Source organism: Gasterosteus aculeatus, chromosome 2 (genome assembly GCF_964276395.1).
Source record: "Gasterosteus aculeatus chromosome 2, fGasAcu3.hap1.1, whole genome shotgun sequence".
Classification (NCBI taxonomy): domain Eukaryota; kingdom Metazoa; phylum Chordata; class Actinopteri; order Perciformes; family Gasterosteidae; genus Gasterosteus; species Gasterosteus aculeatus.
The window spans coordinates 9,317,526-9,439,421 of NC_135689.1; the positions used below are offsets into that span (position 1 = coordinate 9,317,526).

A 121,896-nucleotide genomic window follows, 5' to 3' on the forward strand; every position below is an offset into this window, starting at 1 on the left:
TCCCTCTTCCACTTCCGCTTTCTTGGGTGTCTATGCTTGCATTTTTTCCCCATGTTCCTGAAACGGCACGTGAGTTCATATCCAGTGTGATTAGGAGCTAAGAGTCTGTAGGGTTTCGCTCCATTCATAAAAGACTCCAGCTCGTTTCAGTGATTAACATAGCTGCACCCATGTGAAGGCAAAATTAATCACGTGAAATGAGCTGTTGACTTAGAATGTGCCCTGAAAACGTGCATACGTTTGTGTCAAAATGGCAAATGAGTGAAAACAACCTCCTTATGTGGCTCCCCCTCATCCAGGTCTCTGGCTATGAACCCTTTGCTGATCCCAGAGGCCTACATCATCGGTGCCCAGCCTCTGTGCAGCCAGCTGGTGGGCCTGTCACAGGGCCAGAAGAAGCTGTGCCAGCTCTACCAGGACCACATGCAGTACATTGGCGAAGGAGCCAAAACGGGCATCAGAGAGTGTCAGTACCAGTTCAGACACCGGCGCTGGAACTGCAGCACGGTGGACAACTCCTCTGTTTTTGGTCGGGTCATGCAAATAGGTGAGTGGGCAACAGACATATTTTCAGGAACTTGTACCTGAACACATTGGAGCACATTCAAACACCTGTGTTCACAAATCGTTTATGTTCACCAGTATTATTTAGAATCTGTATGTTCTGTGTACATTCTCCTTTGGGAGTGCGTGCGTCTGTGTAAAGTATATGTGGCTGTTGATTCTCAGCAGCTGCATGGAGGGAATAGTTGGTGGGTGAGGTTGCTGGATAAATCACAAGTCGCTTTGGCGTGCGCGCGCACACACACACACACACACACACACGGTGGAAATGGACTGTTGATTCCCTATATTTACAAGTAATGGGAGTCCAGGAAGTGTGTGCACCAATATATCACCATGTCAGAGATTTGTGTGTGTGTGTGTGTGTGTTTGTGCACTTCTTTGCAGTGTGCACAGATCTCTTACACACAGTTCAAGAGCTTAACAATCCTCTTTAAGTAATCCCCAGTCAAGGATCCTATTATTTAACTATGGTTTGTTTTAGTTTTACTTTGGAATGTCGGCCTTAACCTCAGGACCAATTCCGAGGTGGTTTACCATTTGTTGATCATGACTATCAATCTGAATTTTATGAAGCCATACAATACCAATTATGTGATCAGATGAGGGTCACAGCGAGCTTGCCTTAATAGTAGTAAAAGTCAGTACTTGCACTGGTTACTTGTTGGGAATCTTTGAAATGACTCCAACACATAACTGTGCAAGGGTCGGCATTTGGTTCATGTTGGTCCTCGTTAAGGGTTATTATAGCTTATTTGAAAAAGCAGAAACAAACAAAAGGAACCTGTGTTTCTCAGCAGAGATGAGTTATTATTAGACAACTGTTTTCTTTGAATGTTTTCTACATTTTAAATTGTAGTGAACAAACCCTTTTAAGCACTGTTCTTGTTGTGAACGTAACCCTACGTGCCGCTGTGTGCGCACATAGCGTGTTACTGCGTTTCTAACGCGGCTTTTGGTGACTCTCCATGGATCAGTCTTCATAGAAACCTCATCAGCAGCCGTTCCCCCATTCCTCTCCTCCTTCCCCGGCACTGCTCCCATCTCAGCCCGCAGTGGGCCAAGTAAACATGTCCTCCCCTTTTATGGCTGTCTATCTGAAAGCCTGTCGTCCTCTCGGTCTGCAGGGGGAGGACATTGCTGGTGATTTATGGCTGAGCTCCAGGGGGGGAGCTGGAGTAGTTGGGTTCAGACCCCCTCCCCTGCCTGCCTGCCTCGGGTAGCTCCAGGGTGGGTGCAGGAGAAGGGAGGCAGCAGTGCGGGGGAAGAAAGTTTGTCTGTCCATTAAACGTCACACCAAACTAATAAATTTCCCACTGCCTCTGATTTCCCACCTGAATGTCTTTCAGACTTTCCACAAGTTTATTTACTCATCTTCTATCGTCCGTCTGTCTTTTGCGGTATTAAGTGCGTGCGTTTCTCTTTTTGCTTGCTGTTTTTATTCACTGTCGTTTACTTGACTTATCTCTTCAATAGTCTTTTTTTTCTTTTTCCTCCATCTCCCGTCCTCTTTCCATCTGTTATTGTCATCATAGCACATTCTCTAAAGGTTTGGCCCAGCAGGTATATGAGCTGTGCATTTTTATTTCTAGTGGCAGCCCTTGTCGCCAGAGCCCAGGCACAGCTGGCTGGTCAACTTTTTTTTTTTTTAATTTTCTTTAGTTTCTCATCGAAGTTGTCTCTTCTTGCCTCTGGCTTTGTACAGGATTGGTGATTGCAAAAACTGCTTGTTTTATGTTATTAATCATTTCTGGCTCTTATCTCTGTAGGAGACATTTGAGTGTAGAACCAGTGGGAGTTAATTTGCAATGTCTTGGGGATGTGTCAGTCAAAACAGCCCCACTAAAATAACTACTGTCACTTTCAATTTGGGTGAAATGGCGGCCGCTTGTTAAGAAGCACCTCTGTCACTGGAGGGCGCCCTCTTCTCTCTGGCTGGAACCCAATAACGGCAAACCAGAGTCCATCTTTCAAAAATGTCGATGAGAAGCATGCAGCTCTTGTTTGGAGTGCTGTGTAATCTTCAATGTAAAGCCAATGCTGTCATGTGACATCCCATTCTACATTCAGTGGAAAGATATCGGACCACGTTTGGTACAAAATGAATATACGTCCATAAACAACGACGATGGAAGGAGCGGATGGGTGCGCCGAATTTTTCTCTTTTTGCATCAAATGTGCCATGATGTTCCTGTTTGTATGTTTGTTTGTTTGTTTACAGGCAGCCGAGAAACGGCATTCACCTATGCCATCAGCGCGGCAGGAGTGGTGAACGCGGTGAGCCGCGCCTGCAGAGAGGGGGAGCTCTCCAGCTGCGGGTGCAGCCGCGCTGCTCGCCCCAAGGACTTGCCGCGAGACTGGCTGTGGGGCGGCTGCGGAGACAACCTCAACTACGGCTACAGGTTCTCCAAGGAGTTTGTGGATGCACGTGAGCGGGAGAAGAGCTACCCGAAAGGCTCATATGAGAGCGCCCGGCTGATGATGAATATTCACAATAACGAGGCTGGAAGAAGGGTATGAAGCAAAGGTTGCATGCATAGACGCACACAAATGTTGTAAGATGTCATGAGCTCAGAAGCGAGCAGACTGATTTAAACTTCAGGCCCTTGCATGGGATCAGCCAGTGATGGGTGCAAGAGGGGCTTGTGAGATAATCCCAGTCCTTCGCATAGCGGATCGTTGGGGTAACGGCTATGTCAGCTCTCCCCTTCTGGGGCTTTGGTCTGTGGGGAATGAGGCAGCACTTGGGTTCTTTTTGCTCTCCAAACATCTTAAACACCTCAAAGGAAACCTAATGGAGATGTTCTCTTTCAAGTAGGACAAATTAACGTTTTATTTAATGGACTATTAGAGACGTGAACATGATCATTTTGTTTTTCTGGGCAATGTGGTGCCTTATGACATTTGGAGCTGTATATTGTTCAAATATTTGAGTTCAAATGACATGCATGAAGCATGTCTGCAGTTCACCGCATAAGAATACATTTTTTGGCAAATTCTCCATTTGATTATTAATCCATTTTATTTCTTTTCCCTCCCTTCCTTCAGACTGTGTCCGACCTTGCCAACGTGTCCTGCAAGTGCCACGGGGTGTCCGGCTCCTGCAGTCTGAAGACCTGCTGGCTGCAGCTGGCTGACTTCCGCAAGGTGGGCGACGCGCTGAAGGAAAAGTACGACAGCTCTGCATCCATGAAGCTCAACTCGCGTGGAAAGCTGGTGCAGAAGTTCAGCAATTTCAATGCTCCCACCAGCCACGACCTGGTGTACATCGAGTCCAGTCCAGACTACTGCCTGAAGAACCAAAGCACGGGCTCCTTGGGAACGGTGGGGCGCCTTTGCAACAAGACCTCGGAAGGCATGGATGGGTGCGAGCTGATGTGCTGCGGCCGCGGTTACGATCAGTACAAGGCCCAGATAGTTGAGCGCTGCCACTGCAAGTTCCACTGGTGCTGCTATGTCAAGTGCAAGCGCTGCACCAAAATCGTAGACCAATTTGTCTGCAAGTGAGAAGAGCGCTGCCCATGTGTGCTTGCCTGCAGACGATGGGCGTACACCGGCCTGTGTATATGCCAGCAAAGGAGTTGAACACAGAAAGAATAGAGGAGAAAAAAAAAGAAACTATATAAATTATATTTATAGAGTTAAACAAATATGCCATTGCAAAAAGACTGACTTTTTTTTCCAACAAAAAAAAAAATCGTATGTCTTCAGAAACTGAGAGTATTGTGAAATATTTATTTTGAGATTGTTTTATTTTGGCCTAGTCTTCACCAGTCGAATTATTTTTTTTATTTTTTTACCCATTCAAGTGCCTAAAACGGGCTGGAAATGTCCCCCCCACCTTTTTTTCATAACAGAAAATGCAGTTGTTCTTTTACGATGGGTCACACTTATTGTGAAATTGGATTGTGCTTTCGCGTTTTTTTTTTTAAGAAGAATACGGTTTGGTAAATGTGGCATAGTTTACTAAGGGGTCCTGGTTTGTTGTTGGATAATAACTGTGCTGAGAGGACTTTATGTTCTGTAGTGTCTGGATGTGATTTCATGGACCCAGTCCCGTACCAGCCTTCACATCCCAACCAAAGTCCACTCCTTGCTTCACGACATGCAGAGTAAGGAACACTTGAAGTACAATGGGTAGAATATGAGGGCAGTTTTGGGGAGTGGGCCATTTATTAAGCTCTCCCAGAAGCCTTAGAATTCCCTGGGTGCTGCAACAACCCCTCCATCATTATGCACTTTGATACAGTGGCTTAAATATGTCTGTTCAGCTGTCTTTTATTTTAATTTTACAATTCATCAGCAAATATATCAATAATATAGTCTACATTCTTTTCCATATTAATTCAGATAATCCATTTAACATTATTCTAAAACACTTAGTATGGTTTGAGTATATATGGGCGATGTTGTGGTTACAATGGGGAAATATTCCATGCTATGTGAATAGTATGTCTATCCAACCAATAGACATATCTATCCAATCAGTAAACTGTATTTATTTCTCTCTAACCAGACGCTCCTCTAAGCTTTAAACAGAGAAGCGTCATCTCCATCACAGATCAAGAGTCGAGAAAAAGATCAAATAGTCGGACATCCTGAAATCACTGCTTTTTAAAATTGTGTTCTCACTAATGTGGCTCCTCACTGTTTTTGTAAAGGGAAATGCACCTTATTGATTCAAGACACACACTTCTCACTCATGTTCAGCTTTACTGCAACACACAAATACACTTGTTTCACAGATGACTTTAGGATTGCTATCCTCACTTAAGATGTCCTGTACCACTCAGTTAACTGCTAACTATCCCTGTGATGATTCTCAATAGACAGACTATTTCTACAAATCCAAATATGTATATTTATAAGCTTCTCCATGAATTTGAGGTTTGTTAAACGTAATGTGTTATAGCTGATATTTTATTACTTTTTACAAATTGGCTCAATGCTCTACCTTGTTTCAATAAATATCAAATGTAAAACCAGCAGAGAAGTATTTTCTCCCAATATTTATTTTCAATCTTTTTTGCCTCCATTCTTTTTAACGACCAACATTTCCTTTCTACTTATGTACTAGACAATTTTATCTACTTGCAATTGTCTGTCTTTGTGATTTCTGATTTGATTCAATGGCTCAAAATGTTCGTGTTCTTTTTGTTTTTTTCTTCCTTCAGTTCAGTGACAGAAGCCAGGTTGGATCACAGCTGTTTTAGGCATGTATTGAACAAAGATGGATTTCTTGTGAGCTTTGGAAGATGTCCTGAAGATTGGGTGTCTCTCAAGGGGATGGTTGAGGTCGTGTTGTAAGCACCCCTCAACAATTCAAAGACACTTTATAGAATGATCATAATGTGTCAGGAGAATAGGAAGAGGGGGATTTCCACCGTGGTGGGGGTGGAACCGGGCTGTCTGGAAGGCAACCGGGCTTTGTCAGAGACTGCTGGAGCTCAAGAGGAGAAGCGGAGACCAGGAGAGCAGTCCTGGGTAATGAGAAACTGGGGATTACATGAGGGCTGGATGAGCGGAGTAATAAGAAAAGCGAGAAGCTCGAGGGAGCGACGCAGTGAGGGAAAGTGCTTTTTCGGAAAGTAGAGCTGAAAGACCATTACAGTGTGCCATTACTGTGTAAGCGGTCCTCACATTGACTAATATTTACATTGGGAAAATGATACTGACTTTAGGAGCACATCCCATATATGATCCTGTCAATTGCCCCCTCCCCTCCTCCCATGTGTGACACTGCTATTGCATATGCACCACTTGCACAAAAATGTGTTCCATCCCGTTTTTACATTTCTGATTGGATCAGTAAAAAATGATGCAAGGTTAGCAAAGTGGAAGACCAGCAAGATGTTTTGAACCTTCTGTAAGCAGCAGGATTTATTAGGATTTTTTTTTTAATGTACATGAAGAGGACAAACTACTTGCACGTGCTGGACGAGGCTCTTTGGATGTTAGATTGAGTGACTGACATCATACCAGCAGGACTCCTCCAGCAATAGCATAAACAGAAATCCAGGTGCAAGGGTTATCCACCGGAGAGATGAAACGTGACACCCATAGGTGCACAGGTATGACACACTTTGGAAAAAGAGGCAAGGACACTTCCAACGGTTCAAACAAAATGCTTGGACATCTGGTCTTGGCAGACCTTTTTCCGCCTGTCTCAACTCTTATGGACATATAATACTGGCAACTGTGTAAACATTTATTCACTATTTCTTCAAAGTACAACACAGCTTTTAAAGTAGTGATTTAGGTGCCAGACACACATTTAAGCTTTCACCACAATGATAGATAGTAGCTTCACAAATGCACACACACAGGACTTTCAGGACAAAGCTGCTTAGCAGATATTTTTGTCATCCCTTTACAGCTTATACAAGGTTCTAAATCAGCTTTCCTCCAAATAACTTTCATATTTCCTTATTTATTTTAATCTCTCCTACCATTAGAAACCAATAAATGCATGTTTTTCACACGTTGAATGAACTTTGTTGCATCTGTGTATCACATTATCACAAAGTGATTAGGTAATACTTATGGTAATGAATGGACCAGGCTGGATACAGACTGAGGTTCACCGGGCCCAGCAAGTGGATGTACTTTATTCTTCTTCCACAGCTGTAAATTCCTCACAGTTTTTTTAGGACGATATGTGACATGTTGTGTTTTGTTAAAACAAAACAGACGGCTGATGTGTGGCAACCCCTCTCTGCTGAAGCCAGATCTGCTGACCACATCTTTGTGCACCATAAATATTTTGCAGAGGAAAAGTCTGACCTGAGGTTCGGCTGTAATTGCAATACACAAGGCTGCACGTAATGATGTAATACATTTACACAACATTTGACCATCCATGAAGCAAAACCGTAGCTTATTAGCCGCCTTTATAATTCTGGGGCAAATGTTAGTAGCTGTACTCCTGTTCAAAACATTAAGTCAACCAATGACTCAACCTTGAAAAAACAATTGCATAAAAACAGAAACTATCAATCAGTGCTGACCAGGTTTTTGCTCTCAAGCCTCATAAAAGTGAATACGTAAGCTGTCAGGGCACCAGCTTCGGCAAAGCTCATCAGTCGACACCAAAGTGGAGCTTGTTCCATTTCCCCCTGCATCTTACTGTGAAACACTCAAAAAATCGACAACAGGGCCCAAAAAAATAGTGCGTTCCACAGAGCCGCATTTAGGGCTATTTGGGATTGTGGTCGTGTGTTTCAGAGAAACGGGGCAGGACACCGCACCGTGACGTCGTAAACAGTCTGGGCTGGATCAGAGGGACGTGTCGGTGCCACGGAGTTAACGGCTCCCCCTCCTCTCGCTGCCAATTCTATCCTGGTGTCCCCCCCCCCCCCCCGGAAACCACGTCCAACCACAAGTTGTTTCAATGGGGCACGACGCTGGCTGAAAATAGGAAGGTTATGCATATAGGTCACCATTTCTCAATGAGGCATTTGTGTTTGTTTGCGTCTTTGTACTTGTGTGTGTGTTTTGGATGAAAATGGCAGATCAGTACCAACTCGATTACTAGTTACCTAACAATGTTTATTCCAGTAGTGGAAACTTATACTGGGCCAGGCCGCATAATGTAATAATTATTAGAGCATTTTGTATCTAAAGCAGTTGCAAAGCAGAACAATGGGGGATATCCAAGGAGATAATTGCAGATAAAATATAAACATAGTAGAATAGCTGCTGATGTGTGTTTGTGTGTGTGCAGCACTGGAAATGCATAGCGCGTATCTTGCCTTATTTATGTGAAAACATGATTCACCTTTAAAAGACAGAATAAGATTATCTTTTGTTATCGACCTTAAGTGGCGTGCAGAATGACCATGACGTTTTGTTTTGTTTTATTGGATTTTTGCTGTAATCGATTTTACAATATAAAATAAATGCCAATGGGAAATACATTAATTGTAATCTCAATAATACATTCCCTTTGATATTGCGAAACATTTTTCCGTAGTATAGCTTATTATTGAAATGTCATTAATTAGTCATAGCATTGAAATGCCCATTTAGACATATCATATATTTTAGAATGTTATGTAAAAATGATTGAATAGATTACTGTCGAAAAATCATGCGATGTGTCTTTCTCAAATTGCTATTCTTTTACATTTTTATGATTTGATAATGATGATTTTCATCAGATGTTTTTGAAGTACTATACGAAGACTATTTTATGATGTCTTTTTTTAGTACTTTTTTTGATATATTATGATATGCTTTCTTTTGACGCGGTTGATATACTATGACATTCATATGATCTTTTTCCGACATTTTATTATACATACTATTTAAACTTTTTATATTATATCTTCACTTATCTTTTCATTTAACTTTCTTCGGCAGACTACACTATTACTTTTTTGGGCTTGTTCAACATTCGTTTTTTATGATTTTTTTTACCTGCTATAGTATGACTTTTCTCAATATACTATCCTATATTTCTTTTTAACTATGACTTTCTGTCACGGGCAGCAGGGTGCTGTAGTGATCAGCATTGTTAGCCTCAAAGCAAGAACCTTTCTGGGTGGAGATGCTGGCGTGTTCTCCCTGTGCCTGTGTGTGTTCTCTCCGAGTCTCTGGCTTCCTCCCACAGTGCAAAGACATGCAGGATGGGTTCATATGTGACTGTGGTAGGTGTGTGAATGACCAGGGTCCAGATATAACCACGATCAAAGTATTGTATGCAGTAACAATGTCCGTAGAAAGTCATAGTATAGTACGCTAAAATATATATTACAAAACTGTGTCAATTCATGGCATATCAAAAAAAGTAATTTTATAGTTTAATTTGAATTCAAATGAAAAATAAATTGTGAACTCCCTTGTTTATGGTTTGCCATTGGACTTTCTCTTTCTCTTCTCTTCCCTTCTCTGCTGGTGGTGCTGGTGGTGGCTGCGATGTGAGTGTGAGTGGAGGTGGGTGTGTGTGTGTGTGTGTGTGTGTAGCACAGCCACTCAGGAAGCCGAGTGCCAGGTCGGAGTCGGTAGCTGAGTGATTCTGTCAGCCTGTTAGGCGTTGGTGGATTACAGTGAAGTGGCCCCTGGGGGGGCTCAGACATCAGCGTAGCTCCGCCCAGTTATAGTTTAAATACGGTTACAGCAGGTAGTGACAATTCATTCCTCATTCTCAGTGTCTACCTATAACTTTACAACTACATCTACACTAAACTATTCATAAGAAATGGTTGAATGACACAATAAATAACGGCACATTGATGTAAAGTGCCACCTTATACTTATCAACGTGATAACGCTTAAGTTGATAAATCGTTTGCTTAATTGGCATCAACTTGTAGTCATACTTCTGTTTTGCAATGTTCTGTTTTCCAATATTTTCAGCTCTCAATTTGGGTCTCTAAAACTACTAAAACTAAAACTGAGGGAAATATTTGGTTGTTTCCCACCTGTTTCACCGTGTTCATTCGCTAACTCTGTTGGTCAGCTGTCAAAAGACACAAAACCAAGGATGGATGCCGATCAGTGGGACAAGACTTTGGAGCTTAATAACTACCTTTCATGATCAACAGAGGAAATGCAAACATAAGACACAGACCTCTGCTTTGCTAAATCATGGCTAAAATCAAGTTTTGTGCAGCTACAGAGAACGAGAGTGGATGTGGGTCTGCATGTGAGTCGTCACATGTGAGTCGTCACATCCACTCTCTGTCCCAGAATCAACAGAGCACAAAGGGAAGATATGAGAGGCCAACCGGATCTGCTTAATAAAATGCACATCTGAGAGGATGAGGGGGAGAGGACCAGATTTGTGACAGACTCCGGCCACGAATCTTTCATCCAAAGCTTTTCCAGTCTGTGAAGCAACATTATATATTCTAAGTAACTTTCACTGACACCAGAGTCCAAAAACAGCTGAGGTTTGGTATTTTGATTACAACATCTTGAATCTGCGTCCCTGGGTAAGGTAAGGATGAATTGATGCAATCTGCCGCCCCCCCAACAATTGTTTGCCTCCAAGACTCTGAGGCAAGCAAAAAAGATCGTAGCCGACCCCTCTTACCCCAAACACAGACTTTTAAACCCCTTCTCTCTAACAGGAGACCTTCCACCATCAGTTGGTGTCACGAACCAAGTTTAGGAAAGACCACTGATCCTCACGAGGGATGGCGATACATTGTGATAAGTGGACCAAACTGCGGGATGTCTAACTCCCTCCCCGGATCGTATGCACAAGGGATGTCGAGGCTGCTAGCTAGCTCGTCCTTCACAGCGTCACCAATCCCATTAAGAGAAAAACCTTTCGGATTCCTGTTTCAGAATGATTTGCATCTACGAGGCCAAACTCAGCCGAACCCTCAGGAACCCTTACGAACGTGAAGCAGATGTCCAGCAGCGTCTGATCCCTGGGCAGATTGGTCCAGCACTTTTGTCTGGTTGGCTCCCCCATCCAGCTGGAGCCCAGGTTAATATGTTTCCACTAAGTAGACCAATCATATACAACAACTAGATTGCTCAGCACAATAAAAAGATTGCCATTGTTCACAACTAGAGAATTTTAAACTCCCCCTCCCCCCCACCTCCCCCCCACCCCCGCACCAACTTGCCTAGTGTAGTGCTTCGAGGAGGGACCGACTAATGGGGCCGATGAAATTGAACTGGGTTTGAGAGGTAAGCGATTGCCACGTCTACATGGTTGCTGATTCCTAATTCTGGGATCGTGGGTATATTCGTCATCTCCCAGAGGAGTTGTTCATCCCTCATCTGATAGGAGGCGCCTTGAGTGGCGAGAGCTTGGCAAAACACTCCTGAATCCATTCAGACTGGGCCTGCATCTGCATCGGGGTTCACGTCGACCAGATTGTTGTGTTTAAGATTAACACAAGGAATCCAGACGCAGGACAGATATTTCCGGTCTGGAATGATGAGTAAAGCTTTATTATTAAATTGGAACTAGAAGCCTGGATTATGTCAAACCAAACACAACATTTTTGAGATTTCACTCTCAATATGAAGACTTTGATTAATAATGTAACTTTCCTCCAAGTTTCGCCTTATATGAGCCCGAGACTTGCAGCGGCATACCACATTCCTCCCAAAAGCTGTTACCTTTATTCTGAAAGCTGAATTGCTGCTTTTTTCGCACAAACCTTCCTGTGGTTATGGGGACAAAACCAGACTGTGAGGCTCGTAGGCGTGAGTTGTGGTTTTGGTGTAAGAGTGACCGTGTGAAGGGATGGATGACAGGGTGTGTGACTGAGGGTGGGTGTCCATATGACATATTAGTGATACTAGATGTGGCAAAAAAAGGGTGTGGAAGAATACAACTGAGAATACTGGGAGAGTGTTCATATGACATTTGGGAGGCTACAGTAAACAATGGTGCAAGACTTCAACTGACACTATGCTTGACTTAGATTCAGACACAGATCCAGAGAGTAAGTACTTCAACAATGGGAGAAATTGTGACTACTACACGGAAAATCAGTTCAACGAAAAGTTTGGATCAGAACACAATATAAAGATAATACACTTCAATAGTAGAAGCCTTTACGCTAATTTTTGCAAGATTAAAGACTACCTAGACCAGTTCACCTCACCGTTCAGTGTAATCGCAATCTCGGAGACCTGGATTAGTCTGGAGAAAGGGGTGGAATTTGAGTTGGATGGTTATAATCTGAATTATGTAAACAGAGGCAACAAAAGGGGAGGGGGAGTTGCACTTTATGTTGATAGAAGACTTAAGTACAAGATTGTTGAAAGTATGACGGCTGCAATTGATGATATATGTGAATGTATTACTATTGAAATAGATATGGGGAAAAGGAAGAACATCATTGTCAGCTGTGCATACCGGGCTCCCAACAATAGCATAGAGAAGTTCAAGGAGGTGATGGAGAGTATGGCTACAAACACCGAGCAAAAGGTAACTTTTCTCTGTGGCGATTACAACATCGATCTTCTGAATCCTAACAAACTAACACCGATAGAGAAATTCATGGATGCAATGTACAGCAGAAGCTTGTATCCTATTATTACTAAACCTAGTCGAATTACAGTCCACTCTGCAACACTTATAGATAATATTTTTACTAATAACCTAATAGATAATATAGAAAGTGGATTATTATTAAATGATATTAGTGACCATCTGCCGGTGTTTGCAATCTACAGCGGTACACCTAGGTTGGCTGAAAGGAATGAAATGATAGAAAGGAGATTAAGAACGGTTGACAATCTAAACAAGTTCAGAAATGAATTAAGTGCACAAAACTGGAGAAAGGTTTATGAGGCAGAGGAGGTTGATTATGCTTATGATTCCTTCCTGCAAACTTTTCTGATGTTATATGACAGATGCTGTCCAATTCAGCAAAGCAGAAAACGAGCAAATCGCTCAGATAAACCTTGGCTTACAAAGGGTCTGTTGAACGCCTGTAAAAAGAAGAACTTCTTATATAAAGAGTTTATCAAGAATAGAAATAAGGAGAAAGAAATGAAGTATAAAAGATATAAAAATAAATTAACTGATATTATGCGAAATTGTAAAAAGGATTATTATTGTAAACTACTAGATAAAAATAAAAATAATATAAAGGAAACATGGAAGATCTTAAATTCAATTATAAGAAATCAATCGACCAGCTCTGGATTGCCAGAAGAAATTCTAGATAATGATAAGATTATTAATGACAAAAAGGAGATGGTAGAAGGCTTCAATAAATTCTTTGTAAATGTGGGCCCTAAACTAGAAGAGCAGATAAACCTTCCTCAAGGGGGATGCGTAGCACATTATTTGGGCAAGAGGAACCCAGATACTATCTTTCTGAAAGACACCGATAAAAATGAAATTATTGCCATAGTTAATAACTTAAAAAAAAAAACATCAAGAGACTGGAATGGTATTGATATGACAATAGTAAAAGAAGTCATTATTAATATAGCAGATCCCCTAGCACATATCTGCAATGTTTCACTTCAAACGGGCTTCTTTCCAACCAAAATGAAAACTGCTAAGGTAATTCCGATTTTTAAAGAAGGTGAAAAAAACCTTTACAATAACTACAGACCAGTCTCCCTGCTTTCCCAATTTTCCAAAATTTTGGAAAAAATATTTGCTACAAGGATGGACAGTTTCATAGATAAACATGGATTACTCATAGATAGTCAATATGGTTTTAGGCCAAACCGATCAACATCATTGGCACTCATGGACTTAGTAGAAGAACTGACAAGCACAATAGATAACAAAAAGATGGCAATAGGGGTCTTCATAGATCTGAAGAAGGCATTTGACACAATAAACCATGATACACTGCTACACAAACTGGAAAGCTATGGTATCAGAGGGGTTGGACTAAATTGGGTACAAAGTTACATAGGACAAAGAAAACAGTTTGTACAGATAGGGGATAAGAAGTCCACCTTAAGAAATATTACCTGTGGTGTGCCGCAAGGATCAATACTGGGTCCAAAACTATTTATTATTTATATAAATGACATAAGTAATGCTTCCAGGATCCTGAAAAATGTTATTTTTGCAGATGACACAAATGTATTCTGTGAAGGAGGGAACCTCGAACAGTTGTTGGAGGCGGTCTCGACTGAGTTAACCAAGCTGAAATTGTGGTTTGATATAAATAGATTATCACTTAATGTAAAGAAAACCAAATTCATGGTCTTTGGTAAAAGTAACACACAAGCAAACACACACATTGAACTAATGATCGATAATATAAAAATCGAAAGGGTGTTTGAATACTCCTTTCTAGGTGTAATGATAGACCACAAGCTCAGCTGGAGGCCACAGGTCACTCGTGTACAATCAAAATTGGCACGATGTGTAGGGATACTAGTCAGAGTCAGACATATATTGAATATACAATCACTGCATACACTGTACTGTACACTGTTTGCTCCCTATTTGAGTTACTGTGTGGAAGTGTGGGGTAATACCTACAAAAGCACCCTACAGGCAATATGCACAATTCAAAAAAAAGCAATACGGATAGTTAATAAGGTGGGGTACTATGAACACACAAACACATTATTTCTGAAATTAAAAATATTAAAATTTATGGACTTGAAAGATTTTAAAATGTTACAGATTGTATTTAAAGCAAGAAACAGCCTACTCTCAGGAAACATTCAAAGTTGGTTTAGCGAAAGACTAGGAGACTATAATTTAAGAGGGAGACTGAAACTGAGGCAACCAAAGGTGCACTCTACACTCAAAAGCAGGTGCATATCGGTCTGTGGGGTGAAGTTGTGGAACAACTTACCAGATAAGATCAAAGATTGTAAACATAATGCACAGTTCAAAAAACATCTTAAATTATACACATTAGCCAAATATGAAATCTGTGAAAATATTAAGTGAAGGAAATTTAAATTGTATTTATTTGTGCGTGTGAGTATGCGTGCGTGTGTGTGGGTGAGAGTGTGTGTGAGTGTGTGTATGTATGTATGATATTAATCTTCAAAGTAATATATACTAATTGAGAATATGGATAAGAAAGGGGTGGGTATCTATAAGCTTTTGCTTCCCCCTACTCCTTTTCTTGAACAAAAGGTGTATTTTCTCATTTTGTGGTCTACGTCTATGTTGATTTTTACATTTTTTATTATTTGGTGTCTACATGTTCAAGAAATAAAATTCTTCAAATCAAATCAAATCAAAGCGGCTTCGTCCAATCTGACTAAACTAATGTCATACATTACAATCAGCATAAAACAGTCACGCCCTTCATAATGAAATGTGAATTTATTAATCACATTCCATATAGGAAGTGATTGATGCAGTCCTGGTCTTGGTAAAGAAATGTTCTTTGATCCTCTTTTTAATGAAGCGTATTAGTCTAAAAGTTATAGAGAAATCAAGAGAGTCATTGGCCACCTGAGGCAATGAATTAACTGAGAGCCAGTCCTCCCACAGCAACCTTTTCTCACTCTGTGCGTGTTGTAACCGGCTTTCAACGGAATACAATGCAAACGTTCTGCGGCATTGGTGGACAATAAGTAAGAATTCCAAAATTCCCCCCACAAACGTCACTCAAGATGTGCCGGACTGGGAGCTAGAGAGGAATTAACACACACTCTCATCATAACTTTTACCGTCACAAGGGAAATGTAATAGATAACAGAAAAACACATTTTTCCAACAGCTTTGGCGGCTTTCTTCCTGATGACTGACAGCCGGGCTAGTTAGCACCATCATTAAGAATCACTTGACGAAATAAGGTGTTTAAACCGGGGCTTTCCACTGAGGACTTTGGCGTTAATGATTCAACACAGTGCAGACGGAAATGTTGAATAGTTGGATATGTAGGTAATGTCCCGCTAGATACAATAAAACTAACACCTTTTTAAAGGTGAATATCCTTCTGTATGGCCCAGTGTCTGCATGTGGAACATTCCCACCTTTTGGCTTTGACTTTTCTCAGAGGGGGGCTCAGAAAGGCCGCCGTTCTCCCACATATTTTGTGTTGTGTTTATTTGTCTAATTTGGCAAGGAACGGTAGCTTTCATACAATATTGCAGTTAATAAGTGTATATTCAAGACCACACCCACGGACACACACTGGAATGGAGGTACGGGAGTTTTGCATACCAGAAACAAAGTTTATATGCAATAAAGTGGAGTCGGCGGCTCCAGTGGCCGGTCTAGCCTTTCTGACCTCAGAGAAAGATGGATACAATCTCTTATTTTCAATTTGGCTTTTTAAAGCGGACTGAGGAGCAACTCAGAAACAGTGTGAGGTGTGAGGGGCTCCCAAAACAAGACAAAACAACTTGAGATGTGAGGCAATGCTGCAGTGGTAAAACATTTTCTTCCTATCGCAATATCAATGTCAGAAAACGGGTTAACAAAACCAGCGGCAGATTAAAACAAAAGACAATTTTTCCGCACACAATAAATATCCCCAAACTGTCCATAAACACATGTACGCTTATTAACGTTTGTTGCTTACGAACACAAATGTTGCGGGTTGACCAAAATGATGTCGCAATGAGTTTTGCACAATTGGTTGTAGGATTTGTACAGTTGCTGTGTGCCTGAGTGTGTACATGTGAGGTTTTTGTGAATTGTGAATGCTCGTATTTATGTGTTATGAGAAAGAGAGAGAGAGAGGGAAAGAGTGTGACTAACATTTCTATGTAGATGAGAGTTGGCGCACTACTTTTAAACACAACATAATTCAACAGTTCATTGCCTCTGCATGCTTTCCTCCGATGTAATCAATCTAAAGTAACAAAAACCGCCATATTTCACTCTTAAACATGATGAACGTTGGACAAATTATAGCTCAGCATGTGGAGTAATAAAAGTTATATTTATTGCAATGGTAATTATAGCTAGAGGACCAAAACGTCTCCAAATCAAACAATTAAGCCCACTTAATCATATAATTATACAAAATATTTCAAGCTTCTAATGTATAACAATGAGTATGCGTAACATACACTTGTTTTTTTACACCAAAAAACTTGAATCCTTTCCGTAACCATGTTTTTGGAGAAGGCTACTATTGGTGTGCATGCATGTATTATCTGAATACTTATGGTAGCTCACTGAACCACTAAATGTGCTGTGTAACTCTTGCACTGCTGAGGGGCCACCCTTCTTCAGCCATTTGGTTATCCAGCTCACATCAAAGTTGATGAAGGTTGGCCTGCAGCCCAGCGCCATGACAGACTGGCGGGGAGCCCGGAACTGAAACCCCTGGCTTGAGGCCTACAGCCCCGGGGCTGGAGGTTGACAGGGCCCAGCTATGAGGGCCTGATGAATGGGTTCTGGCAGTGGGCTGGTGATGTGTGTGTGTGTGTGTGTGTGTGTGTGTACGTGTTCATGTGTGCACAAGCGCGTGGAGAGGCTTTCAGGGGCCCCTTTGAGTTTGATCTGTGTTACAGAAGGAATCCGGGGAAAGGGTATGATTGGCCACAGTATCAGGAGGAATGGGAGGACCAGCTTGGGTCCGGTTACACACAGAAATTGGATTCCCATGGGTCTCTCGGACAGATTCAGAAATGTGCGGACATACCCGACAACATGCTTATACAGTTTCACCCTCTCTCTCCACCAACACGCACGCACACACACACGCACGCATGCATAACGCACACGTTAAGCTCTTCTGAGCCTTAACACTTGAGTTGGAAAACAGTAGTCTTAACTGACACAGAGAATAACGATGGACATTTTATTCTGGAGAGCTCATTTACCTTGACTTTGGTTCATGTAGGCTAACTTGAGCCCAGAACTCAAAGAAGTTGTAAAAATGCCGAAGATCTCGTTAATAGGAAATACATAACTTATATTCACTTGGAATCTCCATCTCTTTTCCACTTGAACTCATACTGTGAACCAGAATGGAAGGGGATGTCCATGCAAACAAGATGAAACAGCAAATCAAAACTGCGTTTGACTAAAATGCATTTGACATAGTATGTTATCCTCCAAGGCTCAACTAGTTTCGGACACAAACTTAACGTGGCATTCATTATATTTTTTTAATGATCAATAATATGTTTATTTTATCAATGTGAATTCTAACAAATATCTAAGTCTATGACACCGCAACATAGACAAAATATATGCAACATAGACAAAATATATGCAACACTGCTCGCACAGGGAAAATACCTGGTGCCAGAATTTCCCTCGCTGTCTTCATTCTTCTTGCAGCCCGTTAACTTTAACTCTTCATGTACTTCCATCTCACACACTCCCTTGCATATCTTCCCTCTGGCTCTCGCAAGCTTTCTTTTTGAATCTTAACCTCAAAGTGAAATATGATTTCCTGTTTATACAGAAGACAGCCAGCAAAGAAAGTGAGAACAGACCTCTGTCCACAAATGCAGTTATTTTACAAGGATCAGGTGCGAAAGCATTAAACGTTGGCGTTGGATGGGGCCCAATAGTCAGTGTCAATGAAAGCTCTGTGCGGTTTTAGCGCTCTGGTTTGCGGCCAGACTCCACTTTAGCCTTTTGCTCATCATTTGGGTTGTGCTAATGATTGCTGGAGAGCTACAATGTGGTTTCTACCAAGGGAAAGAAGTTAAGACTAACCAAAGCAGTCTGTTCACTTTAGGCAAGGGGTTACCTGCCATCGTCTCGTAGGCACGACTAATGAGACACTATTAGATTATAAAGGTGTCTGGCTGGTCCACCTCTTTTTATACTCCTTCAATGGAACCTTACTTAATGGCAAGCAACCAAAGCACACTTATTAGAGTTAGTTGAAAATGCACATATACGCACTTCTTGCGGAGGAGAAGAGCCTATACCAGCTGTTACAGTTGAAACCCGACTTAATATGTGACGAATTCCATCCGAGGACATCCTGTGCAATCAATAGAATTTTTAGCAAACTCCATTAATGACCAACTTGCTTGTTAGGCCCCACATACAGGTCTGCCCAAGAAAAATGTTTCCACCACTCAGCCCAGACCATGCTGTTCTGCTCACTTTGGCCCCCTCCCATGGCGCACGCTGAGAGCCGCCGCGGCAGACCAGTAAAACCAGTCACCCATCCTAGTGACAGTCCAGTGCAGGCCTGCAGACATGCTACAGACCTTTACAAATAAGTCATTGTCTACAGAAGAGACTTTTTTTTTCCTCTTGAAGATTTGAAAAAGAGCAGAGGGGAAGTTTCTTTTGGAGTGTAGAGCATTTTTGGGTCGCGTCCATCTCTATAACGCGGGGATAGTATTTCATTGCACTTTACCTATTCAACGAAAATACTTAGAAAGAGTTTGGAAGCCATGGAAAAGATGACACAAGCTGCATGTATTTGCATGAATGTGTGTATTGCTGTGTGTGCACAAATGGCTTTTATGCATATTTGAGTGAGTGTGCGTGTGTGTTTAGCCTATGCATGTGTGTTGATGTGAAAGCGTACATTCATGAATGTGTGTGTTGGATGAGGATTATGAAGCTCTCGGTACACTGGCCCCTACAAGGTGCAGGTGTTTTCAGTCAGACCGTAGTTCCCAAGTCGTTACCCGAAGGGTTTTAAGAGACTGGCATTCCTTTTAGACCTGTCCCTCTGCACTGCTGCTCTAGACTCACTAAACTACGGGAGTCACAAACTGAGACTGAGTCTGAAGACTTATTGTATTGTTCATTCACAGTGATCCTGTTAAAATGGTATTTCACAAGAGTTCTACCTGTCCGAGTGTTAACAAGTGTGATCCGCAGCACCTGATGTGTAAGTGAGGTCGGTCATCACACGTACGGCACACTATTTCAACCGCTTGGTCTTATGCTACTCTGAGAAAAGGTCACGGAAAGGGGCAATGAAAATGTGAAAGATGTACAGACACAGGGAGAGGATATGGTTGTCTTCTTCACTTTGGAAATATATGGCTGCTCCCCTGACCACAGAGGGCTTGAAGAGAACACACAAATCACCCCGCTGTGCTGACCAAAAGCATGTGCACACGCACACACGCACTCCCACGCGCAGGCATTTCTGCAAGCGACATCGATGATTGAATGAACATCAAGAGAATGTAATCTGTTTTCCTTTGCATGGTCCAGCTAACGTTGTGGAGAGTAACATCATCAAATAATAAATGAGAGACAGTCGTGGAAGCTGTCAGTGATGCCCCTTAGTAACAGGATATCACCACAGGGGGCGGGGGAGGGGGGGGGGGGGGGATCTCCAGCCGCGTACAACTCGATCATTCAACAGTAGCACAGGTCAAAATGATTAGGGTGGGCTTTATCAAGCATGCAAGTTCCATTTTACGTCATGTGTGTCCTACGTGGTTTGCAGAATGACATATTAGATATGACAGGGGGATAATAAAATAAAGCTTCCAAGCAGAGTCCCATGTCCCGAATAAGCTTGAGACCACAGGTAGGTTGTGCAGCTTTAAGGGTGCACACGCATCGGAGACGTCGGAGGGGTCATTCATTTTGCTTGCCTCTCAGTTGTACTCTCATGAGTAATGTATAAATGTCCGACAATGGTTTTTCCTCTAAACAACTGCAGCATATTTATTCTATGTGGTTTTGTTTTGGAAAAACCTCAAAATGAGGGTACAACAAATATTTAAGTTCCAGGTTCAAGCTGAAGCACAAACCTGTCGGCGGGGAAAAATGTTTTTAGTGTTCTGGGAAACTCCTTTATCATAAGTCCTTAAACCATATACCTGCTGTGATCGGATTTATCTTTGCACGGGTGTAGATCCAACAGAGTCTTACTATCTCCGACATCCTCCTGTGTGTGTAAAAGTTTTGTAAATGCCACGCTAAGATGTGAGTGCAGGAATACAAAGCATATTCCGTGCTCACATTTGTTTAGTGATAGAAACCTGAGGTGAAAAAATCCATATTTCTTTTATTACATGTCAAATTCCCAAGAATGTGAGCTAAAACATCCCACATGCAGGCGGCTTACGTTTCTTTTTATATAAAGTGCTTTTGATTCATGAACCCACAATGTCTTTTTCCTTTATGCAATAAATTATGGAGGTGAATAACCCCCCCCCCCCCCCCCCCCCCCCCAATCCCCCCACACTCCCAGATAAAGTCAGAGAGAGAAAAAAAAAACGTCAGAGCGCACAGGAAGAAAAAGACTAAGTTGGAGTGATCTGTCAAGTTTGGAGTCTGTATCAGCCTTCGAGGATTTTATAAGAAGGTATGAACATGTGGGTGAAAAAGAAATGTGACAGCTCAACTGTTTAACTGCTCCACTGTTTATCTTTCTTGTGCTTTGCTGGGAGATTAATGAGGGAAGTGGGTATTCATTAAAACATTTAAAAAAATAACGGTGGGGAATTTTATCGTGGATCAGAGTTTATGTTATCAAAACATTACATTCTAGGTGTGTGGTTGACACTTTTATTCAGAGCAGCTGGATTAAACAGTAGAGTAAGCGTTGATTTTAATTACAGGCATGGCGACGAGAATGAAAACCATTTAAAAATGACACCGACAAAGCAGAGAAAAATAAACTAGCATGTGTTTTATGTGCATCTCAAGCGATGCGTTTGCGTTTTTAAGCAATACGTTCATCTTGGAACCTGCTGCCGCTTCTTAAAACAGGTGTGTTTGATAAGAGTCGAGTATTTAGTTGTCAGCTTAGATCAGTGTGTGTGACAAGGCGCACACTTGCCTGCTGGGTTCAGCTGATGCACCCAACCGGCTACGCATGAAGCGCCGCACACCTGGCAGTACGTACACATCGGGAATGAACCTACACACCTAGAACAAACACACCTGCCCCAGTTATCAAAGCCATTGAGTGGAAACAGGGAGTCGGCCAGGAGGAGGCCACCGAAACAGCGAAATAAACCTTTAAAAAAAGAAAAGTACAACAGGCAAAAAAGAGGCAAAGAAGAGATTCAGAGGCCTGCTGAAGCAATTTATGCCTTCTTTCACCTTCACTTCACCTTCACCCAAGGGTGTAATTTACATTTCAACTTTGGGGGAGACATCTGGGAACTACTCAAGACTACAATTATAGTCTGATTCATGCTCACAACACACTGAATACACTATGTAACCATTTGGCACTCAATACAAATTGGTAGTATATAAACATAGTTTCTAAGAGACAGGGCTGCGTTTAACTTGACATCTTGACCTGGACAGTGTATAGAGAAAAGGGCTTAATGATAATTGAACAGGATGTAAATGTGGTTTTGGAAATAGACACCAGTTTAAATCAGCATCGTCAGTGTTGCAGAAGAGTGATGAGATTAGGTTATCCACACATATTACACAAAAAATGTGTTTTGTGTTTTTATGTTAAAGACAAGTTGATTCATGTAGAATTCTGTCTAAACTTAAAACTAGACGCAACCTCTTTTATTTTTTTGTTTTGAGTTATCAGCACCAGGCCAGCAAATAGCTATTGAGACCTCGTAGTTCAATTCATTGACCGGAAAGTCAATGGTTTTGGACGACTGAGCCGCCGACTGGCAAACTAACGCATTCTGGTTCCTTCCATTTTACCTTTAAGTTTTGATAAATGATCAACAAAGAGAAAGGTTCACTTTTCAATTTTGTCATAATCCACATCCAATGGTTAAAGACTTTTCTTTTTATGAGAAAATCCATTACTCATTTGTTACAAACACATATATTCTTGTCACATTATAGTACCACTTATTTTGCACATTATGTATTTTATTTTAATTGTCCGGGTGGAATTATTTATTTATTTCACAATTCAACTTTTCACTGTTCCACATCAAGGTGTAATCACTCAAAAGCCCTTCGTGCACAAAGTTCCTAGGTTTATGTCTTACGAGCAATTGACTTTTTCAGAAGCAGCAGAGAACTCATTTCTTGTTGTTTAATGGAGCAGGCATTGTTAAGATTGTTAAAGTCTATACAAACAACTGGTGGCCTACATTTCCATTCGGATTCAACATGTCACTCTCATATAATTTATCGGGATCAGGTCCATGGCTTCTTTTGTAGCTCAAGACTGAGGTGGGCTGCTTTAAATCCTTTACGGAGGAATTCTTTTTTCAGACGAAAAGCTCGGTAGGCGTCAGCTGATTGGGAGGCACTGCACAGAGCAGGAGCTCCATCCTGTGTCCATAAATTACCATGTTTTTGCCACCATCAAGGAAAGATGTGCCTGGGTACTAGAGAGTTTATATGTGTGATTACACTATTGCATATCTGCGTAGCTCGCTCTCTGGAGATAATTATTTAAAATGCACAATTAAATTTGGCTTTAAGGATGTGCTTTTATACGGCTTGTATCTTGTGTGTTCATCAGAAATACTGCAGGAGCACAAATGGGATTTGGATGTTTAATTGAATTACACAGACACTGCTCTGATATGTAAAGGAGAGACCAAGTTCATGGTCCAGTTATGAGTGAAGGAAAAAAAGGGGAAATAGGTTTTGATTGAGAGGAAACACGTAGCATAGGAGGACTCAAATCTGTTCATTCTGGTAATCGGGAGAAAGACTCTACAAAACCACACTGTTGTGATTTGTGACACAGCTGAATGTGAGTAAGCACCTTTGTCTCATTACTCTGACGCAATTCATGAATGATGACATGAAGGATTGCTATAAATTTCTATTCTCAATAAAAGAACAAAAGCTCCCTCGCTCTGATTGCTATTTCTTCTAACTTATCTCTTGGGGTCTGGTCTTCTCTTTGTTTTGGACAAATTCAATTTCCGCTTTTCCACTCCCAGCAACGACACACTGGAGGCCTTTTCGATTACTCAGGTCATTAATAACATACTCTGTGCATCCCCTAATAAGTAATAGGAATGACAAACACTCACATATCCACCCACAGTCATGCAACCATACACAGACTCGCTGCCTCTGAGTTATGGGAAGATCGCGGTCAGAGTATTATAGCGCTGATTATTCTAATGAGGACACGGCCTTTAACTGTGTAACTATAATAGTTACACAAATGAGAGGCGTAATCAAGCAGCTTGCCAGGCCTCCAACCCTGACTGTGGATCTGAAAATACAAACAGACGGCGTCACAGACGGCCTGCCTCCACCACAGAACACACGTCAGCGCCCACGATTACCCTGCTGTGACGTCCTGTCCTCTCAATGCTCCACAGAGTTAGGGTGAGAAAAGGCAGGACCACATGGGTGACACAAACACACACACAAGTGCACACTGCATGTATGAGATGTGTAAATGTGTCAGCCCATATGCTCAAGTGCACACTAACACACTGGTGAGAGATATAGAGAAAGGGCGTGAAGGTGGTTACAGTCAGTGATTGCATGATGGTGGGGGGGCGGCAGGGTGGGACAAAGGTGAGAGAGGGGGGGAGTGCGGGACACTAGGGCATTAAAAATGTCTTTATTGCTACAGTGACTTTTTTCTTTCAGAGCCTGCTGTAACCCCACTGTTCACTGTTCTGCCATTCAAAACAAGGGCGTTGAAGTCACAAGGCCGGGCAGAGGCCTACATAGAACACCAGCATGCACACACACATGCACCCACCCATGCACATACACGGGTGCCAATGACAGCTAACATGTAGTCCTGTCCACACTGAGTTCATGTCCCGTTAGTCGGAGTCAAGTCAAATAAGACACACACACATGCACACATACACAGACTTAAAGTCAAGTTTGATGTAACCACACTTTGCCCAGAGACGCCATGCACAAAAAAAAAACACTGCATAAATGATCCCATCAACAATCCGCACTCATCAGACACTCACAGAAGGAGTCATAGAGGGCACGGGAGAGCCGACAGTCAATAGTTGCTAACGCCGCCCTTCTTCCAAGATAAACATGTTGATGTTGATGAACTGTGATCCGGGGGAAGTCTAAAATGCTCAAAATACTTACAGCGGTTCTCAATCCCAATCCGGTGCGGAGACCTATGGACCTGGACCTTGAGCCAATGATGTTGCTTGCTTTGAGTAATGATATCGTGAGACCACCTACCCGGGTGTAATCAGCCCGCCTTCTCCCTCCATTGCCTCCCTGACCTCCAATCTAGTTTTCCTTATTTCCCTGGCTTACCCTCCCCTCTCTCCTCACTCCTGACTGTCCATTCTGTTAAAAGGGCCTATACACTAAAAAGCCTGGGTGCATTTGAGTGACAGGGGCAAGGCAGGGGGCTTGCAGGTCTCCATTTAGCCACTTCCTGTTTGAGGGAGCCAATATGTATGCCCCTTCAGGCCATTGCTCAGCTCGCCATGTCTAACCAATTGAGGCTTTTCACAAAAACAGGGTGGCAGATCTCAGCTACAAAGACTCCACTCAATATGCTAATGTTGAAAAATCTCCCTGAGCTTGTAGGTACAAACACAGAATGGAATGCATAATGCATGGATATGATTTGTTCTGTTTTTGTTTGATTCAGTATTTGGCTGAAGGGTGTAAGCTGCCTTTGTGAAAGAGAATTGATGAACTACAGACGGGTGAATTATGAGTGGACTTCTAGCCAGATAGTTATACGGTGTACTAATCCTGACCAACAAAAACAATGACGAAAAATAATGCTGTTTCACCAATTTTCTCCTCCATTCTCCTTCACACACAAACCCTGCATGCATGCAAATTCCTACATTGCCAAGACTGGACTGATATATTTTTTTGTTATTTCGGCGTGTTAATAAGTTGTTAAAATCCTTGCATACAGCTGAAGGATGAAGATCCCCTGTTGGCTAAAATATTTATCTTTGCAATGCTTGCAACATTTAAAAGCAAAAACTCCAAAAGGTCGCTGTGTTGATGAACATAGAACGATACTGAGGTCCACTGTTGGATACGTGTGCAAGTGAGGACAAACACGCACACAAACACACACACATATGGACACACAAAGACAGTATTAGCACAGCTGGCTGTCAGGCTCTCAAGCTCACCAAGGGTTCTTCCTGTCACCGCATGGGGCGCACAGCTAAATCTGAGGATAAGAGCATGTGTTAAGACGGTATGCGTTCAGTTGGTACCTCTCACCTTGGCAGCAGCGCGTCTCCGGGCATGTGCAGGGACAAATTGCCTTTTGGGGTTTGGTTCGGTTTCGTCCCTGATGTTTGTGTGTGGGTGCATGCATGTGCGGGTGAGGCAGTGTAGAGGTCTGGTCATCATCAGCGGCATACAGCCAGGGAGCATGAGGCCAGAGCAAGAGGACACAAAGGCAACGGGTTTTAGAGAAGGTGGTAAGCAAGGAAAGAGATGAAGACAAGAGGTTTTACAAACGTAAAATATTCATCAAATACACAATCCATAAAATAAAGACGACTGAACACGGCGGGGCCCGCTCCAAAAGACAAAGTTTAAAATGCTGAAAGACTTTCTTTCATGTCATTGTTCCCCTAAAATACAGTAGGTGTTCTCTGTCGCGAGCCTCTCCAAACTAACACATGCACAATGAGCTGTTTTTAGTCGCCCCGTGGAATGCCGACAGAATTGTGCGTGTGTTTTCCCAGCTTTTCCTAGCTGTGGCGTGTTGTAGTCACAGGGCCTGTGTGTGGTCCTGGTGCGGTTCAGTTGCTCAGAATCATTTCCATTTAAACATATCTGTGGTCCTCAAGGCCAACCACCAATGTTATCCACTCCATCCGAGGTAACACAAAAGCTTTGCCCTCTGTGTGACCCCTTCTCCGTATGTAGGTTGTGTTCATATGTGTTGGCGTTAATGCATGTTGGATGTCTGCACTAATGTTTGAAAGTGTGAATACGTGTGTGTTTCGCTGTTATCTGTCTTCTGGCATGTTAGCAGAAGAGATTCTTCATGCAGTCAAGGTAATGGTAAGCAAACAGGGTTAGTGTGGTGTGAGTGCTGATGGATAGGTGTGTTGTGAACTGGAAGGCCCCTTCAAGGCATTGTGTCCCAGTGATCAGTGACTCCTCTCAGGGGTTCCTTCCCACCACAAACACCCGCGTTAATCGGTTCATTGGGAAAGAATGCGGACGCTCTCCAAAGATACTTTCAGTGATGTTTCTCCCATTCATGTCTTGATTGATGGACGGGGGTTAAAGGTGTGAACTGGCATCCAAGTGCACAGTTGTGTGCTGAGCCAAACCTTCAAAGACACACATTTATGTTTCCATAAAATGGTGTTTTTCAATGGGTATCTATTGCATGCATTACCTTCAATTCTGTCTTAATATTGTACTGTTTGACACTTTCCAATATAATCAGCAAAAGTCAAATGAACCCCCTTTCCACCCGTGTCGAGAGGGAGACGACCTGCGTGCCGGGAGACAGTTGAAATCATTTTGTGTTGTTTTATTTTTCCCTTCCAGTGTGCAAGAAAACATGCTGCTTAACAGCTTGTTTTGAAAACACGGATGAGCATTCATCGGTCACAGGACCCCAGGGTGGCATGAGGGCTCCCCTTGTTACTCACAAAGAAGATTGCTTTCCCGCGTCTGGCTTTTGTACACACATTGGATGCACTTTTCCCATAACTCATCTGGCTAACAGGAAGGAATCACAGACCAGATTGGATTTGTGACCCAAAACAGCTACAATCCCATTATGCAGTGATAAATGACCTTGAGTCTTCGGGCCACAGGAAGAGGAAGAGCACATTCTGCTGGAAATGATTAAAGTGAAACAGTTCTGCTTAAGGGACAAGATCAGTGAGACAATGGAGACCAGATTGAACCACTGCCGGTGAGGAGGAAGTTGGGGTTAGAAGAGCTGGCTGGTCGGAAGGCAAGGATAGAGAGAAAGAAGTGGCATGTCACATTGTTGACCACACTGACCTTGGTGTTGACTTATTGTGCTCCTCTGTACTCACAAACACATAAAAAGTTGGTCTGGCACGGCACATGAAACCTATTCCTGCATTCATAACTACAGTTTGTCAAAAAGATAAGTTGCATTTCTTTAGTCACAAGACAAAAATAGATGTATGTGGGCCTGCAGTTTCAGTGTTACTGTCTTTATTCTCTATTTTCATGTGGGAGAAATGTCTTTGGAGCAGAGGGTTACATAAATGACGAATGAGCAAAACACCAAATGCACTCATAAGTTCATCCACTCAAGTTCATCCTCGTACACAAGCACGCACATCTTTGCTCACATTCCCCACAGCCAACAACTAAGAGGTTCTGTATTAATCAACCAAATCGAGCAACAATGGAACACTTTACAGGGGTAAGAATTGCTGATTTATATGAATTATCTTGTTCTATTAAAAAGCTTACTTACTTTACTTTGATAAGAAAAAAAAATCTTCAACAACAGAATCAATTTTAAACATCATTTTATTTCAAAAGTACACAAACGGGACCAGTATTGTTCAATAAGGCAAAGCTCAAATATCAACAACCACTCACATCAGAGGACTCAAAATCTCATAGTCACAGTTTATGGGTACTATTTGCCAATTGTAAATAAAATGTTTTTTTTTCTCTTCATATAGACTAGAACTTTTTTTTTTTCCCCATCATGAAAAAAAGAATCATTGACAAACACGGTATTACGTCCCGAGCCACATATAGTAATTTTCATCTTCAGTGTGAGCATTTTTCTTAATCTTTAAAATCATTGCTGTCCATCAAAATTGTTCGCTGGGGGAAAGGTGCATCCGTCTCTCTCCGAGCAGGTGTTTACGTGGCCCAATGCCCAGTTGCAGGCCAACCTACAGGCCGCGGCCCTTAGCTGCTACCTAAAAGGAGTGAACATAGCGTTGTTTACTGTGGGTTCAACTGGACTAATTGTTAAGCTACAGTGTGCATTGTTGGCATTATTACTGTGTTGAAAATCTTCTATCTCCCCAATGACCTCTGCGTGCAGCTTGGGTGATACTGCTAAAGCACCGTAATGATTGCCAATTAGCAACTGTAATAGCTATCCATCATCCATCCTGTCATATAAGTGTCTTGTAGGGAGGTACCTCGGGGCTATAGGGGCTTTGTTGATGGTGAGTTGGAAAATGGTTCACAGTTTTATGAGTGTTTTTTTTTTTCTGTGGCATTGTTACGATTCTTTTGCATGCCGAGTCAAGCGGATCCAAGTCAAGTTGAGGATGGAGAGGCTTTGCCAACTCTGGTCACCTAGGAAACAGCGCTAGGAATACACAGAGCAGTGTTGCCTCCAGGGACGGGGTGAGACCTGCAACTCCTCCACACTCCATTGAGTTCTCCTAAAGAGAAAGTAGGTTGGAGGGGGTCAACATATGAACAAACAGGGAATATTTTAATTAAGCAAAAAGTAGAATTTCTACAAAATAATCGTGTACATCTGTGGATTTGGAGTGAATACCTCTGGGTGAAACGGGTGACAGGTATCTGGGCGCCTCCTGTCCTTCTGCGTCTTCAACCTCTCACACTTGAGAGACTCATTATGTGCAGCTGAAGTTAAGTCAATAACAGACAAAGTGTACCCTCTGCAGGGTGCTTTCCTACTGGAGTTTATTTCTTGTTTATAAGAGAGAGGAGGAGATGTTTTGGAGTTCCTAGGAGGGCAGTAATACTTTTATGCACAACGCAGCGTGCATAAAAGAAAGAAGGCAGACTCCGTAATGTTTGATGAGTTTTCTTTTGTTGTGGGCTTTATTCTACTGTAAGCAGTTCACAACAAAATAAACACTGGTGTGTATATAGAGTGGGACCGTACTGCATACAATATCAGAGGGATACACATTCTAGGAGAATCCAGCACAGGCTGACTCCACTCGGAGCCGTGTCTGCTATAGATCAGTATCCCATTGCATTGTGGGCCGTTGTGTAATACAGTCCAAACACAGTCCAAACACGCAGACACGCAGCACAATTATCATGCTTCTTTCACATCCATGTTTTACTGTTGTATTGTACCAGTCGGGCCTGAGAAAACATTAGCAGAACTCTCTTTTATAAAAAGTACCAATGTTTAATTTGAATGAATGTATTGTTGCGTGTGTCTTTTCTGAAAGACTTTGTCGATATCGATGAACGGAAATGAGAAGCACTGTCAAACAGAATGTTTGCCATTTACATCCTTGCAACATTGTTGGGCATGTAGTTATAAAAACATTATTGTGACTGGAGCTCCTCAGGTAGAAGAAAATACACGTCCATGTTAAAAAAAGAAAAAATCTGTTGATATTGTTATTTACCCCAGTCTTTGGCCAGTAAAGGATATACATGATTTCGATGGGGTCCATGGTGATTGGCTCAAACGTGCTGCAGTCACACTTGTTATCCACCACCACCATGAAGAGATTACTGCTGGGGATCTGCTGGATCACAAAGGACCTGCCAATCACAGCACAGACGGCCAAAAAAAACATGAAAAGATGAGGACAGTAGAAGAGAGGGCGAACAAGGCGCTTGGGCACGGTGTCAATTTCCATGTGTGTCAGAGGATTTATGTTATGAGTGTTCACATTCTCCCCTGGTGGAGGAGAGACGCATTAAAGGGACTCCACTTGATTTATGTCAAACAGATGACTTGTCTCACCGCCAGCTGTCTATAGACACACAGCGACATCGACAGGCGCACACATATGAAATATGCACACATACTACTCACTCTCACTCTACCCCCCTTTTCTTCCTAATTTTTCTCTCTTCCATCCCTTTTTTCTTTGTTATATCCTATCCAAGTCAAGCACAAATGAAGTGTTGCCAAATATAAAACACTGGAAAGGGAGACAAATGGGAACCACACTTTTGTGCTCGTAGCTTCTCATGGTTGTTTTTTACTGGCCTCGCCCGAGTGTCCAGGTCGGTGATTTATGATCGTGGATACGCTTTATGAAGGCGAGGGGTCGTAAAGATGATCTCTTCTTTCTGTCACCCTTTCTTTCTGTATCCTTTGCTTCTCTCAATCCCTCCACTCGGCCGCGGCCGCTTGATTTATTAAGTTCACCGTGAAGCATTTATTAGATACGTTCGAGAACAGGCACGTTTGACTGAGAGGACATACGCGAATGCAAAGATTATACACGTACGTTTTCTCAACTCTTGTGAAGGACGAAGTAAAAAAAAGAGGGAAAGACTTGACCGATCAAAACATACCTGAAAATATCTCCACCGATTCAGTGCCATAACCAATTTAATCTGACCACAATCAGCCTTCAATCCCTAAGTAGCAGCAATCCACCACACTTTAATACTGTTATCCCACCATGACCGACCCGACCGAACCGGCAAAGCAAATAGGCCGAGCCCGCTAAAATAAGGGTGAATTGAGATCTGCTAAAGTTTAATAATCCATGCTAACCCCTGCATGGCACTGGGCACCCCCAGCTCAGCTCCCTCAGTGCGCCGAAAAAGGAATACTTTAAGAATGACTAATTCTATGAGTCAAACAGACTTAAAAGTTTCTCAGAGCAATACTGTAATTTTTAGATTATATTTCTCTCATTACTTTTGGGAAAACTCATTCCAATATTCTGATGCAATATGAAGCATATTCAAGTGCCTCTATTATACCTTTTTATTATTTGGGGATTTTTAAACCACGGCAATGGTTCAGCATGAAGCTTAAAAAAAAGGTCCTGATTGAGTTGCAAGCAATATTAAAAATGACAAACACAAAAAAAGGAATTTCAAAATGTAGAGAAATTGGACAATTTGATTTACTATACAACTTATTGTCAAAAATATGCCCTATTATTGCTTCTGTATATCAGTGAGGACATTTCACATCTAACATCTATGATCAAAAACAGTCCTTTAAAGTCCTTTGAAAAATGAAAATACAGACATTTTTTCTTTTTACTGCACACTATAAACCTTTTCTCTGGACAGTCAAGGCCTCAAAATATCTTTAAAAGCTTTTGTTTGAGTTCCTTATAGTAGGTTGGGAATGACAGTATGATAATATGAAAAATATTTCAGCAATACCAGGATTATTAGAGCGACCTGGATGAAGAGACAGATGCATTCCAAGAATCTCAAACGAAACAACGTCTGCACGCTTGCTTGTCAAATCTGTAGCTCATAGCAACTTGGCAATTCTCTCTTCTGCTTGTCAGGGATGGTCAAGAAAAGGCAAAGGAGCACATGTTGAGGCCGAGTAGATGTCTGTGAGTGCTATCGCTAATAGTCTCCCTGAGACCTACTCTTGGTAATACGTCTCGTGTTACAGTCCAGAGAAGCGCGATGCGCATTAGCGGAGGTCAAATCATCTAATAGGGCCGTTTAGGACGTTTACATCATCCGTTAGATATCAGAAAGTAATGGACAAACACAAATAGTGAGATCACATGCACACGCAGTCAAAATACAGTAAGGAGAGGTTTAACGGCTTTACTCGGGGTACATTTCCTAGAGCAAAAGGCACACACACATGTCCCAATGAAAATATGAAAGAACGGCCTCAGTCAGTTACTTGAAACAGATGTTGTCACCAATATCCTTTTTTTTTTTACTAATGTGAGCTATAAAATTCCATATAACTCCAATAAAAACTAGATTTTACTTTGTCAAATTCATTGTGCTTTAAAAGGGATTTATTGGAGGCGGCATGATGATCAGAGCAAACAGCCTCTGTGTTTTCATTGGAGATGAGCACGCACATCTTCTCTGACTCACGCTTCTGTCATGTGCGTTCGGATGTGTGTTAGAGGGTGCTCAGTGCGCGCGCGCACACACACACACACACACACACACACACACAGTACGTGGGTTTGGTAGTGCGACTGCATCCCCGACCACATTTTACTCCTAGCACCCAGGGCAGCGGTTACCCTGCTGACCTTGTGGGACTGTACCGGCAGCAGACACACAAGGAAAACACACACACACACACACACAGACACACACGCACACACACCCACAGGGATCAGAGTCGCCCTGGCGGTTCCACAGCTGGGAGCAATGAAGGGCCCATTGGAGGGATCCAGAGAACACCCCACAATTGCCTGACAGAAAAGCCCAAATTGTTAAAGGGACCACACTCGTTTTCCCATTTTTAAAGGAAGACTTTTTTCCACCCCTCATTTCTGAATGCCTTTTTCCAGAGGAGGGGGAGAGAGAGAGAGAGAGAGAGTGAGTTTATGTGTGTGTGTGTCTCTAACGGATTGCCTGGATAGAAAGTGTTTTCAGCAGACTACTAATTATTTAAATGTGTTTCTCATTATCAAGGATGACACAGATACAAACAACAACTTTGCCTAGCTGAGCGTGAGCAGGATCATTCATTTTCCACTTGTCTGCCTGATTTATGGAACGTAGTGGCCCGCTGATTGCCGACTTACTGGACAGTTATTCAGATAGTTGTTGTTACTCTCTTGTTAGCTTGTGTCTGTGTGTGTGTGAGAGTGTCTCATACTTGACGCAGCCATCACAGTCAACATTGCCCATGTTCTCTTTGATGGTTCTCTCGGAGACGAAGGCCGGGTACTCCGTGTCACATGGTAGCTGCGTGCTTCGACCCCTCCGCTGAGCTAAAGGCAGAAAGAGAGGGAAAGAGAAAAATTGGGTGAGAAAGTCCTGGAAAAACGATTTGAAAGTCAAATACATCTAAAATATGCAAATGCAAATAGATTGAAAGCAAACAGTTGAACACACCACATCCTTGTAAATATAAAAGTTTGAAAGAAAGCAGCAGTCCTGAACCAGAGCTGTTTCATGTCCTGCTGGAGATATTTGCACTGTAAATCTGGACCAGACGTTTATGCAAAATTGCTTGAACACTCCTGCCACCCAGAGGTTTGAAACAATGCTACAGGTTTGAAGGAAGAGGATAAGTAATTTGCTTATTAAATCTCAACATTTAAAAAAAAAATGCTTATTACTTATTTAAATATAAATGTTTCTTCACGTAACAAAGTTTTCTCATCACATTTGACTGTGTGAGTGATTTGAATTGCGTTTCATTACTGGATGTCAGCAGTGTGGTATCATTGTGTGAAAAAAATGAGCTTGTACACAGTTGTAAATAAATGATTAGCCTGTGAGAAACGCAGCCTACATGTATAACCGTCTGGGATTAGTTCAGCCTGAGAAGACTGTGTAGATTGGGTGCAGGCTACTAAATTGGGGTGTTTCAGCTGTGTGTCACAGGTCTGTGTCTCCTTTGTAAAAAGATATAGAAAGCGCCGCTAAGACCTGAGGCTAGTCAGCTGTGAAATTATCTTGACTACTTGGCAAGCAGCGATGCCCAACTTCCCCTCATTCGGGATAAAAGTATGCAAGGAAGGCATTTCATTATTTTGTGGTTCGTTCCCCCCCCTCTCCCTTCACTCACATTCACACACATAATATTCAATATTAGTTTTGGCTAGAATTAATCCCACTATATGATGCTGCTTAGCAGGGCTTTAATTTCAGGCGGGCGAATTGTATTCAACACGCCATAAAGTATAAGGCATCACAGCATTCCTAGCTTGGCTGTAATTCTATGATAATAATAGTTTTTGAAGAAATTGTCAAAGAAAAACATAAAAGCAGAGAAGGGACCAAAAGAGAAGCCTCTTGCATGCTTGCTCCTGCAACTACCAATATGACATACATCATAAAATCATCAAGTATAACCTCTCTGGACACACAAACAAATGACACACACACACATGTGGTCTCCCACACTTAGGTCACCTGAGGCAAACACGTGTTATGACATTTTTACTCTAGGTTTTGGATTGTGTCTTTGTATTCACTTTTTCCAGCGGTCACACTGCCTAGGGGAGGAGAGATGGTGAAGATGGAGACAGGAGGTCAGTGTCGACACTGACCCTGGTTGCCTATTCTGTACGTATTTAACTTGGTTCAGTGTGTTCTCAAGTATTGGCATGAAAGACTAACAGTGTATGCGTCAGTTTATAATTTTGTTTTGGGATTAAATATTTGAGAAAATGTCCATTTTTTAATTTAAAACATTTTGGATATTTGTGTAATTTGAATTAGCAGATGCAGGATTGAAAATAGTTTAATTTCATTTTTTGTTTTTAAGAGACAGGAAAGTAACTATTATTAAAAAACTATTATTAAAAAGAACACAAAATTAGGTGTTGAGATGAAATACGATTATGTTTACTTTAAATAGTTAGAAACTATAAGAGAAACAATAAAAACCTGTCTGTCTTGTGCTTTAACTGACATTAATTGTAAAAAGAAGAAAATAATTTTTGGTCGTTTTTATTTTTTACAAAGGACAATATACAGTATTTATCTTAATCTCTCTAGCTACGGCAGAAAAGGTGTTTCGAATAATTGAACAAACATGATTTTAAAAAGGTGCATAGTGATGCAATTCATAACAACTTATATTTAGACAATATACAATTGGAATAAGAATTGTGATTATTTCCCTAGCTGTTACATAATTATTGATAGACATTAATATTAACTGATAATCCATTTTTTCAGCTCACAATATGTCAAATATGACCCTTGTGACTGTTTTTTAACATCAACATTTAAAATAAAATACAATCAGTGGCGTGTGTCCAACGCTATATTTATTTGAAGTAAACATACACAATGTTGTTCGCATATGAAATGTTATCTAAATTTTATAATTTGTGTAAGTATAAGCTGCATACTTTTATGAGTGTGTAACTGCTTCAGACACACACACACAGACAACAAATAGTGTGCTCTTACCTTTAGCTGTGAGGTCAGAGTACCACCAGCTGTACAAGTTGAACTCCACCAGGAATCTAAATATGGAGAAGACATCGGCCATAACAATACACCCCAGCACATGCTTACGTAACAGATACTGCTACACTTCATTGAATTTCAACCACATTTCAACTCCACAATCAAGGTTTATGAACTACAGGCTTTATAAATTCATCTTCCCAAAAGATGATCTAATTCATTTTTAAAGAACCATGTTATACAGTGTAGTTGCACATTACTACTATTACTACTACTACTACTCCCCCCCCCCGTGAAGTTGTAAATCTAGGGAAAAACCGCACAACCGCAAAATGGCATCACAGGAATCCCCGTGCAACAGGAAACATCAGGTAGCCATTACAGCTCATGATCACTGATGACCATGTCAGCGTACAATCATCCAGTTTATCTACAGCCACGCTGACAGGAGACGAGATCCTATCGGTCCTCAAAAGCACATGTATGCGGTGGGCCTACATGCTATCACAGACAAAATACACTCCAGCATATGCAGAAGTCTCACATGACGAGCTCAGTCAGGATCCACTTCACGATGGAGAAGAAAGCAAAGTAGGGCTAAAGAAAAACAGAGAAATAGGAAATATTGATACACACACACACCCAACTCTAGTGCAAAGAGGTTGAACAGAGTATAAGAAATTACTTACGTCCAACAGTGTGTGTCCACTGTCACTACTTTCTGAAAAAACCCAACATAGAGCCTGGTAATCATACAGAGTGACCCTGAGCAGACCAAGGAAGAAAAGTCAGGCCAGAGAGTGAGTCAGATACATTGAGCTTAAAAAAGGTTTTTATAGACACGCAATGCATTCATTCAGGGGAATATTACCCAGATATGATGATATAAGACTTGATTCACTCGATATCTGTACTATTACAGGCTTGCTGGGCCTTTTGGACTCCTCTGTGGGAGCAGGAAGGAAAGCTTTGCTTTAACGGACGCTTTACCGGCGGATAATATATTGGATGGATGTGGCAAGAACGGGAAAAGAAAAGCCACTGAAAGCTGAGAGCTCCCTGAGAGGCACCTAAAAGTGATATAGGATGTTGTGTCTGTATGCCTGTGTGCGTGTGGGGGTATGTGCAGATGATTTGGGAGAGTATTTGGTGGGGATATCAGAGGTTTTAAGGGCTTAGTAGACCCTGAGGGTGTGAGGTCTGGGTCTGGCTGGGTGAGGTTATTTAAGGGGTTCCTAAGACTCTCACACACACACACACACACACACACACACACACACACACACACACACACACACACACACACACACACACACACACACACACAACATACACACATACGCTCTGTTTGCTCGTTCGCACAGCCTGTGGACAAGTTCCTATATACTTCACAAGTGCATGTGTGTGATGTCTGAGTGGACAGAGTCTATCCGCAGCCCTGGGCCATGTTCAAACCTCAGTCACAGAACGGGTGACACACAGCTCCAACACACCGCCAGGAACCAATTAACACTAAGCCAGACCACATAATGGTGTTAGCAGCAAACTTGGACTATTTCCGTGTATCTTTCTATGAGTACGAGTACAGCTGTGTGACTGCTGGATAGAGTTTGGGTGTGTAAGCCTACATTTACTTTGCATGGGAGCATAACATCATGTTGAAATGTTTTTAATAATTGCCATTTCTTTATAATACCGAAGAAACTCAAAATAAGTTGTGGGGATCTGCAGTTTGGGGAAAACTTTCAGTGGCTCACTTTGAAATGTCTCAAATATTGTTGTTTTCTGTTTTATAGGACTAAACCTGTGATGCAACGTCGAGCATTAACTATCTACAGATGGCACCCCCGAGTGATTACTGCTAGAATATATGATTTATTACTTAACCAACATGAGTTATATTACTCATTCATCATACATCAGACTTCATTTTAAACACTCCCACGTCATCCAATGTTAAAAATGCAGATAAAGCACTTGTAGCCTCTTTATTTTTATGAGTGCAACTGTAAACCAAAGCTGTCGTCAGTTGAGCTTCATATTTATGATTGTGCGATGATTTGTTGCCTATGATTTCCCAAAGGCAGAACTGCAGTGCTGTAAATGCATTTATTAAAGTTCTTCAACCACCATCTCTACAGATTCAACAAGTGCTCGAGCATACCAGTTTGACTCAGAGGTCAAACCACAATATACGTCTGCGACATGATGTTCTACATTTCTGTTTTTTAATACTGGAAAAGCTTTCGTCCACGATTACATTTGCAGCAAGACACATTGCTCTTGGCCTTTTCCAAGAGACAAAGCTCTATGACAAATGTACGAGTGTGTCTACGCGTCTGCGTGAATCTTAATTCCCTAGTTTCAGGAAAAGATTTTCTCTAATCCCCTAACGGAGAACTCTGCTGAGTGAGGGGTCGGAGTTCACCGCTGAATAGCTCAACGCGATTGGCAAGTTAAAAGAGCTGTCAGCACGATGAATGACATGCTCTCATTTGCGTAGATTTACACGTTCAGAAACTGTACGTGTAAATCTACGTATGTAGCACATTGTGCAGTTGGAAAATCTTACCTCTTGAAGGAGCCCATATGCAGAAGCTTACTCATTACGGCCCCCTCTGCTTCTCCAAAGAATTTTCCTGTCTAGAGAAAGATATTTCATGTCATTAAATAAAACTACAACTACATTTCACATGTAATTACATGAATACATCCATGTCTCTCCAAAGAGTTGTCCCTTCATATCATCCTTACTATTTCAGATACTTCATGATTAGCACATGGATTCTTAAGTTATGGCTCAAAACGTGTTGTGCGAGTTCACTGTGACCTTGGAACACCAAATTCTACTCAATTCAACTTTGAGAGAAATGTGCACAAGGTGGTCATATTATCATGTTAACTAAACTGGGACAACATGATGTTAGATTGACCTTGATTATTGAACGGCAAAAACCAATCAGTTCATCTTTGAGTCCAAGGTCCATCGTTACATGTACATATGGTTGGTGCCGGTAGGGAGGACAAAATCATAACAAATTGGGTTTTATTGCTTAAAACAATAGTTTTGGCTACAATGCTGGAAGCTCTTGCAGGTACAAACCCTAAAACACACAGACAACATTGCACAATGCTAAATGATCCGATCCCTCCTTCCAATAGGCTGAATGATGGAGGGCTGAAAAGAGCCACCATCTTATTATTAATTTAAAGGGATCAACAACCCGCCAGTCTCCCTCTCCATCATTTTCTTTAACACAAGGGCATATTTTTAAATTGTTGGTTTTGATTTCTTAAAACTTGTTAATTTTGGTAAATCAAAATTGTTTCCCATTTTCTGTATTAATTCATTCCTTCAACAGATGGCCCAATGACATCCTCGACTGCTAGCTGTCACTCAGTCACATGTCTGACCTCCCGTGTGTCCAAAGTGCTGCGAACCAGCTGACGCCGCAGGGACAAAGCTCTCAAACCTTTAGCATCCATCGGCCATATCAGACACAGAACTGGGTGAACCACACCTCCATCCGTCAACATGCATATCGTCTTGACAACTGGGAGGCAGAGGATTCCAGCTTGCTAGATCCATCAGCTCACCCGAACATGTACTGACTATTTTGACGTGTCTTATTACTGCTACTTTTGTCAGTCGGTCATCTCTACATAACAACAATCACATGAAACCACTCGACTAACTAACTAATGCCTAAATGCTGCATTCCCTCTAAAGGAAGATACAATGAAGAATGGGATGGAGCAAGTAGGAGACACATGAAAAGAACAAGGAGAGGAAGGGAAGGACAGTGACAGCCAGCGGACTGGCTTCTAGATGAGACAAAGCCAGAGTGACAGCGTGGCCGGTGACGTCTAAGCAGAGGGTCTATACTAGAGCAGCACCCTTTCTCCTTGAGGACAGTCCATCAACCACACGGGTGGAATTTAGGAAAAATATTTGAATTGTGATAGGAAAACAAAAGCGAGTACAGTAGATATGAAGATGATTTCACGCGAGCTAAAAACAAGGAGCATTGATGTTATTTTTATTTTAGGATATATTACCACAACAGCATCTACCGACACCATCAACAGTAAACACAATTGGGTTTGTGCCAATTGAGTCAAATTTCTGTGCTTATGGCTGTTTTTCAATCTTTATAACTAATCGTGATCCTCCTCTAGATGTGTTTGTCTCTCTTTGTGTGTGTCTTACCAGAGTATAGTCCTCCGCGACCAGAACAAAGCCATTGTTATCAATCAGGTAGCAGTTAATGTTCTGTGAAACATAAAAACTTAGTGTCAAAGCATTTTATTGAAGGATAAGTGATAGAATCATGCCTGGCCAATGGAGAAAAGGAAAGCTGACCAACCTCATCATCACAGCTTATGGAACATTTCCCATCTAATGCTGCACACTGTACAACAAAAACAAAACCTCTGAATGTATCTGGGTATCACATCAAATATTTAGGCAGTTTATGGATCAATAGATTTAGTGGCTTTCAAAATCCCTCAAAAGGTTAGAAATGTATGAAAGAAAAAAAAAGTATTTCTACTAGTTTTAGACAGGTAGGCGTTTATTTTGCTATATACGTTTAAACTACTTTTATTAGGCAGTACAGTTTTCAAAGTTAGAACAGGTACATTCACCTGTATTTAGTGTGTCTGTGATGTACATGTGAATATACAAGGATGCAGGATTTGTGTTCATGCATGTGTACCTGTCTGCTGGCTGTCCAGAATTTCCTCTGAAAGAACTCCAGTTTCATCTGGATGCCCACCGCTGAAAGAGATACAATACGATCACTGAGACGTAGCAACTGGACATGTGTGTTCAAGTACGAGCTCGCTGAGATCATAATCATGACAAAAGTAATCCGGAAAAAGAAGATAAATTGTTAATATAAACAGAGTCATCAAGTGTATCTTTCATTAGCTCTGTCTAAGGGAAAAAGTGTCCATTATAGTGAATCCCTGCAGAACGAAATAGAATAAAACATGTAACTAGAAACTGCATCATCCATGTGTCAGCTTATATCTGTGGACGGCAACTGTGTTTGTTTGTAACAAATAGTGCAACATCTGCATACATGTGCAGTGATTGTTAAACCACATAAAATTATAAACCAGGCCTCTCACTGTGACCACATTAGATCACAGTGAAGACATTAAAAGACGTTCCACAGTTGGTATACAAAGCTGCTCTCAAATGCAAAGATCCGACTAGAATTTCTTGCCTGGAAAAAAATATGTCAGCTTTTTCAAAGGTGGCTGTGGAAAGATTGAAACAGTCACCACAGGTTTTAACGTCCCTCCTTTTGCCCCTAGCTTTCACTCAGTGGGGGTTTGCCAAACGTTTAGGGTCTGTAAGTCTTTCCAGGAGCACAATTTCTCCAAATGTAGAGCAGCCACAGGTAGTTTACTAAATGGAAAATAGTGTGGCACTGGAATCCATTTTAATGGTATGTTTTTTTTAAAACCCGACAATATTGTTCTCATACGGTAGGTCTGAACATACCTGTATTCACCCTTGATTGAAACGTCTAGTTGTAACGCATGTGTTGGGAACAAAAAGAGAGTTGGCGCTTCAACGGCCTGCATGGTTTGATTAAACAACCCCACAACACCGTAACCCCAATTTATGGGTATTTGGCCCAAACTCACACAACAGGGGATTTCTGCCTTACTTGCTTTATTACTTTAATATACGTATATTATTTTGTAACCTTTATTATTATTATTATTATCAGTATTGTCATATGGCACATAATTACCAGAGGTATATGAAGTACAACTGTCGTAACAGAGTTAACAGTAAATGTAAATGGACATTAATGTTAATGCTTATTGCTGTGTTTCAATGCAGGCGCCCACATGTCATCGTGCTGTTTGTATGATATTACTTGTCGAGAGACACGTAAATACGGTGAGTGTGAATGTAGATGAGATCCATTAAAAAAAAAAAAATCAACATCCCTTGTAATACATGTGGAGAAATGGTTTGCACTTCTTGTGTGCTTGTGCAATTGTGTGATTGTCCAGATTCTGTGTGCAGCACGGTGCTGCTGGTGCCTGTTTTAGCTCTTGCCCAGATGAACAGGTGCAGATTATCTTGTCATAAGCCTTGCCAGATCCTTTCAGCAGCCAACCATTTCTACACCCACGTGGAAAACCCAGGAGGAGAGGCTAATTTAAGATGCTGGGCAACAGCAATGGAAACACACGTGTTATTAAACCAGGAAGAACTTAGATCATAAAGCCAATAAAAGACACGGGATTGTTCACTCTAAGGAAGCTGTAAAAACAAGGAAGTAGTGAGTGAGAAGGAGGAAAGCTAAGCAGGTGGAATAAGGTGTCTGCAAAAGTTACTGTCAATTCTGAAATATGACACCTTCAAACAATTCTCATCAAGATGCCATGAAATGGTTCTCTGAAATGGTGAAATGAAGAAGTCCATGGAACAGTCAAGCATAAATATTTCATTGAAATATTATACAAGCAGTACTGGAGTTTAACTCTAAACATTTTTTATTGAAGGTTAAAAGTGCATTAATGTTGGCTGCTACCTGGAAGCCGGCTCAGAGCAAAATGGGGAAAATCCCAAATCTGCCTCACTAATGCGCAGATATTTTCTGTACTATGGAGTACAATTTAATTTTCCTTGGCACGAATTAAGAACTCCAGGGTATTTATGCCCTGAGCTGGCTTTATGAGTCCAAAGATGAAGGGACGTTAAACATCACTCTAAATCCACCCCATCAGAAAATTGCTATCAGTGCAATCCCAGACAGGGAGAGACGACAACCAGTTTAAATCCCTCCGTTTTATAGGGTCCTAATAAGGATTTCATAAACGTAGACATCCGTCAGCACACTGTTGCCGTTCTTTCTGAACGCCTAGTGTACGCCTCAGTTTGCATCTCAGTGACCTTTATGAAAAGTTTAAACTCCTACAGTCACACTGAGCTCTCTGAGAGATGCATTTGGTGGTGCATTCCACAGCGGCACAGCGCTGATAATGTCAAGATGCTGAGCAACATTCACAGGATGCGCAGAACGGGAAGCTGTTCTTAAGGATGCTGGCACTCTTGAAGGCTTACGCTCCAAAGGCTTCTCCATCCTGTGTGTTCTTGTAGACGCGAAACCAAGACTAGCCGTTGTTGAAAAACGTTTGAAAAAAATGTAAATGTAAGTTTGAATATCTTTCTGAACATAAGATCTAATACGAAAGATCATATTCAAATCCCGCAAACCATTTCTGTAGGATGCCCTTGAGGACTTGATGTCACATGCATTTAGTGCATCAGACGATACGCACATGGGGATAATATAACATGATCTGATGAGAGCAGGAATAGAAGGGCATGTTTTGTCTCTGTTTGATGCTTAACATTTTTAGTGTTGCAATCAGTATATCAACAATCTTGGCTTTTAGCGAAGGTGTCTTCTCCAACGCAGGTCCAAATGACCACTCACGTGTGCATGCGTGTGTGCGCGGTGCCATGACCCCGTGCAAGTATTACAGTTGACGAAACAGCTTTTTTTTTTTTACAGATCTTGAATCAGTTGCTCAAGGCTCATTTCTTACAGATTCGTCACAATCAATCACATAAGCGTCTTACACAAGTTGATTTCCCTTTTTTTCATTTTTTACGGTATGAAAGAATGAAAGGAAAGAATATACATTAGTATGAGGGGGTGGGGGAGGGCACCAGGTTAATACCAGGCAAGGTCAACTAGCAAGCTCAATTTATTAAACATGATTTGATTATTAATCTCTTCAAGTCTTGGTCATTTTTTTTTGCTTCCACTTCAATGACCCAGGAGGTCATATAAGCTTAAGAGTCAATCCATTTACATGCATAAAAAAAAAAAAACAGTACCAACAGCTTAATATCCTGCCGTGTGCGTTTGTGCATGTGTATGTGTGCATTCGTGCGTTCCGTGTTGCTGTGCTGGGGGTGTGTTCTGCCAGCCCTTCAGCCCACGGCTCATGCATAATACCATCAGAGCATTCTACAACGATGGGCTGCCTCCGAACGCGTTTACTGTTCCTTCAAGTGTTTTGAGTATTTGTCAATTTGACATGACACAATCCAGTTCTAATTTTGTCTTGCTGAAATCTTGCCAAAGCACGAGGAGGTAACGTGAATGTCGGCGTACGTGTGTGTGTGAGCTGTGGTTTGGCAGGCTGTGTTATCTCCTGCCGTCCCACTGGGAGAGGACAGCCCATCACCAACGTCCCAATGAGTTCAATAGAGGAGCAGAAATAAAATAAAAATCAAGCAACGAGAGAAATGGGAAAATAGAAACAAGAGCGAATAGAGAGAGAGCGAGTGAGAGAGGGTGAGGGAGAGAGCGAGGGAGAGAGAGAGAGAAAAAGCTCCATAACTCCAGTGATTCCCGGACTGGCTGGCAGTAAGCTTTGTGCTCGGATCTGCCCGCTCTGATGGGGGTTTCATGCTCGTGCAGCCAGTGTTGGGGATCCTGAGGGCAACACAGGTTTCTGCTGCTGATCACGGTCTCTGCGTTTCCAACAGCTCGACCATATGAGCCCACAGAGATGAGAGTCAGGACAGCTAATCTCAACCTACTACTGACGGCTAATGGAACACCAACCAATGACAGCCACTAGAATCCAAAAAGGGAGCTAAAAGAAGATCGAATGAGAGCGGCCCACGAACGACTGGCAGATATGAGAGGTAGGAGCTCCACCAGTGGAAAGAATGTACAAATGAATGCATATTATATGTATGTGTGTGTGTGTTTGAATCATACATATGCATGGCTAGCACGGATGCTATCAACTGCTATGTCTAGTATGTTGTGTGAACTGTTGTATAACTGAGTGGTAATAACGCTGGACTGCTCCTTGCTCATGAAGGTTCTTTAATCAACAACATTTAAATGCATAGATATCAGCCAAACATTCACACTCATATTGTTATAGTTGTACATTATCATTGAGTGTTTATTGTTGTATATAGATATTAACATTGGTGTTAGGGAGATTTAAGGCAGTACTACGTGTGTGCAGGCCATTACAAGCTTGTCTGTGTGTACTATGGGCTGGAGGGATACATAAGAGCATAGAGCCATTCTCCTGTGTTGACCTGATTCCAGAGCTGCTGTTGCAATGCTTCACTGAACTGATGCTGTTTATGTGTTCATGCACTGTATGTATATGAGTTTTTTCATGAGTAGATGCACACGTGTACAAGCACATGTGAATGAATGCTTTCTTGCATAAACACACACACACACACACACACACACACACACACACACACTAACAAGGATGCAATTAACATGAGGCTTTGCACAAGAGCACGCTAAAATCCTCAACCCAACCATTTTCTGATTGTTTTTGTTGATGCAAGTGGCATATTATCACAGGAGCAAATCTGGCAAGAGCCGTCGTACCAAACTAACACCTGAGACCAGAGCTGGAAGCTCCTGTGACTGTGTATTTCTAAACCTGCAAATCAGAATCAACTGCAGGATGTCCACCAAACCAGGCATAGACAAAATGATTACGTGCTTGTAAATGGGACTCTGTAATTACTGGACTATATTACAATAATCTATATTCAAAGATCAGGGGAGCAGAGGGAGTATTTTTAAAGTGATACTGCTGGATATCTCAAGAGTGTGCTATGAGTGTTATGTTTTTCTGTCACTTTCAAATCAATGTTCCTCAGTGATTGTTTCATTATTAGAGTCAATGTCTTCAAATATCTTTCTTAAAACCATCTGGAAATACATTTTAGGTTGATATAAAACTGCTTCATCACAAGGAAATTAAATAGACAAAGAATCCTGTGCGTCATTGGTGGTACAGGAAAGGATGAGATAACTCCCATTTTAGAAAACATTAAACAAACACAATTAGCAACACGGCTGCTCAATGTCCAGGAAAGAACATGTTATGCTTATTGAGGTAAACAAGTTGCAGCTAATCAATTTGTTCAGGCTGTTTTGTTGCTCGCTGCTGCTGCTGGTTGGCTGAGAGCTATCAAACCAAATTGTGTTGCATCAGTGCAACGACAATAACAACCTCTTGACCTTTATCTCTATCTTATCTTTAGGAGTGCAACCCGGGAGTCAGCTTCTTTCCTAGGCTTGTGTCAGAGCCCCATTTTACAGGGCCTCCAGCTAGCCCAGCCAATGCTATAAATACTGCTGTACTAATGTTCCAAGGAATGGACATGAGAAGTCATCTCAAAGGGAATCTGACATCCAATATCTGCTACATATGGATTCATGCGTGGGTGGAGTGTGGGTGAGGGGTTATGAGTCACTAAGGGCCTCGATCTAGTGGAGGTCGGCAAGTGGGAGTTGGCATATTGGTAATAAGTTTACTTTCTATTTTATTCGACCAAGAAACAAGCAGAAGCAAAAGGACTGCATTCTTTTCTAAAAACTTTATATTCAGATGCAAGTGAATGTAGTAAATGTTTATTTTCAGTGACAACTGCCTTTATCTGCTTCAGTGAAGATGGTGATTATGAAGGTTGAAGACTGTGGTCTGAATGTATAGAATTATGTAATAGTAGTAGGGTATAATAGGGTAAGAGATCACAGGCATACATTCAGATATACATCAAAACTAATACCATTTCCCCCCTGTCTCCACAGTGGTTCTGGTATGTGGCCTCCTATCCCTTCTCTCTTTGTCACATGCATGTCCAAAGGAGTGTAACTGCAACAGCAACACCAAGGTAGTAGACTGCCGGGGTAGAGGTCTATATGACATCCCCCGACGACTGCATCCAGACACCCAAGAACTGTATCTCCAAGACAACCGCATCAGGGGTCTGGGATCAATGGCTTTCCGAGAAATACCACTTGTCCGCATTCTCGATCTATCTAATAACTCTATAACATTGGTTTCGCCAACTGCCCTGCTTGGTCTCAGAACTCTACAGCGTCTCAGCCTGGCCTCCAACAGCCTGAGAGAGCTCGACAAGCGGTTGCTCGGGCCCATCCACTCGCTTTCGCACCTTGACCTCTCACACAACAGGTTAAGCAACAAAAACGCCACACATTTTGTCAAGCATGGCACATTGCGAACGGCACATTGCATGTATTTCATGTTGTTTCCTTGCCATGCCCTTACCTGCAGCCTGTGGGGTTTGCCTGGAGCCATAGGCGACAGTTTGAGGAACCTAAGCCACCTGGGACTCGCACACAACAGGCTAACAAGATTGGACCGCTCCTTGTTGGAGGCTCTGACCCGCCTGGACAGCCTCACACTACGAAATAACCCATGGAGGTGTGACTGCCAGCTCATAGGCCTCAAACTCTGGCTGGAGACCTACCTCTATAAAGGTTAGACCACTGCCAGCTCCTGGAAAAAAGGCTTGAGCAATGTCTTCAACATTTCAAACTTTTTGTTTTTAGATTATTGTAATACTAACTTTTAATAGAGAGAGAAAGAAGCGCGAGAAGGGCCTGTTTTTGCAATTTAAATTGATTTGACTGATCCCAGATTAATGTAATGTTCATATATTCTACGCTAGGAGGCATTTATACAGCAGAGAACAAAATAGACGAGATGGTAGAAAGAGCGTGTGTGTCATGCAGTTTGGTGTAAGATGTGGAAGGAATTTATGGTGTTTTAGCTTTCATACTATTGGTTGGTTGTTTTGCCTTTTACGGCATCATTAACATCTGACTAAGGCTGTTTTGGGGAGGTGACCTAATGTATCTAATATTGGATAATGTATGATGACAACTTAAAACTTACAGTAAAGTTTGAATTGTTAATTGTCTTCAATAACATGGCCGAACCATGGAAGTTGAGTAAAACAGACCATGAAGCATAAGGAATAATGTTACCTAATACGGCCCTTTGAAGTTAGCCATTATACTCTAGACTGATAAATATCGCTAGTAATGGGATGTTTCAGGCTCAGCCATGATGATAACAATTGTGGCCTCTTCTGTACTAAGCTTTCAAAAATAAAGGTATTCCACTTATAAAACAAGAACCGACTAATGCATTCCCCACTATCCCTTCTTGTCCCATAGTCCACCTTCTGCCCCCTCTCTCTCTGATCTAACTATGTAACTCTGATCCCAAGGTGGCGTGGTGGATGAGGTGCTTTGTTCCCAGCCAGAAGAAATGAAGGATAAAGACCTGCAGAAAGTACCTTACCAGCTCTTCCACTCCTGCATGACCACGAGCTACCATTACCTGTTTGCCAACATACACCACTTGGAGAACGAGAGGCTACTGCGCGGCCACACCCATGGCAACCATGCTCATCCCTCCAGCCATGCCATCCACGTCCCCATGGCAATGGGGGAGGGTTTCAGTGGTGGAGGAGGAGGAGGAGGCGGAGGAGGAGGGGGTTTGCCAGAGTGTGAACCTAAGCAGAGGCAGCGGCCTGTCAACTTGCGCCATGCAATCGCCACGGTGATCATCACTGGCGTAGTGTGTGGGATTGTGTGCCTGATGATGCTCGTCGCCGCGGTGTACGGCTGCGCTTACGCCGCTATCATGGCCAAATATCAGCGGGAGCTTAAGAAGAACGAGGAGTCGGCAGCAGCAAAGCGGGCAGATCATGCTGCGGCTGAGAAGGAACCGCTGGAGAACGCCATAGCCTAAGAGATGATAACGTGAACCCTGGACCTAATTCCTGGTCCTCAACCCTTTAACTTAATCTGCTCTGGATGCCACGTGCGTGTTAGTGCATGTGTGGGAAAAATAATGAAGGGTGTGATTCTTTATGTGTTGAGTGTGTGTATGTTCACTTCCTTTCTGAGACTTGGGTAGCTAATCTTAATTAGTATTTGACTATGCACTGATAAGAAGAGTACCTTCTACTGTATGCGGGTTTGTGGGGAAGGCCAAAGAATCCAAAAGGAATCAATTCCATTTTTTTTTGAGAAATGCATATCACAGATAAGAACAAGTTGCTATATATTTATATTTGTGTACTTGTAGGTCTAATAGTAAAGCTCTAGTATCTTGAAAATGGATTTCAGAATTAGCTGTCTTTTGGTTATTCATAAAACTTGAGTCTGATTGAGGCAAGTCGTAGTAAGCAGCTGCTGTCAGTTCATTTCTGTTGTAATATTATTAACGTGAGAGTGTGAGAACAAAGATGAGAGTTTTGTGTCGGTATTTGATTTGTGCTTGAGTGTGCTTGTGGAGATGTACACTGTAGTCACAAATTTATAAAGAATTTAAGAGTTTGTGCCTAAAAACGTCATAGTTTTGAGAAGTATATATGTTTTCTTAAAGGATATTTTTCTGACAACAGAAGTGAAGATGGAAATTTCACTTAAGCAATAATGACTCAAACTAAAATGAAAACAACAAAACCTGAACTCGGCATTGTTGTTTTTCTTAAAACTTCCTAAAACTACAGCTTTATAAGGATTAATGACTTCCTGCTGCACAAAGTCACACTTACATACAGATATTTTTTAAATTGACAGTTTTGGAGATCAGTTGAGTCTTGTTTGTGAGTCAATACTGATTACATAAGTGTAGTCATGTCTTTCAAAATGTATTACATAAAATAAAAGGAAATATTTTACCTCACGACTATATGTCTACTGGCAACTACTTTAACAAGGCATGCATAAGTATTTGGAGAAAGTATCTTAATCCTTCTAACGGAGTTCCCAGCAGACCCCAGATATATAGTTTTTTAAATTAATAACACTTATGTGTCATTCAAATTTTGTATGGTCTGTTGATGAATTTATTCTTAATGACTGATCATTGTTTTCTTTGTTTGTTTACTAGGTGCTTTTTAAATGACCATTTTAAATACCAATGTATTAAAGCACCTTAGTGCAGCCTTTGATGTTTTAATAGATAAAATGGAATACAGCAATAATGTTTGCCATGGGTCCTTATTGAAAGTATTCAATTCAATTCAATTCATTTTATTTTGTATAGCCCAAAATCGCAAATTAGCCTCAGAGGGCTTTACAGTCTGTATCACATACTATCAGGATAAGGACATGTATTTTGAAATAATATGCTATATACAATTTTTTTATAAAATAGCACTATAAAAATATTGTGGATCACAGTTGATAGAACGTTTATATTTTGGTATCTCGCATGAGAAATGAATTATATGTAATTTGTGATTTTGTATAATTTTCTTCTAATGGTGTTCACAGGTTCACATGGGAATAAGCTGCTTTAGACGCGTTTGCTCATTATCTGTGTATAAATAATTTGCATTGATTTTCAGCTTACTCTGTGTAGCATGGAGGCACACGAATGTACACAGATGGCTTTGGTCTTAACGCCTGACCTGAGTTTTGTTGCTCTGTGTATTACGGCAACAGATTCGGTGCACGTGGCTCAGGATGTGACCACAAACACTGAATGACACACACACACACACACACACACACACACACACACACACACACACACACACGTGTATGTACAAACACGGTAACATTGTGACTCAAGTGATGTCTGCAGGGCCAATGGCGTGTGATGTCATCAGCCTGTCCTTTTCAGTTAGTGTACAGCGTATTCACAAGTCCACAGCTCAGTGGAGCACAGGGCAGTGAAAACTGGCCCTAACCGGCCCGTGCTAAATCTGCATTCCAGCCTACATCTCTCCTGCCATTTGACTCTCTTATATAAAATCACCCTTAAAGCGATGGCACGGCCGCCATTACTGTTCAATGTAAAAATAGGATTATCATGAAGCCGTGTTACTGATTAGCCATTTTGAAATGCTGCTAAACAGCATTTTAGAGAACGATATTATCTTAAAACAACAGAGATTGAGTCCGCGGTATCAAATAATACCGTGGGCTGATGTAAACTGTGGGCTGAATGCGTATTGCTCTGTAAGAAATCTGCTGCATGCTCTTTGTGGATGTGTGTGTGTGTCTGTGTGCGTCCATTGTGGCACTGCACAGACTCTCCCATCTCTGTCCTTCTGCTCAAGTGGTTTCCCCCAGGCCAGGAGCACCCACAATGCACTGCTTTCCTGTCGACGCATTCAGGACCATGAAATAATTTTCTCTTTCTCTGGCATTTTATTATTATTCTTATTTTATCACTGCATTTACTAAATATGTTCATTTCTTTAGATTTTCCTTCTTCTGATCAGATATTATCTGTGATTCTCAAACGGGCTTTACTAGCCATCATTTTTAACGGGAGAACTCAAACAGATAATTCTCAGAAAAAGCTGTATTTGGGGAAAAATATGTGCTCCATATTGTTCTTTGGTACATACCTTATATCCTTTCCACAGCCGGACTTCACACACTGTACTGTGTATTTGAATAGAGCTACTCCAGATGTTTCTATGGGTTACTGTGGCTATACATGCAAAATAGTGGGAAAACTGATTTCCTAATAATTTCAGTGCATGAATGCATGCTTGTGATTGTAGAACAACATTACCCATAGAGTCCAGCCGAATGCTATGCATGTGCTTACAGAACACGGGTTGCAATATACTAGCCCTCTTTACATACTACAATACACAAAACAATGACTGGAAGTCATCTTTTGCCTTTGGGGAAAATGAGTCATGTCAAAACTTTCCCAAAAATAATAATCCAAGTACTGTTTCACAATTCCTATCCAAACCCAAACTTCTCCATTTCTTTCAAACAGTCAAACGTCAGCTTCTTTCCTCCTTTTCTAAGTTGATGGCAAACAGAACAAGAGCCGGACTTCATAGCAGCAAGTTGCTGATTGCACAAAGTTGCGTTATACGGGCATGACATTGTGAGGCTTGTGAATCACCAGGACGTGACATGAGGCAGGCCACAATGAAATCCTCCAGTCCACAGTATGCCTCGAATAAGCAAAGGGGAAGAAACCGAATGCACAAAAGGCAGTGGTGAAATTAATATTTGGCCTCAATTAATACTTGTAGGAAGAAATGGTCTTCATTTCAAATGTCTGCACGTTGCACTTTTGCCATTTTCTGAGCATGTGTTGATGCAGGGCCAAGCACATGGAGAAATAGAGCAGCACACCCAGAAAATGGGCGAGGTGAGTGTTTCAACTCCAACAGCAGTAAAGATGTTGGGTTGGACAACAGTATGGCGGTAAAACAAAGCCTACGTAGCAGTGTAAAGAGAGAATAATGCAGCCTGTGTCAATGTGGAAGTGTGTTTGTGAGAGAGGAAGGGCCACTGGACTTACCCGCAGCTATGGGTGATTTCCTCTCATCCAGAAGCTGAATGGCGGTGCTGGCCAAGACAACACTCTTGTTTTCTGATCCTAAGACAGACACATAAAAGCACATGTAAACACAACACGCAGAGTTCATATCACATATCATACTCCGCTCTAAACGAACCACGGGGAAATTAGAGAGAGAGAAAAACAGAACATAGATACCACAGAGGACCATGTCAGGGCTACAGCTAACTGCCCCGGTCCTGAGAGAGAGAGAGAGAGAGTGCATCCAAGGCAAGTCCGGCAAATAAATAAGAGGCTTTCAGATTTCTTGTATTAGCTGGCACTAATGGAAAGCCTGCGGCTGAGGACAGACGAGAACACATTCTCCCTTCGGAAAGGAAAACCATTTTGTAGACACACTTAAACTGCAACTGTGCGAGATGCTTGTGTGTGTGTTTGTGTGTTTTTTGTAAGTGTGTGTCCGCATGAGCCTTCTGGCCGAGTCAGAATGGAAAGGGCTGAACCTACACGTAAGGTATCGTATTTCAACCCACAGCAATCAGTTCTGTCTACGAGAACACAGCCTAGAATTAATAAGAGCGTCAGGGGAGGTAGTGGTGCATGGTGAGAAAAAAAAGAAAACCTTTGGGTGAAAGACGAAAAAATGGGACGACGGAATTCTTTTTAAAAGGTCTTTCTCCGTCTTGTGAATGTGACATTTAAATTTTGTGTTTAGTGAAATGTCACTGTCTCACAATGGCATTGGTTTAATTACAGCACACTAAAAAAGGTAACTGTAGAACTGATCACAAGAACATGTAACTTTGTAGGAATAATTGACTCATCAACCTTTGAAATCTATAACTAACCTGAGTTAAAAGGCAGAGAGTAGACAAAGGTACCAGGAACTTGTTCAGCCGCTCTCTTGTACCACAAGGGAAAGTGATCGGCGTTGAACACCCCCTCTTTGTCTTCAGCTGTCAGAAAGTCTCTTGAAGCAGAAAGAGAAACAAGAGTTGATGAAGATACAGATGCTGTATAAACAAAAGGGAAAATATATATATATACTGATTGGAATCATAAACAAAGAGACAATACACACTTACACGTCAAAGTTTATTTATGTGCATTCATAGTGTACATTTAGACCGAATAAATACGCAATATACTTACTGGTTTGTAAGCTCCCCAGGCACCACAAACAGGTTAATTCTGGACAGGCCTGTTCTTGTGCCTAGATAAGCTATTTCCACGCCTTTATCAGAGTTCCTGTGTACAACAATTACATCCAGTAACATTGTTAGTATTAACAATTCATTTCTGGAATTTTTAGTAGCATTGAGTTATGACTATAGTATTCAGTGTGCGTTGAGTTTCTGCAGAGTTTCCAGTGTTTTGGACAAGAAGATGGAAGAGAAAGCGGAGAGCGGGTCACACACTCAGACTTATTGAGCACAAGGCTTGTCCAGTAGGCCTCCAAGGGCGCAGTCACCACCGCGTCAAAGAGAACCTCCTGAATCAGCTCCTTATCACCTGACAAAACAAACACATTCACACCGGCCACGTCACATCAATGCATTTAATTCTGTGAGCAGAGAGAGGAATGGAGGATTTTCAGAAGAGTTTAACTGACATTGTAGGTGGGGTTCGTGTCCACTGAGGTAGAGCTTGATTGCCTCTATCTGGGACAAGTAGCGGTGCTTTGGGGGCTCATCTGTGTTGCAGTATGTCCTGCAAAATAGTATCGGCAATGTGGACACAACAAACGTAATTGACAGCTTTAAAAAAATATATGCTTTTAGATATGAATTAGATATGTAGTCCAAATGCTTTCATTTACTGTTGTATTGCAAGGTACTGTATCTATGATGAAAATAATGTAGAGTATAAACAAAGAAGGTATTTCCATTTAAAAGCATTAGTTTGAAAAGCATTTTACAATCATTTATTTAGATGTTGGTTCCCAATCCTGGTAACAACAAGTCAACAAGTGACACAAACCATCAACTCAAAGTCCTGCAACCTACAAAGCAGTTTTGTGAGTATTATATTGCAGTTAGATTGTAGATAGTTTTGATTTTACATGTAAATAGTATTTTTAGGATATAGTCCAATCACAGTATGCTTTGAATACCAGACGTGGAATATATCGTCAGAACAGAAACATACAGCATCGCCGACCAACTCTCACCATTCGTCTGCCAGCGCTACATCAGGATGCTCCAAGTCATGAAGACCTGGGGAAAATAATAACTATAGATCTCATATGTTACATAGAACTTAAAAAGCAAAAGCACTAAATGTTAACTAACATTAATAGCGGTAGGCATACACCCTTCAAATGACTACACACTCTCAAACACATTTACCAGGGTTGAAAAATGTGTTTTTTGAATAGATGTGATAGGTCTGAAAGATGTGATTAATCCAGGAGGAGCCAAGTCATGCTCAGAGCGCTCTGCATGATGGACATATTTGGAGGAACACACATACGTAGAAACAGAGATACTGTCCATGAATATTAATGTACATGAGGGTGCAGATAAAAATAGACACATAAATGCTGAGGCCCAGTCATGCTAGGACACACATATGCTCTGTGAAGACACGGACACACCTAATGAGACACTAAAGATGTATTTATTTAGCTTCCCCTCCAATTGTGGCTTTGAAGTTCATTGTGACTCAGATAGCGAGTCAATGTCCCTCTATAGGTGAGTGAGAGTGAGTGTGACAGATTATGCTACTTTCTAACAAACATTACACATTCATATCTATTTCATGGTTTACCTTTATGTGTTTAAATTATTTTTAAGCCAGAGTGACACGTTTTCTCTGGGGATAAAAACTGTATGAATATCTTATGAAATATGAAGCATTTCTGCAAATGAAACTACCCAACAGTACATTAAGCAGTTAAAGCTAATTGTACCTCAACAAGTTAAAACAGTAAACTATTTTGTAAATGTTAATCCTTCAGTAATTAAATAGAGATCTGAAACTGGACATTCTGCTGTAACTTTCCTTCAAATACTTCAGTGATGTTATAGCGGCTCCAGCTACTTTGTTAAAATACCCACTTAAGCTTATAGAGCTTATACTGAGTGCATAGTTAATTACTTCTTTAATAAACAACCCCTATGTTTCTCATTTCATTCTAATCTGGCTGATAAAAACATTAAACAAACTACTAAAGACTATAGGCATGGCATAAGCCATTCTAGTAAAGCACCATAGCTTTAATACAATGGAGGAATAAGCACACACAAAATATAACACATTTAAGGCAATCAGAAGCCAGAGATGACTACAGATATTAAGCTTTATGTGATACAATTGTAAAGCTTGTTATCTTATAAATTCCAATATATATAAAATGTTAGTTATTCAAATGAACATAAATCGATATGGTTCTTCCACCACTGTAGCTCATAAAATAAGTGCTAGCTGAGTGTGAAATGAAGACACATGAAAAGACTATGAAAGAAAAAATAAATGATACAGGAAACAAGCGAGTGGCGGATGAAGTAAAAAGGGAGGATTCCCTACCTTCCTCTACTGTAACATTCCCTCTGAAAAAATACTTTCCATGGCCTCTGGAAAGAGCTACCCCTAAACTAAAAACAAATGACAAAAAGTGTTTCTCAAATGACAACTCACCAGCTGTTTTTTTGTGAAAAGAAACTCTGAAAACTTGTTCTCAACTTTGTTCACTTTTCATAAGACTCTCTCTACTTTTCTTACCTGAAAGGAGTCCCTTTGATATCTGTGTGGTAGTAATCATTATGCAACACTAGCACACGTTTCTGAAATAAAAGAGAGAACACATTCTATTTTACAGCAGTAAACAGTAGGCGGGTGTGGTGCCAGTTATCTGATGCGATCTGATCGGATTTTCTGCAGCGTGGCTCCATCTAGTGGTGCATGGAACACATGCTGCGTCTGTCACATGACCTGCCACAGTCATGTTTTTGCACCCTGTGAGTCATTGGATAAGGATTTGGAATATGCATCTGTGTACATTTGAGTGTGAGCGTGTAATTGTGCGTGTGTGTGCATGTGTGTGTGGCTGTATTAACATATTAAATGCTCAATAATCAGGCTAATGTATAATGCTCTTTACTAAGCTTTGATGATGCAAAGTGCGCACGTGCACACACACACAAACAAACACACACACACACACACACACACACACACACCTGAATGCCTGCCTCCCTCTCTCTCCCTCTCTCTCTCTCTCTGATAGAAAAGTAGTAAAAGAGAATCATGGGTCTTGCTGTCTCCCCAGCACCGAGCAGCATGTGCTGGGTGGAGATAACGGGCTCACACTCACAGACAGACACACACCCATGCTGCAGAGCAAACAAAGTCGGAAACAAAATCCCTAAGTCTATCCTGTACATCACCCGTGCAAAGTGTGACAACCCCCTGCGTTCTCCCCGCTGCGTATTTTCACAGGCACACCCTTTTGGACCAGAAGGAAAGTGCTTTTTATGGATTCCTTACCCCTTTATCGACACTCTTCTTCACCTCCATAGAGAAGGTCCCTGTCTTCCTGTTGACCATGGCGTTCCTCAGCTAGCGGCAGAAAGGACATTCCAAATCAACTTAAACATCTGATTTACATTGAGAGAGGTAAAATGTGTTGCTTGATGCAGTTTTTAGAGAGTCTCACCGTGTCGTCCTTATCCTCCCATTCCACCTCAGACAGATCCACACTGCTGTAGTTGGGCTTCTTTCGCTTTTTGCCGTCTCCGTACTGAAAATACCCCCACGTGAGCGTGCATGCAAGCACAGAGAGATACGAGAGATACTGAAGTATACTGCACCATACTAGGGCACATTTCTATGACTTATTATACAGTAAGAGTTAAAGGTTTGGACACACTTTGTCATTGAATTGATTGAGAAAATGGGTCCAGTTTCTTTTTTTTTTGTGTCATTAAGATCACACTTTCCAAGAGCCTAATGTTACTTTCTCAAATTGTTGGCTCCAAGTAAAGCAATGTGTTGTTTTTACAAGAAGTCAATTCATTTTTTTCAATGCTGTAGTTAAGCAAATGTATAAACATGATAACAGTCCACTTTAATACCACGGTGTCATCTTGCCGCTAGATAGATAATTGGCTGCTGGTAGTAGCTTCATACTTGACGGACGAATGGGATCTCCTTATCTAACTCTCGACAAAGAGAGAGATGTCAGACTATTGCTTTAATCAAATAATTAAGGAGCCTGAAATGATGAGGAGGAGACCAAACCTACAAATACCACGGTCATCTCCCCCTGGCTACCAGACCTAACATGTTTGGCCTGGACCTTAAATCGACACAGGAGATTATTAGGTGTATCAATGTGTACTATAAGTGTGTACTTTCGTGTGAGTCACCCTCATCATTCACTTTTCAGCAAGGACAGACTCCCACCCCTCATTAGTTGTTAAATGCTGTTTATTAACGTCTTTAATTAGACTGCAATTAAAACATCCGTCTGTCCCACTGTCTGGTCTCTCTTCCTTCCTCCTCACATCCCTGCATATCTCTCCTCATTGTCCCCCTGGTTGCTTGCGCTCGTCAATCAAACCCCCCCCCCCCCCCCCCCCCTCTATCTGCACCCCCCCCTCTCTCCCCCTCATCCTCTTGTGAGAGGAGTGAGTGAGTACAAAAGAGTTAATCACAGCCATTCAGAAGCCGTATCTCTGTTTATTCACAGCCCAGCAGAGTCCTGGAACACACTCTCCTCATCTGCATACCACCACGCAGCCAATACACGGACACCGTGCGGCGCGTACTCACACGGCGAAACATGCGCACTCCATTTCAATCGGCATCGCAACACGATCAAGAAATCAGCAATTAACCCGCCATGAACTCAAGAGTTACTATTCCTCAGTCCCTTGTACAAAATAAATGAATACGTTTGAACTTGAATCTCTGGGCCCTTAAAAGATTTTTTTATGATAATAAGGTTTGTTACAGGTGTGAATGGCGCAGGAGGCTGGAGGTAATACTCACAAGTGGCCGTAGATCTGGATGGGTGAGGATGTAGCCGTTGTTAGTGATTGCAAAGGCGTAGCCGTGAATACCCAGCTAGGAAGGATGCACACAAATACACACCAAATGGTCTCATGACAATCCATATTAAATTGTAAATTGGGGCCAATCAAGCTCTTTGTATTTTGTTACCAGCAGAATCTGTTTTTGGTGAAACTCACAGAAATGCACAATGAAAGGAGGGTGGTGTAATTAATCTACGTCTGTACAAATAACACGCTTTCAGTTGTCAAAATCTTACACCCATCCAATCTTCCGATCCAGAAGTATAAGGAATATGCACAGGGAACATATCATAATGCAGTAGTCTACATACGGTGTACTTTTCCTGTGATTATTGGACACGAGTGAGCTAAATAATCAATGTCGAAAACTAATAGAAAACCTTTGATTTATCTGCTACCAGATGTGGCATTCAATTCGTGCACTGCAGAGTTAAACTGGCGTATGTGTCCTATTGAAACATATGAATACCGTTCAAAGGAACTTGCCACAGTTTTTTACTGACTTTACTAACGAATGACACATTCACACGCCCCAGTAATTTTGTTAAAATTATCAAAAGTGGTTATGTGGTGATGCAGAGGTTATCTCATACAGCCATTGAGGTCTAAAATGATTTGCAGTAAAACAACTGGGTGATGTTGGGAGCAGTACCTTATATTTGGGGATGGTCTTGAGCAGCTCAGAGACAGGTACATCGGTCCCAACCACCCCGAGCAGTATGCCACTGTTTCGCTGGTAATACACATATGAAAATTTCTAAATGTCATTTGAAAGCTTATTAAACAACACGCAATCTTACAGACCACTGTTCACGAAATGAACATTGTCAATCTATAGTACTAGTACTAGTATTGAATTAGGGTCTACCGTGTCCCAATTTACAGACTGAAAAACATTTCATAACTTTCAATCGAAGACTTTCAAAGAAATAATTGAACATTATTTCACAGTTTGTGTCTTCTGATTCCTTGTGAGTTTTGCAATACGTAATTGCTTAGTTTTCAATCAAGCTGAACTGTTTGCTGGAGAAAACATAATGCTTTCACATCATTTCATGTGCACTTACAGTCTCATTCTTGGTACTGAACACTGGCATGGCCACCGTGGTCATCAGAACCGGACTTCGACCGTCTTCCATCTGGCTCATGGAGGAAGAAAAGGGAAAGAGAGCGATTGAGAAATAGAAAGAGAGAGAGAGAGAAGGAGGGGGGAGAACAGGAAAGCTAATGATGAGACAGTATCTTTATAGTCACGAGAGAAAAGTACCTACACAGCACATTGCATGGTATCATTCACATTGTATCAATCACACTCAGTGAATTCATTACTCGGGTTCCTTCAGAAGTGAACCTGATAGGAATCCTGCAGCTGACCTCGTCATATTATCTTCTTCCAGGACCTAAGAAACTTCCATGACATGTTTTATTCATGTTTATTATTTGCCTTAAAGTGTGTTCAATCACCAGCTTGTCTTTGATCTCTTGCAGAATAAGCGCTTTGGAATATCCAAAGGCAGTGCTTCCAGTTTGAATCTGGTATCTTTCCTCCCTGAAGACTGCTGGAATAATTATGATATTTATTTTTCCAGCGGCTTTCTGTATCTGACGACGACATCCATTAGAGATGAAAGCTCGACACTGTTAGATACTGGAGGAAGGGCTTCCCACTCGGCAAAAAGTGGTCTGACCTCGTCCACTCAGTCACTCACACGGTTAGCGTTTAAAACACCATAAGTAATTGGTCCATTAAGTGCAATGTAAAATCACAGAACACAATGCACCGCTGTGTTAAGTTAGAGATGTGTTGCATATGATCCATTTCTGCTGCTGCAATAAATTGAGAATGTGTCTGTTATACTTTATTATTACATCCCACACTTGTCTCAGGTAAGTTCCTTATTTAAGGGAACACAACAGACTTCCTGTACACTCTCTTTCCTCCAGCGCTCTTCTTCTTCCGGAATTAATAGGTAATGACAGGAAACTACCAGCGTGCAGTCTGTCTCCCTCAGACACTGGAAAAGGGGGATTAGTGTCCTGTGCTCAGACAGCCAGTAATAGCAATCCAGAACGCAGGATTGGATCAAAGACGGGCACCAAAGGACACACACACACACACACACACACACGCGCACACAAGTACAGCTGCTGTATCAATTGACAGCCTTGCTGCTGGTTGAACAGGATCGATCCAAACAAAGCAGAGCCTCGTCTAAAATTAAAAAAAACAGTTTCCAAGTTCAAATCGATTGGATTCCATATTAGTGTTATGCGACTCCTCACTTACCCCACCCAGAGGAGGAAAGACCTTTAAACCTGTGCTTCATTATGCAAACCCCAGAGAGGAACGAGACACTTGCTGGAACCATAAATAAGCGTCCTCAAACATGACTGTGCTCCAAATCCTTAGAGGAGTACTCTGTATCTATAATTTTACACATAATACCTGCGCTCTAACGCAAGGTCAGAGCTCAGCAGACTTTTGGATAAAATCTGCATTATCGTTTCCCTTTTTCCTTGCAGGCTTTAACAGTCAGAAAAAATTGGTTGTGTAAGTACTTTTCCCCGCTGCGGGTCAAAAATTAAAAATGAACCCCTCTGGGCTCTGACACACCTGCTCCCCGCTGACACAAATACTCACACATGCCCATCCACTTGCACCCCTCAGAGGACGCAGATACAACCCCCCCCACTGCCCTGTGTTTGCTGTCTCAAAGGACACTTTGTAATCTAGATTGCTTTGATAAATTTCGTTCTGGGGGACGAGGTGACCCTTGTTTCCTTGGAGACTGGATTTAATGACGTTGGTGTGTGTAAGCCCTTGAGCCAAAGCCCCCTGTACGTCCCTCTGGGGAGACAAACATACACCCAAAGGCAGAAATGACACATCCATGTTCTCAATTGCTTGAGTCACAATCAACACGCTTGCTTCGGAGTAGTTTAAGTTTATGTTCACTGGTGAGTCAGAATAGTCGATGGTTTGTGATTAGGATCCCTATTTGTCTGCCAATCTCACACTGCAGTGAAGTAAACATGTGCTAATTAAACAAAGAAACATTGATAAAAAAGGCAATTTGTTTATATATTTGATTTATGTACAGTACCAGTCAAAGGTTTGGACACATCCAGAATTGAATGAGAAAATATGTCTAAACTTTTAAACTGGTACTGTAAGTATTAACAAGAAAACTTACGTGACAACGAAGCACTATCAAAGCAATTTATATATTTTCAATGAGATTCTCTAAAATCAGCTTGGGGAGGCACGCAGAGACAGATCTCAGGTTGACTGTCCCTTTGCTTCTGGGTCACAAACACTGTGTTTGTGAAATGATACAATGGCAAAAAAGGAAATTACGAACTAAAGTTTCAAGTATAACCACAAAATGCAAGCAGGATAGGAAGTCTATCATCGTCTGCTCTGCGTCAGCACCACGGACAGCGCCGCAACTACACACAGACACACACATACACCCACCAACCCTACACACAGCAAAGTGCTGACCGTTATTGTCAAACAACGGTAACGTATTTTGATCAATATTTTTGTATTTCTCACTATTTTTCCATAGATACATAAAGTTTTAACTATCTGGCTTCATGCTTTACAGAGTATCAATGTTGTTCTGTCAACCAAAAACACACTTCTCAAACCTGCATTCTAGTTTATATTTTCTCCTTCCAACTTTGTCTTCAAACGTCTTGCATTCTCTCTCTCGACCTTCCTGCACTCGTCCTTCACAATCCCTTCCACTCCACATCCCTCTCACCCCCATCTCCCTCCCATCATCCCTGTGCTCCTGTGTCAGTCCATCCGACAGAGTGGGAAACAAAGCCAAATGAGGCAGAGAATGATGGATGAAGCTGGCGAGACGAGGGGGAGGGAGGGGAGAAGAGGGGAGAGGACAGGTGGGAGCCGGGGGGGGAGGGGAGGGGGGGGGGGGCAGAGAGGAAAAAGATGGGATGAATGGCACATCTGGAAGGACGACATACATCAGCCACGGCTGCTTGTCACGTTCACTAAACACTAAGCCAATCCAGGGAGTTTTGCCATCTTCTTATCAGAAACTGTCCCGATGGGTTGTGGGTTCGAGGATTCTTCAGATTGTGCGCTCGTAGCGCCCGGGAGAGAGACACTATGGTATGAGGATTATATGCAGAACTAGTGCAGATTGCTTGCTAATCCCAATTATTATCTCTGACAATGCGATTTCCTTTTCTGTTTTCTGGTGAGCCGTTTCAATGTCAATAAGCTGGGATCTATCACGCTAACATTACTTTGTCAGACATATGGCCTGCCAGCTGTCTAATGCTCTGTGCTCAGCTCATATTGATGGGGGGGGGGGGGCAGTCAGTGATTATATGGCTGCTTATCTCAACTCAAATATTCATAAAACACGGAAAAATGGACAGTGACAATATTAAAAAGGCATCCGAACAGATTTACTGTAAGCTAAAGGGTTTTCAACCAAAGGAAATCTTGTTAAATAAAAAACATCGCCTCACATTTACACATATGTTCACACTGCCAGCCCCAAAGATACTGGCAAAAGCACAGCCAACACAGCGTCACTAATGATGAATGATTGTGATACGTGTGCACATACGTGTGCTTGATCAGACGTGCAGAGGAGATCGATCAACTGAACCTGTTGACAACCACGATGTTGAGGTGCGACGTACGACACTGACACACAAAAAAATGCCATGGGTCAGTAGGCCAGTTAGTTTACCCAAATGATGGCGTCATCTCGCAAAGACCCGAGAGCCAAACGCACATGCACATGAACACACACCAGGACTGAACACAGCACAATACAGCGATGACCTCAAATCAGATTTCTTTTTTTTTACCTTTTGTGCTTGGGGGAGCTAAAGAGAACAGATTAAGGAGGGGGGGAAAGAAAGGGTCAATAAGTGTTGGAAAGCCTTTCAGTGCATTTTCCACTGAATAGTGTGCCAGCATCTGTGGACACGTAAAATCCACTGAAATTGACTTTGAATGCAACTTTAAAAACAGTAACTGTGTCAAGTGAGGAGAGCTTTGTGGCCAGAAGGGTCACTGCAGAGAAAACAACACTTAAGCTGTTAGTGTTGCATCAGTGTTGGGTCAATGTGCTTTGACTTTGATGAATGGACGGGTATAATACGGGCTAAGAGAAGGGAATAAACAGAGAAAGACATACAAAGCAAAAGGAATATAAAAAGAGGATTCCAGAGAGGAGGAATCCATGTTCATGCAGTGTAGACAGCGCGGGTGTTTTTATGCAAAAGGCATCCATTCCAAATAATAGTGGAAGACAAATGGCTACTATTTATTGATTATGGCCAAGCACAATAAACAACAACACAGAAGCACTGTCCATGCATAACAACTCCAGTATATACAGTGGATACGGAAAGTATTCAGACCCCTTTACATTTTTCACTCTTTGTATCATTGCAGCCATTTGCTAAAATCAAAAAAGTTAATATTATTTCACATTAACGTACATTCACGCTATCTTGAAAAGAAAAAAACGGAAACGTAGAAATTTTTGCAAATGTATTTAAAAACACAAACTATTGAGACCTTTTGATGAGTTTTTTGATTTTAGCAAATGGTTGCAATGAAACAAAGAGTGAAAAATTTAAAGGGGTCTGAATACTTTCCGAACCCACTGTAGTGTGAATATTAAAAGTTTAGATTTTAGTCTATTTATATATGATATATAAGGGCATTATCCTTTGGGGTTAATTCAGGGATTAATATGAGGCTGCTGATATATAAGACTGAAAACAAACTGTTTGTGCAGAGTATAAAGATGAGAGGTCATAGACCAGCTCACCAATTGCCATATGGTGTGTTCTACTCATGCTACACAACTCCAAAACACACACACACAACAGGCTCATTGGCTTAATGGTTCCATCTGCTGCTCACACACACTTTCACACATCCAGTCTGGGAGGCACAAAGAGAAAACACAGGTGTCACGCCTCAGCTTGCATTTTATTACAACTATTCTCCTTGGGATTAAGTAAATTGTTCCTGAAGATGCTAATGTACTTTTTTGTGCATTACCGGTTACTTTTCATTAGTAGAGTACATTTGGTCCACATTCCAGCATGGGCTGGTGTGATAAGTAAAGATGGTGGACACTTAAAAATCCAGTAGCATGCAGGACATGGCATCTACTCACAGTGTTGTCGATATAAGCCTCAGTCCACACCGTGTCGTGTTCCCGATCGATCACCTTGGGACGACTCAGCACGTGGAGATACTCCATCACATTCTCTTGCACATCTGCCAATGTGGAGATCTGTGTGAAGTAGCCTGTTGGGCGGAAAGAGGAGGAAGAGGAAAGAAATGATGATGAATCATTTAACTCAGATGATTGAGAACAAATGGATCGTCGCCATGCTGCCCTGAAACAGAGTTAGATGGGCACATTGCAGCAAGTTTACTAATATATAATATAAAATATATATTGGATTTACAATCCAAACCATCACTCCCATTTTATTTGCATTTGTACCAAAGCACAGAAACTGCATCTGGCATACAGTCGATAATTACATGATGATGCAAACTGACACCTGGATACTTTTATGAGTTACAGCTGAAGAATACCTTCCAGTGACATATGAGTGAAAGCAAACCAGCATGGGCTTGTGGATGAGTAATTGGTATGTAAATGCCATAGCAAAGCTATTTCAGTTAAAACTAAATGTGAAGCCATTTCCTACGCTGGTAATGTCACCATTAGGATGCTAATGTCCATGTGCAGGAGGGAATATACAGTTAGTCAGCGGGGGGCAGAATGGAGGAGAGAAAGAGAGCGAATCCGGATAACAGTAAGAAGTGAGAGGACAAGATGTGACACTGAGAATAAGGGAAAAGAGAGTGACCACCGCATTTCCACCCATCCATGAAAACTGCAAACTACTTCCATCTCCGTGAGGCAGTCAAGGAGAAAATCATAGCTGGAGGAAATAGATTTTAGGGTTGTCGTTCCTGGCAATGACCTTTACTTCAGTGGGAGACAATACACTGATCCATGAAGGGTGTCATATAGCCCACCAAAAAACCCAGGATAGAATCTATCACTGTGAAATAATTGTTTTATTAAAGGCTAACACTTAATATGGTACGCTAAGACTGGAAGAATTAAAATAGCATGATTAGTACAATTACCATAGCAACAACAATGCGCTGGCCCCCAAACTTGACCTGGAAGTGAACCTAGACAACTCGATCCTTTTCATCCTCAAAGACATTCGATTCGGGCTATTTTTCCAGCAGACACACATACAGACTCGCATCGCACAACAAGCGAGCTGCCCCAGTCTCGCTGCATCGTTCATCACAGCGCTGGGTGAAGAATGGCTGCTCCCTTTGGAAGGCTGAGGGCATCCTTCAGGCTGAGCCACCGGGGCCAGTGAGATGAGCTGGGGAGGGGAAAAAATGAATGCTCCCTGCTTCCAGTGACACGGTACACCTGTCGTATACACAGGACGGGGCAGCCACAGCCTGGTCTGGTCAAGATCAGGGCATTAATCATTTTGAAGGGCCTTGGTCTCAATGACATGCAGGGAAAACAATGGGTGTCCTGATGGATTCACACATACAGACCGGTAACTGTTTAATATTGAATTCTGTAAACAGGAAATCTATACAATTTTTTCTCACATTTAATCACTTATCCAATAACACATATTTGTATATTGGGATTACAATAATAGTGCATGTTTGATAGGCATAGAGAGTAAATTGGTTGAATACTTCACGGCCTCTGTGTTGTCATCTATAGGTCAGGTCGTTGCTCCGCTTTTTGGCGGCTGCCAGTCTCAAGAGTATGGATCATTTGTACGATGACGATAGGGGCCGGGAAGGCGGAAATAAACGAAGAAGAGAGTGCGGCGTGACTGAGGTTCTTTTTTTAAGATAGGGATGTTGAATGATAACCCGCATACACCAACTATTCATAGTTTTAGTCGTTTCTGTCCGTCTCTCAACAGGTCGTTTCAACAAGGAGAGCAGCGGTTCAGCTGTAATTAAATGCCCACAACCTGTAAACTATTGTTGCTACACTCAGCGTTTTGATGAAAAGAGACTTTGCTCAAATCAAAGGCCATAAAAGAAAAAGAAAAAGAACAAGAACACTATACCTTACTTTAACCTACAAATGGTTTTAAACGGTACATTTTTCTGCTGCCGTTTGGATTAGAGATGTTGAGCCTGCAGAGCAAAGACTTTTCTACAGCTCCTGAAAACTGGAGGAGACGTCATTGTCACAAGCCGCAATCATCATGCAGCATACAAACGTATGTACCATGACACACAAAGTGACATTATGGGTTCTCTGACATCGCTTTGACGCCTTTGGCCTACTATCTACACTCATATAAACAGACACATACACACAGAGTTAAAAACACACGCACACCTTGTGTGTGACCTATGGCTTGCCTGTGTTATCTACAGCAGCTTGAGGAAATGGAGCCAGCCCGTCTCTGTCACCCACCTCTCAGCTAAATACAGAACCCGCACAACCAGACAAACCATGACCACACACAAAGCAACTGGAAAGTGGCATAACGTAAAAGTAGTTTGGACTTTAGGCTTAGAGGAAAATGTAATGCGACTCATTTGGTCTCTGCAATTGGAACCAGCTGCGAGAAACAAAACACGTGTCTGTGCAACTACATGCAGGCACACAGACAGATGTGCCAAAAACCTGGAACAAATCCTGAGCTCCTGATGTATTAATTTCTTCCCAGCTGACAGCAACTTTCTTCTTCAAAAACAGATTATGAATAGAGAAAAAGGAGAGGTCTATGCAGGCATTGGAAGTTCCCACCTTTGTTAGCACATGCCATCCATTTCAGATTATCTGCGAAGGCTGACTCTCGACCAATCAGGTAAGGGAATATGCGGACCTGAGGAAAGAAAGCAGATAGTTTATGTCATTTTAATCGCATTTTGATAACGCCCCCACACCACCAAAAAGAAGATAACACTGTCAAAGCCAAGCTGAAGGCTCAGTTTTTATCTCCCGGTGATTAGCAGGCCCTTTCTTTTCATTTAATAGAAGGGAAGATGGACTGGATTTTTATTTTAAATTGTAATAATTTGAGAAACAAAAAGATATGTGTATATAGGAGTGTTTTCGCATTCGCTTGAGACAAAAACAGTTCCATTAAAACTTCAGAAGATAATAATTCTGTTAATTCAGAAAACTCTAACCCTAACAAAGAGTAAGTTTTTTTTCTTGAAAAAAAAAAACACTTCCTACACTATTGGCAATTAAAACAAATACAGAGAGCAAAATCAAAGCTCTGTGTGCTCCAGGGAGTCTTCTAAACTCTGTGCTGCCAAACCCATTTTTGTCGAGTTGGCGGCAGGCAGCAGGTGTAGGCGGCAGGTGTGTATGTGTGTGTGTGTGTGTGTGTGTGTGTGTGTGTGTGTGTGTAGTGCATGTTGCCAGATTGGACCAGATGCAAGCCTCTGAGGGCACAGCTGCTGTAGCCCCCATGCTTGCATTTTATACTGCTTCCCTCCACCCTGACAGCATGTGTCTGTTTGTGTGCGTGTGTGTGTGCGTGTGTATGTCTAGATTTAGGTGAATCTGTGTCTTTATTTCGAATGACTGCTCCCAGCAGGTCTGGAAATTGCAAAAACATCATTTATGTCTTGATGGCATTTCATTTTTGATGAATTACGCTTATCTAAATCTCAGTGCAGTGTGAAAAAGATGAACTTTTCATGTATTCAATAGTGATTATGTCAGCTCAAGCAGACAAAGATATAAACTATGACCGTTTTTTACATGGATACTGTTGGTATCCATGTAATGACATTCCCTGTGAATAACTAGAGATTTTGAAGCAACCCTCATTATCTATTATCTATAATCAACCTCTATTCATAAACAACCTCAGACATGTGTATTACATCGCCAGAAAGACAGAAAAACACAACACAGCTGAGATCATAGCCGCTGCATGAAGAAAAATGACAGCGGACTGGTTATTAAATATGGTAGAGGTTTTTAGCCGAGTTAAGTAAAGTGAGGATAAAAAGAAGTAGGGGCTCAAGCCACAGCATGCAATCGTCAACCTACTTCACTGTACACATTTCACATAGTTAGGAAAAAGACGACACACATGAATGTAAGAATTCAAATTGCACACATAGAAGTACATACACGTGTTTGTATGAATGCACAGACACATATGCAAAATAGATTTGTTTGCAGTCCATTATTAATGTAATGCTGATGCAAAACATAAATGTGTGCAAATGTGTAAAGACTGTAAATACTTCTGATGTGTTTTAATGTTCAGAGTGACAACTCATGCTAATAAGCCGAAACCAGGCTAATTGTTTTGATGGTAATGGCCTCATGCAATATTTATTATAATGTAGTAATAATGTATGCAGACAGGCCTACTGTTGGGTCTCCATCTCCTTAGGCTGAGGAGAGTACAGCTTATGTAGCCGACATGTTTTCTTTGCCTTCCCCTTCAATGTCAGCCCATGCTGATAATGACAGTAGTTTTAGCACTTGGCAAGGTGGTCTTGGTTCACCTCACCACTGCCTATATTGCAAATCATGGGACTATCTGGTCATCTTTTTTTGATATACCAAAGACAGCCGGCAGCAACCTCCCATTCTGAAAATTCCGTTGCTTGCAAAAAGATTTTTTTTAAAGTTAATAGTAAAATTTTGGTTGCCTATGAATGTCGCGTTCAGTGTTGCGCTCCATTTTCTAATGTCACTTCTGGTTACACGAAACCGAGATGTCGATGGCCGAAATGCCAACCTCAATGCTTTGAAACTCTAGTCCACTAACAAATGGGCAATCACATCCACTTTTTCTATACCGTCTTTGAAAGAACATTTTTTCGGATCTATATTAAGAGATTAATTTCATGGCATTTGTGTGGCCGACTTTATGTGGCCAACCAGAGAAACGTTACTATGTATTTAAAATGGCTGAATACTGTTTTTCAGTGTATGTGTATTCAGTGATTTACTTTTAATGATATGAATGTGGGCCATTATGATCACCATACCCAGTTTTCATATTACATTGATGGCACAACCCAGGTGTTCAGTCCCTTGTGGGGTTTATTGTACCAAACACAGACAATCTGTCAGGGGATCAGGTGTCTGGGGAAGTCAGAGCCCAGCAGGCTACGCTGTGGTTGAAGGAATTTGGTATCACTGCAGGCAGGAAATGTCAAAGCCTTTTCAGTCAAGGGAGACCACCACTGCTGTTCTTATCAATGCTGTCCAACTTGTTGTATTGTTTTCCTATTGTGTTCCTGTTGTAATATTAGGGGGGGTGTTAGTTTTTGTATGTATGATACTTTTATCTCTTATTTGAACTCAATTGGTAGAATCAGTAATACTACAAAGCCTACTTTAAAAAGCTGGGAGACCTGAGCAGTAAATTGTCTTTTACAGAGTACATATTGAAGATTAAGTTTCTAAAAATGACTTCTACAAAAGGACGAAAACAGTATCTCTGTCAAAAAAGGAATGAATATCACATGAAAGAAAACCTTTTTTCCATTATTTAAAGTGGTTCAGCGTTTTATTACAGTACTTTTTTTCACAGCGATGCTTTTTTATGAGCTTCTGCATGCATGTATTCAGTTTTTTTTTTTTCAAAGCACGCCTGTATTCTCAGTGTGATGCTGTACGGCGGTGAAGCCGGAAGGCTAGTTGCAGGGAAGCCATTAAAAACCAGCAGCAGGGTGAGAGAGAGAGACACGCACAGCGGGGAGAGTGACAGAGAACGAAGACTTCTATTATCAGCGGGGCTTCTTCTAAATGGATCTATGTAGCCTTGTCCCCTCTCTGCTCACTGCTGTTCAGCCTCAAGCAAGGCGTGGCGTGTGGGGTTGCAAACAACACCAGACACACATACGAATGAATACAAGAATGTCATTTGTGGTCCCAACTTGGCCCTAGTATGAATGTATTGAAACATATTGAAATTAAAATGGGCTAATAAAGTATCTTAAAAGACTTATGTGTTTGTGTTAAGGGTGGATGTGTCTACCATCACCTTTACTGTACTCTATCCTTAAAAGAAAAAAAAGTAACCTTTTTCTTCACCTAATTCGCTTCTCTCTCTTTGAATTGTGACAATTTGTCAATAATAGAAACAGGGATCACATTTGCCTTTATTTATTTATAGATATATAAGATTCTAAACAGTCTAAAAAAGACCTTCATAGCCACAGGAGGGCATTAGTTCTCCCAGCACGTCATGCATTCAAACACCAGTTCATGAAGTTGTGAAGAAGGCGTAATAGAAAATTGAGCTCAGCAGACCTCACTTTCCCACCTTTGTGGAGTTAATACTATTGTGTTACAATTATGTGATTTGTGTGTTTCTGTGTTTGATACACTACCTTCCTCTCTGGCCAGTTGTACTTTGCAAAGATGGCATCATACGTGTCCACTGCCCCATCCGTCACCAACATAATGGCCTGGCTGCACTCACTACCCCTCCCAGTCTCGTTGAACTGGAGATAAAGAGTGAAAGAGGGACGATAACGTAAATTAATGACAACAACAAATAGCTCACCTACATATTGTGATAACAAACGTTAACTAAATATTTCATGTATTTACTTCTTGCAGAGAATGTTATGTGTTTACATGACTTACATTCGCATTTTGTTAATTATGCTAATGGTAAAATAATAACATGTTTTTAGCATACATACATGCTATGAGGACATCCAACCTAACAACCTCATAAAATAACTGAGAAAATGAAATAATATATTGAAGTGTTTAATTTGTTAGATGTTTGTGAAAGACCAGTGTTTAGAAAGGGAAGGTAAATGCGTGTGTTTTTGGCACGCGTTTGATTAATTACATGTTCATAATGAGGAGATGTCAAGCTACCAACTCCAGCCATCAAGTGCCTTGTTTACTTGGTTTTTGCATGATTCTGTTGAGCTGTTTGCTATTAATTACAGCGGACTAATTAGTTGTGTGCATGACACCGTTTCATTTCTGTGTGTATATGCATGTACATGAGTGTGTGTCTGCGCGTGTGTCAGGGGGTTCGATCACGCATGTCTGCATTACTTACATCACCGAGTAGATTGAAGGCCTCAGTCAGAGCCATGTCTAACATGCCAATGCCTTGAGCAAAGAGCTTGTCGAGATGCTCCCGAAAATGCTGGGAAAAACACAAAGGGAGAGAAAATGTAATTAAAACAAAAAACAAAAACAAAGATGGGATAGTCATTACACTGAGCTTGGTTTATCATTATTTGTGTGCCAACAGAAATTGCACCAATGGTCTAATGGGCTCTTTAACTGAGCCCTGGAACATTATCTTGCTGTTGAATTTCACATGTGAACAAAAATGTTTTCCCTCAACTTCCAATTAGCTGTTGATTGTTCAGTCTGTGCATTAGCACTTAAGTGTGTGCTTTGGTGTGCCTGCGTGGTACAATCATGCCACAGAGGATAAATTAAATCTCCGACAATTAATGATTAGTTTAAAACAGATGGACACCGCATAGATTCACAGACATTGCCCAAACAATCTTTATGCCACTCCATTATTCCATAATGAAAAATGTACTCAAATGTATCTATTTAGCATAACGTTCCTATGACAAACAAGGCATCACATACAAAAACACATAATTGTAGGATGTGGGAACACCAAAGGCCTCCACCACAACAACGACATCCTCTTCAAAGCGTCTTTTATTTTAACACCATACTCTACATTCATTTCCCCCAGTCCTCTTTTATGATGACGGGAGAAAAGTCTCTCTACGCACCGTGGGGGGCCCAAGCGGTATGAGGCCACATTAGAGACGGTTCACTTGGCAGCACACGTACACAACAGACACACAGACGTGTGCACCAAAAACACACAAATACATGCAGCACAAAGAAAACTCAAGCAACACCCAAAACAACCCCCCCCCCCCCCCCCCCCCACACACACACACACATTCCTTTGATGTGGATTAAAAGGTTAATCGTTTCTGACAAAAGCTTTACCCTGCAGCATGGCCAATTTTACCTGCTGCATGTGAGTGGGTACGTTTAAGACTGAAGTGACTGGTCTCAGCACAGTGTGGTACGTTCAATCTCTGGTGAAGCAGTACACCTAAGTTGGCAGATTCAGAATATGTGCGTGTGTGTTTGTGTGTGAATGCAATGTGCGGCACCGCGAAGCTCTGAAATGTCCATTGAACATCAAACCCTCCAATGCGTCAGCTTAATGAAGCCTGGCTGCAGGGACATAATAATGAATGAACAAAACATATTTTATTGCAGCTTGCTGAAACCTAAGGCTTTACTTTTTCAAGGCATGTATTCAACTGTTTGAGCTGTAAATTACAATATTCTTACTGGATGTGCTGACTTTCTTTCCACTTTATTCAGTTAGTTCTTTGATATAATTGGAGCAAACCGTCGAGCAGATCTTCGGCTGCTCCGAGTTTAAGCCCAACTATTCTTCAATACGGATCATTTTGCAAATGATCAGGATTTAACTTTAAGGCTTTAGAAATAAGCTGATAACTACTTCACGTGTGAGTAAGAATCAGACAGATGGATTCATTTTATTTATGTACTTGTTAAAAAGACAAATTAGATAAATGACTACAATGTAAATATAGCCAGATACATGTGTATCCCATGGAAGCTTGATAACAGGTATTCATAAACCAGATAAGAGATGAGAAACGTTAGTGTAAAAGTCCCTTCCTGCCCCCGGCTGAAGTAAAGAGAAAAGCTTTATCTACTTGCTGCATTCCGCTCATAGCTGGCTTACTCACACTACATTTAAAATACCATCTGAAGTTAAATATTGCTTATCCAAATCCAAGAGTTTACACTTAAATCAACTTAAATACCAGCAGGCACACAGGCACAGATATGACATAATCCTACAGGACATGCATGTCGTCCATTGTTAGTAGTCCATGTACAGCTGAATCACAATGCTAAGGTCATCGCATTTAATTGCATTTTGAACTTAAATTGTAAGGTTTAAAGACACAATTTTGAAGTTAACATGGAGGAGCACCGACTTGTAAGATTAAAAGAAGCATGCCGCAGTAGTTGCAAGGATTCTCATGTGCTATCTTGATGAAAATGTCCTCAATGGCCTAATCAGTGAACATAAACACAAAATACAGACATTACCCACACATATCCGTGCATGCCAATCCCTGCCTAATCAATAGTCAAACCATGATTAAAATAGTACTCTACCAATTTAGTATTGTACTGTAGGGGAAACGTTTTTAAACCAATGCAGCAGAACTTTGAATATATAATTTTCTATTAGACCTTTTCAAAACACGTGCAAAAATTGGACCAGAGAATCAGATGTGTTTTGCTTGCAGCAGCTAATGGAGCCTCAAGCAGAGATTAGAACAGGTATTTACAAGCAAGATGAATACCAGGTCACATTCACCATAACTCACACATATGCTCAAAGTAGATAGATTTAACACTTTACATAGTGACATGTTTTCATATGCATTTGCATTGTGTGTAATAAACAAGTAATCATTAATGATTTCAATTTGACAGGACAAAACAAAATACAAGAATACAAGAAAGACTTACATCTTTGTTGGTGACATCAGCTTGGACCAGGGTTCCATTGAGGCACGGCTCCACATAATGCAATTCTTCATTGTACTAAAAGAATCCACAATGAATAATCCATTTTTTAAACTTTAAATGTGCTTTTTATACAGAAATGTTTGATTAGATGTTTGAAAAATCAAATTGTGACGATGTTTGAAACTCAACTTATCTTGATGCAAAGCTCACACATGCACCCAGTGCCTGCCATTGTGTAATATAATTCATCATTTAATGCATGAGTATGAATTAAGTAAGGAAGAGAATGGAATTGTGTTCCTCCACATCCAGCATTCTGCCATAATGTGTGTGCGGGCATATGCATGTGTGTGCCTAAATTGTAACATAAAATATATTTTCACCACAGAAGTAAGACTTTTCCCTCAACGCAGATACTTAGGACAGAATAAAAAGGAAGAAAGAACAAACAGATTCAAATTGACGAATCCTTTTAAAGAGTTTCTGTAAAACAATATGTTTCTGCCTGATTGTCTAAATCCACTCTTGCTTTATTTTTCAAAAGAATAATTTTCAAAATGACATGATTAGGATAACGAATGATAATGAAGACTTTGTTCTGCAGAGAAAGAGAATGGAGGCTGGCAAAGTGACTGGCTACGTTTTGATGTGAAATAGCATCAGACGCACATATGCGAGTTTATGGTCACGCACGCACACGCGATAACACAACGCAATAAACAAAGCCTTGGGTGCCGGAGGCGGGATTCAATCACAACTGTCTCTTTTTGCAATTCAAATCTCCATACAGCTTACTACTAATTGGTCGTGAGCGTGACAGGAAAGAAAGCTGATTTGTTCCAGAATTTCCTCTGATCAGAGGAGGCGAGGACGTGGACCTGTGCGTTTATGTGAGCATCAATACAAAAACAAAAACATTGAGGCCTCCATACAGCTGTGTGTGCACATCTGTTCTGGCACGGACTTACGGCGATGACGTTAAAGAAGTCGTCGTCTCCAAGCGTGTCCAGTATGGAAGAGACCGTCTGCCTGGCGATAGTCAGCCTGAGGCCTTTCATGCTCCCGCTGACATCCACCAGGATGACCACATTTTTGGGAGAGGTGGCAGCCTGGATGTACCACTTCCGGTTACGACAGTCAAAAGCTATGACCCCGTGTTCGTCCGGCTTCCACTTGATCCCTTGAAGACACAGTGTCAGCATCACAACTTGAAAGATGAACGACACACTGGAAAAGGGCTGGAGTTGCATAATTTGTCCCGTAGAACTAATACTGTTACCGTGGCTGAGAGAAAGTTTTCTCCTAAAGGTTTTCTGCTGAAATACTTAGTATACTATAGTTTTCTGAAACATTTAAACATCTGCTTTTTCAAAACGACCTCTGCAACTACAGTGAAATACATGTTTTCGCACTTGCTACTTGGCTATGCAGTTAGTGAAAAGAGATTTATGCCGGCACCCTGATAGAATTGAGGTGAATGTAGGGCCCAGAGCATTGGAAAGTTACACTGAAATATTTAAAAGAAACATCTCATTTCAGAAACTCCTCCCATGTGGAAATTACATAAAAAACAAACAAAAGAAGGCACTTTTTTTCACAGAGCCAGTTCTTTCTCTGAACTTTAGGGATAGAATACAATTAATTCAGAGTCTCATGCAGGTCAGAAAACTCTCAATAGACCTGCAAGTCCATTGGATAGTCAGAGCTGCACAGAATAGATACGTTATTTGTAAACTGGGGTGTATTTCATTAAAACACTTTCATGATGAAAAAGACAAGAATCAGTTCCACAGTTTTTCTCATGTTATGTGCCTAGAAAATCATTATTAGTTAGTATTATTACCATTCCATTGCTACTGGTGTTACTGTATGTATTAAACTTTATATGAAAATATTCATTTTCCACCAACTCTAATCTTTAGCAACGGTCCCACTTGTCTCCCGTTAACCCCCCTCTTCTTCTCTCTACTCTCCCCCTTTCTCTCTCTCTCTCTCTCAACCCGCAAGCCTCCAGTCCTTGGCTGTCAGTCAATGAAGCTCCACTTACCCCTCCTTGTTCTGCATTATGGAGACAGCAACTTAATTACTAATACAAACACACACAGAAACACACAGCCAGTCCCAAACAAACAAACACTTACCTGGGTACTGCCTGAAAAAACCTTTGGCACTGCCAAAATACTGCCATATGAGAGATGGGTCCCTCTCAAAGTTATCCACAAACACTTTATTCAAAGCCTCAGACCAGTATACTCCGTTTACAATTGCAGAGTCTAAGAAGAAAAGGGATAAAGGAAGAGAGACAACGTATTGAGAGTAAGAACCGGCAGCATTTGAGTAAAAAAAGATGTACATTGTGGTACAGCGGAGGTTGGCACAAGTGTTCCCAAGTGCCTGTTCAACCACTCATAATAAAGTCCACCTCCACAGATCAGTATCAGGGCTTGTTCATTATGAGGGAAACAAGGGAAGCTCTTGCCTTAAAAGAGGGTGAAAAGGTGAGAGAAGAGAAGAATGATTACAGAGATAAGAGACAATAGGAAGAGGAGCGACTGCTATTCTCAAAAGAAATATAACCTGGAATAGAAATGTATACTTTCTGTTAAAAGTACCTTCTGGCTTTGTTTTTACTTCTGAGAGTACAAGTACTTTTTGCAACACACAGCTGGCCAGCTATACAACTGAAGCAAAAGAGCTGCATCAAATCAAAGTCACAGACTTTTTCTGTTGTATAAAACCATTCACTGTAATGAACTGTAATCCTGTTTTGTTATTCTGCATAACTCGATGAGAGTGAAGCTAAATCCCATCATGATAAACACAAAGAAATGACTAGCTTAGCAGATCTAGATGGATGTCATTAAGGCTTTTGACTCCAGTGGCTCTAGTGTGCATCTGCAAGTTTCATAGCACTTGCTTGTAATTGAACCCAAATTACATTGTGTGGCATATCCAATGAATTACATTTACTTTCAATTACATTTTTTATAATTTATGACAGCTGTTAAAGCCAAATCTTTGATTAGTTCAAAAGCGGATTGAGGAAGATGGAAGCAGAAAAGAAAAGGACGGGGAGACAAATTGGACACAATCAATCTGAAAGGCACACGCACACAACAACGCCTTCAGAGAGAGGTGAAAAAGGAAGCCGGGAAGGCAGAGGGAGAGGCAGGCAGGAAATGAATGAGCGACAGTCGGACAGACATGCACCTAATGGACAGCGAGAGACAGGCAAGCAGATGAGCAGATAGGGGGACATCATCTCTTACGCTGTATGCTGTCAACAGTCGTGCCAATAAGCCATGATTGAATTAGTCCTCTGGAAGCTAGAACACTAAAGCGCTCCCTTGATAGTAAACACCCGTCCACCTCTGTGTCAGTGGAGAGGAGAGGAGGCTGGATTGGATCCAGGCTCCATTTACACAACAATACAGTCACTTCTGGTGCAGTTTGAGTGTTTATTACATTGTTATCGTCTGAACTTGCCGTGATGAGGAAGACAGTATGGGCTCGACTCTCTCTCCAAGCATTCTATTGAAATTCCTCTGGACTAATGCGTTCCTCAATTTAATCTGATAAAGCAGCTCCCAGGATTTTGTATAATCACATGTGCGCTTGTGCTGAAGATTGGAAAGGAGAACTGGAAGGGCTACCGGCTATACCAGTCACGATGATCCAAGCTGGAATCCACTTCCCTTTAATGGGTTACTAATGATGATTAGGGAGAAGGGTATTAATAAGTGGAGCGAGTAAGAGGGATTCGGTGGTGTCGAGGTGTTACAGTTCAACAGGGTATTGAGAAAGACAAAAGGTAGGATTTTTAGTCCTGTCAAAAATACAGACATTCTTTATTTTATTACACTGATATGTAAATATCCAATTTATGATTAGGTTGTGCACTACATGTGTGAAAGGGGAACTCTGGAATATGCCGGCCACTGATTCATATGACAAACGTCTTTAAACGCACCGCAATGTGGTAAATACTACAATGAACTGTGTCGCCAGCAGCACTTTTACCCATTTCTTCTACACAAATAACATCACGTTTCCTATAGCTCAATGAAACATCAGGAAAATATATATGGTAGACCAAAAGGAAGCATGAGTAGAACAGAAGAGAAGGGAGAAGCAACGGGTGTGTGTAGAGGAGCTCATGTGCTCACATGAACGTGAACCCTTCTCCATCTCAGAGAGTATAAAGATAAGTGCATAGACATTAGAGTGAATCGACCTGCTTCAAATGTGCACATGGCTTCACTGCACATATGGGGCATTTTTTTCCTGTCATAGCCTCATAAAGTATGATGGTGTTGGTTGTGTTTTGGTTGGAAGTGAGGTTGGATGTTTGATGTGGCGTGTTGCTCATTCGATTAATCTCAGGAGGCATGCAGCTCCCTGCTATCATGGACTTGACCTCTAATTCATCACCACTGCCAAAGACTATTTATGATCAGGGCAGGCTACACAGCCGGATCCTCAGCAGCATAAAAACAGGTTCTGATGAACTACAGTGCTTGTCAGGATGTGTTAATAGACAAAGCAAGAATACAGCTTTTCTTCATTTCCATAAGAATAGTAATAGTTGATCGCACGGCACATGCTCCTCCCAGTCAGTTGTTACAGAACTGTGACACTTTGCCCTCCAACGAGCTCCCTGCTGTCCCAGCCAACACATCCACGTTACCACTATCAGTGAACGAAGTGTGCAGATCTAAAACTGTGTGTGTGTGTGTGTGTGTGTGTGTGTGTGTGTGTGTGTGTGTGTGCACGCAATTCTACTCTTTTGCCTGTGAATCAAATCCATATTGCTCTTCCTCTCCCCATGTCGGCCTGCCAGCTTCACTCTCTAAGGCCTTACGTTCGGTTCCTTTCCATTTCATTCACATGCCTCCTGTCACTGCCACTCGCCTTTCTCTTTTTTCCACCAAACACTAATTAATCGGTTGCTAAGACCTTCCATCAGTCTGACTTAACCCACTTTCTTTCTCATTTGTTCTATTCCTCATTTCAATATCTCTCTCTCTCCTTCTCTCTCTCTTTGTCCATATATGTATATACATCATTTCTTTGCCTCTGGTAGCTGGGTTGAGTCCGCTGAGCATTGCGCCAGCCCGTTACTTCATGGGTTGGTAAATTAGCCAAATGTCTGATCATTAAACTGTTAATTAAGTCAATGTGTGGTAGGTAATGTCCAAAGAGATACAGTTAATAAACAAAGTCGTCGTCTGGTCAATGCATCCATCCCCTTGCACCAGCACGCTATCTTTTTGGATAATTCTAAAAAAATCAGAAATGAAACATGTTGCTAAAAGGCTAATGTACACATGTTTTTTTCACGGTGCTGATATTTGTAAAGCATACCTTTGTTGTACATGTTGGTGGGCACCTGGACCACGCTGAGACTGAGGTTGACTGACAGGTTGTTAAAGTGGTCATTGGGCTGCAGTATGAATTCTCCTCCCAGCTCCACACTGTTCCCTTCTTCATTCACCTCATTGATCAACACTGCATTGAAGTATTCATACTGGATGAAAAGAGAGAAAGAGAGATTGTTGTGACATTTCAGATACACTTTACAAAGCTGAATTCTGTTTAGTGAATATTTCATTCAGAATTCTGTATGCTAGATTCAACACGCCCTTTTTAGTGAGTCGTGTTATCACTGCATAGGATGGCTGGGTCACTCAAGTGCTGAGTCAGAGAGTAGTTGGTGTACTGAGGTAACCTGAGTCCCTGGATCACCCCAGACGTGCACGATGTTACAGCGGAAAGCTGCTGAGTTGACAGATCTCTCCTCAGGTTGCTGCGGTCATGTGGTGCTCTGCCTCCACAGTGTTTTTAGTACTGCGCATACTGTGGAGACTATTAATAAATCATCGTGCATGATAAATATAGAGCTCACGGCTCCCTCCATCCTTAAGGCTCTTAAGTCTGAGTTACCACACAGGTGCAACTCCTGCAAAGACCATAGGCGAAGCAGGACAAAAGACAACAAACAAAAAAATCCTCATGGGATTGCAAAGAAAATTAGAATAAGTTTTATTATTATTTGATGACCTCTGGAACTTGAGCCGTTAAATTGATCATTAATAAAGGCTGCACGGTAGTGTAGCAGTGAGCACTGTCGCCTCACAGCAGACGGGGGAATGTAAGCGCGTCGGTCTGTCGTATATTCATCAATGTTGCAATAGTCTGGCGAACTGTCCATGGTGTGCATGTGCCCTGCCTTCACCCAGCGTCCGCAGGCACAGCTCCAGACCCAAAGAAAGCAAGCGGTCACAGATAATGGAAGATCATGTATACATCTATATTATCTTCGAAAAAATTAGGATAAAAAGTGGTTCTTACAAAAATACAATTGACTGTTCATAGTAACAGTTGAAATGGTAGTTTGTTCATTGTCCAGGTGAATGGTGATGACATGGCCTGAGGCGACATTGATTTCTCTCCTGTTGACCCAATGAATACGAATACTGAAGATGAATTATCATTCTCAAGAGTGCAAAACAAAGCTTCAGTACGCGTGTTATCCTTCCAGAGGGGGACAGACACTCTCAGGTCCATTACGGTGGGATTTCAGGGTGGAGAAAACACCATTTAAAAGGTGACTATACCTTATTAAGACCATGGTCACTGTGGTAGACGCTTTCCTCTGTTTGACACAAGTAACCCCCCCCTCCCTCCTCATCCTGTCTGCAGATTTCTAGCACCAGTAACCTTCACTTAGACTAAATCTTTCTGCTCCTCATGAGGAACACCATCATCTTTTCTGCCCGGTGCAAAACAGAGATAAAGCCATCAAAGAGGGTTAGCAAAAGCAGGGCCTATCGTTGTAATTAATCAGGCCTGATTAGGCTTATTAGCCTTTTATCAAGGGGAGCGCTGCCATTTCAAGGTTAGGGCCCACAGCCTTGTATACATCTGTCTATATTTTCCCTTATGCTTCTTCTTCTCCTTTTACTTCACTTGCCTCTTCTCATCCTCTCAACTTGAAATACAGTATGCTTTCAAAAGCAGTTTTTTTGTGATGAACAAAGTACTTCTTAAAAGGAGCAGGTTGGCTGAGGACAAAAAGTACCCAGTCATAGTTAGACTCACACAGAGGTGCTTCGCTGTGTTGATTTGGGGAACCATTTCAACCTTGTATTTTGTGAAGGAAAGACAAAACATTTTAACAAACAAGGATGTGAGATGGAGTTTTCATAGTTTCTTCAAAATGTCTAGTTAATCTGAGAGGTCAGCTCTGAAAATAATTTATGTTCAAAGGAATAGTTAAGTTGTTTTACAATATTTCAAAGAGGCAGGGTGGGATCAAAACCAAAAAGCCTTGAAATAAATTTAAAGAACGCAAAACATCTATAAGTAAGACATTGGTTTAAAACAGATTTTTTTTATCTGTCTCTCTCTAGATGTTTTATCTCTATTGTCTTAAAGTGGAGGACAAGAAGACCAAAAAAAGAAAAGAGACAAAGACAGCTGAAAAAAGAGCAAGTGGAAAAGGAAGGACAAATGATAAATCATTTGCATAGCAATAGACAGGACGATAGGATAAGATCGGAAAAGACAGGATGAGAGAGAGGATATAGTTGGAGAGGATATAATACAATGATGTTAAAAGACAGATTATCAAGACAGGAATCAATAGGACACGAGAGGACTGGATATAAACACTGATCATATGATCAAATGGATCTGCTTGTGTGTGATACGGTTAAGGTCATCGTGATGCACAGATTATCCTCACCCTACTCTGCAGTTTCTGAGTATCGTGGCTTCTTTGAGCCAGTTGTCTGACCCGCAACTTTAATGTTCATTCCCGCTGTTAACAAGGCATTATTTTGGAAGTTATTTTGGAACAACTGCCCTAAATGCAAGTTACTTGTCCTGCTTCAAACAGCAGACACACAAAGTTAACAACTGACTGATGTTTCGTCTCACGATACAAACATATAGTTGGAGGAGACCAAAAGCAGAGCTCAAAGGAGACCGAGTACTGGACTCAGATTTACCAGCAATGTTACCCAAATGGATGGTAACATTGCTGTGAATCATCAGAAAGGTAAACAGGTCATTGCATGCTAACACATTTTCTATAACAACTTTGAAGGGGGATGACACTTTTGTGTACATGCGATTTTGAACTGTGATTGAAAAATTGTCAATCAGGTGAGGCAGCAGGAACGACGACCTTCAGGCGGTGGGAAACTCTGGCACACTTCCTCGATGCAGAGAATTGATTATTGGTCATATTCACTTGTCTTCAGCTTTCTCTGCGCCTGACCTCCCTACTGTTGGCAACTGTATCTTTATTCCCTGCCAAGAAGTCCACAGTGTCCAAAGGCCACACAAAATTACACTTGATTATCATCTTCACAACCACTCAAGGTCTCGGTATGTTGATCTCCAGTGCGAAGATATACACATAAAACATACATTCAAAGAATACAAAAATGACAATCATGTCACTCTGACAGAATCAAAACCTTCAACTGAAAATCTTTAGCAGTCGTGGAAAGTAGCTAAGCGCATTATAATGTTTTTACTTTTGCTTTTGTATTTCACCTCGTACTACATCCAATCCATCCATCCATCGTCAAACCGCTTATCCTGCACACAGGGTCGCGGGGGGGCTGGAGTCCATCCCAGCCAACTTCGGGCGATAGACAGTGTACATCCTGAACTGGTCGCGAGCCAATCGCAGGGCTACACAGAGACATACAACCCACGCAGACACGGGAAGAACATGCAGACTCACAGAAGGGCAACTCCTTCACACACAGAAAGGCCTCTGGACGGAGTCGAACCCAGGACCTTCTTGCTGTGAGGAGACAGTGCTAACCACCACAACACCGTGCCGCCCCCCTTGTACTACAAATGACATTAATTTAAAGTAAACATTTGGTACTTTAAGTGTATTCAGATGCTCATACATACTTTCACTTAGTATTTTGAATGTAAGATTCATAGTGTATTTTCTACAATGTAGTGTTCTGCGTTTACTTATATGAATGTTCAGAGTAATTCCACCTCTTCATCCCTTTAGTACTTTTTACATTCACTCTATTACTTTTAATATTTTAATTATTCAAACCAAATGAAGCTACAGGAAGCTGTTCAGAAAGATGTTCAGACCTGCTTGTTGGAAACAGAATAACTTGCAGTAAAAAGGGACAAATAATTCCCAAATTGACCTTCAATAAAGACAACAGTAGGATACTTCAAAATTGGTTGATACAAGATATACATGCACACACTAGAACACACACACACACACACACACACACACACACGCACACAACACGCACATCCACATGCAACACGCACACCCAGACACATGGCAAACGGAGGCACAGCCAACAGCACTTGCAGCAGACGAGGCCCTTTTGCGTCTTCCTGTTTTCTTTCTGCCATTGTTTACCTGTTCTATCATCATCCTCCTCCTCCTCGGTCTCACCCTCCCAATGTGATTCACCCCTTAATTTTTATGGCTCAGCCCATTTCATTTTACCTATTGTTTAACTGGCTGTATACAATCCTCATCAAGCTCCTAGCCACCCACTGCCTCACCCAGGGATTCAACACAGATGTGCTCTCTCATGCACACGGCTCGCATTAGCGCATGCTAATCACAATCAGCTCTATATATGACACTATTGTTGCAATTGCCAGGTTGTGTGCGTCTAGTTGACCCTTTCTAGGTGTTTGTCTCCTCCATCTTGCTGTCTTTGCTCCGTCTTTCCCCTCTGTTTGTTCTATGGAACAGGAAATTTGATAAACTGCATTAAAAGCAATTTCCCATTTGTGTTACTTATTTCTATATTCAAATGCAAACTGTAGAATAACTCAAAATATAATCTGGAAAACATTTTTGTAAATAACCCACATGCATGTGTGATAATTTTTGTGTAGGTTCTTGAACACACGCACGCATAGACAAAACCAGGTTTGAATATTGCAATCACTGCCTCAAGATCCGAGAGAAACATAACCGCTAACAATGACTCAAATGAGATAAATAGGCTCTATATCCAAAGTACGTGTCTGAAATGATGTTAGAGAAAAGTAAAAAACGAGAAACGCCATCAGAGGCATTAGCTGTTAAAAGTATTGAGAATTTCCATTCAAGTAAAAATAAAATAAAACAACTGTTAACGAGTTTGCTAATAGACTTATTTAAATTCACAGTATGTAGCCTTTGGTTTTAGATAAAACTGTACACATCAGCTTTTGAGTTTCATTAGGGTGGGAGTGGGTGTGGGTGTGGGAATGGTGTAAAGGGAAAACCATGGCTTGTATATGTGTGTGTGTGTGTTACCATCTGCGTATGTTCCCCTGAGGCTCTTTGTACAGAATGTGTAGCATGGTGTGTGTGTGTGTGTGTGTGTGTGTGTGTGCATCCAAGTGTGGGTGTTAATGTTGAGTAAGTCAATTATGCCGTTCCAGTGGCACTAATGCAGTCCCTGATCCTGATGTTAACAACCTGATCTTTAGCGTTGCAGTGCATTACAGTACACTGAGAGATTGCACATGTACCATCAGCACCCACTCACTCAGGGTGGTAGAGGCAGAGAGGAAGATGATGGGGATGCTTTACTAGTGGTACATAGTGGAGTATATTTCAGTTGTATTTTAAAACATGAGCCCAAAGTTTGATTAGGATTAATGTATTTTGTGTTTTTTACATTAAAATGTCACTATTCTATTAACACAATGCAAAAATGGGCCATGAATTATAATTACATTATGATAATTTAATTTACAACTTCAAAGAAAAATTCTTTTTGCAATATTTTTATGTCTAAACAAAGCAAACAGTGAGGGCAAAAATAAAGTATAGAAAAAGCATAATTGTCAGCTTGAAAAGGAAATTAAATACCATGTTTAAATTATGTATTTTATTTATGTTAATGTATTCCGTTTAAGTAAAACACTTTAGCCTCAGTAGGAAATAAAATAATTGCTCCAGTTCAGCTGGGGAGATGCATTTTACTGTTTAACAAACGGGTCGGAATGTGTTTGTGATGTCACTCGACAAGATCACGACAAACTAAAGACACACCTCTTCAGATTCTACCTTTACTAAAAAACACAAAACAAATCGTAGCACTTTAATTGCCCTTATAATGGCTCTTATCTATAGAAAGTCATAAATCGGCTTACTTGATGAAATTGCACTTTGTTTCTTGTTCTTATGGGTTTGTATCCTTATGGTTGAAATGCACTTATTGTAAGTCGCTTTGGATAAAAGCGTCAGCTAAATGACACGTAATGTAATGTAAACGTCTGAGTGATGCAAGAAGGTAATTTATATTCTAAATACATTTTCTGAAATTCTCTTTACATTCTGACAGCCATCAATAACTCAAATGCACTGAGAAAAATAAATGGAATCTGTTAACTGGGTCTTTCGCAAGACTTAAATTCTCGTGCACGGCCTTATTTATAACGGGCCAGAATCGTGGTTGTCAGTCACAATAATGTGTTATTAAAAGCGTAAGGGCATTTAACTGGAAGAGGAGCAGCTAAACAGCCAAAGTCCTGTATCCCACCCAGTCGTGCATACACAGTGTGTGACCCAACATGCACACAAACAAATAAAAACACTCCCGTTGATTTTGATAAGCCCTTTTGCTGCACAGTGAGTCAACAGCCACAAGGGGAAGAGAGAGAGAGCGAGGCAGAGAGAAGCCCTCATGAGGAGCGTGGGGTTGACCGTGACGCTCCCCCCTCTGGGTTTTTTTAAACCCTCATCTCCTCCTCGACGTTATTCCCCCGCCACCCAACTCCTTCTTCACGGTTGGTAAATGGGGAGACACCAGTCCCAGAGTGTGGAAATGGGACTGGAAAAACAACCAGCAGGCACAGATACAAGCAATCGGTGGGTAAACAAGACAGAGGATTGAGTAAATAACTTGGAGGAAAGGTCAAGTAGGTGTTCATATGCTGTGTTTATAATGGTTCCTGAATCTTTTTGCTAAGCCACTCTGACAAATACACAGGGAAACCTTTAGCAGCGTGAGTGAGGCTCAAATGCTCATCATGCATTTAAAGAATTGTGTACGAACTTTTTAAAATAATTGTTTGGAACTTGGATCAATGCAGAGGTTTTTATTTTTATTATAAATAATAGTTAATGATTTATTAACTGAAAAGAAATTGTTAAAAATACCATTACACGTATATTTGCAAGATACAAATTATTTTATTTTATTTATTTTATTCCATAAAAGAGATATACACCATATATCTCTATATAGCAGATTAGTATTCTGTGTTCATTTCATCTTGGTATCTAACTCTTGGAAGCCTCTAGACACAACACTAAGTTTGTGAAGTGAGACTAAAAGTCAGGTAAAACAGACTTTACCTGCTCCTAGTGAACTTTTAGTTTTCTTTCCAAAGCTTCTGTAATATGTATACAACATTCAATTATCTGCGATTGTTACCTGTGTACCAGGCCACTTTATAACTCTAGTTGTTGTTGTTTTTGCATGTCAGAAGATGTAAAAAATAAGAGAGCAAATGGTTAAAAGGTTATTTGTAGATGTATTATTCTTTAACTTTGCAATCTCTGACGGTAAACTCCCATAAACCCTTTTCCTTCAGATTTGACACAATGTACCTTGAAATGCTTTGCATCTAGAGATGGCGACCAGTATGTTCAGCGTGTTGCTGCTTCAGCCTATACTGTATGTATAACTCTTGAATTGCATGAAAATCCCCATCTTCTCATCACTGGCCTTGCATGCCACAGGACAGTGCAGATACGCAGACATAAAAACAATTTTTTCCAGTAATAAGAAGAAGAAATTGGCAAATCAAAAAGCATGTGGCCAATCCTGTGCACATTAGAGTAATATCCTAGACAGGGGAGTAAGAGAACAAAAGAGAGAGAGAGAGAGAGAGAGAGAAAGATGAAGCATTTCTCTCTCAATGCTCGCTCCAGACAGGCGCTACATTTGCAGTCAACATCATTGGCAACTGGATGTTTGTCTCCAACCTCCAAGGAACAGTCTTATTGGCTGCAGAGGGCATGGGAGACTACTCCCAGCTTTTTCTATTTACAGTACACGAGCAGCGCAAGTAAAAGACCAAGGGAGGAAAATCGCAGCAGATTACCGTGCCAATTTCACATGGACGCAGAAGAGCTCTGGAAAGGACAGATAAGGACATTTCTATCAAACCGCTGCCAACCAAATACGTATCCAATAGCAAAAAAAACACGCAAATAATTTATAATAAACCCCTGAATAGTGATGGAGGAGGTTTCACCCTACAGCGTGGATGTGGTATTTTTAGCACAGCTGGTGATAATTACAATCTACTCACCATGTTCTGCAGTAAAAGCCACTTTTTGAAATACCACCATGACACACACACACACACACACACACACACACACACACACACACACACACACACACAGGGGTGTACACATGCAGCCCTCCAAAAATGTACATGCAAACAGCACCAAAACCCCCAAAGCAGTTTGTGATCACAGCTAAAGGCCTCTCAAACGTTTCATCTTATGCTCAAGTAATTCAAACTCAATTAGCAGTGGAAAATTAATGGGCGCGAAATAATTTACCACCAAACAGTGAATCAGCAGGAGAGGACCCAAAAGTGAAACACATCTTTCTTAACAGTATGTGCTGTTAATGATTGGTTGAGGGGTTATGTGTAGAGAGACATGTCCACTAATATGAAAAGATTATGAGATTTTTTTTATATATTTGTTATTTGCATACGAAAGACTGACAATGCATTATTATTGTGTCCTTAATTAAGTGTGGTTAATGAAAACCTTTAGAATTAAGGTCCAATAGGCAATGGGTTGGTCTGTGGTTTGATACCTTCCCTGACTTGTTTTGCTATCTGTACCCAGCTCAAACATTCTGTAATGTTAATACCAAGATCAGAAATTAAGCTTTGTAATGAATTGCCACCCTATCAACTGTTATATATATGTAATAATGTATAAAATATTTTCCATCTGCAACACAGGTTACTGAGAATGAAAGGATTGTAGGTAATACACAAAGGCGCCAAGAACGGAATAGAAATGAAACTGTACTCAGTTTATGAATGTGGGAATGATGAAAAAGTAGTGTTGAGGGACTTGTAGTGGTCGGAAAACCACAAAAATAAAATAAAAATAAGTTATTTTGATATATTATCTTGTAGATATTTAAGGTTTGAAATGGCATCTCAGGCTTTTCCAGGTATTGAGAGATTCTACGTATAACATAATATAGTCTCTCTATCAGCCATTATCAGCTCTAGAAATGTGTCATTAAAGCTCAAACAAAGAGACATTTACTTTGCTGGGCTCATCTCATCTACTCTGCTAAAGAATTAGCGGTATAAAGCGCCGCTGTGAGCCTACACAACGTTCTCGCCCCCAAAGCAGTGCACAAAAACACAAACACACTGATGCAAAAACACATGCTCACAAGAATGTGTATCCTGCATAGAAACTACATATCTATGTATGAAAGCAGTGTTCTTCACATACAACAACATCAACACACATATAAACAAAACACAAGTGCAGACTGAGTAAGATGCATCAAACTATACAGTACACTCTCTTATAACAAATATGTGAACTATATATAATCATAAAGGCAACATCACACTATTTACTTTTCCCTGAGTTACCCGTTGTCATATTGTAGTGTGTTAAGTCGAATGAGACTCTGGATAATAAAGCGAGGGAGTGAGTCTACTCCCCTCCAATCTTCTAATAAATATAGATGCACACACACACACACACACACACACACACACACAAAGGGATCGTCTGATAAAATGTAGCAATTTTCTTTACAAGCTCTTGGTGTTGCTGTTGCTTCAGCTGGTGAGATACACGTTGCAGGATCTTGGTTCTTAAAATACTTTTTTATTGGAAAAATTGCACACATTATCAAATATATTGTTGATATTGTCAGTAGGTGGATATTTTTGTCTTACTATTCTATGCCAAATTGTCTTGACAGAAGCGTTAGAAGCTTTTTTTCTTACATAAAGCACCACAACAGCTGCAGCAAATCCCAATAAATATTTCAATGCTGCTGCAATGTATAAAAGCTTTAAGCTTTTTTGTTGTGATCATAATCCCAGTTATTTTTCTTGATTAGATGATTGAAGATATTGTTTCCTCACATAAGGAAATCTGGAAAAGGGATATGTGTTTGGAGTTTGTACTTAGAAACTGGGTTAAAGAGCTAAAGTAAACACACACTCACCGCCACAAGCAGAAACACAGGCACACATAACACACACCACAGACTTAATAAGTAGTTTAGCAGCAAATGCTCCCGAGTCGGCTTAGCATCACATTCCCTTTTTAACACTCAAGTTTGTTCCATTGCTCCTCCTACTTTAATAAACTGTGCTCTGAGATGTGCACGGTGCGCAGAAAACGTTACGAACGCACGGACTCCCTCGCTCCGGCTCGCTCACGCGCACATACACCCACACACACCCACACACACGCACACACACACACACACACACACGCACACACACAAACACACACACACACACCCCCACACACACACATGAACACTACAAAGCTGCACTCTAAAAATGAAAGCTGCTCAAATGGATTTGAGGCAGAACCATGAGCTCTGAGGCTGGGTTTGGGGGTGTGTATGCTGATATGATTAGTTAAATGCGTTTGCCCAAGTCTGCACAACTGTGGGTGGAACTCTTGGGGAGTAGTTTAAAACTACAGTTGAGTTTTTGAGTAGGAAAATGATATAATTCCATAATAATTTGTGCTTCATATGTGTCAAATTCTGTCAAAAACATGACGATTAACTGCTTCACCTCAAATACAATATCAAATATGTTTGATGGTTCCAAATAGAATTTAATCATCAAATATTATTGCAATCATAATGCATTGACTTAAGGACAGTCCAACATGACCTGACAGACACATTTGAGTGTGTTAATGTACAACCAGGAGCTAACACCAAACCCTACTTCAACATATATCCTGTTCAGTGTTAGTAAAGTATATTAAATTCATGTGTATGTGTAGGGGTTAATCTGTTTTTGGCATGAATACTTGCATTTCACAAAAAATGTTTGGCACACACTGACAATGCATATAAAACTAATTACACAGCGGTAACAGTCTGAGGTGTTAATCATTTAAGGGGGATTTCTTTAGGATCTGTGCAAAAAGCATCAACCCTCTTCCAGTACTTTGTACCATTTAAAATCGATGAATTCTACACGTTGGGCTAACACAAAGGCTTTTTTCTTTGCATATCAAACCCATTTAATTTGTGCAGTTTGTGGCATTAAAAAAAGAAAACTCCTCATGAGCTCTAAGTCCCTATGATTTGTTTTCCACCGCTTGCATCTCACCAAGGACATTGCTCAGAAACTCTATTTTATCAGTTTGCTAAAATTAGCTCAATGTAATATCTCATTGACTATATTATACTATGTCGATTTTGTTCAGTTATTCACAGAATGTACACATACATCAACAGTAAGAATGCTAACCGATGTTTAAGGGTGGGGTGGATTTCTTCCCTGTTCATTAAAAATGATTAAACTAAACCTGTTGTGTGTACATGACAATCTTTGTGTGCATCTTTGTTTGCTCATCTGCACATATGAACACCAGACATTGTGACTGACATATGCTGACATATGCTGACAAAAAGATTATACAGAGAAACACATACTTCTAAAAGAAAAAAGACTGCTTTGTGAAGCAAAACAGGCTGTGGAACAAGACTCCTAATGCCTTTTCACCCTGCCTGTCTTCTGTTGTGTCCTTAGAAGCTGAACCTTTTGTCTCACTGGGCTCCAATCACAGAAGTGCCGGCCTCTGAATGATTAAATAATTTTCTGAATGATTTAATTAATGAGATTACAAAACCAGGGAATGAACATCTTAATGGTAATCTTTGTGTGTGTGTTGTCGGGATATATTGTAGCTCCATACGCATATATACATACCTGCAGGTCAGGATCCTCCTCGTGCTGCAGGTGCGCTTCCTCTGCTGCTTCTACTAGCCTCTGCAGGAGGGCAAGAGAGGAAAAGAATCTCTTAATAAGAAAGTAGGTTTATTTTAGCACAAGAGCAACCCGGCAATCCCTCAGAACACACACACACACACACACACACACACACACACACACAAATATACAGCTCTGAAGAAAGGCGTCTTCCTAAATGCTTCAGCAGTAGAGGTAGTAACTGCCTCTGGTTCTTCGGACACTAACACAACAAACTACATCACCAGTTCTTGCTGTTTGACACATGCACTCTCTCTTTTTCTCGCGCTTTCTCTCTCATACACTCAATGACCCCACAAAGCCCACTCTATCATCACCCTCTTGTGTGTTTGTGTGTGTGTGTGTGTGTGTGTGTGTGTGTGTGTGTGTGTGTGTGTGTGCCTGTAGGGTGCCGCGTGCATCTGTGTCCCTGAGATGATGTTCTGCACAGGCAATTACAGGTTTCATTGCTTTAAGACTTTAAGACAACAACGGTTGTGCAGTGACAACAAGGAGAGTTCACAGTTTCTGAAAATGTGCGTTTATTTGACAGTTTTACTTGATGAATTGATGCAATTGATGAATGTAAGGATTACATTACAAGGTATTGTTGTCATTATACAATACAAGATAGCACAAAGAAGTCCATATTTGATATGCACACATGTGTGCATATCAGGAAAAGTGGTTTAAGCAGCATGTACATATTTGCCAAAGCAACATAAAGGTAAACAACAGATAACAATATACTTTTTTGCATACTGTATACATGCAAAATCAACTCAACTCAATTCAACATATGAACACAGTTCCATGAGTGTCAACAAGGCTTCTTCCATTTTTCTGTCCTTAATATTTAAGACCAGAAAGTACATTTTCACAAGTGGATCGGTTGATTATCTCGGAAAGACTGAGTAGAGGTCCTATTATTTCAGAGCAACAGGTGGTGAGGGGTAACAGAGAGCTCTCAAAGAGAACAGGTCTATGCTGGGATCGCTTCTTGAGTGGTGTTGTTTGACTGAGTTTATTGTATATAATCAGACATCTATTATATGGTATTTGAAGGTGTCTTGCTGTGAATGAACGCGTTGGCGCCATTTGGTGGCTAATGAGTGGTTATCCATGGTCTGAAGCGTAGGACTAATTGGACATAGCAAGGTCTATGGTTTCTTACAGTGAGGCAGGGTAAAGGTGGCATGAAAATACATGGAATAGTATATCTGAATTTCGTTTGTTATATGATGACTTTTGGTTACAAAAGTTGGACCAAGGAAATAAAGGAAGCGAGGTCTCTAGACTATGCAGCATGTTTGATTCTGACCAAAACGAACACAGCAGTGGGGTCGTGTCCACCACTTTTGCCAGAGTCCACTTCCTTTTGTTTTTGTCTCTATTGAGCTTGAGATGGTTTTTGGGGCACACCTGTGTGAAGAGGAATATGTTGATAGGCTGTATCAGAGTTGTTGTCACAACGTGGTCAAAAACTGTACAAAAGTATAAATGTAGGGTTGGGGTATTTGTGCAAGTCCCTCATGTCTGTGGTCGGTGAAGAAATAGTGAATTTACCCAATAATTAAAGCTTAGGGTATTAAGTTTGGGGCCCGGACACAGAAATATCAACAGGCTGAGTAACAGCTTCAGGCAGCTCACATACACAATCACTTCTTTTGACGTCTATCTGTGACGTGCATGGTGTGTTCTCACAGAAAGTAATTTCTGTCATTCACAGCTGGTTCCGGGGTCTATGAGTTTTGAGGTAAATCACTTCCATTTCACATTTCCATTCAAATGGCTTTACCCGTAAAACTACCCGCAATCAGCCAGCTTCTATCGGCTGAGCCATGTGTGTGTGTGTGTGTGTGTGTGTGTGTGTGTGTGTGTGTGTGTGTGTGTGTGTGTGTGTGTGTGTGTGTGCGCGCTGCTGCGTGCAGGCAGGCAGGCTGTTTTGGAAAGTGAACACTGTAATCTAGAGCCCGGCCAATCATTTTCTTCACCATAGCAACACACCTGGCCTTTGAATTTTGTTGCATATCAATCTGTGCTTGGTTGTATTTGGCTATAGGTTCATGAATACACTCTGAATACACTCCGGTTTGATTGGCTGAGAGAGAGAGAGAAGAAGAAGACGACAACAGAGTGAATGCCTCTGTGTCCTCTCTGGCTTGGACTTTTTTGGGGGGGGAATCACAAACCCTTATGCCTATTTGAGAGCATGTGTGCATCCGTTTGGTGTGTAACGATTCATTTTAACAACGATTCGATTCGAATCGCGATTCATGGTTGCCGATTCGATTCATGGACGATCTGGGTTAATTTAGAACGATTCGATTCGATTCAGTGACTTGAAATCGATTCAGTAACTTTACTGGACAGTGCAGGCAAAGTTTCTGAGATCCCTGTTGTTGGAAATCAGGTTTCAATTAATTATGGATATTATAAACAAGCAAACAACAATTAATGGCAAATGTATTAACCTTTTATTTGAATCAAGTGCCATTTTTAATGTGAACATTACACAATAATTACACAATGTTTGGATCAATTCACAGAACCCCGGATTTTCAACCACATTGTAGGGTCGCATGTCTTTACAGATAAACTTGGCAATTGTTACTGTGATGTTGGGTTTGGTGCTGGCGAGGCCTGAGGTGTCTGCAGAGCTGGAGTTACCTGCTGCTGCTGCAGCGGTGACGCTGCTAGAGGCGCCTGACTGTCGGCGTTGTTTAATCGCACGGCGTCTTAGTAGATGGCTGGAAAGATTCGTCGTGTTTCCGTGATTTTTATTTGGCTTCTACATATTCTACAAACAGCGGCCGAATTATTTAGAACACCTCTGTGTTTGCAAAAGCCAAAAATGTTTCCACGTGCTGGATCGATAAGTTGGTTTGTAAATGTCTTGCTCGCAGTCGTCTCCTCCACGCTGTGTTTTGTTGTTGTTCAGAGTTTCGCGCGGCTGCCGCTGCGTACTGATGACGTCGCAGACAGGCAGACTGAATCGAGTAACGTTTAACGTGTCTAAAGTCCTAAAAAACAAACAAACAAACAAACACGCATCCGTGCTGTTTTTTTACTTAAATACAATGTGCAATTTCCAAGTATCGATACAATCGATTATGTACCATTTCAATCAATTTGTAATTGATATATGTCGTCCGGAATGTCGATTTGCGGAGCACAGATTGATTCAGTTGGATCGCAGGAATATAAATCGATTAATCGATTCAGTGAATGAATCGTTACACCCCTAGCATCCGGGCATTGAGAGGCACGACATGAAACCTTGTGCAGGTGCATCAAATGGAAATTCACAACAAAGCACGCCCGAGGAACAGACGACGTGAAGTCACCGGGATGGAGCGAGGATGAGGGAGGAATGAGAGCATTGTCTAAAGGTCTGAACGCTTAGCCTCACCCTCCCAGGGAAATGTCACACACTGCCTGTGAAGCCGTTGTCAATACGATCACCCTTTTTATTATTCATCAGTGTCTAACCGTGAGTGCATGAGGGTGTTTGGATGTGCTTGAGTGTTAATGTTTTTCTCGACCGACTGATGTTAGCCTCTTGAACAATTATGTCATGTGGCCACTTTCATCATTGAGTGAGAGTGAGAAAAAATGTCACTGCGTGTGATGGAATCTGACTGAATTTATTGCACGCGCAGAATGTGTGTGCACATAAAGATGGACGACATAACATCCCCCAAATATTGAGCAAAAACACTACCGACTGCCCCCTGGTGGCTGGCAGCAGTTCAACAATCCTACCGCTTCCATGTTAGCGGATGTCAAAATAAAAGGCCGGAAATAAGGAAATAAGTAGAAAGGTCTACATGAGATGTAACTGTATAAACAACAACGGCGATTGTCTGTTTCAAACTTTAAATATGTCATTAAATATACATATCCCGGTACACAGTTTATTGTTCATAGAGTCACTAACTGTGTTGCTACCACTGACGTAGTAGGGTTGGCCAGTCCTGTTGGACCTTCGTGTGTTTACAAATCCGGTAATGTCAGTAAAGCGACATGCAGAAGACATTTCTGAAAGACGTGTGTGGTATAGACCTCAATATGATCCCTAATGTAGTTATACAGCTAGTATATTAGGTTGTTAGCCAAATAATTTGCCTTCACTTTGATCAATTAAGCAGTTGTGAAATTATCTGAAGAAATACCTCAATAAAGAATTCTGATTTTCCTCTGTTGTTTACTTAAAATTGTGTCCCATTTATATGCCATACATCTACATAGTAAAGACAAATACCTTTAATAATTATACAACATTACACCCTCATTATACATGGACAATGATAATTTCATCTCCACTGAACACCTGGTTTCCCACCTGTGAATAATCTTCTCTGGCATGTTATTCACGTGGTGCTACTTACCAAACACGGTGATGGGAGTCAAAGCTTTAGGGGTAAAAATAACTTGCATTGTAGGAGTGAGTTTTTAAATTGGAAAAACAGATTAGAGATAAGTAGGTACTGCTCAGTTCTGAGAATTTCAATTCCAGCATATCACCAGGATGAGCACTCCGGGTGGTGTGTTTGTCTTTGTGTGTCCGCTGTGTCTCTGTGGGTGTACGCGAATGTGCATGCAGTCTGTCTGCACGGGTCTGTGTGTGTCTGGCGTATATTCAAATGAGCCTGCCATGTTTTTGTGTCAATAGGTGGTCCTGCCAATGCGTATGGCGCCGTTTAAAAAAAATAGAGGGGAAATTACTTTTTTCTCAAGTCATTCTGTCGAGGGTACGAGATGACAGCCATAATTAAACTGGCATTCTCAGACGGGCAGGTCCTTGTTGTCTGCCTGAAAATACGCACGTACACCAGGCTCCACATTTACACGCCTTCACAGCTGACAGGAGAAAACGCTGGACACACACAGCGCTAACAAGACACGTTGTGGTGACTGGATTACATTTGTTGGAAGAAAAGTCGGGCGTTTCTACTTGATTACAGATCCCCGACGCGCTTCTTCTGGTCTCCATCATCACTACGGAGGTTTGATTCTCAGCACAAACCTGATTAGATCAGGATTCGCTCAGGGTCCATTATAAATTACCGTAGGCTCCTTCTTTTTGCTTTTTTGTTTTAAACCCAAATCAAACCACAAGAGAAAATATGTTGTCTGAACAAGTTCATAACAATATGCTTTTCCGGCACTTTCCATGACCCTTATCCATACTAACAGAGAATATTCTGCATATAAGGCTTCTGGCAAACCAAATAAATAATTTTGATGTAACGGATACATTCGTGTCATTAAAGACAATTTAGCCGTGTGTTTTTCGGCAGTCTGAAAATCTGCTTAAACTAACAGGCCATAACAACAAAGTATATTTTGATCATGGTTCTGACTGGGTTACACCCCATTTTCCTATTAGTGTAAGTTGAAGGAATGTCTTCACCCTCAATTAAAAATAATTTCCGTTCCTATTCCATAATCTTTATTCCGCCTCCTTCCGCCCACCCAGTCAATTTCTCTGACATCTGGACACATCTGCCCCCTTTCATTATCCGACATCCTGTGATTCAGAGCCGATTCAGCTTGTTTACACTTTCAAAAGTTCACACGACCCCCCTCATTAAACTGTCATCTTGATTGGCTTATTGTTCTAGTGAGGTGCTTGCCTTGTAGTTTCTGGATGCTTGAAGCCACCGACCTTAACAAATGCCCATCCATTATGAATGCAACACTAGAGGTGAAAGTTAGCAAAAGCTGCAATATAGCTGAGCTAAGCTGCTGTCAGAGGAGCAAAGGACGGGCGGACGGGGGTCCCACATACATTATTGACTGGTCGCAGAGGTGTTTTTTTTAAAGCAGTACATTAAGCCTTGCCTCAACGCATTCCCTGCACCAGGACGAGTGGAGGTGCAGCAGTGGCCTGAATCTGCGTATCCGAGTAAAACACCACGACCAACTCCAGTTCTGACTCGCATTGAAAACATTCCCGGAGGTGCTGTGCTCCGTTGGTTCAGCATGCAGGTGTACTTTGGGTTCTTTTTTCTCTGTCCTCACCATCTCAGTTACCATTTGACGAGAACACCTGCACAAGTTGCTATTTAATACACAATTTACCAACAGCAACCCAAATAAATCTAGATGAGCTATATTTATCAGCCCCGTTTGCGTATGTAGATCGCCGTTAGACGCCTTTCCTCACATCTACATACGCTTTGACCCTATAGGAACACGTGCTTGCTAGGCTGACCTGCTTGAATACTTTGGCGTGCCTCTGCTCGGTAAGATGTATAGCTGTTCCCAGGTTGTGAGAGGAAATGCTAACTAAGCCTTGGCATACTGGATCAGTGCAGGTCCTGTGGGTCTTGGTTCTGCCAGAGGCCCGATCCGTTGATGCCCGAGTTGGGGTGGGTGGGATTGGCTCGGGTCAGCCCGTCAATAGCAGTTGGGACAGCAATTAATATTGTGAAAGTATCCGGGGGAAGAGTTGCAGCATCAACAAAATAGAAAAGTGCTCTGTGACACTTTGCTTCTTCTGTTTTGCGCATTTAGATTGGGCACCAGCCAAGTATACGGAAAGGCAAAGGAAGAGGGAGAGAGGGGAGCAGCGTGTGGGTTTGAACTACCAATAATCAATACTTGACAGGTTTTCAACAGTTCTGCTGACTGACAGGGAATTACAAGGAGAATATGAAGGGCTAACTCAGCGGCCTGCCTTCTATTCTCCTCTGACTCACATTTACTCATTCGTCACACTTTTCTGTCTGGACTGAAAGTTTTTTCATTTATATAAACTTTATGCACAGAGTATGCAGAATATGTGCACCGTACATCCCTGCTCGACTTAACTTTTGACTCTTCTTTACGTTTCCCTTTTCCATCCTTCCTGTCTGAGTCTCCATGTCATCACTAGAAAACAATTTAATTTGCCTCAGTGAGAAAAAAGGGAAGGAGAAGGAGGAGGCGATTGCAGTCTTGGTATTGGCTCATTCTGCGTCGTCGTTGGTAGCCATCACTCACACACAGACAGACAAACACGCACAGACACATGGCTGTCACGGTGTGGTTCACTTCATGTTATATTTTGTAGTTTTCTGCCACTTGTGTCCCCGGGTAACTTCACTTCCTGCCTTGTCCCGTTGTCCCCTGTGATCGTCTTAATAGTTTCCACCTGTGTCCAATCACCTGCACCTCCCTTGTGTATTTAAGCCGTGTGTCTCTTGTGTCACTTGTTGCGTCATTGTCTTTTGCCACGCATGTCCTTGTCCTGTCTTTGTCTTGGATGCCCATAGTTTCATGCCTGAGTGTTTTTGCCCCTTGGATTTTGGACCTTTTGACTATTAAAGTCTTTTTGTATTGGAAAAGTCTGCGTTTGAGTCCTGCCTTCCACCCCCACCCCTGACAGAATGACGCGACCATGGGACTCAGCAGACCCGCTGCCAGACTACGGCCCGGACTACTTGGACGTAAGAAGTCCCTTCTGGCAGCGGAAAACGAATTTTGTTTTTGGTCCCAGGAGCTATCAGCTCGCCTGCCTCGAGCTCCGGGACCTCCTGAACCCTAGAAGGAGGAGCAAGCGGAAGAAGCGCTCTCCCGTTCCCGCTGGGCCGCCGCAGCGCTCTCCCGTTCCCGCTGGGCCGCCGCAGCGCTCTCCCGTTCCCGCTGGGCCGCCGCAGCGTTCTCCCGTTCCCCGACTCTCGGCCCCGACCCCGACTCGGCCAGTCCCCGCTCCGAGACTCTCGGCCCCGACCCCGACTCGGCCAGTCCCCGCTCCGAGACTCTCGGCCCCGACCCCGACTCGGCCAGTCCCCGCTCCGAGACTCTCGGCCCCGACCCCGACTCGGCCAGTCCCCGCTCCGAGACTCTCGGCCCCGACCCCGACTCGGCCAGTCCCCGCTCCGAGACTCTCGGCCCCGACCCCGACTCGGCCAGTCCCCGCTTCGAGACTCTCGGCCCCGACCCCGACTCGGCCAGTCCCCGCTCCGAGACTCTCGGCCCCGACCCCGACTCGGCCAGTCCCCGCTCCGAGACTCTCGGCCCCGACCCCGACTCGGCCAGTCCCCGCTCCGAGACTCTCGGCCCCGACCCCGACTCGGCCAGTCCCCGCTCCGAGAATCATGGCCCCGACCCCGACTCGGCCAGTCCCCGCTCCGAGAATCATGGCCCCGACGCCCCCAGTCCCCGCTCCGAGAATCATGGCCCCGACGCCCCCAGTCCCCGCTCCGAGAATCATGGCCCCGACGCCCCCAGTCCCCGCTCCGAGAATCATGGCCCCGACGCCCCCAGTCCCCGCTCCGAGAATCATGGCCCCGACGCCCCCAGTCCCCGCTCCGAGAATCATGGCCCCGACGCCCCCAGTCCCCGCTCCGAGAATCATGGCCCCGACGCCCCCAGTCCCCGCTCCGAGAATCATGGCCCCGACGCCCCCAGTCCCCGCTCCGAGAATCATGGCCCCGACGCCCCCAGTCCCCGCTCCGAGAATCATGGCCCCGACGCCCCCAGTCCCCGCTCCGAGACTCATGGCCCCGACGCCCCCAGTCCCCGCTCCGAGACTCATGGCCCCGACGCCCCCAGTCCCCGCTCCGAGAATCATGGCCCCGACGCCCCCAGTCCCCGCTCCGAGAATCATGGCCCCGACGCCCCCAGTCCCCGCTCCGAGAATCATGGCCCCGACGCCCCCAGTCCCCGCTCCGAGACTCAGATTCCCTCCCTCCCGCCCTCCCGTTGGTAATTTGAGGGCCGTCTGGGATCCGGCCCTTAAGGGGGGGGCTGAGCCGCCGACTGCGGAGGTGTTCCGTGTCCCCGAGCCGACGACGACTGCGGAGGTGTTCCGTGTCCCCGAGCTGGAGCCGCCGCCGACTGCTGCGGACGTGTTCCGTGTCCCCGAGCTGGAGCCGCCGCCGACTGCTGCGGACGTGTTCCGTGTCCCCGAGCTGGAGCCGCCGCCGCCTACTGCTGACGTGTTCAGTGTCCCCGAGCTGGAGCCGCCGCCGACTGCTGCGGACGTGTTCCGTGTCCCCGAACTCGAGCCGCCGCCGACCCCCCCGGAGGGTTCCCGTGTCCCCGAGCCTGCCATGCCAGAGACGTTCCGGAGCCGGCCAAATGACCGTCCGCCGGGCCGACCACCGGAGGCTCCCCGGCAGTGTGCCTATCCGCCAGGCCGACCCCCAGAGGCTCCCCGGTCGCCTGGCCGCCCGCCGGGCCGCCCGCCAGAGTTTCCTGGGTGGCCCGACCATTGTCTCTGGTTTCCCTCCCCCCCACCCCTTGTTTCGCTCTAGTGTGAGCCGCCTGGAAGTCGGCCCTTAAGGGGGGGGTACTGTCACGGTGTGGTTCACTTCATGTTATATTTTGTAGTTTTCTGCCACTTGTGTCCCCGGGTAACTTCACTTCCTGCCTTGTCCCGTTGTCCCCTGTGATCGTCTTAATAGTTTCCACCTGTGTCCAATCACCTGCACCTCCCTTGTGTATTTAAGCCGTGTGTCTCTTGTGTCACTTGTCGCGTCATTGTCTTTTGCCACGCATGTCCTTGTCCTGTCTTTGTCTTGGATGCCTGAGTGTTTTTGCCCCTTGGATTTTGGACCTTTTGACTATTAAAGTCTTTTTGTATTGGAAAAGTCTGCGTTTGAGTCCTGCCTTCCACCCCCACCCCTGACACATGGCAATGATCTGAGACAGGGGACAACTAAGACAATTAGGGAAATGAGGGAAGCAGTGCTGTCAGCTCACTGCTACGGTGTGGAATGTCAGGGAGGAAGGAAGACAGGCGGAAAGGACAAGACAAGATGGCACAGCCGGACAACACCATTTAAATTCATTATTAGAAATAAACTATAAAGCAGGGGTCACTGGTAACCATACTGCAGTCTGGATCCAGGCGCCGGACTCTTGACCTACAGTCAATAGATGATTAAGAATTATTCAATTTCAACAGATTGCTTCTATTACGACCGGCGCAGCGGTCCAGGAAACACACCGACCAATTACATGCATTGTAAATCATGCACCACTTGATGTTACTTCAATCAAATATGCGTGTTCTAATAAACTTCCCCACTCAAGTTTTAATTACACACCAGGTGGAAACGGGTCGAGAGGCTGACTGTTCGGAGAATAATACCCGAGTCAGAAGTTATTTCACATCCTGTTCTCCAAAGAGATAAATATGGTCAGAATAAGCAGAGCAGACAAACTCTTATGGGTTCATCAAAACACCAGTATTTCTCATAATAATTCTCATTATTAAAAGCAATGATTTAGAGCGCTAGTATGATACAAAGCACACAACGTTTGAGCAAACATACAAACTGACATCCCAAAAATGAAAGCACGTAAAAATAAACAATCTAAAAACTTAAAAGGATCCAAAGAAAAAGACAGAAATTCACTGTGCAACAATGATGGTAACAGAGAGAGGAGAGCTGCAACAAGTGGTTTTTATAGCCCAAAAGTCGCTGCAAGCATATTTCTGTTTTTAGAGGTTAAGAGAAATATTAATATAATATATATTAAAAAATATTAATATACAGTGCATCCAGAAAGTATTCACAGCGCTTCACTTTTTCCACATTTTGTTATGTTGCAGCCTTATTCCAAAATGGATTAAAATCATTATTTTCCTCAACATTCTACACACAACAACCCATAATAACAAAGTGCAAAACTGTTTCAAATACTTATGTACATGTTATGTTTTCGTTCTTTATTTTGAGCAGATTTGCAAAAATGTCCAAAAATCAGTTTTCACTTTGTCATTATGGGTTGTTGTGTGTAGAATGTTGAGGAAAATAATGAATTTAATCCATTTTGGAATAAGGCTGTAACTGTAATAGCTTAATTTGATGTGTTTTAATCTTAAATTCATTGCTTATCTTAATGTATTTATTTAGATTAGGTATTTATAATATTCATGAGTTTGAAAACTGACAATAAATGTTGTTTAGATATATTTTAATGGAGCTTTATTTGGTGACTACATACACATGAATACAACTTTTGACCGGAATTTTGCATGAGGAAATTCTCTAAAAATGGACCTCGTTGAATTTCAATTGAATACCCCTACTTTGCAGGATGCCAACTGGGATGGGAAATTCCTGGATAAGTAAATTAGCTCTCATGTTGTCTCAAACCTCAGTCTAAAATGCTGTACATTGATTTTATAGTGACAGTTTTGGTTATGTCACTCATCTCGTGTTCAGTAATTCAATTGCAATGTTAAGCGGAAAACACATCTTAATTCTAATATTCTGCTGCATTAGACGATTATTGCCACCTTGCTGAAATACCACGTTTAAAATTCCTCATACGTGTCAACTATAAATTCTATTTTTCAAAGGAGGTTTTTCGGGCACAGAATGCCATTTAAAGTCCCGTATGCGTTTTTTATTTAAAGTGCGATACGTACTGGTAATCACGCTGAGGATTACAGAGGTGTAGCTGCCACAGGTAAATGATATCAGCAGGTACAGAGCTTGCACAGCCCCAAAATGCCATTACAGGAGAAACAGCCCTCGCAGCGAGGCGTCTACTCTGCTTTGAAGTGCAGTCAAATACAGCCGCGCTTGACTTCAAAGTGGACTTTACGATAGCTCTACGCCTTTCAACTTTAATAACAACATGTTCGCTGTTTCTTCAAATGTCTACTGCTGCCACCATTTCGAGGAGGAGACGAGAGGAAGGAAAAGAACTGATGGAGGTAAATAGTAATTTAAACAGTGGCGAGCGAAGATGCATGGTAAGCACAGAAATAAACACATGCATACCTGTAAAAAAATATAAACCCCCACAACACTAAGCAAGCCTTTATCCATCCTATCTATAATAAAAGAGCTGCAATTCAATTAACTGATACAACTGCTCTCTTGCAAAACTTCACTTTCAGCACACAAACACACAAAACCTACACAAACATATTCCTCTACCATATCAACTTCCTCTCTCCAAATTAAAAGCACTATATTAATGCACATGTTTCAAAAGCACTAAACAGCTCCCAACCTCATCGCACAAGAATACGTATCGACAGGTGAACCTTTTTTTAGCTGCTGTCTGTCAGCAGGTGGTGGCGTGCGATAAAAGGGTGGATCGGCGTGGTGATGGGAAGACAACGCCACGCTGACGGACAGGGGGGGAGAGCGACCCGCACGGAAATTGAATTGCCCAAGCGCCACATATACTTTGGCAAAAGCCAGAGAGATTGGAAGAGAGGGAGCCGAGAGGGGGGAGGGCGGGGAGGGGGGGGGGGAGGCAGACAAAGGAGTGAGGGACGCTTAAAGCAGACTGCTCACTAGGCCAGACAGGTGAGAGCTTCGGTCATAAAAGAGAAAAGGAGAAATTGGAGAAAGATGAAGAAAAAGAGGGAAAGGGACTCGCTGACGCTTCCATCGTATGTTTGCGACCACGAATGAGTCGCAAACTGTCAGCGTTAGTGAAGTGACAAGGGGTTAAATCCTCTCCGGCATACACTGAGCCTTTTTTCACTCCACTTTCTTCAATTTTCTCCCCCATAACATTTATTCTTCCAGTTCCTCCGACTGCTTTCATCCGTCACTGCAGGAGTGCAATTCTGTCACCCCCCCTGTGATCGGTCACATCTTCTCATCAACCCCTATAACTTCTCTACTACTCCACACAAACAAACTTCTACTCCAACCGTATAACTACCAGGCCTCCAGCAGGCGGCCGGACGGCTTCAGAGAAGCCATTTAGCCAACCGTTCAGGGATTTAACGCAGCCTTCAGGAGATGGAGCACACAAAACATTGTGTTTTTAGATTCAATAGATCTAATCTCAAGGACTCATAGTCTATCAGACTGTTGCAACACGTCTCTCTGTAATCTAAAAATGACTAATGTCAGCATAGGGGGGAAAGGTGGTGCTTGAATTGCAAAGCAATTATCATTACTAATAGAAAACTGATGAAGTGCTCTATAATCCATCACAAGAGTTAATACACAACCAGTAACAATGTTCAATTAGAACATTGCCTTAACGCCAGCAATCATTGTATACGAGTAGGAGTCATATGTTTAAAATGCCGGATGACTCATTTTATAAATGTGAATGCTTTCAATGGGAGTTTAACACGGTGCAACATACATGGTCATGCAATATGGCAACGGTACCATAAATAGGAATTAATAGAGGCATGAGGATGGAGTTAAAGCAAGGAAATGGTCTGTCAGAGCTCCCCTCTCCCCTCACTACCTCTCCTGTCAGCTTGTATCTTTGGACCAGGCTCTTATAGGGAAATCCAATTTGTGTTAACAGCACCATGTTGTCCCGATAACATCTATCACCCGGAGCTGGAGCAGCAGCCAGAGACGGTTCAGCTTAGACGCATCCCAAACTGCTCTTATTACAACATTGACAAGATCACACATATCCCAACATGCAGACATGCTCCAACACAATTTCGTTCATACTATACGTTCAATGTTTTGTTTTTTTAGATTATTGTGTGGCGTTACTTAGTGATACCTAAACTGTACTTAAATGTAAAATAAAATGCATATTGAATGAGCAGATCATGTCTCAATCTTCAAGGTAACACTGTCAAATAAAAATAGCCTAAAGTTTTAAGTATCTAAAACTTACTTGGGCACAGTCTTTGGTCACCACAGCGTACGAACGCCAGGCAGTCGGCATACATAGAGCATTAAACCAAAAAAAAGGATGAAGACTTACTGATGTCTCAACTATACAATTTGGGTTTCAGCTCGAAGCTTTTTCCCCAAAGTGGCCTCTTAGATACTGATAGTTGGGCTGAGCAGATCAATAAAGTGACACAGACACTGATGAGTTGCTCAAGCGCTCTCTCCGTCACCACACCCTCAGCACCACAGCATATTCTTTTCAAGAATATTTCTTTAGTTGTTGGATTGTATTTTAAATGTTTTTTCTTAACTCAAAGCAAGGTTTATGTTCAGTGTGATGGATGAACGATCTGCGAGAAAAGGAGTACCTTCATTGCCTGAGCTTTCTTGTGGAACATCTCCTCCATGTCTTCTGCCAGCCTTTTTACCAGACGCAGCCCGTCAATCTCCTGCACTCGCACGGCCCGCTCAAACTCCTTGTATTTCTGAAAGAAAACCACATGTAACAGTTGTCATTCCAATTTACACGCAAAAAGACATGATTTACGATTGGTTCCTGCCTACAGTAATATTTCTCAGGCAAAGCAAGGTAGTGCGCCTTTTTGGGAAACAGGGGAGCTAAACAAGGTAGTTAGTTTATCCAAACCAGAATTCTAAATTGGCCTCAGTTGGCTGTTTAAAGCATGTGAGAAACTCTTCAGGAGAAGAAATGTCAAGAAATTGCAGCAAGGGATTACTCTTCCAGGATGAACAGAGATTCAACGAGGTTTATTTAGAGCCAAAAGTAGAAGTGCTAAAATTACAATAATAAACCAGGGACAAGTAGCAAGGCCGCAAAGAACCTGGCAATCAAAACCGATCAGCTCAGCCAAGAGAATTATCAGCCACCCTCCAATTTTACCAACCAACCATAAAGCGCCACGCACAAGCCACTGCCCTCAATATCTGCACCACACTAAATCACATTATTCTGCACTTCTCGGGTACTCAACTTTACCAGCACCATAACCGGGGACAGTGACATTAAGTCTTGCTAATTCCCACACCACTACATGCCACTCACACACACACACACACACACACACGCACACACCTATGAAGAGCGGATCCAAGTCAGAAGGTATACTTCTACAGAAAAAATCAGAGTAAGGAGAAAAGGAAAGCATGTTTGAAATCTCTGCAAAGCTGCAGGCGACTGCGTTTCACTCTTTTTAACAGCAGATTAGCGGCATATCGAATAGCATGCCCCCTCTAATGTTATGCCAACCTTGTGAGACGCTTGCTCTTAGTTGCTCCAACACAGAAACACACGAGCGGCTGAGCAAGGGGAGAGAGGGATCACGGTGGGAGGAGGAATAGGGACAACATCCTCACCAAACAGAGAGGGAAATTATTCTTTGTAGCAAAACATTTGATAAGGGTGAATAGAAAAATACAAAAAAGGACACACACAGAGAAAGGACACGGAATTTGTTGTTATCTTGTTTGAAATATGTGCACATTGCTCGATTGCCTCCATCCCGAGGGAAAGACGCATCCAAACAGACAAACACATGAGAAAGGGAAAAGACGGGAGACAAAAAGAGAGACGAGAGAGAGAGAGAGAGAGAGAGAGAGAGAGAGAGAGAGAGAGATAGGGAGCACAAACATTGTCTCCGTGCAGAGAGATTCAAGGGGATGCAAAGACCGGTTGCATGTGGAAGGTAGATGCATGTTGAGGGTGAAAGGGGAAGGTAGAAAGTAGAGAAATTGGATAATGGATCAACAGAGAGAGCACAGGAAAGTCATACTGAAGTGGGAGGTCGGAAAGAAGTGTCAAATCCTACAACAAAAAAAAGAGCTGCAGGTGGGCAGAAGGGAATCATTTCGTCCAATATGGATTTGAAATACGATTTTCGATAGCAACTTGAGTGGTTAGAGAGAAGAGGGTTTCATCCATCGTCACCATAATGGAGTCTGGGGTCATTAAAAACGTGTGGAGCAATGAGCAGCAGAAGCATTGAACAGCTACTAACATGAGGAAGCCATGGCATGGTTGAATAAAATCAGATTCATAGGGGGAAACACTCACTGTTTCATCCTTATCTCCATATCACAGAATCAACGCTGTTCACACCAATAACACTGAACAGTCTGTGTGCCTTTGAAACGCTGCCGAAGTGGAGAGAGACATTGCTGCCAATTTCATTTGGATGCCACAGTTCGGAGGATCAAAATTGTCTACAAAAGCTCCAGTGCAGCCTTCCAAATGTGCTTCTGTTCTGCATATGTTAAGATTAGATCCGACACAGAGAGTGAAGGGAAGAAACAAAAAAACACCTCAATACGTCGTCCGTTTAGATTTTTATTTTTCTTCAGCTGGACAACTACCCGACAGTCACCAGCAACAAAACTTCTGTCTCTCACACAACTGCACTGCTTATTAACTGCTGCCTACATTCTGTAACCAATCAGAGTGACTGGCTGATGACTCAGAAGCCGAATTACAGCGACCGTAACCGTGCCAAAATCAGAGCGATAATCTCACGGATGACTGACAACTGCTGTTTCAGGAACTGAAAATACAGGTTTTAAACCGATCCTGGTTCGTGGCCGGCCGCGGTGGGTTGTTGAAGCCGACGGGTCAGCGGCGGCTCAAACCCAAGCTTCACTCGTCTTCCCTTTGTCCATTCTCCGTTCACTGGCTCCCTAGAGCTTGTTCTTCTACTTTGTTTTTTTTTCCTCCATCTTTCTTTTCTCCACCCACTTCCTTTGCTAATTATAAGAATGAATAGCTGACTTCATAGTCATTGCTAAATTCCCCTTAAATCTTTTCTATTAAAATCTGTGTATTTTCGTCTGCAGCTCCACTAAATCCTTGTCCATGAAACTGACCCAGAACTGAAAGATTTGACACACTTTACCGAGGCGTACGCAACGCGCAAAGTGCCGAGCCCCGAGCCGCAGTGTTTACGTGTTTGCGATCACATTTTTGTGGACTGTGAGGAGGCAAAATGGGTCCAGATGACCACAGGCTGTCTGCAGCGCTGTGTTCGGTCAGGCAGGCCAGAGCAGACCAGGCCTAATTAGCCTGAAGCTAGCCTCTTCACATCGCATCAACATCACAGGGAAGCCAACTGACACACATCCAGAACCACCCTTTCCCAGGAAAGAGGACAGGAGAGCTTCTTCAACTGGCTTCATTGGCAACTTACGGTCAAATATGATTTATTATATAATAAATCTACAAATTCTAGAGTTGTTTAACGTAATGCATTTGAATTTTGCTCAATAAACAGTCGTATCTGTGAGAAGTACACACATCTTGGGATGGTTTTACTTTGGAGGCGGTGGCTTGTATAGCGACACTGGGCCCATCCATCTCCTGCTGGGTAGTGATAGTATCTTCCAGGAATGTCCAGGAAGCACACAAAATAATGTCCCTTTCCGTCTTCCCAGATGAATGTTCTATTTACTGCTTTGTGCCCCTTGATACCGGCTTGATACACCAGTCTTACTCTTTTCATGTCTGCAGCACTAACCTTTCTAATGCTGTGGGTTTCAGCTCAAACTTCACAATTAAGAAGTAGTCCCATATTTTAATTGTGGTTTCAAAACGTTTACCAGCCAGCTTAGCTGCTAAAAGATGGGGTTGCAAATTCGAATTACAGAAGGCATTTGTCCTCTTGCAAAAAATGGGGGTTAAATTTGTCACGGCAATGAAATATCCCCCCTGATGTGTCTTCTGCCAACCTTTCCATTGGTGACAGCACTGAAAAATTACTTAATTAATGGACAGATTACCAACTCAACCGCAATGTGTCATAGGGTTAGTACATTGAAAACACGGCCTGTTGATTTCTTTTAAAAACATAATTTTTAATTCAATGAGAAACACAAACTAAATTCCATTACCCTCCATTGTATAAATCCTCCAAATTCCAAATGCCAGTCCATCTGGCATTGAAAAAAAAAAAAAGATCCAAGGGATGCAAGGACTTTTCTGTTCACTGTTAGATGGATGATTTTTTTGGAAAAAGTTATAGTGTAATCAACCCCAATAAATAATCAATAAACACTCTGAAGGTACCCTGCAGCCAGTCTTTGACACGTGAGCACCATAAGGTGTTTCTAAGCCATAATAACTGTCTGCCCATGTATGAAACTTCATCCCGGCCACAAATTAACTTTTCCCCTTGAAAGACATATCAGGCTACTAAGGCTGTGATGTGTGTGCATTGAAAAAAGTCATTCGAACTGTGTTGAAAACTCGAATTGTACGCTCCGTGGGAACTCAATCCGACCCCTTCTCACCCCCCCCTCCCCCGCGCCTTTCGCCTGTGCCGCATCACATGAACAAGCTGATGCTGCTAATCTCTCTCCTGCACAGCGCTCTGACTAGAGGACAACAATCAGGAGCTTCCATCGCCAGATCCAGGCTGCACGGCCGCACATAGAAACAGACACGTGCAAGCCGGCGTGTGCGCTCACATACACGCACACACACCAACAAGACGCAATACATAATCCAGTAAATCAATCCAAAAGATATCTAGAAGTAGATGGCAGGATACCTGTGTAGAAGCACAATTTTCTTTGATGCTCATTTATCATAATGAAGTATGATTGACATAATACAGTCGATGTTTTCACCTAAGCATGTAATTTCCTTGGGGTTTGATAATTAAGTGATTAATGAAGGGAAAAAAAACGTAATTTCACACTAAGGCAGAAGCTTAAATCCCAGCTCATTTTACGCATCACCAGAGCCCACTTTAACTCTGCCCACTCTCACACAATCTCACTGATTGTCTCTCTCTCTACACAGAGACGGAGAGACTTTACACTCTACAGACTTTACAGACTGTTTGATGTACTGATTCCAAGATTCGCATGTTAGTGACACGAGTCGAGCGTGCTTGTAAAAGACGTTGGTTTGAAAGTCACTCCCATAAGTTGTTGACGATCATTGACAATGAAGAAAGGAAAACATGACAAAAGGAGACAAACACAGAAGGAAAGAACTGTGTTGAATTTCTTTATCTAAAGAAAATGTCTTCTTCTACACGTACGTTGATACTCAATGTATTCGCAAAGATCCCTTTGCAAAGCATGATGTACATTCAAATCACAACAGTTGGAAGTTGAATATATCGAAAAACAATGATGGAAATCAATATTTGTCCCCAGTGATACGTTTCCAACAGCTGTACTTCATTAAAAACAGAATCCCTCTACCAGTAAGACAATGTGGATTTCAAATGTGTTATATGAATTTGTCACGCTTATAGCAAAACAGCTACTAATATTTACCTACACACTATATGCCATTCATGCAAATCACAACCTTGTTCCGGCAGTGTGAGACCACATATTCCCCTAAAACACGATCAGGAGAACGAACATCTTGTAGTGTCAACCTTTCCTATAAAGGACTACTGAAAAGCCACGTTTATAACTACAGCCAAGATGGCTCGCGAGGGAGGAGAGGAGAGGAGGGGAGGGGAGGTGGAGAGACAAGGAGAGGTGAAGTCAGGTGGAGAGGCACGAGGAAGGACCCACAGAGGCATCATGCGGTGGAAGTCGTTCCTGCGTTCTGTCCCCATGGAGTGTGCGATCGCGTGCAGCAACTAGAAAAACACAGTGATGGTGGACAGGACGTCTGAAACGATTGCATTTCGCCTGATGCTGTATTTGCTCAAAACACTCCAAGTCGGTTACTTCAGCGGGACAGGACAGGGGCACCGGCCCAAATCCACAGCTTTAAATCACTTCTGGATAACAGGAAACGCAAAGTCGTCGCCGTGCACTCCTCCTTTCATATCCGCCCGTGTACGCCAGCTGACAAATTGTTCCCTTTGAAAGAAAAGGGCTGGCCGGAGATGAAGTGGAACAATTCATTTCACGCTTGTCCTCCCTGCCTCAAAAGCATGTTGGTCCGAGTCCCGTATCTGGTGGCACAGAGACACTCCCCGCGGATAGTAAAACACACACACACACACACACACACACACACACCGATAATGTAGATCAAACACTTGCTTTAAAAGGCTAATCACTAAGATGTGAGACATCTTTCAACCCAAATAGAACTGATCATGAACTCGTCTTGCCTGACAAGCCACACATTAATTGCTGCTCCATTCACCTAATGCAAAATCTATCAGTGGGTCTGAATATAGAGTAATATTGATCATAAGCAAAGATGTCTCAGAGTGAGATTAATGTGCTGTGAACGAGTGGGGAGTATTGTGAGGACACACACACACACACAGGTTTGACAGACCACTCAATCGCACGGTGGGCAGCTCTTGATGAAAACATGACCAGGAAACCAGATCATGAAATTGTTCTGGCTTTAATTTCTGCTAAGTTACATCTCAAAGCATCTTAAGCCGTTATAGATACAAAGTTAACCACAAAAAATATTCCCCTTACTGTTTTTACTTTGTCAGTTGAATTGGTTATTTGTGTGGCGCAGGGGGTAGAGCGGGTGTGCTGGGAACCGCAAGGTTGGTGGTTCGAGTCTTGACTGCCCCATGTCTCATGTCGAAGTGTCCCTGAGCAAGACACCTAACCCCTAATTGCTCCCTGGGCAAAATGTGAAAAGCCGTGGGTTTAAAGTGTAATGTAAGTCGCTTTGGATAAAAGCGTCAGCTAAATGACGTGTAATATTAAAAAAGTAATAATATTTAAAACAACTTAATTCGGAAGCTAACTCCATAAATGTCTGTGGGGGTTTTCTCCGGGTTCTCCGGCTTCTTCCCACAGTCCAAAGACATGCAGTGAGGGATTAATTGCCCGTAGGTGTGTGAATGTGAATGGTTGTGTGTCTCCATGTCCTGCTGATTGACTCCAGCGCCCTGCGACCCTGGATGAGCGGAATGGAACATGACTGCCTGACTTGTGTCTGGTTTAACGATAATGTTCCCAGGATTGTATCTCCTACTTAACAGCTAAATAATGGTCCTATAAATCTTTCTTTATAACACTGTTGTTTATCATCACTGCGCTGCTTTCCGAGTCCTCTGTGGATTGACTGTACATTTGTCAGTAGAAGAACTGAAAACACAGTTGACGGTTGAAAATAGTTTGATATGCAATTAAAGCGGTTGAGCTTAACGCAAAGTCACCAATTTGAGTAATAATTGTATTTCAGGAGAGTGAATAAACACACTATCCCTAACCAGTCAGCCGTGGTAAGTTTCCTCCAATAACATGTTTGGTATCCTTCATACTACATAACCCAATACACATACAATTTGATTTTATCGCTCAGAAATTAAATATAGGATGTCAAACATCAAGTGCAATCCAAAGTATTGTAAGAACTTCACGTGAATGCTACAACAACGCCATTAGCATTCTGGCAGTAGCGCTCCCTACAATGTTGAATTGAAATAATGTCACTTTGCTCTTTATTTCCCTCCGCACACTCATTTCCCTCCTCAACACAATACACCCACAGCTCCGGAGTGTATGTTTGTGCGTCTAAGTGCTTTTGCAGTAACACGTTTTAAAGGCTGCCAGAGGGCTATTAGGAGTAACAGTGGAATAACAGCTGTAGCACACACACACACACACACACACTCAAAAGGCCTTATGGCCGAGCTGGTACCAACGTTCAGGAGTTTGTGCCAGGGTGCACCGTGTTCGTCGGGCATGCACCATTGCCCCACAGAGTGGGTGCCAACTCTCGGCTCTCCCTAATGGCTGCCATATTTTAATGTCCTCACATGTATTGCCATCATGGTGTGTCCCCCACCCATGCACAGACACACACACACACACACACACACACACACACACACAAAGAGAAACTCTGAAGCCTGAGGCTCATCTATGCCAGCATGGAAACACATCCACACTACATCCAGTGAAGCGAGGGCAGCCTAGTATAGTAAAGAAAGTACCATCTCTACGGTCTCTCCTCCACCAGCCATAAGTCACTCCACCAAAAAACATAATAAGAGCACCAAAACGTCTAATCTGTTCACATGGAACCGATAAATAGTTCAGCGGTCTACCTGTGGTGGCCTGCATTCAGTTGGTTTCAACAAAGTTGTGGAAAACATCTGCGATGCTTCGCAGCACATAGACAGTGTGGCCTGCTGCTCCTGTTCCACGTACATTCATAGAGTCGCAAATCGAATCCAGCAGCAGGCAGCGTGAAAGTGAAAGGGGAGAGGAAACATTGCGATGGATGTATACAGGTAATGTTCATCCTTATTTTTTTTATTTATTATGAGATGTTGTAGTTTTTGGTATGAAGTTTAATTTGAGATTGCTTTAAAGGCCATTCAAAGAATTCAGGGTATTACATGTGGCATCCCTATGGAGGAGAAAAATGCTAACCAACAAATTGGTAAGTTAATTAGTAGACTATAAAGTTAACTGAATATATAAATACGATAAACAACTTGATATAAGTGTACAACATAATATTTACATTAAAATAATTGCTAATGTAATACATTAACGACACAAGCATAGTTTTGATCAACTATAAGCCTGCATGATTCTGTAGGATTCTCACAGCGATACGGAAATTTAAAGCTTGTGTTTAAAAAGTAAGGCAACGTAGAATTTATTTTTATCTAAATGGAAGAAGAAATGTATAGCAACAGCAGTGCGGGGATGCATGTGGTCAGCATCAGGTTTAACAAATGCTGTGACATTTAAATCAGTCATTTCTCAGCTGTAAGAGTGAAAATCATCCTACACACCACATGACAACCGCTTGCACTGTTGTGTCCCAGCAGGTGTAATCAAAGTCTGATTGTCCTCATAAGAATGCACAGAAACGCATGTTTCCCTTTGGGATAACTGACTAAATTAATATCTAGTGGCATCATAACATCATCATTTTTTTCGAAAAGTTTCAATGGAGCTGCATTTCCACTAAAAGTCCAAACAGCACACTCCTTTGTTGCTGTTAGACAAAAACAGCTGGCTAGTTTGCAATTTTTTGTTTTTTGTACACATATACAAACTATCCCAACAGACAGATCCTTGGTAAGGTGTCACAATTCAAAATATCAAATCAAAAAGCATCACCAATAAATTAGACTTTTGATAGTCAATACTTATGTTGCCGCTACTACTTTGTGACCATTGGATAAATCACAGGCCAAACTCCGGACCAAAACATTGAAAAAAAGGTATCTAGTTGACATAAAAAGAATGTACGGGTTGCTTACTCTCCGCTCGTTTCCACACGGTCTTTCCTAAGTGTAATTATTGTGTCATGGTAATCATTGCCACATTGCTCAGCATTATCACGATGTGATCTGCCCATTAGCCAGCACATGCCTTTAACCCACATGATATGCAAAGTAACTAAACTAAACACCCACTTATAGAGTTAGACACTTGTGTGTGTTTTAAGGAAGAGATTCTGCAGTGTTGCCTGGGTCCTGACCTTTAAATCTGCCCAACACAGAGTGTTTGAGTCGACCAATTCACCCGGCATAATAGCACGAAACAGCGGTTCGTTGATTAAATAGCCGTTGTCAGGCCTCGCCAGCTGTGCAGTGAGATATTTTCACAACTAAGACTGCTACAGACAAGATTGATGCTTTGATTTATTAAATGATCGATTCGTTACAGCCAAATACAATTGCCTTCTAATGACACTTGATTTGGATATTTTCATGTTTTCATGGGAAAAAATCTATTATTTAGCTTCACCGCGTCGTACAGCCTCAGGTGCTCGGCCCAGACTTTGCTTCTTCTCCTTAGTCTCTTTCTTGCCATATCACAGCCCCTCTTATCATGTATTCTTTATTTGTTTGTAACAGGCAAAATGTGAATCCTAAACGCATAAGTTCTCCTTCAAAACTTTGGGCATGCATAGAGGCGGTTCCTACACGCCGTGTTGGCAAGTGTTTGTTTGGGTGAGATGATAGCAAGTACAGGTGAAGGTCATCAGGAGGAGGGGCTACTGTTGTTTCACCGAGCTAGATTTGGCAGCACTCTCACAGTCTATGAGAAGTGTTGTGCAAATGGGGCGCAGTGTGAGGCTTCACAAAGTACAGCCAAACCAAGTGTATATGTGTGTGTGTGTGTGTGTGTGTGTGTGTGTGTGTGTGTGTGTGTGTGTGTGTGTGTTAGTAGAGGTGATGTAGAGGCAGAGGGGGTGACTTGGGACACATATTGAGGCCGCCTAAGAGTGCAGCGAGTGCACCACGTATTGCTGGCCCAGCGGAAGTAGTTTTTTTTCAAGAGTGTGAGCACCAACACTTGCTCCAAACACTGGCGTGTCCCATGATCCCCGACCATGTATTCTTTAGTGCCCTAGCTGTATACGATCCATTATTAAAGCAGGAGGGTAGAGGGAGATGGGGGTGGGGGAGAGGGGGGGGGGGTGCAAGAGAGAGAAGGGGAGACAGACAGAACAATTATTGGGTAAGGCACAGGGAAACAAAAACACGTGGTTGAAAATGTCGATTTGTGATTGATGGAGCAGCCGTAGGTGCTCAGATATCAATGCGCCATCTTTACCTTCAGCAAACAGGGTGGACCCAAAGAACCGGCAGGATGCGTGCAGCAAGTCACAGACAGCCCTTCACACATGTCGCACACAATAACGTGCTAAATGGTACTAGCACCACCCCTTTGCCAGCTCTCGCTTATGCTTGTTCTCGCCATGCAATCCATTCCAGAGCGCAACAATCTGTCGTAATTACAGAAAACTGTGAAAATGCTTGTGTGTGCGTATGTGTGTGTGCGTGTCTTTGCATACTTTTGTACGTTTGTTAATGCCCGGTGTAGCCACGGTCTGAACCTGATCTGCCAATGACAGATGACAGAGGATATTTATCCTCAGTGTTTGATTTCATCATCTAAACAGCACAGAGCATGAGGTGTTTAAATGGGTTTAGCAGTCGGTGTGCATGGGGATCTTGTGCACAATCATGCGGAACTGGGGGACAAAATTAACTTCCTTACTAATGACCTGCTAGGTTCAATTCAATTCAATTCATTTTATTTTGTATAGCCCAAAATCGCAAATTATAAATCTGCCTCAGAGGGCTTTACAGTCTGTACACATACAACATCCTCTGTCCCGAATCCCACACATCAGCACAGGAAAAACTCCCCAAAAAACGAAAAAAAAAAACTTCCAAGAGGGCAAAAAAGGGAAGAAACCTCAGGGAGAACGTCAGAGGAGGGATTCCACTCCCGGGATGGACAGACTACAATAGATGCCATGTGTACAGAATGTGTAGGTCAAACACGTTTCACAGCAGGAAAAAACTGACACGTAAACCACACAACAAGCCATCGAAAGCCACTTGATTTTCTAAGCCCCCCCCGAACAGCGTCAGCAGCTGTGCTCGTAAAAAATGTAAGTTCTTTAATCCAGTAGCAAAAGGGCCTCGCTTCCTTGCTCCTGACCCGAGGCAGGGTGTTCGATTTACAGAAGCTTTTCTCAGCAACAAAGTACTAATTACAGTATGAGTGAGTGTCTGTGTTGGCTAAAGCTGGCCTGCTAGGACATGAAAGGATAGCAGCACAAGCTGCTCTCTCGCCTGCTAACGGGGTAATTAACTCTGTGACACGGCAGTCCTCCATCTTTCCCCTCTCTCCTCATTCTCTCTCACACACACACACACACACGCACTTTCACACCTGCACACACAGTCTGTCTTCTATCACGATCTTCGAGTGTCAAATTTAGCAAGATCATGCTTTGGTCAATGAGAAGTTGTAGGCCAAAAGACGCAGGAGACGAAATGGGAGGGTTGGGGGAGGTTAGGGAGAGAGGGACAGTCATCAGTACACCTCTACACACCCCCTTCGCTCACCTCATCGCCAGCCGAGCTGAACCACACCTGACAGCTATTCAATTTATCCTAAACTAAATATAATCTGCAGCCGCCCCCCCCACTGACATGCTGTTACGCCTCAGCCATCACCCACCCATTGGAAAGCAGACTGGCATCAGCACACAAACACACACACAAACACACACACATAGACATCTCATCGATGGGGTATTAAAAGCAATAGATGGATGTACAGATCCACAATTTAACACTGAACTCTCTCTGGCATTGAGTTTATACAATAATGTCTTATAACGCCAAAGCAAATAAAATATTTTCTTTACAGCACTTAAGCTAAAGTGATTTCCTATCAACACGTATGACAACATTGGAAGAGGGAAAATAGAAACTAAAATTGTAAAAGTAAAAAAAAAAAGAAAGAAAAGGATTTGAATTTAAAAACCTCAATTTCAACTTCATTTTCCACTGTTGCCATCCAAATATGTACTGTAATTAATTGAAATGAATGTTAGTTTGGTTAGTGTGATTAAAATACATATTTAAAAGTATGACTATAAATTGTCTGTTTTTCCAATTGAGATAATGATTTTTTTTTAACAATCAGTTCTAAAATTGTATTTTGTAGAGAGCAAAAAATTGTAAATTGTTTATTGAGGTGGACCCTCAAGATGACTTTTCTCTCCATACTCCATGAACCCAGCACACGTTTGCTGTGCATCTACGCACCCTTTGTTTTCAGTGGACGACTTTAATACTGATAGATATTTCTCCTCCACCGCTTCTTTGTAAGGAACCACTCCACTTTGTCTTCTTTTGCTCGTTGCTCAAGAATATTGTCAGCATGTCAAAATGTCAGCGCCTTTGGTAATAAAAGGAGAATGGTAGAGCTCACCATGCATGCTCACACACCCAGACACACACAAACTCTTCTTCCCCATTCAGGCCAATCAGTTCCAGAACACTCCTGGCTGCACACCATTACGTTTACCTGTCATCCTATGACATTTCGCAGTGTAAATGGTGTGTGTGTGTTCAGTGTGTGACTGATCATGCTTTTAGTAGGTATGCAGATTTTAGGTACACAGTACGCCTGCTGCCTACAGTTTATACTGACAATGAAAACATGTAAAGCTTTCAGCGGCTATAGCGATCTCACAGAATGATAATTTGTCTCATATCTTGAGCTTGAAGTTATTTCAGCGTGACATAATCTCCTACTACTTTCATGCCAGACAGCCATAACATCAGCGAGGGGAAAACTAGTCCAGCCAACAACACGCAAACACACACACAGACACACAGGCGCAGCGATCACAGCCAGACTGGCTCGTACAAACAGGTTGCTCAATGATACATGAAATTAAAGATTTCGACAGAATAGCAGTGAAGAGGGTAAAACACAAAGAGCTAATTCTATCTATCAGTGGGAGATGTGTAATGTGTTTCAAAACAAAGTATCCTTTCCTTTGCATGTGCTAATGTCTGATTTATTCAACATATTGAATGCTTTATTGATCATGTTTTTGTCTTCTTCTTCCGGAACTTTAAAAGGTGAAGACCATCACAGACAGGCAGAGAGAGGCGCGCGCACACGCACACACACACACACACACACACACACACACACACACACGCCCTACGGATATAACCTTGAAAGAAGAGCTGTTTCCGATGGATACAGGAAACAGTAGCATGAGAAGGGAGGAAAGGACACGAGAGGAGAAGAAAAAGGAGAGTGGGGGTTGGATCAGAGGCCATATTTCATCCATATGTATGAAAACATATTAAAAAGATTTTAAATGTCTTTGTTTTTGAATGATCAGCTTCAAGGTTAGGATCAGTAATTTTTCTTGTTTTGAAACATATTTGACAATTTGAAGTCATATATTTGTCTGTTAAGTTTTAAAGGCCTGTTTTCATTCCTGTTTAAATTTCTGAAAGTAATCATCAATATCTCATCTTCATATAGATTATCTGCGTAATAGATGGCTTTATTCGTAATAGAATTAAATGGCAGACTAACGGCATCATTTAATGTTGAACTTTTGAAAACAACTCTCATCTCATCCACAATGATTAGATTTGAAGGAAAATCAAATGAATGCAGGGAAAAGAGAGAAATTATTACATTTGTGTACTGTAACAAAGGCATTTATGCACCATCCTGAATTACTTAGCTACTGGTCCAGCTAGTTCTAATGTTGAAGCAAAAAAGATTGTATAGATTCAATGAATATGTGAAAAAACTGTATAAATCATAAAAAAAAACCTGTACATTCAAATGATTCCATGCGTTTTCCTATTCATGCAGGATGATTTGGGTTAGGTTGTATGCATAGTGTGTGTGTGTATGTGAGAGAGAAAGAGAGAGATAACCTCATATAGAGGTATGGTGCATTCCAAGGGGAGTTGTGTTACACCGTAGGGTCAGAGGGATAACTGAAGAGAGACTAAGTATATCTGCCCAGGGGAAACAATTGCACACACACACACATACATTCATTCATTCACACAGACACACACACAATGACAAGCTGTGGTCTTTTCTCCTCAGTACTATCCTCCTCTCAATGTACGTGTATGTCCCTCATGCTTTTTCCTATTTAAAAGCCTTTGCCCTCTGGGAAAATGTGGTCCCTCCTCCGCGTTCCTGGACAAGAGCAAGTAGACTTCACCGGACACACAAAAAGAGAAAACACACAGGACTGTGAGCATGCATCAATAATCCCTGTACATCTGAGAATACTCTGGGATACCAGTTAGCCTGCCTAGTGTATAACACTCGCAACATTTGGTGTCAAAGATGCACTTTTCCCACAGAGGTCTCCAGTCTTTTCTTTGCTCAATTAACCCTGCAGCCCTCATTTGCATTTCATAAAGAGGTCGTCGCTCTGTGGGAGGGTTATCGTTTTTTGGCGGCAGATGAGAGGGGGAAACCATTTTTATCCTATAATGTAAGATAACGCCCCTCCTCTGGCTTCTCTGAGGCTGATGAAATCCACGCTATATAGTCCTAGATGTGTCTACGTGGCTGGGCTTGTGAACATACAGCGAGCAGTCATGTGTGTGTGTGTGTGTGTGTGGGAGGGAGGAGGAGGGGGCATTCTGTGCGTGCATTCATATAAAAAGGTACATGCTTAAGTTCTTGTGTCAGATCACTAGTTTGGCGTGCGTCACACCGCACAGCAGCCACACAGTGGGTCCCTCGCATCCGACGGGACCCTGAGTTGACGGCCCCCGAGCACAACATTGTGTCTGTGCACCCGCTGAGAGGTTAGCTTCGGCTTGGCCCTTTATCCACCGGCTATCCATTAGCCAGTTTTAACTCATGCCCCATCAACTGACCTTCCATTAGGAAAATTTGCATTCCGGCACATTTCAATTTCGCACAAAATGCCACAAAGCAGAGTGGAGGATGGAAACAGACTGCAGAGAGGTTCGAAAAAGAGTAAAGATGGTGTTAAAATTGTGAGGAACATTCAGTTGCTAAGACAAAAATAATGGCTTTACAGAGATTATATCTGCGTGTGTGTATGTGTGTGTCCGTGTGTGTCCGTGTGCCCGTGTGTGTGTGTGTGTGTGTGTGAGAGAATGCATCTGCAAGAGAGCTTCTGAATTGGACACATTTTCCGAATAAGCTTTTAAATCTGTGCCTACCTAGTCGACAAGCATTACAGATTTTCAAGTGGCTAAAAAGCATGGATCCTGCAGTTCAGAGTTTGAAGAGTGACATTTCCCTGAATTCAAACATTACTCAACAGCAGTCATTTCCACTCATAAGCCGGCCTTTTTACACCCACAATGGAATTCGAAGTCTCTCAATTCAGCTCTCAGATAAACAGTACATTTTTTGAGCTTTGCAAAACAGTTCTAGGGAGTACAGCGAGGGTTGTACTGCAGGACGGTGTAAAGGACAATGATGTTCCATTTAAAAATAAAATATCTTCTCCTCTACTTAAATATTTTGTCTGCTGCCCGCAAAATTCAAATAATATTTGAAGAATAGCGAAGTTCCACGGCGTATTTTCCACTGACACCTGAAGTTAAAACCAGACAATCATTTTGCTCACCTTCTGCAGCAGCTGGGAGCCAGAGTACTTTGCCGAGATGGACTTCATCTCTCCACCAAAAGCTGAAGCCCACAGCTTCACCCTGCAGTCGGCACACACACAAACACAACGCACCCAGACAAGCAAGGGATCAGGAACACGGTTTAAATATCCGGACGAAAAAGGACCAAAATTCAGATTTGCAGGCCGACAGAAAAGTATTAATGTACAACAACAAAAAAGGAGACAGTATCACACTCAACAAGCACAAAACTGCGGCGGGTATTATTCAACAACATTTTTTGGCACTTGGTGCAGCTGTGGTATACAAACTTATAAGTTACAAGTGATGCGTAAAGCAGCATCTACTTACACGGACGGAGGGATGCTTTGGTGGGTGCCTCCCACCTCAGTGACCGTGGTGCTCAGAGTTGAGAAAAGTAAAAGGAGACACACGCACCACGCAGTGGAAATCGCACAGCTCCGATCCACCTTCATCTTGGGCAAAGATACCCTCCGTACGCGCGCAAAGCGGAGTTTTGGGCTTATGCTGCCACCGTGGAATCCCCCCCCCCCCCCCCGCCCGCCCGCCCCCTCCAGAAAATCCAAAAACGTAAAGAAAGGTGGTGGAGGAGGCGGGGGGGGGAGGTGGGAGGGAATGGAGGTATTCAAAAGTCACGTACGCTGACTAACTAAACCGTTCATGGCAATGCTTTCAGACGTTCTTGGTGCGGGACGCAGACGAGCGGTGCGCCGTGGCGAGCGGCACGATCCTCGGCCGTGAGACCTCTCCAAAGTGCCGCGGTGTGGCCCCGCTGACCGGCGCGGCGCGCGCAAGCTCGACTCCTTCGGCAGTTGTTAAGGAAAGTCCGCCCAGTCGCTGTCTTTGACCGACCTCACCAGAGCACAGAGGTTCAGGGGCAGCAGGGGGGGACTGGGGAGAACATCAAACGATGCGGCGCACCAGAGCACGCCTACTCCTCTGGAGTGATGCGACTAGTCCTCTCCCTCCCTCTCTTCCTCTCTCCCTCTCTCCCTCCCTCTCCTCCTTACTCCCAGGATCTGAGGATACTGAGGATGCGGTTATTGTTGTTGAATTACGCCATACTTCTGCTTCTCTCTCTCTTTCGTTCTACCTCTCCCCTCCCCACTTATGGGCTATAATAAAGGGCTATAATAACTACCCCTTAGCTTTCATGTCACATCAGGTCACGTACTGTATATGCCTAGCTCACTGAAGCAAGAATTACCACCAAAGTGCTGAAGAAAGACAGAGAGCGAGGAGACAAAAGAAAGTGTGTGTGTGTGTGTGTGTGTGTGTGTAGATCTATGTGTAAAAAGATACAGAAGGTGGTAGGGATGTGAAGAGTGTTGGTGGAGGAGGAAAAGACCACGTTGTAAGTACGTCGGGATGCACAGAAGGAGTAGCAGTTCCATGGCACTGTCAGTGTGCGGGCATGTGGGCTGTAAATGAGGACGAGAGCCGTCGGGCGTCGGACCCCATGCGTCGGACCCCATGCGACGGATCAGATTTCACATAGAGCTGTAAGGACTGGAGGCAAAGCTTTGGAAGGGGACACAATGGGGATCAACACTGACTGAATAGCCCGTCTCTACCATCGCAGAAGTGGTGTCCTGTTTATTACAAGGCTAATCTTTCACACCAGACCTTTGACTTGTGTGGGTCAAACGGCAATGTGGAATAGCGGTTCTTTTTTCTTTTGTCTAACCAACAAAACAATATATTATACCAACACATACAGAAATAGTCGTATACTTTACTCACTTCCTGAAAAACCTGTGGAGAAGAATTAGTCACAGGTCACGTCAGAGGAAAAAACATCAAAGACCAATGACCCTGTACTCCTTTCTACCTTCACGCGCCCCCGACCCCTCTTGTTTCTCCTCCAACCAGCCGTTTCCTCGGTAATGAATGCCGTAATCACACCTTGTTTTGGAGAGCAGAGTGTACCCAAGCTGATGGTAACTGGCCTCTACCTGGCATTTCAGTGGAGAGAGAAACATTCTGACATTTTTGATGGTGTGCTTCCTTCACTAACAAATTGGGACGGCTTTCCATCCCGCCTGTGGCCCTTCCCCCGTGAAAGAAAAGTCTCAGGAATAGAATGATGACAGACCTAGATGAGCCTGTAGTGGAAGAAGAACTTCATCATTA

At 42.2% G+C, this 121,896-nt stretch overlaps 3 protein-coding genes across 6 annotated transcripts in view; 2 read left to right on the plus strand and 1 right to left on the minus strand.

The window, feature by feature from the left end:
• wnt5a (wingless-type MMTV integration site family, member 5a) overlaps positions 1 to 5,549 on the plus strand; it is a 10,360-nt gene extending 4,811 nt beyond the window's left edge. Inside the window, exons 3-5 of the mRNA XM_040194026.2 lie at positions 300 to 547; positions 2,786 to 3,078; positions 3,613 to 5,549. Coding sequence (XP_040049960.2) covers positions 300 to 547; positions 2,786 to 3,078; positions 3,613 to 4,071 — 1,000 coding nt within the window. The 3' untranslated portion in view covers positions 4,072 to 5,549. The remainder of the gene's footprint in view (positions 1 to 299; positions 548 to 2,785; positions 3,079 to 3,612) is intronic.
• A 22,661-nt stretch (positions 5,550 to 28,210) lies between these two features.
• On the minus strand, positions 28,211 to 120,704 carry cacna2d3a (calcium channel, voltage-dependent, alpha 2/delta subunit 3a). 3 transcript variants are annotated; one of them, XM_078090766.1, is made up of 37 exons: positions 120,094 to 120,599; positions 119,742 to 119,823; positions 104,269 to 104,385; positions 90,297 to 90,356; positions 78,672 to 78,834; positions 75,449 to 75,580; positions 74,276 to 74,487; positions 73,308 to 73,382; positions 70,795 to 70,884; positions 70,103 to 70,216; positions 66,534 to 66,612; positions 63,873 to 64,006; positions 62,545 to 62,562; positions 58,758 to 58,829; positions 58,343 to 58,423; positions 57,647 to 57,721; positions 56,310 to 56,393; positions 56,141 to 56,212; positions 55,376 to 55,437; positions 55,181 to 55,248; positions 53,823 to 53,868; positions 53,265 to 53,362; positions 53,071 to 53,164; positions 52,805 to 52,900; positions 52,501 to 52,622; positions 51,653 to 51,730; positions 40,219 to 40,280; positions 39,868 to 39,912; positions 39,711 to 39,773; positions 38,073 to 38,143; positions 36,190 to 36,265; positions 36,045 to 36,097; positions 35,501 to 35,556; positions 33,228 to 33,342; positions 30,087 to 30,202; positions 29,229 to 29,308; positions 28,211 to 29,109 (listed from the first exon to the last, which is right to left on the minus strand). In XM_078090766.1, exons 1-37 carry the CDS (start codon positions 120,216 to 120,218, stop codon positions 29,017 to 29,019), a joined length of 3,279 nt encoding a protein of 1,092 aa, XP_077946892.1. In that variant the 5' UTR covers positions 120,219 to 120,599; the 3' UTR covers positions 28,211 to 29,016. The 3 variants fall into 3 exon arrangements, 2 of the variants coding, with proteins under 2 accessions (XP_077946892.1, XP_077946903.1); XR_013453036.1 differs by lacking the exon at positions 62,545 to 62,562 and having other exon boundaries at positions 29,229 to 29,317; positions 30,092 to 30,202; positions 120,094 to 120,704; XM_078090777.1 differs by lacking the exon at positions 62,545 to 62,562.
• lrtm1 (leucine rich repeat transmembrane protein 1) lies at positions 43,515 to 49,349 on the plus strand. 2 transcript variants are annotated; one of them, XM_078090792.1, is made up of 5 exons: positions 43,515 to 43,638; positions 44,037 to 44,198; positions 46,135 to 46,519; positions 46,622 to 46,827; positions 47,583 to 49,349. In XM_078090792.1, the coding sequence occupies exons 2-5, from the start codon at positions 44,162 to 44,164 to the stop codon at positions 48,107 to 48,109; spliced, it is 1,155 nt and encodes a 384-aa protein (XP_077946918.1). In that variant the 5' UTR covers positions 43,515 to 43,638; positions 44,037 to 44,161; the 3' UTR covers positions 48,110 to 49,349. The 2 variants fall into 2 exon arrangements, with proteins under 2 accessions (XP_077946918.1, XP_077946921.1); XM_078090795.1 differs by lacking the exon at positions 43,515 to 43,638 and adding an exon at positions 43,710 to 43,914.
• Positions 120,705 to 121,896: the final 1,192 nt, after the last annotated feature.

Coding starts and splice junctions, on each gene's coding strand:
- cacna2d3a (XM_078090766.1), bottom strand. CDS start 120,218: ATGAAGGTGGATCGGAGCTGTGCGATTTCCACTGCGTGGTGCGTGTGT. Junction 36,266..38,072: donor CATATGGGCTCCTTCAAGAG/GTAAGATTTTCC, acceptor TGGTCTGCTCAG/GGTCACTCTGTATGATTACC. Junction 29,110..29,228: donor GTCACCCGTTTCACCCAGAG/GTATTCACTCCA, acceptor CTTTCTCTTTAG/GAGAACTCAATGGAGTGTGG.
- lrtm1 (XM_078090792.1), top strand. CDS start 44,162: ATGAGAGCGGCCCACGAACGACTGGCAGATATGAGAG. Junction 44,199..46,134: donor ACGACTGGCAGATATGAGAG/GTAGGAGCTCCA, acceptor CTGTCTCCACAG/TGGTTCTGGTATGTGGCCTC. Junction 46,520..46,621: donor CTTGACCTCTCACACAACAG/GTTAAGCAACAA, acceptor CCTTACCTGCAG/CCTGTGGGGTTTGCCTGGAG.